Raw genomic sequence first — 117,410 nt, 5'->3', positions numbered from 1 at the left:
AAAAATTAAATGAATCGAATAAGTCCGGGAAATCTGAAACCCTAGTGTGCACACAGTTGATGATTATCTTCTACTTCATCATCTATTTATTGCCTTATGAGTTCGTTTAACATTGATTCGGTAAAATTTAACACAAAGGTTAATATATCAACAGACGAAGAATGCTTCAAATTTTACTCTTTTCATACGTTGTTTTCTATATATTTTTTTTTATTTGCTTTATTTTGAAATTATTTTCACCCATCGCATATAATAAATAATATCGTATACAATAATTGTCTAATGCGTGCGCGTGAATGTCCGTTAACATGCTCCATCTTAGAATCATATATATTGGAAAGAGACGCGGCATAGTGTGAGCTTTGCGTACGTCACTTCGTTCACGTTTATAATATTTCAAACTTAATTTACTTTGTTTATGTCGGCCGATGAAATGGCGGCTTCCTTTGATCCGAATTGCGATATTTTACCCAGTGCACAAGTATGTGCAAATACACCACTAGTTTTATATAAAAGATAGAAACAATGTCTGTTATGTGTGTGTGTGTGTTATTCGTTTATATTACATAAGCCATGTTTAAGTGGTTTATATTTCAAATACCAAACAAAGTCGGGTGGAACCTCCAATATAATTATAATATTTTCAATATTTTACGGATTATTAACAACTTATAATTCGCATATAAGCGGAAAGTACGCAAAATGGTCTTAAAAAACACTTGAAACACATAGTTGACTTTTCCAATAAAACGTAGATATTTAATCCGAATCCTAACTTCACAAATCCTGTGATTATACATATTACATAATGTAATACAAGTAACCGGATATTTGAATCTGGCTAAATTTATATAGCTTACAAGTATTATTCTTCAAACGACGCCATTTTGAATTATTTTACATGGCAACTTTTTGTTTATTTATAAAAAATATGTATATTTTAAATGTGTTTGAAAACACGGGGGAATCTAATTATAAAGTCAATCTCCAATGAGAGATAATTCGCATTCGAAAATTCAATCGGCATCCTTGTTTATTATTATATATGAATAAATTAATATAGTATACTTATAAAAAATTCGGATATGTAACAGCCCATGACTTTATCTATGCATTTGGGGAATATAAGAGGTCACGAAACAAAATTCAATAATTAAACATACATACATTTTCACACATGCCGGTTATGAGAAAATTTTCAATACAAATTGAGTATAAATGTAGGGAAACTTACACAAGACAAAAATTCCACTTCCGGTTGTCGGATTTTGTTCAAAAATTTTTTATTACTTTAAAATCACTATATATTTATACACATTAAATATCAAGAAAATAATAATAATTTAAAAGGTCAAAATAAAATAATGAAATATTGTTTTAAAACAAATTACTACTTCCGGCTTACGAATTCTGACTAAAACCTTAGCCACTCTAAGTAAGTACATAAAAAATACAAAAATAATTATATTTTTTCAGCTAGATACATTCAGGGGTGTGGAAAATGGATTTCAATAACTTTTCTAAGATGAAAAAATTCCACTTCCGGTTTATTAAATTTAGTTTTTTTTTATTTTCATCACATTGATACAAGATGTATATATTTGAATTTTTCCGTGAAGAGCACACATGTTTAAGGGGTCGAAAAAAATAGTGAAAGAAAAATCGAACAAGAGTAAACTGCCACATCCGGCTGACGGATGTTTACCAAATTTTATACATAGCTTGGTATTAAGCTTAAACTATCAGATATGAAATATTCAGTTCAGTAAACCAAAGGGTTTCTGAGAAAAACATAAAAAACCTCATTTCTCTAGAGTAAAAGTACTAATTTCGGCATAGGAAAAAATATTTTAAAAGTATCCGGCTATAAAATTTATAATTTCTATTATATATAAAAAAAAAATCATCTGATTCGGGTGGCGGTTTGGGAGATAATTGAATTCAAAAACAACAAAAAAAGATAACACCTATATATGTATATGGGGAGTAACCATTTCTGGTCAACTTAATAATTAAAAAAAAAAATTACGTCGTATTGATAGAAAGTTTAGTAATTGAAAAGTTTCAGTTCGATAGGACGAACGATACTCAAAAAATCCCAAAATACACAGACACACACACACATTTTTTCTATATCATGTAAAAATGTGTGTTCGAATCTTTGCATGATCACAAAACCTCATATATTGTTACTTCGTACATAGATAAAGTAAAAAATGCATTGCATTAAGTTAATGTACATATGTATTAAAATCATATCGAATAATAAATTAGTAGATGGAAACGAAATATATTTTTCCTTATTAACTTTAAATATTAAAGCGACTCTTGAAATTGTTGCATCGTCATTTTATGTCATTTACTTGTCACGATCTAACTATGTACATATAATATATACATATTAATCATTTGGACATCGAACATATACATACATATATAAATATATGAGATTGATTTATTTATTCATACATTGATTTATAAATGGTAATTGAAAATTATACCAAATAACATTGTGTATGCTTATGAGTATTCCATTTTAATTTTCCTTTCTGGATTTAAAAATGTCGAGTAAATCGGTATGTCGAACTCATTACACGAATACAATGTCTAAAATCAATTAACACAAACTCGACTGACAGTTTCTGCAATATTATTAATGTGTTTGACTTCTGCAATAAACAATATGAATTGATCCATCTCCATTGTTAATGTTTACACAAAGGAAGACGGTCAAGGATCGTCTTTTAAATGTAGAGATATGAACATCAATAGCAATATTGCGTTTGTAATAATATCTATCAAAGAAATAATAATCAATAATGAAAGTCAAGGTAAAATTTTAATACAAAAAAGTAGTACGTCTTTAATTATCAGATTTATTTCCGATCAATATCAGATGCTAATTATTATGAAATGATCTTAATAATAATTTTCTGGATTTTCCCAGGAAATTTTTCCAGTGAGAATTTTATTGAGTGACATCTATGAAAATTTATCAAAAACTTTTTTTCTTTAAACAGCTAAGTGTAGCACCATATTGAAATCTAAATATTTGTTAGTGTAGATTTTGAATTTTTAATAGAATAATTTAATTCAATTTCACCAACAGATCTACCATTAAATAATATTGAAATTTCTGGTTATTTTTTCAATTTCGTACATAAATTAACTTGCACGTATTACTATATTTAAAAATCAATAAACACGTTTTTTCGTTTTTTGTATACTTTTTTCATAAAAGCAATTAGTATATAAGTTGTGGTGTAATGTTACCAGAAAATCATCAATTAAAAATCAATATGAGCAATTTACTGACTACGATTTCAACTCTTTACGTAATTCACAAATCCAATTCCGACTCTACAACCAGCGATTGCGACTCCAATTGTGACTCCAACTCAATATGTCATACAACGCATGTGTGCCAAAAATACATGTTTTTCTCGTAACCATGCAAACACAAGACAAAACAAATATATTGTACAAAATTTTAAATGAACAAACAACTTGTTTATCTAATGCATCTTGTGAGAAAAATGGATTACAACTACCTTTGAGTCGAAACATAGTATGCATGATGTCCTCCAATTTAAATTGCATCTAATTCAGAGACGTCCTTCAAATTTGGTAAATATGTACATATACTATTATTTCCAACCTTCAAATACCCCAATTATAATGAATATCCTAATGAAACTGATGATAATCGTCCTAAATAGTCAGTATAGCAGCTGACAGCAAAGCTGATGAAAACCATGATTATACAATATTATCCTCAGGTTGTCATCGAGTACATACATATCTATATAATATATTATATACACAGATCTGGTTGGCGATTTCGAAGCCTTCGAATACCTTGACCTAAAATGATGAAAAATAAAGTGATTTCACTCTTCAACTCTTTCTCTGAAACATTAAAAATTATATAAAGTATTTCAATACAGGTTTTGAAAATGTGTTATTAACTTTTAAAACACTAATAACTGTACTGTGCGTATTTATTGTGGATTCTTATTGCATGTTTCATTCATTTTAATGTGCTAAAAGCACTAAGCACTTGAATATAGTTATCCAATCTTAAAATTATGATGTTGTGTCTACATATGTATGTAGCACTCAGTTTAATGTTTTATTAACATAGATGAATCTATGTATGTATGTACATATATCTACCTTATAATCGTCAAATATAATTTTCAATTAAAACTTTTATTTATTTAAAAAATATATTCAAAGTAGATATGAACTCTATACAAAGAAATCAATATTTAAATATTAATTAACATTTAAAAAAAAATTATCTTAAGTACATAGGTATAGTATAAATATTTGCTTAAATAATAAGTTGTACGTGCTTCATATGCCTACTATATATTATATACATATATTTTAAAAATTCCAACAAGAATGTTAAATAAAAAATATACGAATACTTCAAGTGAGATTTTTTTCAATTGAATATTCATTACATATCTGATTGGGTATTATATAAACTTAAAATTAGCATAAATTAAATAAGCGAATGAACAATTAACTTCTCTATTGAATTTTTAAGAATGATCATACATAATAGTATCAAACAAAGCAATCAAAAGGCTTTGAGGTCATCAGTATTACATACATACATATATACGATGCGGTGGAAACGATCGACAAGCGCCAGACAGACTGAACCACGTGTACCTTATGCGTGCGCACTGCTCGCACTAACACTAAGCGGAATCTACCCGAAGTACCGACATACCTACCCTGTATACGTTCTGTGCTTCTGATACTTTAGTTCCGACTTTTGCCTTATTAAACTCGCCAGAAAGATCCAACTCAATTTTAATAATTGCATATGTGCACATCGAAAGGTTACTCGTCATCTGATGTGCAATCTATCATTCGTGAAGTCGAGAATTGCGTTTAAAGCAGCCATCCAGTTAATCTGTGGTTCAGTCTGTCTGGCGCTTGTCGATCGTTTACACCAAACCCACATATATAATATATCAGCATGCCACTACATAACAATTATCGAAATAACGATTCATGAAAATTGGAAAACGAAGACAATTATCTTGACAAGATAACCAAAACGTGGAATGATTTCATGACATTAAAAACTATGATAAAACATTAAGGCAGTCACCAATGTTTAAATATTGTTATTTAATGTAGTGTTTATTATTATTGTCAAATTAAATGTACTTCATATGGTTTTACTAATTTTATTTCAGTACATATGTACTTTGATTTACCTGTTTTGTGGCACTTCAGTACATTTGGGTTGCCGACCGCTTTTACATATTATATATATTACTACGTAACTACATAGCTATTCAAATTAGAAGTGCAATATTAAAACATCTACGCAAATATATTATTTTACTTCTAAATTTATTCAACTATGTGCCTGCTAATATCAAGATTTGGATATTGCGAAATTTTTATTAAAATTAAATTTTCCACATAAATCCGGTTCTTTGAAAAAAAAAAAAACAAAGACCTTTTTTAATATTTATGAATTATATGCTGTTTGCACGTTCATACAAATTTTATAAAATATAGTAAATTTTCTTCAGAAAATTAATTAATTAAAATACCTATTTATGAAGAAGCATTATCTTTTATTTCTATGTAAACTACATAATTGTTAACAATATTTTTGACGGTTAAAGCAATTTTCTGTGATAGTTATGTATATATGTATATTAAAACATGTACAAAGGTGGAACAAATAGGGCGCAGCCATACATAAACATATGTATATATATATATATATTTTATTTTATTTTTATTGCAATCAATGTACACTTGTCATTACAGATCGCTCCAATGCGACGAGTGTACGAGAACGGTCTGACAACGTATACAGTACGTTCAATAAACATCGAATACAATAATTAATCAAGTACAGACATAATAATCATAGAGACATCTATGGATTATTTTTAGATTTTGTGCACAATTATTATTATTATTTTTATACACATAATAAACACGAAATTATAGAGACATCTATAGATTTCAGATTTCTGTGCATAATTTCTACAAATTATACTCACAGATTTCTGTGACAACAGGAAATGATATATTACCATTTTTCAGGAACCGTTTCAACAATGATCAGATAAAATTGGCAAACTCTGATAGAGAAACGATCGATTTGGAGTCACAAAACCCCCAAATCTAACCAGCAGTTTGACGAGTCGCACCATCGATCACATTGGTGCTAAATATATACGCTACCATTAAGCCAAACTGCTGACTAATATATGTACATACATATGTACAAAGTGGTACGCGGCACGTGAGTTTTTTCGGATACTTTTGAATATATAAAAAAACGCTAGCATACCTGATATATACCTGGCAAAAACCCGAACCGAGGAGTGTTTTCGGCGATGTATTTTCCTTGTACTGAAATGATTCCAATATTTGAAGAAATATAAAAATAAGATCGTACGAATTTACATACATTAAGAATAAGACACGCCCATTCACAGCTGGAGTCTGGAGCCCATTCACACCTACCGTGCCGTACGATTTTGTGTGTCTTGGAGTACATATGTTTTATTTTATTTTATAGCATACATACATATGTACATCATATGTATGCTATAACCAGCAGCGTGGTCTAGTGGTGAATGTTGAATTATTTCGTACTTGATGTTACGAGTTCGATTCCCCGCTAAGTCTCGTTGTTGGCCAGACCTTGATTTGTCTAGGTCGATCGTTTCTTATCAGAATTTGCCAATTTTTCTGATTTTCATTGAAACGATTCCTGTAAAATTGGCGTTTCCTTCCCAATTTTCTGTTGCGAACCTTTAGTTATTGTTATATCTTAGGTTTCGCCATATTGCTCACCATAGATGTCTCTGTGGTTGTTTATCGAATATAAAATTCGTATTGTTACATGAAAGTTATTCATCGTTATTTATCGTATTAATACGATGTTTGTAATATATGTATACTGACCATAGATGTCAGATATTTAGATTTACATGTATCTATGTAATAATTATGTGGACCAGGAAGGCGCATTTGGGGTTTACCTGTTAAGCCTTCCTGGTATATTTGTATATATGTATGTGAAAATATGTATGTAAAAATAAAAAATAAAATAAAATGTGCTATGACAAGAATAACCCCAAGGCGACACATATGGCTAGATTATTTTTGTGCACAAATACTAACAATTTTTCAAACATAACAGGACATAGAATATAATATAGACATCTATGGACAAGCAACAATTTTTTTTGATACAGAAAATTTGTGATAAATACATTATGTAGGTAGCATTTTATACGATTCATCAAATTCTAGATGCTATTAGCTCGAATTGAAGGGGGGGGGGGGATACCGATTTATTAGATCTGCAACAATAATTAAGCTAGAAAAATCGGAAAATTCTAGCAGGAAACGGTCGATCTGTTTTTTTAATAACAACCAGATCTCGCCAGCAGCGTATTCGGCTGGAACTTTAGCCTACGACCTCTCAACTGGTATGCAATAGCTCTACTAGTGCACTACGCTGTGGCTTACACACAAACATATATAAGCCATAAACCAATCACAAACGTCATATCTGTCGAATCTGATTGACCAATCCAAACAATCAGATACGACTTTGATGACAGCCAATCAGAAAAGAATTATAAACGACGTTTCGGTTTTTTATATACGATTATGCACTGTGATAGTTTTGTACTGGTAGGTAAATTGCTGGTTTTGCAAGGTTAATATTATTAAACAGAGCAGTGATGTGCGGTTTTTCTAGTACTACACATATGTATTGCTGAACAACCGTCTCGTTTTCCGATAAAAGGCTCTCTAACTGTATTCTATGCTTTAGAGCTTTATTGGTCGACTTCTTTGACCTTTAAAGTGGACTTACATACATATATAGGTTTTTCATTCCAAATTGACCCATTTTTCATTTAAAATTTATTCATTTACATATATTGTATAACGAGCAGTATGGCTCAGTGGTAGCGTGTACATATGTTTAGCACCAAGTGATTATTGGGTTCGAGCCCGCTATACTGCTGGTTAGACTTGGGTGTTTGTGAGTCCAAGTCGATCGTTTCTCATCAGAGTTTGCCAATTTTATCTGATCATTGTTGAAACAGTTCCGTAAAATTGGCAAAAAATCATCCTACCTGCTGTCACAAACCTTCTGTATTGAGTATGTACAATTTGTAACCATGTATGTACAAATCTAAAATCCATAGATCGCTCAGTGGATTCATTCTTTAATTAATTAATTAATTGTTAATTTCTTGTTCTCCAACTTCTCGAAATAAATTGATTTATGTTATAAAAATGCTGCATTGTTTGTAATTAATGTCCAGGAAGGCGCATTTGGGTCTTCCTGTCAAGCGTTCCTGGTATATATAAAAATAAAAATAAAAATAAAGAAAGTAAAAAATTTAGTATTTTTTGATTTTTAAATGCTTTTTATTATTACGAAATTATGTTCACAGTAAATCTTATATCTGTTTTAATAACTGCTAATCTACTGATCATTTTCTATTTTACAATTTTAATTTAATTTGGTTAGTAATCATAGTAATATATTATTCAAATGTTAATGTACAGCATAATATTAAAAAGAGCTCAAATCCTTATAAATATAAAAATTAGTATGGTATTTTAATTTAAAATTTAAATTCAAAAGTGGTCAATTTGAAATGAAAAAGCTTTAATTTTAAATGAAAAGGGTCAATTTGAAATGAAAAGGGGTCAATTTTATTTGAAAAAGGGCCAATTTGGAATGAAAAACCTATATATTGGGAAAAACTATTTTTCAAAAATTTGCAGCAATCGGATTATAGAATTAAACGCTTCATATATTTAAAATCTGAATAAATTATTACTTTTTAAATTAAATACACAATTCCTGACAAACACATACCACTTTCATTCCTTTCCACACCATAAAATGCTTATTAATCACCAATTTTTTATTTATTTTCTGTAGTGCAAATGAATCAATGTTTATATATAAAAATGAATGTCTGTCTGTGTGTCTCGAATAGGCTCCTAAACCACTAAACCAATTACGATGGAACTTTCAGAATTTGTTGTTTGCATGTCTGGGAAGATTACTGTGACAAAAAATCACCCAAAAACGGGAAAGAAAATGGGAAAAATGGGAATGAGTGTCATTGCAACGCTATAATTTCAAATGTTTTCGCGTCGCGACCCACGAATTGGCTTCCTGCGTTTTTCCGACAAATGTTTTCGGGAACGGGAACGGGAATTTCATACGTTATTGTGGCATTGCAATGCATGCCGGGTTCAGCTACATAGTCTTGAATAAATATGTACGACGATAGTTATTGAAATACAGGTAAGAAAATTATCAACATCTAGTATAATACACAGGAACTGATAAGTAACATTACATAATCGGCACGGACTGTTATATTATATTTAAACGTGAGACCTTTTTCCGCGACTCGCGCATTTTCGTAGATTTTCCGAAAGTGCGGGAAAAATCCGGCGAGACACAATGATGTAACGAACATGCGTCGGATGACAGTCGGGCATGTAGTTCAACGTATAAAATTCGCTTTTATTTAGACGATTGTGTAGAAATGTGGCACAAGCAAACCACACTCCGGAACCAGCTCCAGCGTTCAGCTCACCTCAGTCTTCGACCGACTTCAACACAACCAACACGCTTTCGCTCCCCAGGTGATATTTGCGTTACGCTAACACCTCCATACAATCATTAACCCTATGTTTAAACGCAAACAATTCCATTGAAGTGTACAAAACAACTCATCGGCTTTATTTTATTGCAAAATGTAAAATTTTCGAACGGATGTTTCATATTTTTTTCGGCTGGTTTCGGTAACAGGCTCGGCGCAATTCGTTCTGCGACGGCCAGCTATTTTTCGAAATTATTTTTTATTTATACATTCAACGCAAAAATTAACGTTTTTGTTGCGTAAATCAAAAGTTTATGATTCGATTTACATAATATGTATGAAAAATATTATTTTATTGCAAGCGATTTATATGATAATGAGATTGGATTTACAAAAAGAATATTTTCCTTGAGGGGTCCGATTTAATTGTGAATGTTAATAACTTTGACCAAATTTTACGGTCGCCGCGTTGATATTTCTCAAAGTTGAATATCATATGTATTGTGACATTAATTTGGCCAGAAGCAAATTTTAAGTATTGTAAAACTTGCGGAAGTATCTGAGAAACTCGATTGGGAAACAAACGCGCGCTCGCGCCTCAGTTTTTATTTTTCCTTTCCATAATTTTGCAAACGATTTTGAACGATGCCCGGTCGTTTGTTGGTTAAAATTATTTAATCGACATGGTTTACATTTTGGGATGAAAAATCCGGTTTTTTTTCTCTCAAATTATTATTTTTACTTTCGTTCGGGTCAGTGCGCGGTGTTGTGAAATGTGCACTGAATATGTTGCGAATCGCAGGCTCCGTGTCATAACGCGAGATAAAATAATGCAAATCGTGTTGATTGTTATATACATATATGTGTGTGTTTGTGTCACATTTTAGGTAAATTCGAAAATGAATATCGTACCGGTTTCACAATTCGAAATGAAATGATTCACATCGAATTGTACGCTTGTTTACTATGTGCTGTAACCGCATTCGTAAATGATTATATACAACATACATACTTTCTAGCGGATAATAACAATCCTGATCGATATTTGCACGCTCTGTTTACTTCAGAAAAATCCGCAAAAATCATCATTATATACAACCGAGTGTCAAAGTACATGGTGACACTTAATTTTGTGTATATTAAACGTGTTTAGTTTAGAACCAGTGTGAAAAATCCGCTTTGTTTAAACACAGAAAAAATATGTGAGTGTATAAGGCATTGTAAATATATAAAATAAATTACATGTTTATATTATATATATATATATATAAGTTGTGAAATTTAAAAAAAATTGTGCTTGCAAAAAGTGGGGCGTGAAAACATGATTTTTTGCTATATTTATTCAAATGCTTCCACTTTTTTTTTAATACATTAAAATAATTTAAAACAAATAGACTTTCTTATAATGAAAAGTTAACAAATTGAATTTTTAGTCACATGCTTGAATTTCTCATTTCCATTACAGTTTAAAGTTATCAAAATGCTTCAAATATGTATCCATCGAGCATTTAAAATTTGCGTAGTAATATTTGATTTGATTTTTAAATGCTTTTTATTATTACGAAATTATGTTCACAATACATCTTATATCTATTTTAATAGCTACTGATCTACTGATCATTTTCTATTTTACAATTTTAATTTAATTTGGTTAGTAATCACAGTATTATATTATTCTAATGTTAATCTAAAGCATAATAGGAAAAAGAGCTCAAAAACCTATTTACAATCCTTGTAGTAATATTTAAATTTAATTCAGTCTACGAAAATTTATAAATATTTATATTATGATAAAAATATAACATTAGCAGATGCACAAAAAATCAATTTTTTTCTTTTCTTAGTGTTAAAACTGGATAGCGGTAAATTCTTTGAACGGTTAATGCACTGCCTTTGTACACAGTTATATACATATTTACTCGTAAAAGTTGTATGTTTTGTTAATAAGCAAGTAAAATTTCAATAATTTTATAAAATAATATTAAATTTCATGCTTAACATTATTTTAAGAGTATGTTATATTATTTTCAAAATGATAGACGATTTTTTAACATTTTTTTCTACCCAATAATTACATTCATATGTTGTTATAATAGTAATTTTTTTTTAATCAAAATTCATGATCAAAAATTTACTTAGAATTTAATTCAATTATGAAATTTAAATACGGACTTCAGCCTATGCAATCATTCATATTTTTTTAGATAAAAGGTAGAATAATATAGTTTACAAAGCGAAGTGCATGTTTAAAGCTTGAAATTTTTTATAACAAAAAATAGTATGAATCAAAATTATACTTATATATCTATTAAATAGACTTGCCCTACTATATTTGATCATATTGCACTTAGTCTATTTGATCATATCGCACGTTACGAATAACAGTTTTAAGATGCTAAATGATTATCATCACGTAGTTATTAGGGATTGCAATTTACCGACAAATTTCATAGACCGGTAAACGGTAAATGATTTTTCCTACTATCGGTATACCGGTATTTACCGGTAAATGAAAAAAAATCGTGAATAACATATGTAACTGTTATGTGGTTACTTTTCCTAAAAACTTCAACCTAGATTGAATCGTTAATAATTAAAAATAAATCTCAGGTGAATAATGTCGTATAAATACATTCAAGTAAATTCGTAATAATAAATATATTTTATTTATCATTTTTTACTTTAAATAAATAAACATTATTTATTTATTAAAAATTTGGACCATTTGAAAGTTTGGATCATAATTAAAACAACCATCTGATCGCATTTATTTAAATTTAGTTGGTCTGTGTTGCCAGTGAATTTATCAATTTGAATTTGCCACATTTAATAAAGCTACATTTGAACCAGAAGCATGGCTCGTTGGTTGAGCTTTTGCCTAGCATCGAGAGGTCGCCGGGTTCGATCCCGTGAGTCGACCTCGATTGAAAGGAATTTATTCCGAGTATGTTATCTGTAATGCTTGGATATTTGTGACTCCAGGTTGATCGTTTCCTATCAGAGTTTATCTGATTTCATTGTTGAAACATTCCTCTATTAAATTGACCAACAACCATCTTACCTACTATGTCACCACTATTTGAGTGATTTAAGTACAATAAAATTGTATATATGTACAAGTTTAAATTCATTAATGTCTAGTTAATTCCGATTTCTTCTGTGTCTCGTAAACTTATTTAATAAAAATGCTGCATTGTTTGTGATTGGCCAGGAAGGCGCATTGGGATTTACCTGTTAGGCCTTCCTGGTGTGTAAAATATGTATGTAAATAAATAAATAAATATTAATACTGAAAATAAACAAATTCCAGGCAACCTAATCCGCAATCGCATCGATTTTTAATATAATGTTATGCAATAATATGACTGTGTATGTCCTTAATTCGCGTTCAAATAGGTTCCGGTAATTACCGATGGTGAAATTTTGTCGATTTAGGGCGAAATCAGACAGCGGTGAATGTGGCACGTGGTTTTTTTTAGATAGTTTTAAACATATAGAAAAAGTGTGACGTTCATGGCACGCGAGCATGGTATAGTCCTTTCAAAACGACACATTCCACCTATGTCGTTGAAATTATATGGTAGTATTTATCCTTGCTTGACAGTGATCTATACCAAAACGACCCACCCTTTGGACTATTTTCGGTAAAATTGTATCCTTGCTTAACAGTGATCGATAACGAATATGGGATACATGGATACAAGGATACAATTTTACCGAAAATGGTCAAAAGGGTCGTTTTATTTTATTACATTTTTATACCAGGAAGGCCTTACGAGTAAACCCCAATGCCCCTTCCTGGCAGTGGCGTAGCCTTTATTTCAGGCGCCCCCCCCCCCCATATATTCGGGTCTACGTGACGAGACAGAATGTTAAACGAGAGAAAACGAAAATATCGGAAGGCAAAGATCGAAAATCGAAAGACGTTAAGTCGAAAGATAAAAAAAAATGGTGCATGGTAAACGGTACATACTCACTTAATTTGCGCGAGCAGGATACAACAGGAATAAGAGGAACATGCTTTTCCTCCCGTATTCTGCGCGCGCACATTAATACGGGAGGAAAAGCCTGTTCCTCTTGTTCCTGTTGTATCCTGCCCGCGCAAATTAAGTGAGTATGTACCGTTTACCATGCACCATTTTTTTTTATCTTTCGACTTAAGATCTTTCGATTTTCGATCTTTGCCTTCCGATATTTGCGTTTTCTGTCGTTTAACATTCTGTCTCGTCACGGAGACCGCATATATTCATATTATTTCCTTACAACAAAATAACTTTCCAAATTAATAATTCATACCTTTTTTACGTATATAATATACCTATATATCGAAGTGCATTAATAGTCTAATCTGGACGACCAACAAGCAGTGCACAATGCGCATGCGCAGAAGGCTTTGTGCCTGTCGCAGATATAGTACCTGCAAATAGCCAACAATTCGCAGATATAGTACCTGCAAATAGCCAATAATTCGCAGATATAATACCTGCAAATAGCCAATAATTTGCAGATATAGTACCTGCAAATAGCCAATAATTTGCAGATGTAGTATCTGCAAATAGCCACAACCATTAATATTTCATACCTTTTTACGTATATATGCCTATATATCGAAGTGCATTAATAGTCTAATCTGGACGACCAACAAGCAGTGCACAATCTGTTTAAAGCAGGGGTCCCCAACCTTTTTGGGAAATGAAGTCTATTCCAAACTGAAATCACTCTGTTTGAAAAGAAGGAATCTCTGATCAATTTATTCAATTTTTTCTCTTTTTGGAGTCTTAAGGAGTGACCTCTAAGATGAGTGTTTTCATTGAAAGTAATAAGTTTAGACATATGACAATTATAATGATTATTTAATATTTAAGACTTCGATTAAGTCGGCTCTTATTCTTTTCGTCTTCAATGTAGTGAGATACATTATTTTCAATCTTTCGTTATAAGAAAGTGATTTAAGTAATAAATTGATAATAAAGTATTAAATTGTTAAATAAGTAATATATTGAAAATAAGTAATAAATTTGAAGTGATCAATTGAAAGATAATTTAATTTAGTATGATCTTTGTGCCTGATGTAAGCTAGACGTGGAAATATACTCCAATAATTATCTATACTGATTTTAAATCTTACTTGCACATTCATATTACTTTGCAGATCTTTCTGACTTTCTTGCAATTCGATATCAATATCAATTACATTCACACTAAATTGATCAATCACCCTATCTGGAATATTTAGATTTATAATATCATTAAATCTAACTTACATATCCTCATGAAGCTGCTTCAAATGTCCAATATATATGTAAAGATCATCATCTTTTATTTCATTAGAAATAGTAGCCAATGATGGAAATTGTGTCAACTCGCGTCGTCCAATATTTATTCGGAAAAAATTGAGCTTTTCAAAAAAAAGCAATAATTTTCCTTGTTTGTTTAACAAATTAAATTTCTCCAATATATCTGATAAATAAAATATATCGCATTTTACACCTGCTCTTGCTTGTTCCCAAATTGGTTGTCACTCATAAGGACACAATACTGTTCCAAAGTATAACAACACGATTAAGACGATTACCCTTCGATAATCAACGAGTTTCTGTGTGTAATATAGAAGGCGCTCAAAATCACATGTTTGTTTTCCTCACATGTTTGTCAAAAAAGGCGATCTCGAAGAGGATTTGATTTAATGAAATGTATTGCTTTTATTATATGAGATATTAAGAGACCCATGCTAACGTATTCCCAACCGTATTTAAAAAATATCCACAATCAAAACAGCCCCATCGGATGCACAAGCTATTTAGTATATTTTCCGAAATGCAAGCGTATATTTAGTTTCATGACAAATAATAAATTCAAGCTCTTCTTTCCGGTCTCGCGGGTTGTAGCTTGGTAACCAATGGTTTAAAGTAACTGATTGTAAATTTTCCTTTATAAATATATACAAGAATAAAAGAGAATTGGCAGCAAATAGATTGAAAAATGGCACTGACGTTCAAAAAATGGAAAAAGACGGCAGTCTTCTAGCCCTATTGGCATAGATCAATTACGCAATGAGGATGAATTAAAAATATAATAATGTATGCACATATAGTACATACAATAAAACGAGATGAAAATGGGTTGAAAAATAAGAGAGGTTTTTAAAAAATATATTACGAAGAAATTACAGAACAAATTAAAAAAATCAGTGAAAAAGGCGCGCCGCTTTGTGGCGCCCCCCAAGACTCGGCGCCCCCCGTATTGCGGGGTCTGCGGGCGCGGTAGCGACGCCACTGCTTCCTGGCCAATTACAAACAATACAGCATTTGAATTATACAAGTCGTTGAATTACGAGACACTGAAAATCTATAGACATCTATGAATTGTACATTAATCATACTCAAATAGTGGTGACATAGTAGGTAGGAAGAATTTTAGCCAATTTTTATTCGGGAACCGTTTCAACAATGAAATCAGAAAAAATTGTCAAACTCTGATAAGAAACGATCGACCTGGAATCACAAATACCCAGGTCTGACCAGCAGCACTACAGGTATACTCAGAAAAATTCTTTTCAATCGAGGTCAGCTCATGGGATCGAGCCCAGCGCCTCTCAGTGCTAGGCAGAAGCTTAACGACCGAACTATTCTGGTGGCTATTGGTATAGATCACTGTCAAACAAGGATAAATACTACCATACAATTTCAACGACATATGTAGGTCAAATGTGTCGTTTTGAAAAGACTATCCCATGCACGCGTGCCATGAACGTTACTTTTTTCTATATGTTTAAAACTATCTAAAAAAAAAAGCAACGTGCCACATTAGCCGCTATCTGATTTCGCCCTTACCGGTAAACCGGTATGGTATACTGGTATTGCAATCCCTAGAAGTGATATACATATGTATTTTGATTTTAAAACGCTTTTTATTATTACGAAATTATGTTCACAATACATCTTATATCTATTTTAATAGCTACTGATCTACTGATCATTTTCTATTTTACAATTTTAATTTAATTTGATTAGAAATCATAATATAATATTATTCTAATGTTAATGTACAGCATAATAGGAAGAAGAGCTCAAAAACATATTTACAATTTTATACGTACATATGTGTGTATGTACATAGCTACTGCTCTTTGTTCAGATAATAAAGACTTTGTATTTTATTAATTCTTATATTATAGTATATACACCCACTACGAATATTGTGTATACAAAGGATACCCAAAAGTCCTTCTTGGCTTACCATTATGGAATCCGGTACAAATTTGGCGAATCACTTTCACGTGCTGTCTGTACTTGAAAGTGCGTATTGGCGTTCTAAAATTGTGGGCAACCATAATTGTGTCGATGTAACGAACACCAACGGTGATTAGTTCTATGTAGAACTATTACAAGTGCGACTATTAGATCTGCAGACAATAGGACAATAACATAAAACCAAATTGAGCGTTTGCACCCGTCTCTGGTGATAATTTTCCGTCATAAATTTCGACCTTGGTGTCATTTCAATGGCAACCATTAAAATGTTGATTTTCGCTAATTCGATCATAGCTCGTGTACTTTGAAATTAATCCAACCATAGTACATATGCATATACAGTTGGTGATTGTATATTAATTTTTTTCACGTGCGAATTCTGTTAGATAACAGCGTCTATGTGGTTCCGATACTGCGGATACGTCTCTTTGCCTAACGACCTGTTTCGATGATGACGAGGTGACTTCCGATGATGAAAACACCTCAGACCTCGCTTGCCAAATTCTGTCCATCATGTATTCGCTTTGCATTATATAATAATGCGATATCTTCTTTGACCTTTGCATTCATACTTACGAAATTGAACATATTTTGTATCCCCAAAATGGTACCCACAACAATTTATGACAAATTCACTCATAATTAGTCACCGGACCCAGAAGGTGCCGCGTATTGTTCAAAGGTTGTAAATGCATTGTTAAAGGTTTGCCGAACCTTTTTTATAAAGGATTTACACCAATGGAACAATGGATAGCACTGTGACTATCCTACCTCTACTCGTAATATTTGCATATACATATATGTTTATATAGGTTGGTAGGATGATACAAGGGGCAGTGCCGGCTTTACACCCTATGGCGCCCTCTGGCAATTTTTCGTAAGCGCCCCTAGACAATTGTGACAAATTATTTTGTGACATTGTAAGTTTCAGTTTCAAATAATCAATTTAAGTTTCGCCTTTGGCACTCTAATCCAAATTTTTTTAGGGTCTTTGGCGCCCTAATTTTAAATTTTAAAGCGCCTTCGGTGCATGGAGTGGCGCCTTAACATACTCCCGACCCAGCCCCCCCCTAAAAACGGCACTGACAAGGGGCAAGATCTTTGTACAGAGAGCAATGGCTTTACCATCACGATACAATCATCATTTGGCGACACCATGACTCAGTATCGCATTAACCGTTATACATATCTTGAGCTTTTAAAGCTTCTTTCAGATTTTTTCGCACTAAAAAAAACCTGTCACATCAGACGCTCATTCTTTTCATACTCATTTGTCCTTGCTTGTTTTATTTTAGATTGTTTCTACTAAACAATGTACCTCCAACCAGTTTCATATCCAAAATTTTCCAACACATTATGTATATTAATTGTCATATAATACTAAGTAAAGTGTTACATAGAAATACAGAATAATTTGAAAACGTGTGTCGAATCTGTTCAATTGTTAAACCTACACTTTTTCTTATTTAACCTTACCTGACTTAGCCTTCATTTTTTAATAATATTTGTATATAATGAAAAACAAACACATCTTCGGCACGTTTCTGAGTTTTTATCCTTATATATTAAAATTAATTCTAATAATATTAAAATACGTATTAAGGCGAATAGCGGAATATGTTCAGTATTAAATAGCACTTATGGACTAGATGAGCTATCTTTTTTTTTATATTTTACCATGATGTTATTACGGGTTTTACCCCTGAGCGAAATCTATGGTATTAAACTTGTTAATATATAAATTTGAAATCATATTCAGCAGTATGGTTACGTTTATGTTTAGCACCGAGAGGTTACCGGGTTTGATCCCGTGTTAATCTTTAACACTGCTGGTCAGGCTTGGATATGTGTGAATCCAAGTCAATCGTTTCTTATCAGAGTTTACTAATTTATCTGATTTTTATTGTTGAAACAGTTCCTCCATCAAATTGACAAAATCCATCCTACCCGCTATGTCATAAATATCTGAATTTGATTTATGTACAATATGTAAAAAAAATATGTACACGCCTAAATCCATAGATGTCTCTAATGGATTAATTTCATGTTCGTCAGCCTCTCGAAATACAGCGATTTATGTAATAAAAAATGCTGCAATATTTGTAATGAATCGTCTAAGGGTCTACCTGTTAGGCCTTCCTGGTATATATCTATAAAATAGTGGTGACAAATAGTAGGTAGTATGATTTTGCCAATTTTTTCACTTTGAACCAATTTGAACCGTTTCAACAATGAAATCAGATAATTTGCAAAATCTTATATGAAACGATCGATTTTGACATACAAATATCCAAATCTGACCAGCATCACTGCAGAAATACTCCAAATAAAGTCTTTTCAATCGAGGTCAACTTAGGGCTCGAGTTTGAGTACCTCTCGATGGTTAGCATCAAAGCCATACCGAGTTATACTATTTATTTTATTTAACACCGTTTGCAATGATTGTGTAACGTTTTATAGAAAAAGAACATTAAATACTCATTTAAATTAAACAAAAATAGTTCCTAATTATTATATGTATATCTATGATTACATAACTTTTTGTTTTCATCAAAATTAATGATGTGTTTTTTCTTCATTTGTAAAAGTTGTGTAATGAGCACTTTAAGTGATACGATGTATTAATCATACAAATTGTGTTTTTATTTCAGGCTGTCATGGGGAGATGAGCAGTCAATTCGTCACACCCAAAATCAGCATTCATCTTAGTTTCGAATTGAGATTAGTGGATTGTGTCGTCCTGTGATGATTGGATAAAAAACAACACCCAACAAAATGGCACCCGTTCAAGAACCGGCAGTCATCGTAAGAAGTGCATACAAGTGGTATGGCAGTAAAAAGGATAAGAGGATTGTGCTGAACCATCTAGACATGACAGTGGAGAAGGGATCCATGTATGTTTTTCTTTTTTTTCATTTCCAAACCTGATTTTCAGATGCATCAACCGATTAAACCGCAAAATATTATATCCGTGTCATTTATGCAGGTAGATATTCAAATGATGATTATTTTAAAAGTATCAATTAAACCATCAAAATCACATTGATTATACTTAAATGTCGAAAGAATGAATGATGTATGTATATATGTGGTGGTTCGTTTACGACATGCAATCAATGATGAATGATTATATCTGGTGATATAATTATGGACATTTTTATACTAACTATCTTGTTAATGTGATCATAATGTACATTTTAAGTGTGATGAAAATATTAAATGATCTATAGATCGTTTGATATTTATAAATCTACCATTATATCAAATGAATCGTTTTCATTCATGCGATACATGTCATGGTTAGCGTTTGACATCGTCGTTTCGATTTAGCGACTCTTTCCTCATATTTTTAATTGAAAGATTTTCCTTTTTGGTTTGAAACTATGTAAATACCTCTCTAGTAATTACTGCGAAATCTTTTAGACACAAAAATAGCTTGATTTTTATAAGAAAAGTTTGAAAGTTGCGGTAGTAAAAAGGGGGAATGTTTACTTCCAACGTTTTTATTAATATAAGTGGATCTAAACTACAAAAATGGTCAATGCTTTTGTGTGACCTCACTTTAGAAATATTATGGTAGTTAAACGATGATTTGTAAACGATTTGTAGGATTTCATTGCCAATTCAAATCGATTAAAGGTCAAAGTAAGATTGTATAATTTCCTAGAAAATATATGCATACGTTGAATGATTCTGAATATTTAAGTTATTTGCCAAATATATATGTAAAATGCACTAAGTAGTATTGATAATTGCATAAGTTCACACTCGATTTTTATAGATAGTGGTAAATATTGTTGCGTAGGGGTGGGTGGAGGATCCAAGTAAAAGGCCAAAGTCGTTTCACAGCATTTATTGGTGATTAAGGAGATACACGCACTGGCAGTTCTCCGTCCAGAATGTCTTGATATCGCCTAAGTACCTCCTTATAAAGGAAAGGTCTCTCAGGGCATCTTCAATACTTATCTAAACAATACATCCGTATTGTTTAGGCATGTACCCGGATATGTATTCCCACGACACTCAGTCCCACGCTATCGGTTACTCCTGAAAACTCCACGGTAATGCGACCGAGTGCCGCTTCTACGCCAATTCGGTGGCCATTTTTAGCCTGCTTGCAATTAGTCTGCAGATAATCCTCGAAACCAATTATAACGGTCACACAGTGTCAGGGATGCGCCTCGGCCTAATCCGATTGCACTTAACCGGTGGCTCATTTTAGTATTCGCTACAATATAATATAAACGGGTACGAACTTATGCAAACTTCAAATACTTTTGAATGATTATTTTAATGATTTTGCTAGTCTATAACTAATAAAAAATAAAAACTGTGTCCACCTTACACTCAACCAGTACTCGAATAGATCCTTAAAATTATTGACCTTGGTCAAAAATCAAATTTAAATTTAAATAAATCAATTTTAAGTTGATTTTGAATATTCAATCAGCCTTGACAAAGCGGTTAAATTTCATTACAGCGTAATTCATTTTTAATTCAAAACCATGTAAAAACACTCTTCAGGATACACGATTTTTATTTAGTTTTTTTATTCACTCAACTATTAAAAACTGTGCGCAATGTTGAATGATTGATATGGTAACGAAATAAACAGACACCATACATAAACACCGTTTCCAAGACTTGTTTTGCAGAGTCAATTTTAATTTTGAAAGAATATTATATTGGAAATACGTATGTATGTGTGCAAATTTCAATAAAATCGATTCGGGTAGAAGTTGGTTAAAAAAACACTGAACAACAAAAAATCACGTTTTTAAGTTACCGGAGAGGAGACTAATTTACAGATTTTTGTCTTTTGTCGTCTTTAATTCATAATCTAATATTTCTGTGCCAAACGTGAGTGTTGGGATCAATAACCAGAATTTTTTTCTATTGATTTTGATTTTTATTGCTTTTACATACTTATGATTAATTATCTAGTGAATTTTAAAAGTCAAAAAAATGTATATTTTTTTTACACATTTTTTCCGTAATATTATGGGCTATTTTGGATAATTTTTCACTTAACCACGTTTATAAGGATTGGTTTTCAATCTCAATTTTTATTATTATTTTATCTGAATGTACTAATTCGATCGGTAAACGATTTTAAATTGAGTTATAAAATGCTGTTGTATGGGATGATGCAATAGCGAGATGAAGAATGGAGAGCGCATCACTTCATCTCACTCGCTCACGCTCACTTTCGAGCAATATTGTAATTTAAAATCATTTACCGTTCGAATTGGTACGTTCAGATTAAATAAAAAAATATATATGAAGATTGAAAACCAACCCTTATAAACGTAGTAATGAAAAAATGTGTAAAAAATATATTTTTTACTTAAAATTTGCTTCATAATTAATTATACGTACATATTTTAAAGCAATATAAGAATCACAATCAATAGAAAAAACATCTGACTATTGATTCCAATAGTCACTTTGGCACATCAATAATAATCAATAAAAATTGGCCATTTTTTAAACTTTAATATCTCTTAATCGAGAGAAAGTCAATAAAAATCATTGTCATATTCGAATTTAGCGGATCAAACTTACTTAGATTAGTAAGTTTCTGCTCCGGTAAATTTTTTGTTGCTCAGTGAAATCGGTTGTAAAATATTTCTTAGATATACAGGAATTTCAACCTAAATAAAATCGTCTAACATTTTCCAAACCTGGGGTAAATATGAAGCAACGCCAGATTATCGTGAAATTATAAGTATTTAATCACAGTATACATAAGATAATGGAAATAATTCCAGCCCTTGATTAATGATTGTTACATAGCCAAAAGATCTTACCCAAGCAGTATTTTTTTCGACCACACCTGTGCTTATTTTTACAAAATGAAAACGTTATCGAAGAGTGGTTTAATGTTGTGCCAAATTTAAATATCGCAAGTACTGAATTCAGTTCTTGGCCGATTACTTTCTCTATATTTGGATGTAAAGTATGATATAATACATCGAGAATGATCGTGCTATAAATTCGACATTGACACTGTATTGTCCGTTTTTTCTTCATTTCTACAAACCTTAAATATTCATTACTTCAAACATGCACGAAAAAAAGACACTAGCGAGCTTTTCCGCCTCGGATAAATTTTCCATGCCTCGACTACATATGTAGGTACATTACTCTTGTGCATGTGTAAACATATATGTTTTTTAAAGTTAAGACACGATGATTTACACATCGCTTTTGGGTAACTTATCGAAAAGTTGTTGCTGTTGAGAAATTCATTTAACCGCTTTTATCAGCGGGTTTCCCGACAAACCTGGCTTATTAAAAGTGGGCCAGGGACACCACTTTCGATTTTTTGTCATCGTACTCTTCTTCGACATGTACACACCCACCCAATTTCGATCGTGATTTTTAGTGCAGTCGAGAGATTGAAATTGAATTCTCCAAGCTTTAAATTGAAACTTTTTGCCGGTTAATTTTCGCACTCGTTATTCATCTTCCTTGAGATGAATCGAATCCATTTGATTTGTGTGTATGATGAATTTCAAGTGAGTTCATCTCGAATTTCGCAAGTTGCGTAATAATTTTCATGCGTACGCTTTCTACTTTTACGCCGTCTTGACAATGAGCACAGTAATTGTAGTTGTTGTTTTTTTCCAGGGATATGTGTGTCATTATTATGTCATTTAATGTGTTTGAATAACTCTTATAAATACGAACACAATGCGTTATAATGGAATTATAATAAACAAACAACATTATTTTCAATTGAATGCACTTACATACATACAAATGCTTTGAAATGAGTGTTTAAAATTATTTTAATATGTAGAAATCTATTTTATTTACATACGCATTGCGGAAAACTTACATCCGTTGTATTACATTTTATTACGATAAGGATATTTATTTTGGCTTATTAATTAATGGTGCGTATTGCATATATTGGGCAAATGTAAATTCCTCACCTCGACTTAATCACAGTGTGAAATTAATGACGTTGCTAAAATAACTTATGTCTTACTTAAAAACGGTTTTTATATTTTTTTATGGTTAGATACGGATTGCTAGGATCTTCAGGATGTGGAAAAACTACTCTGCTGGCTTGTTTAGTGGGAAGGAGGCAGTTGATGTCAGGAACGATACAAGTATTACCGGGTAGAAAAGCAAGTGTGGCAGCTAGACGTATAGGATATATGCCTCAGGTAATTACCGCATTGAAATTTTCCAAAATTTTCCGACTGATTTTATCTCAACTGTTTCATTGTAGGAAGTGGCATTAGTGGGAGAGTTCACGGTCAAAAATGCCGTTTACTATTTCGGCAGACTGTATGGTCTCGAAGAGGACAAGATAGAAGAGCGCTTCAGTCTTTTGTTCAAACTTCTCGATCTTCCAGATGAGAATAGGTACGTTAAAAACTGCAGTGGTGGTCAACAGAGGAGAGTGTCCTTTGCTGCTGCTTTGGTCCACGAGCCGGAACTGCTCATCCTGGATGAACCTACTGTGGGATTAGATCCTGTGTTGAGAGCAAAGTGAGTATAGTTTTGTTCATAGCTAAGTAATTGTTTTTAAAATACTTCTCCCTGTAATCTTGTTGGAATTTCTTTACAGTATTTGGGAACATTTAATAGGAGTTGCGACCAAAAATAATGTAGCTGTGATCATCACTACTCATTATATTGAAGAAACAAGGCAGGCAGATCGGGTAATGTTATATAATGTTTGAAATGTATTTCCGAAAATCCGAGTATCATCACCATCATTCACAACCATCAACTGCTGGATGAAAGCCTCTCCAATATGCTTCCATTCGTCTTTGTGCAGCTTTCATTCATCTCATCCCACACATTTTTCTGACTTCATCCGCCCATCTCTCCTTCGACCTTTTTTCATTCTCTCGGGTACCATTCGAGCACTTTTTTCGTCTATCTCTCATCTATGCTTCTAGCTACATTAGCCGCCGTCGCCATTTCAATGTCTTTACCATCACTATTACATCAACCACCTTTTGTCATATCTTTAACTCACATATTCCATTTTCTATCTCTTCTCAGTATGCCAAAGACACAGTGTTCCATTTCTTTAATTGCATTAACATTTGGGTTTTGTTATTAATTATATAATACATCCTAGTATCTTTTTAGTTCAAATTGTATGTGCAAATTTTTCATCTTCCTAGTAATATACTGCATCTAAGATCGTTTTTTGAAGTATTGATTTGTTTTATACTTTTCCGAAATAAATATAAATGCATAAAATTCCCATTCGTTTGGCATGAAGATATGAATTATTAAATAAAATTTTGTCCAATTTGTATGCGTATCATACATACATATGTATGTATGTAAAACGAATCCCGTGTTGCTCATTTTAAGCAAAAAAACTCGTTTTTGAAACTCCAAGCAAACGAAACTCGCTTCACCATGGCATACATATGTATACCAAAAGGGACAATCCGAGTCTTCGGAAAGTCTTCCGAGTCTTCACATATTCTTCTTCTTGTGGTGTAACTTTTAATGCAGAATTGCAAACATAATGAAAATCTACCCAGAATAAATACTGCATTCTCTTACCAAACGGTTTCGAAAGATTCTTGAATCAAAACGCCCTGTCCTACTCCTGCCTAATCTTAAGCTTAAACGTTCATCTACATATATATTTTTATAATAGCAAAAACTTTCTAATAATAGAAAAAAAATCTAATGAGATCATATGTGAGGTAACCCTTTAGCGATAGCTACATAGATAGGCATTCATAAAAAGATTCCTCTGTAGACAAGTCTCCAATAATTACAGACAATAAAATAGTAATCTATTTACATACAATAAAATATTACATAAATTAAAATATTAATTACATACAATTAAATAGTAATCTATTTACATACAATAAAATATTACATAAATTAAAATATTAATTACATATAATAAAATAGTAATCTATTTTATTGTATATAACGACCAGTGGCGTGGCATCATTGGATAAGAGGGACTAGTCACCTAAAATTTAAAAATATCAACAATTCAATTACAATAAATTCGAATCGTTTTCCATATTGATATTGTTCACTCGGATTAGCGAAGTTCAGAAACTGGAATTGGCCCTAAACGAAGTAGTGGTAGTGGTAGTGGAACGTTAAGGTATGGTCCACCGCGTCGTTCACCTGCACGGACTCGACACCTGAATTCTGTTCCTTTCGCGGTACTAACGAATTTTTACGAATGGGCGTGCCATCGAAGTTGAATGATTTTTTTTTTTAATTTACTCGTCTCATCAAGCATTTATGGGATTTTCACTAATAATATTCAGATTTGTGTCTATCAAACATCATTCTGAACTATTTTTTTAGTTAAAATATCACATATTTAAACTGAACTTTTTGAGTGCAAATATGGCAAGGGACTCGACTCGCGAAACAATTCCCTTAAAACAAATCAGTACTGATTGCGGGGAAACAAGTAACGAGACCTTGAAATGTTGCATTCTCGGTCGATTGTTAAACAAATCATTCAGAAGATTTAAGTTTTGAAGACAAATAAGATGTTATTAATAATAATAGGCTACTTAGAATATTTCTGTAAAAATTATATACTCATCACTTCAAGATATATTATTATGATTCTTTGATATGATTTGTGTTCATACCTAGTCCTCTGTATGGACAAAAAAGTGACGGCACACCACTGGTAACGACAAAATAAAAATGTAGGAATAGTGTCAGACCAATGGGCGAAGTGAAACTAAAAATAGCCATTTAAACTTGACGACAGCCAATCAGAAACGAGTCACAGACGCCGTTTCGGTTTTATATATAAGATTATGCGCCGTGATTGTTTTATACTGGTAGGTAAATTGCGGGTTTTTTGCAAGGTTTATACTATCAAATAGAGGGGTGACCGTGAAAAAGTCGAAAATATTCGTTTATCATGCATACATATGAAAAACGGTTAGTATAGATACGTATATCAGTGGCGTGCGGTAAAAGTCTCTCTCCCCTCCCCATCGTACATCCTCACTTAATTTGCGCGCGCAGGATACAACAGGAACAAGAGGAACAGGCTTTTCCTCCCGTATCCTGCGCGCGCACATTAAACAAGGCTGTATGACAAAAAGAGAGATAACTTCACCGAACTTTTTTTTTTGATCTTTCGACTTAAGATCTTTCGATTTTGCCTTCCGATATTTGCTTTTTCGACCTTTTCACTTTCGGTGCCGTGAGGTAGACCCCAAATAGAGCAGTCACTTGCGGTTGTTCTAATGCTATATTACCGCCTCGTTTTCCGACGAAAGGGTCTCTCTAACGGTATCTTGGGGGGGGGGGGGTGTTGGCCTCATGTTGAGAGATTTATTGGTTAACTTCTTTGACCTTATTTATTTATATATATTTTAGCTATCAAGCTAATTTAAAAATACATCTTAATTATTATACTTAACTCTAAAATTTATAATTAACTTATATGTACTGTCCCTCACAGAGGTATCTCTTTGCACCTCGCAGGAATGCATCCATGTTTTTAGCAGACCTGACGCACTCAGGGAGGGCATTATACATGAGCACACCCCTGTGAAAAACACCCCCAGCCGTCTTATTCTTTCTTACTCTACTTACAACTAGTTTGTCCTTATTTCTAGTATAAAAACTATGTTTATCTCTATTCCTTATTATATAATCATCAAAATACTTAGGTAATAACTTATGATCTAACTTATAAACAAAAGACAATGTACTAATATTTAGACTAATTCTAATACTCATCCATCCTAATTCATCTAACATACTTCCAATACTCTTAAACCTACTCACATTCAAAATACCTCTCATAGCTTTATTCTGTATTTTTTGCATTTTTTCTAAATCTTGGCCACTAAACAAATTAAGCACAGTGGCACAATAAACCACATGTGGCAAGACAATTGAATTAAACACTAAAATTTTACTTTTTTTACTTAAAATATTTCTTAATCTACATAATACACCAACTTTTCTAGCCATTTTTTTTATTATATAGTCAGCGTGCATTTTAAAATTTAGTCCTGAATCTATGTATACACCTAAGTATTTTATATTTTCAACTTTTTCAATTAACTTATCATCAATTCTAATTTCATTCAATATATTTTTATTTTTACTATTCAACCACATCATTTTTGTTTTATTCACATTCAACTTTAATTTATTTTCACACAACCAGTCATTCACATAATTTAATTCTATATTTAAAATCTCAGACATTACATCAACATTCTTTCCAATTATATATATCAATATATCATCTGCAAACAAATGTATTTTACACATCTTAATTACCTTAACAATATCGTTTATATATAATATAAATAATAAGGGTCCCAATTTGGACCCTTGCGGCACTCCATGAGGTGTTACAAATTCAGAGGATAACACCATATCAATTTTTACTCTTTGCCTTCTATTATTTAAGTATGATTGAAGCCACTTTAATACTTTACCATTTATTCCTAACTTATATAATTTTTGTAATAAAATATTCCTATCTACTGTCTCGAACGCTCGCTTAAAATCTAGAAAAACTGCTCCAACAACCATGCTAGATTCATCCATCGTCTCCATCCAATCAGAAACCACCAATTGGATAGCGGTTTCTGTTGAATGTTTCACTCTAAATCCAGACTGTTCCACAACCAAACAATCATTTATACTAATGAACTCTTTCAATTGAATCATAACGATTTCCTCCAGCATCTTCTCAACAATTGGTAACATATTGATGGGCCTCATTTCACTGGCTTTATGTGTGCCAGTAACCTTTGGTACCGGTACAATAGTAGACACCTTCCATGCATCCGGGACGGATCCCACTTCTAACGATTCATTTATTAATTTCAGTAACTGAGGTCCAACCATGTCCCAAGTTTTGATTAAAATATCTAGAGTCAATCCATCTATACTAGAAACTGATTTCATGCCCTTCAATACACCATTTAATCCCCCCATTTCCACTAATTTAAACCTATCAAACTTATTTAAACCCAAATTAATTGTATATATTGTTTGTATATATGTATATATTGGGAAAAACTATTTTCTAAATTTACTTATTTTCACAGATCGGATTAATGAGAGGGGGTAAACTGTTAGCTGAGGACGCCCCTGAGAACGTCATGAGGAAGTACGGCTGCTCATCCCTGGAGGAGACATTCCTGCTGCTGTCAGTGAAGCAGTCCAAGGCCGACGGAGGCACCGAAGAACCCATCGTCGTGGAATCCATCGGTGAGTAGCACGAAGGGTGCACATCGAGTGTTGCGCAATTTGATAATGCATAACGGTGTTGCGCAATGGCTGCCGCCCTTTGTAGGGCAGATGAGGTAACACTAGCAATTGCCACTGAAGAAAGTGAGAGTGGATGTACCGGAGGCTGGAAGCGCCTGCCCCAAACGCTGACTTCGGAACTGGTTTCCTCCATCCGACCGTCACGTCACGTCACGTAACGGACGACTGTTTCGTATCCGATCCGTGAGACTGAAATGCGCTCTTATTATGTACATATATGTATATTCGACTGATGCTAATCGCTTTTGTATATCAGTTTCGTTGCTCCACTTATTGTGTTAGCGTACATATGTGTGCACTTGTAGGCTTCATTTCACACCCAAGTGTCTCGATAAATTCACAATTTACTTTCACCGAAATGACGAAAGAGCGAAAATATCCATTCGAAATTGTTCCGAGACAATATATACATACATACAATATACATATATTGGGACATTGTAGAGCGCGTGCCGGTTAATATTTCCGCACAATCGCGATTAGTACGATTTACATCGATGCGGTGCAAACGATCGAAAAGCGCCAGACAGACTGAAACACAGATTAACGACACGTGTACCTTATGCGTGCGCACTGCTCGCACTTACACTAAGGGGAATCTACCCGAAGTACCGACATACCAACGTTCTGTGCTTCTGATACTTTAGTTCCGACTTTTGCCTTATTAAACTCGCCAGAAAGATCCAACTCAATTTTAATAATCATCTATATATATACATCGAAAGGTTACTCGTCATCTGATGTGCAATCTATCATTCGTGAAGTCGAGAATTGCGTTTAAAGCAGCCATCCAGTGAATCTGTGGTTCAATCTATCTGGCGCTTTTCGATCGTTTGCACCAAACCCGATTTACATACAACTTTGTATGTAGTAGACGAATAAATAAAGATACATGTGAAATTATGGTAGAGTGCATTTGGACGAATGAATGTTGTTTTATTTTAAATGAAAAAGTTGCTACACAAAGTCCAATTCACTCAAAGAAGTATGGAACATTGTATGCTTGGCATAACGAGGAAAGACAGGAAACGGAATACGTGGTTAATGCTGCGTACGCACCAAGCCAACGAACGGCCCAATGGCCAACTTTTAAAACCAGTAGCATACAAAATATCGAAATAAAAATTAAATTAATAAATTGAAATTAAATATCAGACTTTTAAGAAATAATAACAAGATTTTTTTTCGCTCGTAAGCAGAGAAATTATAATATTTCTCTGGTTGTAAATGTGTATCGTCGTAATTCAAAACATTGTTGTAATTCAAAAGATCAACGATGATATAATTTTAGCTCAATTTCGCTCTTTAGCTTAATTTCGATATTTTGTACGCTACTGGTTTTAAAAGTTGGCCTGTGGGTCGTTCGTTGGTTTGGTGCATACGCAGCATAAGAAGAATTACAAGGGTAGTGGATAGAGTGAAGTGATTGAAATTGCAATGGGTGGGCCACGTGGCTAGAAGAATTGACGAAAGGTGGATAAAAGAAGTGCTATAATGGTACCAGATAGAATGCAAAAGGGTAGGAGAAAGACCGCGGGGAATATGGGTAGACGAAATTAGGAAAATGTGTAGGGTGAGATGGATGATTGTTGCGCAAAACAGAGACGTGTTGAAGAGGCTTTCATTCAGCAGTGGATGGTGAGTGGCTGTAGATGATGATCCAATTTTCAGTTCCAAAACACTATTTCTGTTTGACTTAATTCACAAATTGTTACCACTTCTTTTAATTCGAAATGTCTAGAATCTCGGAAAAGCAGAATAAAGTATTACAGGCCACTGGTATTTTTAAATATTGTTAAACGCAAAACGTTGTATTTAATGTTTCGCGAGATATTTCTACAAAATGAAGATAAGTGGACTTATTATAATATAATGGCTGAAAAAACAGAATCGAGATATATAGTGTCTCAATAGACGTCATTTCGCATTACTTGGCAACCCAATTTACTAATTATTTTATACATAATGTTTTAAATTGTGCAAAAATCTACTGACCTTAATAAATAAATAATTCATAAAGTGTTACACTGAAGCATGTTTACATTTAAGTGAAACATCGATGCTTACATTATACTATGTAGTTGATACGTAAAGTCATTTACTTATTAATAAGACTAATTAAGTAGCAGGCTACTATTAAAATTCCAATAAATTGCATCAGTGCGGGATAAAATCATTTATATATGCATGTAGATTCTTAAGATGACATACAGACATTTTTTTATGGTTAGATAGCATCCCTGCTATCTGATACGTCGCTTAGGGAGGGGTCAGAGAGGGGCTTTTGCCTTAGCCCTCTTAGATTTGGTCAGATTATGAACATACATGTTATTTTAAATACTATGAATCTCAATAAGATCGATTATTCGTTACTGAAAATTAAGGATAGAAGAAACAGCAACAAGTTTATGCATGGCTATCAGACTCTTCTACCAGAAAAAACTTCCAAAACTTCACTGGTAAATAGCTCTAGTAGTTTAAAGGAAAGATATGTACGTCAAATTCTCATCCTACTCAAGTCTTTCATATATTTTACCCCAACCAGTTTAATTGTCGCATCTAAATTGAAATTTCTGTAAAATACAGAAATAATTTCAAATTGTGGAAAATTTAAATTGTATGAAAACTGTGCGGTAATAAGGAGTGCCTTTGAAAAGTTTGCCATCAATTCATCAAAAGGTGTGGAAATATATATGTACATACATATGTATAAAGAATGAGCATACAAGCTACAATAACATTGCATATATACGAATAAAGACATTATTAAATATTTTATGCAAACGAAGCAAATTAGCATCATCATTAGTATTTCTATACATGTACACATATGTACAATTTGCAGACGAGTATGAATGTACATAGTATAATTTAATACAAGTTTAGTCAGTTATAACAAAAATAAGGAATTTTTTTCAAATGTATACAATTTAATCATGGTCAATTTGCGGATGTTTTTCTTCACAAACCAAAGCACACAAAAAAAAAATTGGTGTCAGCAAATAGTTTATTTCATAATAAAACGCTAGTTTTGAAACGGAAATTCATCAGCATTATCATTCTGTGAATCTTCGTTTTGATTGGTCAAATTTCAAAAATTGTATATGTCTCATAATTAAACGAATAACAAATGATTTTAAAAAAAGGTTGTGCCTATTTTCAGGTACTATATTTGCGAATTATTGGCTATTTGCAGGTACTATATCTGCGACAGGCGCAAAGCCTTCTGCGCATGTGCGTGAACTTATAATCCGATTATATGTGTATATAATTTCTTACATTTAATGTATGCTAGACTTGTTTAATCAATCGTTCATTATTTTAATCTTATATTTTTAATCAATCGTTCATACTACGTCACTTTACGAGTTCAAACTAAATTTTAAGAGGCTTAAAACAAAATTTTATCAGTAAACACGCTGACAGTGACAGTTGACGCGCATGCGCAGAAGGCTTTGCGCCTGTGGCAGATATAGTACCTGCAAATAGCCACAACCATAAAAAATATGAACTAACAAAGTGTGTAGGTAAATTTAAGTGTGCAATATTTTCGCTTTACATAAATTTCCTTTTTACTTCGCATTTTTGCACTGCAACGACTTCCACTCGTCGATTAGGAAATTGCAACTCGTTAGGATTAATTGAAGCATGGCGAAACGCAGTTATCCTTGGCTGGAAAAAAAACCAACAAACTGAGAGGTGATCACCGTAGATTGGTCGGAAATTTTATCACAAAATCGATACATCACTAGCAGTCGTTTCCAGAGCTTTTAAAATCAACGCACTTGCAATTTTTATTTCGCAATCGAACAATACTGTATAAAATGCAACCTTTCTGTGATAATAATCGATGTATTGTTGTTGTTGTTGTTGGAAAATAATACGTGTATTTTTTGTGCATAAACTGGTCCACCTTGATTTCACAGTATAAAATCATTCATACACGAAAAAATCAAATACAATATATTTCGCAAATTTTAAAATATATTGTAATAAACATATTTTTGACGTAAAATTTTTTTAATGTGTGCAATTTGTATACTTTGTTGAATAAGATGTGCATACATATGTATATACGTAAAGTGCGATACAAGTTCAAGGCTTTGTGAGTTCAAGGAAACACTTAACTAATTAGTTCCATGTGTGATATAAATGGAATTTCTAATTTTATTATATGTATATATATGTATATTACCCATCGATGAAGTAATGACAACTGCTAAAATTTAGTTTAGAAAGCTGATACTGGAAGGTTGAAACGTTTGCAAAGCTTTGCCGCCTATCGAAATACGTTTTGAGCGATACTTTTCACAATACATACATATATTTATTTGTGGTTTGAGAAAAATCTTTTTAGAAAATTTTGATTATGTTTTTGTGACTAATTTCAACTCATAAATCTGAATATTAATTTTTTTTCTGCTTTTTAGTAATATTAAAAATCATTGCTGATATTTCAAAAAAACCAATCTACATATAAATGCATGTTGATTAAGAAAGAAAAAATAATTTAAAAAAATTAGTCACCGCTCATCTGATATTCATATACATATGTATGTATATGTGTGTAAATTAAGCCTTCTTTATTTTATGCAGCAATTTTTAAATTACCAATTACATTTATTAATATTTTTTTCAAATAAGGCGATTTCATAAAAATATGAATATTTCATAAACCTTCAAAAAATAATTCATCTAGACACATTTTAAACAGCATATTTTTAGTATAAACGACAAAAAACTTAATCGAAAGGTATTTTCAATGACATAAAGAAGCAGTCACGTTAGTTACTTTTAGTAAAAGGTAGCTTTAGTTCATAAAAGTAAAAAAAAAGTCCGTAAGCAGACATGCCTTTCATAAATATAATAAAAAGAGTAGTTATAAAAAAAGTTAAAAGTATATCGATCAAGTGTTCATTTTCGTTTATTTTTATAATAAATATAAAATTTAGTATAAGCCTACAACTTACAAGGCGTAGTCAAAGACATAATAGTAGTACGGCGAATTTAAAAGATATATTTGATTGAATTTTCATTAAATTAATCTTCAAATTTCTATAATCGATCATATCATTTAAATTTCTATATTCGAGGATATCATTTATCACCAATTATTTATTGATATATCATCCACAACCATTCGCCATCCACTGCTGGGTGAAAACCTCTCCAAGACACTTCCATTCGTCTCTGTTTTGGGCAACTCTCACTCTCCTCATCCCACACATTTTTTCTGATTTTATCCACTCATCTCCCTTGAAGCCTTCATTGCACCCTTTACATTCTATCGGATACCATTAGAACACTTCATTCATCCATCTATCGTCCATTATTTTAGCTACGTGACCCATCCATTGACATTTCAATCTTTTTACTCTCACCGTTACATCAACGACTTTTGTCATCTAAATATTTAACCCACGTATTCCGTTTTCTATATATTTTCGTTATGCCAAGCATACAGCGTTCCAGACTTGAGTGCACTGGAGCTTATGCAGCAATCTGGCATTAAATGTCCAAGTTTCTCATCCATACTTCATTACTGGCAAGACACATTGATGTACATATGTATAACAATGAAATGATCTACTTTCTACAAATCATTTCCCATTAAATATTAGCTGACCGTAATTCATTGTATTCCCGATTTAATAATATGCAACTTTTGTGATACTTCATATTTGAAATCGAAGAAATCCACTACAGAATGCTTGATTTTTAAATGCTTTTTATTATTACGAAATTATGTTTACAATACATCTTATATCTATTTTAATAGCTACTGATCTACTGATCATTTTCTATTTTACAATTTAATTTAATTTGGTTAGTAATCATAGTATTATATTATTCTAATGTTAATGTACAGCATAATAGGAAAAATTGCTCAAAAACCTATGTATTTACAATTCTTATACATGCTCATAATACATCTAATACATAATATTAATTAAAGACTCTCTAAAGTCAATGACCTAAAGCAGACAGAATGCTTAAAAAAACTATTCGAAGGCGAATTAAAATCATCTTCCCAAAAAGAAAAGAAACAGTTGGCACTAATTTTAATACGACCTCCAACTTTTTTGCAATTACAATATCAACCGTATGTTTTATTGAAAAAAATAAATACATGTATATCAGCATCGAATTTTCAGAATTGAGAAATGTCAATCGACGAACTACACTGCGTATTTTATACAAAAAAAAGCTACATATTCACAGCAATGTCTTGCACAATTCTTTCAACGCTTGCGGAGCAAATATTGCGTAGTCAAATAGCCAGTTAGAGATTCTGTGGCCTCCTCCCACCTTCCCATCTAGTTAATGACCATATTTGTGAGAATGGTGGATGCATTGGAAGCGATGCAGGTGAGGTGGCGCAGCATCCTTGAACCAGGTGCAACGGCCGCTCGTTTTAATGCACCTTCGATGCAATAAACCGGTTAAACTAGCCCTTCTGAATACGACAAGGCTAGATGCGGCTTAAGAAATATTAGATTACTTAAAAATTCAATGCGTAAATACTCGTTTTAACGTGTGGAAAATTTTCAGATTCTCCAACAGATGAGGTGGTTGTTGATCCGAGCGGCCAAGATGTGAACAACCATTACGAATCCAAGGACGACTTTTCCAGATTGCACTCCAGTAGTAGAGATGTGAATATCTTTCTTTATAAGAATGACATGTATTTGAAATATTGTAAATTTATAATTTTACGTGCAATTTTTAGGTATTAACCACCGAAGATTCACCAAAAAACAATGAAATAAGTTATCGTGGAATAAGACTTAAAAAAGTGAAAGCTCTTCTAATCAAAAATATGCAGCAATTTGGTAGACATCCTGGGTATTTATATGAAATCAATTTAAACCTAAAATATGCATTAATAATACTGTCCACTCGGAACATAAAGATGACATGTCCATGATTATATACATATGTACTACATATATATAATAAAATGCTGCAAATAGCTTGTCTAAATGAAATAAGTATATATGTAGAATACAAAAATTCTTATATACATGTATTCAGACAACTCATGTAAATAAAATAAATGTGTGTTAGCCAATTGAATTTTAAAATTAAAAAAAAAAACAAGAACCCGTAACATTACTGAGAACCTTTTGTGACCCCTGTGGTGCACCTGTTTATTACTAACTGTTAGCAACATGGACGGCTCGTGATTTTAAAAGCAGGTGGGGCACGAGGAGACTAGAGCCAAAAATATATTTAGTTCATTTTTCTAAAAAAAATGAACTAAATATATTTTTAGTGACATTTTATGCAAGGAAAATCACTTTTTTTAACAAATTATCGACTTCGTTCATTATGTGTTCTGAAAAAGCAAAAATGAGAAGTATTTAATGATAAAATTCTCATAATATCGACGGTGACAAAAGTTGACGGTGTCGTGTCAGAGAAATGTAATATTAATAGAAGTGGCTTTAGGTGTTCTTTTGTTGTCAAGTGACATTCTGTCCACGGACAGATCTAAATAATTTTAGCATCAGTCGTATTTGACGCTTGATGCTCGACGTATGTCCGATAAAGACTTCTCTGTTTGTTTATATTACTCGCAAGATGGGCAAGCATCGGTAAAAATTGCACAATACATTCAAAAACACACAATAAACAACATGGGATACATTTTTATAAGTAAATTGATCCGATTGTATTCCGTGCGATGTAGCGTATTTATAGAGACGTACCGCGTAAAATTGACAACAATTATTTATTCGTAAGGGCCCCTCTATTATTATTACATCTCTCTGACTGCCACACACATACATATATGTCTATCTTAACCAAAAAAGAAAATACATTTTGAATATTGTTGATGTGTTTGTTAATCCCGCTCACCGCGCGGTGAATATAACCGGTTCGTAATTCAGTTCAGAGCAGTCGCTTATCTGCCATGGTCCCGTGGTCGCCAGCTTCTACTTCTACTCTACTCTGGCACTTGCGAGTGGGACATTCAGTCGAAACAGAGAAAAAAGATCCATATACAGAAGGTCGCTTTTAATTGGCTGCGTAAAGGTCTCTTTGGGGCAGAATACGCCAGCGCGATTCGTCTATATTCTTCATACGACTCAAAAAATACACGACACAGAGAGATGTAATAAGAATAGAGGGGCCCTTACGAATAAATAATTGTTGTCAATTTTACGCGGTACGTCTCTATAAATACGCTACATCGCACGGAATACACTCGGATCAATTTACTTATAAAAATGTATCCCATGTTGTTTATTGTGTGTTTTTTAATGTATTGTGCAATTTTTATCGATACTTGCCCATCTTGCGAGTAATATATACAAACAAAGAAGTTTTTATCGGACATACGTCTAGCACCAAACGTCAAATACGACTGATGCTAAAATTATTTAGATCTGTCCGTGGACAGAATTTCACTTGACAACAAAAGAACACCTAAAGGTCTGTTCATACCTAGTCAGCTCGTACCGACTTCAGCAGGTATCCGGCCGTACGAAAAGTATTCTTTGGTACATTTTGTATGGGTATATTCATACCAACCGTCACGTTTACGCCACGGCAGGCTTACAGCAGTACCCGACATTTCCTGTTCATACCTTACAGCAACATCCGTCAACGTATAGTATCCGTTTTTTTGCCACCGTGGAAATATACACGCGAATTACGTGCCATGAGTCTGCCGCTTTGCTGTTTTGGACCAATTATCGATAGTGACAGTTGACAGCTGTTCAATCTTTAGACATGGTTTTGGCGCAAATATTAAAAAAAAAATTATTTTTTTTACGGTTATATTTAAAAAAAACTTTGTCCATCATCCACAAGCTCCTTATACAGTGTCCAAAACTCTCCTTCGGTTTTTCTATTTTTTAACATGGGATGCACATCAAAACGCTTCCGTGATTTTTTATTGCCTTCTTGAGCTTCTTCTTCCAACAACAACGCGATTTTGCATAATTTTTCGTTCGATAAACGCCGAAACATTTTTGCTGACTTGTATTCTGACGCGTAGCTACGAATGCACGTGTATGCATTCATATTGTAAGTAATCGACAATACGACGTAAGCAATATTGCGCCGTATCGTCATGGCCTGTAATGTATAAGTAAGCCGATTTTGCCTTGCACTCGGCCAAAGTGCTGTGAACGTGACGTGACCGTGACGTGACCGCGACGTGTAGGTAGATATGAATAGAAATGTAATAAAATGACATATTTGAAACGGAGTCGTGCAGTGCTGAAGCCGTGCAGTGCTGAAGCCGTGCAGTGCTGTTAAGTATGAACAGACCTTAAAGCCACTTCTATTAATATTACATTTCTCTGGTGGTAGTACCCCAGTTGCCCTTAAAAACGAGCCGCCACTGGTTAGCAACATATAATTTTGCAGTCAATAATATCAAGATCACGTGGCCTATATAATTTACAAAAACTACACGATCTAAAATTCATTTAACACATTGTACTACGTTTTTATAAAAACATCCTGATTTATGATGATTATTTCAAACTATGAAACTACTCAATAATTTTCTATGGACATATCACTTTGTGCTCTGAAGTTGCGTCATTTATATTACATATAGTTTTAATCACATAAAGTGTCTTTTATATTTTGATTTCAGAGGTTTTATATTTTCCCTGATATTTCCTATAATACAATTGTTATCGTTTTTCATCGCCGTCGGGCATGAACCTAGGGAAATTAGAATTGGTATAGTCAATGATGAAGTTCCGAACTGGAATGACTGTTTAAACAACACATATACTTCAGTTTTCTACAATGCATCAGAGTATACTTGTCAGTACGATAAATTAAGTTGTAAATACATACAAGCGTTCGATGAAAGTGTCATAATAAAGGTAAAAAAACAACATCGTATTAAACTTTGAAACAACATATATAAACATTTAGAAAGTATTAAGGGATGGAACGTTTCAGAAATTTTATCCGACGTTAGAAGATGCCATAAACAGTGTGAAGAGAGGTGAAATTATAGGCGCCCTTCACTTATCTAGTAATTTTTCACTAGCCACCGAGGAAAGACAGAGAGACGGAAGAGATGCATCCGACAGCAGCATTGAAAATAGCAACGCAAATTACTGGTTGGATATGAGCAGTAAGTACTTTGACATACACAAGATGGCATGCAATCCTAATTAATTGTATACACACACGTGATAATTATTTATTCAACATATACTTGACATTTAGAATATTTTACCCGTTTTTACAGATCATCAGTTGACTATTTTTTTGAAAAAAAGACTATACTCCGACTATGTGAACTTTAATAAAGATGTTTTAAGCGAGTGCCACAACTCTCCGAGACTGGCTGACATACCGATCAAATTCAATGATCCCGTTTATGGAAACGCAGACGCTTCATATGCTGAATTCATGGTTCCTGGTGTCATGTTAACGTAACTATTTGTGTTTTAACAATATACATATTATCCAAATACCAATCTTTAATACTCCGAGGCTTCCAAATTCACAATCAAATCATTATTTGTTTGCCGGGTATACGATTTCAACATAATAGCTATACTGACCACAGAATATTATGTATTAGGGTCATATTCTTTTACACATTTGATGCGTTAATGTGCAGTATTCAGAAAAAGCACTTATATATTTCAAAGGCTTGGATTTTTTTACGTTAATGTAATCAACCGCAGTCATCGCGATGACATACATATATAACTATGTAGAGATCTGCCATTTTATCTACAAAATCAGTACAGCTCTAATAATATATTGGTAGATCTTTGCCAAGATGTTTCTCCAAATCAGATTGGTAGACATATTACAGTTTTGGAATGTAATTGTTATCATCATATTTACCTTCTCGTTCAATACTGCAAAAGCTATTTGTTAAATAAAGTATCAGTGAAAGGTTTCAGTCTAATTTACCAACTGATGTTTGAACAGACTTGCATTAAACTATCCGTGTCATTAATCTTTCCAAAACTGCATATATATGATGTCCAATCTAATAGGTGAAAACTTGGCTTGAGTAAGTCATCGCGGTGGCCTCGAGTCAATACTTGAATTTTGTAACAAGATCAGATTTTTAATGTAGAGGATTGCAATTTTTCCAGAATTATTTTCTTCTTAGCAACAACAGTCACTTCCACAATTATAATAATGGACAGACTTGAAGGTGTGTGGGATCGGACTATAGTCGCCGGAGTAAATAGCTCAGACATTCTCATAGTACATTTTACTTTACAAACTACTGTAATATTTATACAGGTAATATCTTTATTTATTATACATCGTGGAATATTTTCAAAGAGACTGCAATAACACAGAGCAACAAAAAAAAATACCGCAGCGAAGATTAATCAATATTTACCAAGATTTCAACCCACTGAATTCAAATATGCCAATAATTGTATTGGTTTGCTCTTGTTTAAGAGATATGAGCGTTTAAAAAATGAGCAATTTTTATTGAGTTAAAAAAGTTTTTTATTAAACTTTTAAATTGAGTTAAAAATGCTGTTGTCTGGGATAATACAAGAGCGAGATATTAAGATTGAAAACCAACCCTTATAAACGTGGTGATGTAAAAAAATTGCGAAATTAGCTAGATATTCTTGCGTAGGGTCCAAGTAAAAAGCCAAAGTCGTTTCACAGCATTTATTGATGATTAAGGAGATACACGCACTGGCAGTGCTCCGTCCAGAATGTCTTGATATCACCTAAGTACCGCCTTACAACGGATAGGTCGCTCAGGGCATATTCGACGTCCGGTTTGTTTACCTATTGTTATGGTCACGTACTAGATGTGCCACGGAAGTCAGTCCCACGCTATCGCTGTGGGTTCTGAGAACTCTACCCGAATGCGACTGAGTTACCGCTACCCCCAGTGCATTCGGGGGTATCTCATTGTTAGCCGACTTGTACTTAAGCCTGGAGATAGTCCTTGAAACCAATTATAACGGTCACACAGTCTCTGGGATGCTACTCGGCCTAATCCGATTGCACTTACTCGGCGGTGTACGTAACAATATATTACGGAAAAAAAATATTTTTGACTTTTAAAACTCACTAGATAATTGATTATACGTATTTTAAAGAAATAAAAAGTCATAATCAATAGGAAAAACATCTGACTATTGATTCCAATACTCACCTTTGGTACAACATAACTAGATTTTGAATTACTGCAAAAGCCAAAAATCTGTAAAAATTGCACTTTTTTTAATTTATACCAGGAAGACCTAACAGGTAACCCTAATGCGCCTTCCTGGCCATAAACATTGTATATGTGATACAGGTGTTATTAAAATTATACAAAGTAAATACATATCAATTAGCATCCACAGAGACATCTATGGTCAAATTTTGTAAATTTACAACGTTATACATAATTCAGCGATACTCGAGATTGCTGAAAACTCGAGAGTTGTGAGAAAATGGGTAAGATTGTCAATTTTTTGGAATCGTTTCAATGAAAATCAGATAAATTGGCAAACTCTGATAGGTAACGATTATCCTGGAGTCACAAATTCTAGATCTGGCAAGCAGAAACCAGTGGGATTTGAACCCGTGACCACTTTGCTCAAAGCATTATATGCTAACCGCTAGTCTATTCTTAAACGCTTATATGACCAAGCCAACAAAAAATTTTGTCATATTCGAATTCAGTGAATCAAATTTGGTAAAGATTGATTAGTTGCCGCTCCGATAAGTAAAAAAACGTGATCTTTTGTAACCAGTCTATAGTAAATTAAATATTCAAGCAAACTAATTTAATGTTTTCATTCACTATGAAACTATAGTATGACATACTATAGATTGGTCTGTTGGTGTAAATTTTAATTAAACATAATTAATTTGCTTCCAGACGATTGAAATAGTGATATTGACATTCTACGGATATCAAGTGCCGTTCAAAGGAGATATAATAAATATATCATGCATCTTATTCTTGCAAGGCATGTGCGGAATGTGCTTTGGATTTTTGATATCGATCATATGCGACTCTTACTCGTTCGCATTCTTCGTCTCGACGGGAAGCTTTTATCCGATGATTATGTTATGCGGTCAGTTTTATTCAACAGTTAAAAATATGCTCAAGCGATGCCGGGCACATTTGCCAGCCATGTTATGTATTCGTTGTATTAATATCACTTTTTACTTGCAGGGATAGTATGGCCGGTTGAAGGGATGGCTTTGGGGGTCCGATACGTGTCGAAAGCTTTACCGTTCACCATACCGATCATGTCCATGCGGGATATCATGGAGAAGGGACACACTATGGCCTATCCGGGCGTTTACATTGGATATATAATAACGATTGCGTGGATTTTAGGTCTGCTGACGTTGTGTTTACTGTTATTGAAACTTAGAAGAAAATGATAAATTGTGTAATTGTATATATTATTTTATATCATATTATTATTAAAATTTGACGTGGTAATATTGAAAAAAAAATCATTAACCTTGTTAAATAACAAAACTCAGTGAAATATATATGTATATATATTTGTATATGTATGTTTTATTTTATTTAAAAATAATTTTAATCTTAGTTTGTACATAAAACAATTTATTCACAGAATAGAAAAAATTTACAGACAAATAATGTTAATAAAAACATTCAACTATAAGCGAATTTTCGGTTCGGTGATTACTAGTCAAATGTGAACCGGTCACAGGACAACCGGTCCCTCTAGATCTGTCACACGTGATCACCCGTCACACTAAAACTGGTCACACCCTAAAATCGGTTAACCAGTTTTCCCGTGACCGATTTTAAGGTGTGACCAGTTATAGTGACGGGTGATCACATGTGACCGATCTAGAGCGACCGGTTGTCCTGTGACTGGTTTACATATGACTAGTAGTCCGTTAACCGAATTTTCATGGTCATTGCGATGAAATGATATTTGACATTCGAGGCAGGCCTGCTCTTAGAGTTTTCAGCTTGGAAAACTTATGATAAAATTGACTCAAGCATTATACTCAATTGATTATAATATATGTTTGATGAGACGTCATAAAATCTGAGTTATGACTTTGCAATGGTTTGAGTTTGAGTCTAACTCTACCATGTGTTCTTGTCTAGAATTGGGCCTGGTTTCAGAGATGAAATGTCATTTTATCGCAACGGTCTAAAGTGGATCAATAATTCAGACATTTCAACAAAACATATTTGTTCAATAAAGTAGATACGTCTTAAAATGAAGACATTATGTCACAAAAATTGGACCATACTAAAGTATTGACTTTATTTATTAACAAACTCTGACAGTATTCTCTTTTCTTATGACAAAAATTTCAATATTTTTTTAATACTTTATTTCTTTAAGATTTAGAATAAAGTCCAAAGACAATGGCTTAATATTCCCACAAACATACCACATTCAAATTGGTTCTTCACAACCGATTTTTATTGAAATATTGATAATGGATTCAAAACATCCATCAATATACTTTGAATATAAAGTAAAATGCTAAAGTTAGGTTATGTTAAATAACATGTGTACATAAGGGCGAAAACACAGCGATGAACATGGCACATGGTTTTTTTAGATAGTTTTAAACGTGTGAAAAAAATGTGGCGTGCCTTCCACAGATTCATGGCACGCCCCATCCCAAAACTACCCCCTAGAGTGTTTTCGGTTAAATTGTATCCTTGCTTGACAGTAATCTATAAGTGTATCCCATATTTGAAGAAATATAGGAGAACTTGTATACGTTCCACGTGCCACATTCCTTGCTGTGCGTTTTCGTCCTAAATCACATCAAATTGAAGATATCAACATTGGAAGAAGCACATTAGATGTGAATGCGTTTAGAGAATTCTTAATTGTGCATTAACATCATTGAATTTTGATAGCCATTGTATTAAGTCACATAATGTCCATTTGAATATTATTCAAGGGAACCTCGCTTTTACCATATATTAGTATATTTTTCAATTTTTTAAAATATTCTTATGCTGCACTTTACATATTATACTTAAATGTCATGGTCACTTTAATGTCTATTTTTTGCTGACTCTGAAAGGCGAGTATACTGTTTTTGCCGAATTTAATGCATTTATTTCCAACAGACAGACTGCGAAAAGATCCAATCAAAGAACCAGTTATGGTATATTTAAAAAAAAAACATATGAAAGCATATTTAATACACACATCAATGTAAAAACAAATGAGTTATTTTCAATCAAATTCTTATTTGAAATTAAATTTTTATTGATTCCTAGATAAATAACAATTTACTTAAAAAAGAGACCTGATTTAATAAACGTGGATAAAATATTATACTATTTTTTTTTGCCAATACACAATATTTTAAATGTGTAATAAAATTAATTGATATACAATTTTCAACAGCAATGAGATAAATGTTGAAACATTGATTTATTAATGCTAACTATAATTAGTCTAGAAAATCCAAAGTATAGGAAAGGAAAGGTGCATATAAAATTAATACTGTTTAATGATATGACATAAAATCACAATCATCTTTACATTTATATGAAGAGTGGTCCTAAATCTTATACATGTACATTATCATTATCAGACACATGCATACATACAATCATAATCATCGAGTCTATGACATGAAATATTAAATTAAAATTTACAAAGAAAAACGTAGTACTTCAGAATTAAAAATATCTTTATTTTTTTACATCTATTACACCGACAGTTGAATTAAGTTGCATGAAATTTAGAAAAATTCTTAAAGATAAATGAATTCACAAAATATACTATCAACTATGTATGTACGATGAATCGTAAAATTACAGTAAAAAATTAATTGGAAAACTACATATACATATATGTATTTATACTGAATATAATAGCCGTAAGGGATATCTTAAACATACATTTTCAAATTTTAATGAAAAATTACATAGAAAAATAATTAATCAAAATTTTATTCATTCTTACCAATGACTTAATTTAAAATCAAATACAACTAGCCTACATACTGTGTCAAAACAAATCTATAAGTAATTGCTATTTTTCCAAGAGTAATTTATTACTTCTTTTCAACCTACTGCTAATCGGGTTATCTTCGTTAGTTCCCGATTCGTGAATTTCAACTTTTAATTTCAAAGGAACGTTCGCAACTCCATCATTGCAATTTTCAATAGATTTATCACATTCAGGACTATACGAAATTTCTTGACAATTCATGTTATTTTCGTTCGTAACATCTGCAAATCAATTACACTTTAAATAATAACAATAAAATATATATTATATATATATAAATATTTAAATTTTAGTAAAAGTGACTTATATGAATTATTAACCTGCTTCTTAAATACCAATCAATAATACCATTACAATAGTTCTTTCGATTAATATTATAATAAAATACTTTTCATATACATACAATATCAATCACAGAAAAAGTATCTGCCGCCCAAGATAAAAGGTATTTAATACTAAATATAAATGAATATACTTTACAAATAAGTTTCAGTAGCCTAAGATTTCTAAATGAGACTGTATTTGCACAACAAATGGATTGTACACTGCAAATGTAGCCACATTTATACATTATGTAGATCCACCGTTATATGTCCAAGACAATGAAGCATTGCCTTCGCTTACCACATCTGATATTTTCCCGACAATTTTGCTCTCGAACAGCAGTTGTGACAGTGCACCGCGGGTAATACTAATGTCAGCGATTTTTTTTTTTTTAGATATAACGGTAGATCTATGATATTTATCCACAAGTAAAATCTTATCGAGTTAATAATACATAAAATACATCACAGGTCTTGCTATTGGTGGTCCTCGAATGTAATTGCGAAGATAAAAAGACAAAAAAAGGTACATTAATAAACTGCATGGTTAAAAGTAAATAAAAAAATCATACCTAAAGGTTCATTGGATGAAAATGATAAATGGCATAGGTTTCCTCCGGGCATTTTATTAGAAATTTCAAGGGGATTTAAACGAATCTCACAATTTTTGGTCATGTCTAATGAATTGATTTTAGATAAATCTGTATGAAAATAAAATTTTATTAAAGATCATGCATACAAAAAGTAAAAATATATATTTAATTTCGAAATAATTTGAAAAGATAAATAATAATAAAAAATCTATATAAAAATACATTATGACAAAACTACCGAAAATAATTTATAAGATTTATTACATACATAAATACACATGCATATACAAAAAAACGAAAATAATCGACCGGTCTACGTATAGTATGTTTGAATTTTAAAGCAAAAAGTTCAATAGAAACCTTGAGCTCCCATAACGGTACACGTTTTCACTACCAATCGATAGCAATTTTATTTTTACATTAAAATTAAAACCAATTACTCCCGTATCTCATATGAATCATTCAAATAAACAATACTTATATTGATTTTACCCCAAATAATTCTCTATATATTTAAAATCGTTTATTTTCGAGAAAAAAATGATTTGAAAAGAATTCGCCAGAATTTATCAAACTGCAATCAAACGGTGATGCGTTTGTCAAATTTCATTTAATAATATAATATAATGCATACCTTTTTCTGCCAACGGTATTTTCTTGACCATTTTCCTCTTTTTAGCCGAACACGTGATCGATTCATTATTGTTATTATGATTGATCACTTTATTGTCGTTTTCCAAATTCTTTCCATCGTGCGAAGAGGTAGAAGCTCGTTTCCGAGTTAGCCGCGTCGGTTTATTGATGCTCTTGTCGCTAGCCAACGGGCTAATGCTAGACTTTTCTTTGGTTATTCCGTTGATATCAGCCAAACATTCGATAGACGGATCGCTATTGAAAGATATAGTAGCTCTATCCAGACTCAGTTCCCCACCGAGGATTATTTCAAGTATGTCTTGCGGTGACTTTTCGCACATGTCCGACTCGGAACCTTTAGCATTGCTATCACAATTGGAAGAGTCGAGATCGGAATAAGAACAATTTAAATTCTTATAAACGGAATCGTTTTGTACTTCATAAGGTATGCTTTGATTGGGTGATAAAAGTTGAGGACTCAAATCTATCCTTTCGATGTTGACTCTCAGATTTTTAGCAACGAAGCCATTAACTGTATTAGCAGATTTTTCTGCGATCGGTCGTGTTTTTGCGAGCTCATATTGTTCACAGTCGCTTTCGAGTTGTGATATATACTCTTTCAAGAATTCAATTCTCGCTGTTAACTTTTCGTCGAATCTGCTATCAAAGAATTTTACACCGTTTTCACTCTCTTTGCGAACTGGAGATTTGATTTCAGTTACAGTTTCTTTTTCAGGACTTGTCATGCAAGTGAGTTGGACTTCAGGTCCTGAAATGCCCGAAAACGCTTGGCTAGAGTTCTTTGGTATGTTTTGCTCTTTTTCCATTAGTAAAATTGCATTTTGTTTCCGTTTCTGTTCGTTTTTATCCATTCTTTTGCGAATTTTCATCATTTTGATTGCTTCTAATAAATTGGACGCGCATTTGGGTTTTTTCAGAACTTCGCCAGTATGAAGTAAGCTGAGAGAGAGTTCGTCAAACTTCGTAGGTTTCAATTGGCCGTCTATGTGGATGACAGGTTTTTTGTTAGGAATTTCAGGACTACTGATAGAATCCAATCTCTCACGACTTCTAACCGGGCTTGTAATATTTGAAATCAGTATGTCTGGACTTTTATCCATGCTCCCCTCGGGACTTTTCACTGAAATATTGGTATCTGCAGTCTTACCTAGCTGACCAGAGAGATTGTGACGTTTGATTGCACCCATGCTTCCGAATTCAAACATATTAAACTCGGATTTTATGTATTTTCCGGATGTAATGTTGACAGTGTCTGAAGTAACGGTATCACTTTGACTAGAATTACCATTAGAATTACTATCGCCACTTGAATTTGACGTTTTCGTTTTCTGTGATGAGGAATAAGTAGTGGACGAAGAAGTTTTAGGATTACCGGATCCCTTTCCAGTTCCGCCACTGCCATCGTTAGAATCTCTATCTGTGGAACGACGATTTCTATTGTGTTTGCTTGATGAACTACAATTTTCTTCTTTACCAGACTTTTTGTTTTTCTTTTCGTCGTTTTTCTTATCATCCGAGGTACTGCTAGATTTCACATTTTTATCAGTGTGAGAATGTCGAGAGCTCGGTTTATCTTTACGACTGCTGTGATGTGACGACCTTCCCTTACTAGATTCAGAATGATCAACGTTTTTGGAATGTGAACCGCTATCTTTACTTCCTTCTGTTTTTGAAATGTTTTTCGAAGAAGAGTCTTTTTTATATCTATCCTCTTCTTTGAATTCCGACCGGGATGTTCTATCAGACGAGGAATATTTTGATTTATGCCCCTCGTCATGTTTAGAATCGCTGGAATATTTAGAACTTTTGTGAGAGCCAGAACTTCTATGACCAGACGATCCGTGTTTTTCCCTGTATGAATCTGTTCTCGAATCACCGTTAGTACTGGATTTTCTTTGCTTATCTCGACTTTTGTGATCTGAATGGGAGTCTTTACCCGACTGGGAATTTTTGTTTGTCGAAGAACTGCCTTCTTTCTTATCGTGAGAAGAACTATGCCTTCTCTCAGAATCGTGCCTCCCGCTTGAATGTCGGGAATGAGATCGCGAGTAGCTTTTAGAATCTTTTCTATCTTTATCTTTTCCGGAACTACTAGAAGAATGCCTCTCTCGTTCTTTGGAAGTTTTAGAAGAACTATTTTTATTTTCAGAATCTCTATTTTTAGTTGGAGATTCTTTATTCTTATCTTCGGCAGGCAATTTAGTAATCACTTCGGAAGTTTCAAAAACATCCGAATTCGTTTCATTGTTTTTAATAGAACTGTTACTGTTCTCATTTATACTGTCAATAGGCTCACTCGACTTTATCTTATTTTCAAAGGAATTTACATTTTTAAGTATTTCCGGTTCCTGTTTGACATTCGGAGTAAAAACCCCATTTGACTCGGACGAATCCAGAGACATTTCTGCGCTCCCAACAACTTTAACACTGTCAGTTGATGTTTTGGATTCCACACTATCCCTATGACGTTGTGTCACTACTTTAACGGCCTCATTACTACTTGTACTTTTGGCCATTTCGATATCGTCCGTTTCGATACCCCTATTCTTATAATAAACTTCGTCCACACTAGTATCTACAATAGAAGACTTAGGCTCTAAGATATGACGTTCACTAGTTTCTTCAAAGCACTGTCTTGCATCCGAAGAGTTGTCACCATCGTCGTACTTATGAAAGTTTTGCTTATTTACAGTATCAGATGTATCCATAGGCTCAGCGCAAGCATTCGAACTGTTAACATAATTTTTAATACTGCTGAAAGTATTTTCAAAATTAATTTTCACATTTTCTTTCGATTCTTTAGCGATTTCGATAGACAAGTTGGAGTCGCTTGAAACTTGGGATAGCTGAGAGTTGTTATTCTGTGTATCAATTTTATTCGTCACATCTGGTTCCGCTTTGAAATCATCTGCATTGGAACTAACGTTTGAATCGTGGGACGTCAAATCACTAATACCAGACAAATGTGAATCTTTAGAACATCCCTCTTCTTTGAGGGTGTCTTCTAATGGTTCAAAAGCGGGCGATTCAAACTCTTCGTCGTTTGAATTGACAGAATCTTCCGATTGATCTACGGCTTTCTCTTCTTTCTCAACTTTAATGGAAGACTTGGGTAAGTCGACAATTAGTGGTGATTTGACGTCATCAACGACCAACTCTCCCGATTTATCGAAAGACTTTGCAGATTCAGGACTAACTGATTCCAGATCATTCGGAAGTAAGTCATCCGTGCTGGTTTCCAACTGTGTTGACGTTTCGTGCACACCGTTCGAGTCGTTGATGAATTTTTCAGGTTTTCTTATACCCAAATATTTATAAAAAATCTCCTCAACTTGGGGAATGAAAACTGATGAAATTTTAGGATTCACGACTTGATCGACGATTCTCTCCACTCCTTGATCGAGAAAGTTAGAACTAAAAAAGTATTGAATGATAATAACAAAATCAAATATAAACTTTGACTATGACGTAATAAAAAAATAAAAAAATCTCACTCTAAAATATGTTTCCGCAGTTTTTCTCGCACTTGATTTTTATTGAGATCCGGACTCCAAGTCTGCGAACTGAGAAAACCAGCCACCGAACCTTCAACGCGTTGTCTCAAATTTTGGTACGCCGGCTTTGTATCAACGTCCGAGATACACTCTTTACGAAACTGAAACATAGTAAATAATTTTGTCAATTTAAGAACATTCCCACACGACCACTAAAATATTGCGTAATTGCAATGACGCACAAGTGATGTAACAGTGTAAAGGATTAAAATAAGAATAATCTTATCGAATATTTCTGGTATTTGTATTTGAAGGTCATCAGTTCATTTCAAAAGATGGTTATTCAAATAAACAACATTGAGTAAACATTTCATTATGCATAAATTTGTGATCATAGAAAATTTTTTGAATCGTAATGTTTCATGATACTGTAACATGGAAAAACGAGAGTAGAGGATCCGCCGGTTAAGTGAATTCGAGGGTGAAAAATGGAGACCCTCAGATTAGGCCGAACGACACTCAGTCACTTCCCGCTAGATTTCCCAAAATCCGGATGAGAGCATGAAACGGTAAAACTGTACGTGCGTAGACAATAGATAAATAAACGGATCGGAGAAGCTGTAGTGAGCAACTTGCCCTTTAAAAGGAGGCAAACTTTTGGTAGTGGGAGTATTCTGGAACGAGCGCTGGCTGCGCCTGGACCTCCTGAATCATTCAATAAATACTGTGAAGCGACTTTGGCCTTTCATTTGGATCCTTAAACCCACCCCTACGCACCAATACTAATATTTTGAGAATTTATGTATCGTACAGAGCTATTGAGAATATGGAAAGTCTCAGTAGTATTTTCGATATGCTTTGTGTTACCAAAACAATAGACGTAGCAGAAATGTGATGTTGCAGGCTGGAGAGTAAAAAGATGAAGATAAAAGAGATTGTCCATTGGTTTCAATTGTAAAATTCTCTCTATATATATGTATGGTGGTGGATTAAGTAAATGGAGGGCCCCAGGAGCATTTGAAATTTGAGGCTCCCACTTCAATAAAAAAAAATGCTACTATCGTTTTTTACCATGCTTTTCAATATATGATTTTTCATTATGGTTTTTCAAAACGATATTTTTTTATTTATTTATTATATTTATGTCCTTGAAACACTAAGAGGTTTTGGAATAAAATCGGTACTATTTTAACCTTTTTTGCGAATTTGGCAATCGAGTTTTCGACCTTAAATGCAGATTTTAATATTTACTCAAGTAACCAGATATGTTAATTAACAAAAAGTATTATTTTAAACATTAAAATACATAATATATCTCGTAGTTTCGGCGTAATTGTCAAATAATCATTCTTCATACAATTGAGACGTATCGTCTCAATTGTATGAAGACGTGACGTCACATAAACGAGGTTTCAGTATGGTTCCACAAAAAACTAATTTTGACTGGTATATATTCATATTTGGCAAATTGAATAGATGGCATTCAACTCTCAGTAATATACTCAACCAATTTTGAACCTTAAAACAGTTGAAATAGACGCATATAAGCCTCAAAATCCCGTGCAAAGTTCAGAAATTCTATGGAAGACAGCCGCGCTACAGACTTGTCGTCCAAAGCTTCCATAGAAGACAGCCGCGGGCAAACGGTTAAAATACTATGTAAAATAGGTATTAATTTCATTTATTTTTGGCTTACGAACGTATTGCGAACAATGATAATAATTTATAAGTTTTGGTAGCAAAGGCCCAATCCGAGAGGGCCTCGAGATTTGGGGGCCCCAAGCGTGCGCTTAAGCGAAAGCGTGATAAACCGCCGCTGTATATATTGTACATATATATGATCTGGAAAGACTTGATGATCGGTGGTGTAGAAGAGGATTGGGGATGAGAAGGAATTTCAACATATCCATGGGATGTTCTCCATTGGTCTACGTGACGAGACAGAATGTTAAATGACAGAAAACGCAAATATCGGAAGGCAAAGATCGAAATAGCAAATCTGCGCGAGCACATTAATACGGGAGGAAAAGCCCGTTCCTCTTGTTCCTGTTGTATCCTGCTCGCGCAAATTAAGTGAGTATGTACCGTTTACCATGCACCATTTTTTTTGATCTCTCGACTTAAGATCTTTCGATTTTCGATCTTTGCCTTCCGATATTTGCGTTTTCAGTCATTTAACATTCTGTCTCGTCACGGAGACCGGTTCTCCTGTGATGGCACTTTGTGCAATTGAATTGCGAGACGGCTGGAAACTCATCGTCGGCAACGTGATCTCAATTCTAGGATATCACTCTTGAATCACAAGAAACAAATCAACATAGAAAATAAGACAATATTAATAACTAAGCATTTATTTTCAAAAGTAAACATGTGTACTGTTGTGCTTAATTTAATACTATAACCAAGAATATAAAATTTTACTAATATACAAAGAGTTATCTATTAAAGTAAACAAGGGGACACGTTTAAGTGTTTTTTATCTAATCTAACCTAACCTCAATTCGTTCACACAAGTCAAAGAGCACATGATGAATTGACGAGACATACAAAGTTAAAATCATAATATTATTTTATTCTTTTTTTTATTTTATTTTATTAATTGAAAAATCAACAGACAGGATGTACATAGATATGTATAAAAAACAAATAGTAAATAAATAATATATGTAACATCCGAGTCCAATAATAGATTTTTACATAAATGAAAAAGATAAATATAAGGAAAACAAATTAAAAAGTAAATAATAAAGGCATGACAAAATATGTAGAACAATGCATAATTAAACTATAGTATTAAAATATTTGGAAAAGGTTATAAAATATAATATAAGAAGAAATTGAAATTTACAAATATAAAACAAATGAAAAAGGAAAATACAAAATAAACAAATGAAAAGGAAAAGAATGAAAGCTATAATATGATTAAATAGCACATTACATAACTAAACTAAAGTATAAAAATATTGGAAATATTGGAAAAATAGAATAGGAGAAGAAATGAATCAATCGGTCAAGATTATCTTGATGTTAGACCTGAATTGATGTAGGGAAATACCAAATAGATCAACCTCATTCAGCTCTCCGTTAAACATACGATAAACGCGCTGCAGATAAAAATATTTTTGGGAATTAGTATTGAAAGGATCAAGTGAAAAGAGTGCAACACGTCTAGAGTACCGAACTGGGATTCTGAAATTAACCTTATTCAGTAAATCAGAACAATCAAGGAAACCATTTATAATATCTGCAAATTAATGGAAATCATATAAACATGGTTGCAATCGGTTTGTTCATCTCAAAATTTTAAATAAATAATCAATTCAACAATTGAACAAACTTAATCGGCAATGAAAAAAAAAGGAATTTGTTTTCAAATAAAGCTTCATTTGTTTTTGACTTTGAACAGATGAGGTCGCACGCGTGCAGGTTTCGACCACGCGTTTGACAGTTGGAGAAATGTCATGTGGATGTGGGTGTGGGTGTGGTGCATTACCTGGTCGAAGATGCCCTGAGACTTGAGCTCGGCTAATATGGCATCGACGAGCCGGGGGTCCGGCGGCGGGAGGCAGGCCGGGTGCGCCTGGATGAGGGGCGGCAGCAGAGGCAGGGGAGGGGGCGGCGGCGGGCAGGGGGGCGCTCCCCCCGGCACCAGGGCGGCTCGCAGCGAGTGTGGGGGCGGGTGCGGGGGCGGGTGGGAGAGGGGGTGCGAGAGCAACGAAGAGATGGGCACCGACAGGGAGCCAGAGCCGGTCACCGACAGCGACAGCCCCAGTGGCGGTCCCCCGCCCCCGGAAGAACACATTCTGCTTTGCGCCCGCCACACACAACACCGCTCAAAGAACACAGAGCCGGCGCGTAGATCGCCGAACGTCGCGCCGCACACCATACACCATACACCTTACACCTCTCACCACTCACCACACCAAAACAACTCTTTGCCGAGGGCTGCCAACTGTAGCACTTCGATTTGAAAATCACCCCGTTTTACAATTTAAACTTTGCGTGGACCGCCGAATTTACGTCAATATAGACCAGTGTTCGTCAAGTGGACGCTTTTTGGACGTAGTTTATATTTTGGACGTGTATCTTTTTAACAAACCTGTAACGCGACGTTCTCCCGAGTGTCCCTTCAGTTGATAGCGGTTCTAAGCCCGCTTTAAAGGTCACGGAATTTGACCCTTAAAGCCCTCAACATGTTTGTAGATGTTTTTTTTCTCTGCGCTGGAGCGGGGGCATCTTTTAGTTTTATCTAAACCCGTTATGAATTCATTAAGATGTGGAGACAAAACGTTGGTGATAGCCGTTTATGATTACGTACGTGGAGAAGAAAAATTTTCTGATTTTAACAAACAATCGTTAGATCTAAAACTGTGATTGATGACGCATAATGCCAAAGTTCCTAGTGAAATAAGAAAAAAATAGTAACTAATTTCACATATAGACTCCAAACACAAACAATGAAATATGTACACAAATCCGCATATATGTAGGTTTGAAAGCATGCGAGGTATTATTACAAGCTCACGTGTCTTTTAACGTTACTTAACATGCGTATGTATGTATGTATGTAGATTTAATTCGTGAAGAGACACGCGCTACAGATTTATTAGCGCTACAATCGCGTTTATTTATCAATACTCTGAAATGGACAGTCATTTAATCGATAACCAGACCGATGCGCACTTACTAAAATCGCACAAAAATGGACGTTGGGTGAAACGCAAGTACAAAGATCACGCCAATACGATTATAACAATAACAAATAAACAACACATATATGATTTGGGTTTGTTTGATGTTTGATGATATATGTAATTTTGCATCGCCCAGCGTCTAACGATCCAGCCCGATTTAATGCAAATGCGCAACGATCGTCGAACCGTAGGATTTAGTTTTTGAACCCAAAAGAGTGCATGTTTAATTAACAAGTTGGCATGCTTGGGTCGAGTGTATGTTTAGGTTGGTATGATGTGTAATGCCACGATCAAACGCGATTTAATGCAAGTGCGCTACGATCATGGAACCCGTTTGATCGCAGTATTACACAGCATACCGACCTGGTTCCATGATTGTTGCGCACTTGCATTAAATCGCGTTTGATCCCGGCATTACACAGCATACCAACGTAAACATACACTCGACCCAAGCCTGCCAACTTAATAAATTATACAGGCACTCTTCTGCATATGCCACTCTTCTGGGTTTGAAAACTAAATCCTATATGTATATTCCTTTAGTAAACATATTGAAAATGTTGTAGCTCGAGCGTCGAAGGCCCTCGGGTTCGTCATCCGGTCCTCCAAATGCTTTACTTCTATTAAATCATACAAAATACTATATTGTGCATACGTAAGAAGTATTGTTGAGTTTGCATCCCAAGTTTGGAACCCAGAGTACTCTGGTGCAAGAGACAGATTGGAGCGCATTCAGAAGAGATTCTTGAGGTACATCAGTAGCCGTTTTGGATTATCCTATACTTCCTATGAAGATGCTTGTAGGTGTCAGCATCTACTTCCACTTATCAAAAGAAGGGAGATAGCTGACATCTCAACAATTTTGAACATCCGGCTGATTTTGAATGAACGGCTCGATCGACTGTCCTCAATTATTGAGCAGACTATCATTGCGTGTGCCAAATAGAATGACTAGATGTAATGAGCTCCTTTACATACCTAATACTTTTTCTAATTATGGAAGAAGCTCATTCATCTGGCGTGCAAGCTCCACCGTCAACACACTACATACATCAATGAGGTAATACATACATCAATGAGGTACACAGGTAAAGTATTTAGGATAAAATTTCACTAACTTGGTTATGCTTTAAGATCATTATGTGTTCTCGTTAGAGCCGAAGTTATTTTCAGCGATGGAAAATTTGAAGTCTTGATAAAAAAAATATCTGTATTGTTGTTTGGACAGTGGTTAATATAGACTTGTATGTACATATATAGTGGGTACATTGCATGTATATTGATATTTAACCAATAAGTATGTATAGTACAGATCACAACCCTGTTCAAATTTCGTATTCGAATACCTATACGATTTTCTTCAGTTTGGTTTCGTCGTTCTCAGTGGGTGGTTGTCTCCACCACGCTTTCATATTCACTAAAATAACGGTTTGTATATATTTTTTCTGAATCTTGAATCGTAGCCACGTTTGAGATAAACTTGAGTTTAAAAATCAAAATTTTGAATTTTGTAATATATGTATGTATAATCTGTGATATCAAGAAAAATCTCACAGAATTGACTTGGTTGCGGGGCAACAAATACAGATAATTTTGTATAAACGCTGACCTTTCGAACGGCTTCTTTTGATAAATTTAGTTACCGGCATAAGCATAACCTACAAAATCAAATATGTACATCCATGTGAACAAAGATTACATTGTCATACATTGGAGTGTATAAAAAAAACAGCATCCATATGTCATGATAACACATGTGCTAGCGTATTCTGTTACATATGTGTAATATAATGTATTATTTTTGATTTACTGTGTTAAGGTCGTCGAAGGTTAACACACACCAAATAAGAAAGTGAATCGAACATACAAATCGATATAATAGTTTAAAAAAAAATGTTTATAACACTTCCAATTAATAAAATTTAAATAATCCGTATAGAAAGTATACGAATTGCAAAAAATCTAAATACTTCTGCAGTTTGATGCAAATGGGTTTTAGTGTTAATAAATTGTTGTAACTTGATGATAAATTATGAAATTTCCTACCCTTACTTGATACACATGTTCAAAATACTATGTAAAATACTGACATGCTTGTGCGAATTTACTCTAAATTATTTTATTGATCTGTCCGGGCTGTGACGTTGCAGACGAGCCCCCTCACTGGCTACCCCAATGGCGACAGGGTTGCCCCAACAGATGTATATTATAAATATTGTATGTACCTATCTGTCCATTGGTTGTGAAACGTTGCATTTTTAATATTGACTTGTATGTAAACTATGCCGAAGTTTGAACTATTTTATTAGAAGAGAAGTATGTGTAAGTTGTACGCAGGACTGTGGAGTCGACTCTAATTATAAATATGTTAAATTGATTTTAAAATCATTTACAAGTATGTATGTACATAAATACACCAGGCCTGTAGATGATGATGATGATGACATAAAGAGTCATTATTTCACCAAAAAATACGATGAATTTGTTATATCTACGAACTTTCCAATATCTCTGGTGTATTAATACAGGATGGTACATATGCATACATATAAATCATTTAATTTTAATTATACGAATAATTGAATTTTTAATACATATTTAGTTTTTTTTTACATTTATTATTAAAAATAATTGCCCTTAAATTTCCGCCATTTTTTTAAACTCTACCTGACACAGTTTTCGCCGCTTTTCGCGATTTATCGCTTGTTAGCCTCTTCTCCTCTTAAGCTTTCAGCTGTGGAATGGTTTTTATTTACATTAATCGTAGATGTGCCCCACATAAAGGAGTTAGAGGTAAACAAATCAGTCATTAAAAAGTCGTGATACTATTCGATCATTTATTTATTTATTTATTCTAAACAGACCATTGTGGCATAACAGGAATTCCTAAAGCGCCACAATGGTCAAAAAATATAACACAAAAAAAAAACAAAATAACAATTAAACATAAACATAAATACATCCATACATAAACATAAAAAATAGCATTTAATAATAACAGATAAAGTAAAAATATCAAATAAAATATAGCATAAGGAATGCCTTGCACCTACAGCCAGTTTCAATAAATATGTAAGAAACAACTACAAATACAAAACATCCCTGTAAGGCCCAAATGGAAGAGAGTTAATCAAAATTTCACTCATAAATCACAATCAATCATGAAAACAATGATGAGCGCAGACTACCAGATAAATGGGTTAGAGTAATTTCCGTCAATTTACGCTCACTAAGGTGGAAAATATCACATTCAGTCTCGGCAGCAACGATTTCATTAAGAAGTCGAATAGCTCTTGAAATAGGAGCCATTCGAAAAAGGACTGCGCGGGCAGGAGGTACAGCCAGCAAATGATGATGTCTACCACGCACATAGTGATTAGGGACATAAAGTCCCAACTGCTCCAGCAACAACGGGCATGACGTATTACCACGTAAGAGCAGGAGAACGAAACGAATTAATGAGAAGTTTCTCCGAAGTTCAAGGGAATTATACCCAAGCATGCCCAAAAGGAAAGGAGTGGGGTAGAGATATGGGTAATACCCATATTCTTTCCTATATAGGAAACGAAGAAATGCTTTTTGCACTTTCTCAATCATCAGAGAGTAATTTGCTTCATGCGGATTCCACACAATTGCATTATACTCTAGCTTACTTCTCACAAGCGAATTGAAAAGCAAGCGAGAAGACAAAGGATTGGAGAATAATCTTGCATATCTCAAAACAAATCCAAGTCGACGAAAGGAAACGTCAGCGACAAACTTCAAACGTCAGCAATCATCAAACTTCCCTCAAAAGAGGCACACTTTGACGGTTTATATAATTAGTCGGAGTAGTTTGATTTTTAATGAAATCGATTTTGACTACGGCCAAAAAACCACGACTCCTGATTGTGTGTAAAATAAAATAAAAATAGTAAAAATAAACGTGACTAAAATCTCGATCACGGAACATTTAACACTCAAAAACTCCATCAATTGAATGCTACCTACGCGAAATATTGTACTAACGAGAACTAGTCGATTGTGGTGCGCACGATCGTTATTTGCGCAATAATCCGTTTATCGTAAAAAATAGCAGTGAGCTCTCTCTGATTTTTTGAATTTTAATTTTACGTGATGTTTCCTAATGAACTCAGCGGGAATCAATCAGCTAAGAATCAATATCGAATTTATGCTGAGATTATGGTTAGTTCATAATATCGAATCGATGAATGTTTCATCACACATGCGGCACTCATAGATATGTACATCGTAAAATAAGATGGAAAAATTTTAATGTATGTACACAATATAATTTGCTAGAGATACATACATATGTAAATATGTATTTGTATGCAAAAGTACGTGAAAAAACTAATAAACTTGAAACATTTGCGTATGACAATGTCTGCATATGAAAAAAAACATCATTTAGCTCTCGGATATATGTAGATCAGTATGATCAAACATATCGAGGGAGATAAATCGAAAACGGAATTTTTATTAACATCCGTTCACTCTCATGATTATATATTCGTGTATATAAATAAACGTGTGGGAGGAAAAAAAACGGTTGTAAAAATCGACAAAAAGTAAATACCACATGGGCAATGTGCACATGTGAAGAGACACGTAAACATTTTTTTTTTGGAACACAGCGAGAAACTTACTAAGTACATATTTCATTCATTCTGTCAAAGAAAAGCTATATTAAAGAAACAGGTATTTATTGTTTCGTTGAGTATGTATATAAACACGGCACTCTTATATGATTATATTGTGCAAAATAGACTTTGAAATTGAATGACGACATATTGAGAATAAATTAAAGTATTACGCAGTAGAAAAAAATGTATTGAATTTAATGTGTAATTAATTGATTCGAAATAAATCTAATTGATTGTCACTTAGTCGTCATTTATACGGTACGAAGAACTGAAGGGACGTGAAGAGCTGCGTTGAATCAGTCGACTATTATGGAATTCTCAACGCGAAACTAGTATTACTATATTTAGAATGAAAAATTTTCACTTGAGATTGTTCCTGTAAAATCTGTGTATTAACAAAAATATACATATAGTATATAATAATCGTCTATTGCGTGTGTACGTGCCTGCGTGCGAAGTGCGTGTGAATGTTCGTTAACATGCGCCGTATCTCTTTCTCTCCTTGGAATCGTACATCGTGGAAAGAGATAAACAAAAGAATAAATTAAAAATACTTTTTTTTTTCAAAAAGAAATACATAGTTAAATTTAAAATTATTAATAAATCATTAATTACGTTGATCCGAATTGCGATATTTTACTGAGTGCACAATTATTTGAACACAGGCCACTAGTATAATTATATATGTAGGTTTAAAAATAAATTTAACTTGCGGTAGCCCTGCAAACACGTCATTGGGGGCTCGTCCGCTTGTCTAACATATTCATGACGTCACAAAATTTGTAAAGGTTGGCGGTAAAAAAATGTTTTGTCATCGAAAGTCCTAGAACTGCGTTTAAATTCTGAACGTAATGCATTCCGTTAGTACGTGCGCGTTAGCACATGGCAATATCGTTCTCGAAGTTTTGTTATAATCTCATTCCAGGTCAAATTCATTGAAAAAAATATTAAATTTTAGATTTATGTACATGTGTAACTTCAGTAGAAAAAAACCTTACATATAAAAGTACAATATAAGAAAATCAAATGAGATTGTAACGCATTCGATAATCAATCACAATTCACGCGTAGATTTACCAAATTAATCTAACATATTGGTACTTTGTAAATAATTTTGATGTAATCGATGTCGAAAATCTGATACGATAAGTCCAAGTGAACTTCAAGCACGTCAGTCATTCAAAAATTTACATGTTCACGTGCTAATTTTCGGTGTTTCTCATACGTTTAAACATTTATTATAACATAGACTTGACAGATAGCCCCAAAGCGTCACTATGGGTATAATACAAATATAAGTATACATGAAACAAGAATTAAAAGCAAAAAAATTAAAAAGCATGTCAAAAAGAAAGAAATATGAATAGTAAAAAAAAAAAAGGTAAATAATAATGATAATTATATCGTGATATGTAGGATGTGTTCGACCAACTCAACATAACTGGCATTGAAGAGATCTAAGGAATGTGCCAGTAAGTTAAGGAGTCGAACAGCTCTCGAGAGGGGGGAGTCCATGAGCACGTTGGTTTTAACCCTAATTGGCAACAAGATATCATGCTTTCGTAAAACCCTATGACTCTCCGCGGCCAAAAACTTCAGCCTCTCCAGGATAGCGGGATTATGAATCTCTCCTCTTAATAATTTTACGAAATGTTTCCCAAGAAATAAATCTCTTCTCTTAGCCAACAAGAGATTTATTTATCTATATATGGGGACAGATATATGTAGATAAAATCCAAATGCTTTATTTAAATTTAAATTACATACATACATATGTCTGTAGTTTTTGATCAAATGTCAAATTCGCCTCTTGCATCATACATACATACGTACGTATGTACATACTCCGTTTCTTATTGTATTTTCGTAATATATAAGAGCTGAAATGAAAGTTGTAGAAATAGTGGATATTTTTCGAAAAGTTCAAGATTTTCCATTCGCCAGATCAAGGTCATTAGAGGTGGTTATGTATGTATGTATGTATATTTATGAGCTTAAAATACACGCGTTGGTTCGATAATAGACGATGTCGTCAAAAAGACGTAGACTCTACAAGTGGGTGTGCCACTGCTGAAAAATACAACCCAAGTCTTGCCAAAACATGTGATTTTTATGTGAAAATTAGCACATTAGCATGAAAACACTGCGTGCCAATTGTCACGAGAAAGCCAAAATTATCTTTTAATTTTAGCTTACTGTATTATTTTATTGGTTTCTGTCCATATCTTATATTAATTTGAAGTTTGCATTTGTACATACTTATAGCTGTATTATGTAAATCAACAAGACTAACAACGTAACAACGGACACGTCCCTCACACAATAAGTTGGAATTGAATCAAGTTGATTACAATTCTGATCGTGTGTTTTTTATTCCCACAGAAGCAGAAAAATATATAATCTTGTTACATCTGAATATTTTACTACGCATTTTTATGTTAATCTATGTGCATATGTGTATACAATGAATTGTATAAGATCTAATTCTGCACCCAAAATCCACATATGTAATATTTTGAACGGTTCGGTAATTATTACGCACAAAGCGATCTCGCAAATATCACTAAAATCTCAAAAATTCCATCCATCGAGATCTATCCACGCGAAATATCATACAAACGAGAACTCGAGTGCCAGATAATCCGTATTCGCGATTTTCATGGCAAAAATTATCGTTTGTGCGATCGCAATGTGCGCAATAATCCATTTACCATTTCCAACATCACAAGATTGCGAATTTTTTATGTACAAAGTCAAACCAAAATTTATTTAAAGAGCTCATTGTATTACATTAGTGTTTTACCCGATGAAATATCATCTCATGGGTGTTGGTCAGATAAGTTATTAAATTAAAAAATAAATGTGTCGGTCCTGTGTTCTATCCGCACGCGGTCAAATTTTTTTCAAATGCATTTAATTTAATATATATTTAATTGTTTAATATGAAAAATAAAAACGGTAAAAACTACCTACCTACCTACATATAAACAATATAAAACACCAAATAGAAAAATTAATTAAATAAATAAGTTTTCAATAGATGGCGGTTAATGCTCAGAGACTCAATAAGCCTAAAGTAAATATTGGTAGCAAACAGTATATATAGAGTTTTTTTCTTTTGTTATTATATTCGTACGGTTGTTGGCATTGTTTTAGCTGCGACGTATATATGTATGTATGTCGAATCGAAACGACTATTATAGTATGGCGAGCGTTATCTTACACAGACACACAAAATAGCGATATTATATATATGATACAATGTAGTTTGAATTTATGGATTATTCCTAACTGATCTCTAACAGTGATTTGGTGGGTAGGATGAACTTTTGGCCAGTTTTGTACTAAATTGATTATGGAACTGCAATCTTACTAAATTAAAAAAAAAATGTGAAAATCTAAACCGGAATGAATCAAACTATTTTTTTATTATTTTATGAATGATTGAATCCAATTCCTCTACCAGTTGAGTTGAAAATGTAACAAATACTATGTATCAAATCAAAATTATTGGATATTATTGTTTTTTTTTTTTAATATTGGTACATATTATGAATGAATTTTGTTTACCTGTATGTATTTGTTCAAAACATTTTGGCAAATATGAGACTTAGAGTTTTTACAGTTTGATTGTATGAATTGTGTTGTGAAGTGTTCTTTAACTCGAAAACTCCACTTAAAAAATTGGCTTAAAAATGTTAGCAAATTTAAGCGCTGACTGAAAAAACTGGACTCATCGAACGAAATGCATGTCCAACTTTGGGAATGACTGGGTGATTGTAAAGTTTGATAGTCTACGTTCACTTGGTGGCCAACAGTTATATTAATCAGATCACTGTAAATTTAGTTGGCGAGCAGCATAGACGTTATGTAAAGTTGTGGTGAAGTTTCTTAGAAGTCTTGTACACAAATATTTCATTAATCGGTATGCTTATTTTACCTTCTGATTAATTTAAAATTTCTTTTTTCAAATTTATGAAATTAAATTTAATCATATGTGTATTTGTTGTTGCAGATATATAGTTTAAGAAAATATTGGCAAAATGGGTGATACGGCGCAGCATATGCTCTCCGTTGGTGAAAAACCTTCAGGAGAGTCGAGAAAATTAACACAATACTTGGCGGCTGCTGCAGGTAATTATTTTACATATAAAATAATCAATTTATTTCAATTTCATTTTTTTAAATATTATATTTATAAATCGGTGAACAGACGTCATAAAACATGGTGTAACTGATAAAATGAAACGAACGCATCAGATTCAATAATCAAATTCAATAATCATATATCTCAAATCACTGTATGTATGTATATGATTCGGGTACACAATTTTAAGTATCAGTACTTCAGAATTTCGGCTTATTTCACATAATTTTGAAACGAATTGTCTGATATTTGATTAAATCAGTTCGATATTATTCGATCAATATCTAAAAAACGTACATCAATATCACTTCATATCATTATTTAAGTTTACATAACATATTCCTTAATTTGTAATATTTTTAATTCAGAATAATATATATAAAAACGGACGAAATGTATGTATGTGAATATGTTTGTATGTGGTGACTGCATCGACAAGTATGGAGTACGGTTGCGACTTCGGTTACTATTACGACGGCAATTGTAGTTGTTTGTTATTATTATTATACACATAACCTTTCCGAAATCAACCGTTAAATATCAACGGGCACAACACTAGTTGTATCATCATCATCATCATCTACAGCCATTCACCATCCACTGCTGGATGAAGGCCTCTTCAACACACTTCCACTCATTTCTGTTTTGCGCGACTCTCACAATCCATCTCACCCCGCACATTTTCCTAATTTCGTCTACCCACCTTCCCTGCGGACTTCCTTTTACCCTTTTGCATTATCTCGGGTACCATTCAAGCACTTCTTTTGTTCACCTTTCGTCCATTCTTCTAGCCACGTGGCCTGCCCATTGCCATTTCAGTCTCTTTACTCTATCCACTATGTCCACTACCCTTGTAGTATACTTGTAGTTTCCTGTCTTTCCTCGTTATGCCGAGCATACAGCGTTCCATACTTCTTTGACGGTTACACGACAATTGGTGCAAGTCCAAAAGGTTCAACGACAAAATGTACCCGAAAATTAGTGCACTGACAAAATGTACCCGCGACAAAATGTTCACGCGACAAAATGTACCCGCGACAAAATGTTCACGAGACAAAATGTCCACGGAAATAATGTTCAATCGACAAAATGTTCAAAAATCCTTTATTTTTTTTTTATTATTATTTTACATTTACTTATTACTGAATGTAATATAAATAAATAAAATATAAACAATGAGATGTACAATATTTGCTAATAATCATTTTATCAAAGTTCAGGCTCGGTTCAATGACGTTAGATTTGATATAACTACATATTACATGTTGATATTTGCTATGTTGCCTATATCATAAAACAAGATCAGCCAATTTCGAAAACGTGTTGAGATGTTAATTGTAGTCATGGTCTTTGATTATTATTATTATAAAGCTAAATTGTTGTTTTAACACCTCGACGATAAGTCATTAGTGCATTTTCAACTCTTCGAATGTAATGGGATCTCGTGAATGGATATTAATTTGCACTTTTGCGGCTTATCAGTGTTCCTTCTGTAAATTATAAGGTTCAGTTTAAATGCACTGTACACTATCCAATTTCTCGCTAGACGTGTTTCATGTAATACCAGTTGTTTAGAATTCAAGTCTGTTCAAATAAATACATGAATTGCCTGAAATGCAAAGTGGCTGGTTAAGTATGCATTATCCACTTAACGAACGTTTACCGCGTTCACTGATTGGGGGGTTCATTATTTGAAATTCAACTGAATTGTTTACTGAATCATCTCAATTGATACCTTATTTGTTTGTCTGCTAACTCAATTGTCTGCGTGCAATATTTTAAACTTTCTTTTCAATTCGTTTTTATTGTTCACTTTCACTTTCCTGTATCTATTATACGAGCGCCGAACAGAGTGCATGATTTTGATATGACTTTTTTCTCAAAAACTTGACCCAACCGCGGTCATTACACTTAACTGTTTCCATTGTTGAACGACCGGTCCATGCAATTCACATAACAGCAACACAATGTGGGTTTCGTGGCGTGGGCGAAATTTTTAACATACGTCTGTATGTATTTTAGAATCAGAATGGCTTAAAAACGTCTATGCATAATGATTGCAGTTCAATGATTGGACTTACAATGGTTTTAAGCACGAATATTTTTACTCAAATCCAAATATGTATATATTCAAACAGACTACACACACACATTATTATGAATATATATATATTATATATATATATATATATATATATATATATATATATATATATATATATATATATATATATATATATATATATATATATTCATATGAGTGGAGTTCCATTATTTAGTGTTTAAGTTAATTGAGATTTTTTTAGTTAATTTGTTTTAATTTGAACTTCTTGAGTTCAAATAAAGTCCAATTGCAAATAAAGCGCGAAAGCAGTTACAGTCTGTAATCTTAATATAAGACTATATGAGACTTTGTACGTAACTATTGTTGGCTCGTAGAAAAACAAATTGAATATTCAAATAAATTTAAATAAAATAACACTATTCAAATAAATTTAATAAAATGTTTACTATTAGATTGGCCATGTTTAAGCGGTTTACATTACAAATACCGAGCGAAGCCGGGTAAAAACACTAGTATGTAATATTTTGAAGAGAAATTGTCAAATATCGAGTGCCCCAGAAGAAATGTTCAAAAGTGCAGCACGGGACGTGTACGTGGACTCCAGTTGTGAGAGGCGTATCTTCGTGTCATTATTAATTCGTACGATTTTATTATTTCGACAATTTTGTCTTACATTTCTTCAAATATGGGAATCACCGTTATCGATCACTATCGAACTTGTCAATACAAGGATAAAATATTACTGAAAACATTCCAAGGGGTATGGTTTCAAAGGGACGCGATGGTACAAATTTGGCGTACTGGAATATTTCTAGCGGTTAAAAAAGTCATCTTTTTTCAAAATTTTTATTAGCTTCATTAAAAAATTATAACATATAATACAGCATTTTTTATTTGGTAAACGCATCTTTAGTAAATATATTTTTTTTATAATTCAACCAGCAGCGTGGACTAGTGGTAAGCATATTATGAGTGGAATCTTAATCTACTCTCTTCCATTTGGGCCTCGCTGTGATTTTATTTTTATTTATATTTTGTTTTATTTTATTTTACTTTTTCTTTCTCCTTTGTATATTTTTATATACTATTTTAATTTTGTTCAGTGTAAACAAAGAATGGGATTTTTTGGATTTTATTTTAAATTTTTACACTTTTGTTATTTTTTTTTCTCTCTGAATGATGTATTATTTTCCTTTTGTTACTTTTTTTTATTATTTTATTTTACCATGTTTTTCTGCTTTTGTTTTTTTCCTTTATTTACAGTTTACTTGTTTTTATATATTTTTCAAATGTAGGCCATTGTGGCGCATTAGGTTCTTCCTGTAATGCCACAATGGTCCAAAACTATTAAATAAATAAACTATTAAATTATGCTTTCGAGCAGAGTGGTCACGGTTCGATTCCCACTAGCAGCTTCTGGCCAGACCTTGGCTTGTGACTCCAGGTCGATCGCTTCTTTTTTTTTTAGTTTGTCAATTTATCTGATTTTCATTGAAACAGTTCCTGTAAAATTGGCATCTCCTTTCCAATCTATCTTGCAAATCTCAAGTTAATCAGTGTCTTGGGGTTCGCCAATTTGTATGAATGCTTCCAAATTTTCTCCATAGATTTCACTGTGGATGATGTTTCTATGAATTCGCATTGCATAATGCTGGTATTGATTGTATTGATCGTATTCTATGTGAATTAGTACACTCGTCGCTTTGGAACGATCTGTAAAGGCGAGTGTACATGTTCGTTTGACATGAAATAAAATAATAATAAATAAAACTGATAATTTTTCATGTGCTGATTTAAAACACGTTCAACCCAGCGTGTACCACCGGTGGCCACGCGGATAGTGCTATAGCAGACTATAATTTTATGGTCCAACTTCATTGAGCACCCCAACACTAAAATTCCTATAAAGCTCTAAAGATTTAGGGACAACTCATTATATAAATTGATTTAATGCCGTCACGCGTAATTGGGTGCCGATATGCGTGAAAGTACTGCTACACGGGCAAATGTATGAAATCATGCGCCGGGTTGAATGTGTTAAAAAATATATTACACATGATGCAAGGAATGCGAAACGTCAAGCAAAATCATATCAACATTACCAAAACACGCAGCAATCTATACCCATATATGAACATACATAGATACGGAGAACACATGACTATATATTTTTTATTCATGGCAACTTTTTTCGATATCAAGTTGACAACCTTTGTGCGCATTACGAATATGCGCGCGTCTACATTGTGGACCAAAACATCTCATCTCTAAATAGTCGTTGAGGCCAAGGTGACTTTGAAAGCAAACGTTCAAGCTTTTACTCCATCTGATCAAACCTAAACTATATGTGTATGTAATAGTTAAGTCGATATGAAATGATGTAGTCAGTTTTGTAAGCCACACGTGCATCCGGCTCAAGTACTTCTTATTAGCACTTCCGTAGCTCTCGTATAAACGGATGCTAATTGTCTTAATTCTTCGACCATCTTTACGCACACGTATGGCGCTGGGTTTCGGTGTCAGAACTAGAACGAATCGATCGTTCTTTGAATATATATTAGTCGTTTTTGTACGCAAACACTTGTGACCTTTTCACCAAGCAACTGTATGCATACGTATATAATTCAGTCAGTCCACGAATAGCGAATTTATTTAACTAGCTTGGAGGTGTGTCTCGGCGTGGTCGTTGGCCACGTTTCTGATTTGTCGTTTGCTTTCAATGAATGAGAATCTAGTCTTGCCAATTGAACGAGTGTTACCGTGCAAATTGTAAATTCCAAATTGTTCTCCGCTCACTGTTGAATATTTCATCGATATCTGTCTTGGAATTGGTAAACGGATTATTCCGCAAAAATCGATCTCGCGCATGTCACTAAATTATAATATAAATAATAATTTTTTTATTCAAGACGATAGGGAGAGTAGTGCAATCCCCATCGTCCATATAAATCTAAAATATAATTTCAAAAGAAACTTTGTAACTACATATGTATGTAAGGTTTGTTGGGAACATCGAAAACAAATCAAAGTCTCCATGACGACGATGTCGATATCGTTGAATGTTATTTTTTTCGATTCAAATAAATTTAATAAAAAAACATATTAATGTTTACTATTAGATTGTTTTGCCACGTTTAAGCTGCTTATATTACAAATACCGGGCGAAGCCGGGTAAAACCACTAGTAATATATAGATAATAAATACAATAGTATTGAATAATAATTAAATAAATAAATATATGTATAAATAATAATAAATAAACATAATAAACATATATACAATATCGCTATTCTGTGTGTCTGTCTGTGTATCTGAGATAACGTTCGCCATACTATAATAGTCGTTTCAACTCGATACACATATGTACGTCACAGCTAAACCAATACCAACAAAACGTAAAAAACGAATAACAAAAGAAAAAAACTTCTACATATATACTGTTTGCTACCAATGTTTCCTCTAAGCTAATAGACGGCGCTAAGTTTCTGAACATTTACCGCTATCTATTGAAAATTTATGTAATAAATTAAGTTTTCTATTGGTGTTTTATATTGTTTATATGCACATACATAGGTAGGTAGGTAGTTTTTACCCTTTTTTCATATTTAACAATTAAAAATAAATATTAAATTAAATATATTTAAAAGTTATTTGAAAAAAATTCGACTATGTGCGGATCAAACACAGGACCATTTTTTTTAATAACTTAATATGCCAACACCCATGCTATGATATTTCATCGGGTAAAACACTAGTAATTAATAATAATAGATAATAATAATAATAAATAATAATAATAAATAATAATAATAAATAATAATAATAATAATAATAATAAATAATAATAAATATAATAAATAATAATAATAATACGTAATAATAATAATAATTAAAGGGCGGATAGGAAGGGTGCTTTTCCCAGGAATCGGGGCGTTTTGGGTATATTTACAAATCTAGAGTGCAAAAAAAAAGGTTCGGCGAACCTTTAACAAAGCACAGCGAACAATTTACAATGAACGGCACGCTTCCGGTCCAGTCACTAATAATAATAAATAATAAAGAATAATAATTAATTAGTTAATCCCGATCACGGGACATCTTGTAGAGATGTGCGCGAGATCACTTTTGGTGAAGCGGAATAATCACCGAACACTTGGAATTAGTGCTATAAATACTCCTTGTTTAAACACATTTATCTTGACCTAAGATAGCCTCTGTATTAGAAAAATTCTATACGCAATAAATATTTATTGCTTTACATATACAAACAAGCCATGCATAGTCGTTACGCGATTCTGTTAAATGTATTTTGATGCAACCGTTACAAAATTACGTGCAATCCAGTCGTTAACTCGCGTAGTTAAATTTTAATGTGCTATACACTAAAATTTAGATTTTATGATCAATAATGCAGCGATTATTTATGTATATGTACATTTGGTTCAAGTTCAAAGACTGCTCTATTATACAATATATTATTTTCGGCTTTTGATTAAAGTGTGCCGTCGACCGTTGCTAAAAGCTGATAATTGGTACTTTTCATTGTCACAAATTCTCAATTATGTAGATATGCTTGTTTAATTTGGGCTTAAGTTAAAACCCGGAACTTTTTATCGATCCAACACAAATGTTGTTGATATGCAACGAACTTTCAACGTCCTTGAAAAATGGTTGGTATTTTTACGTGTTGTGTTTTCCATTCGGAAATATTATGCATACTTTCATGAATTTATATAACAATTTTAAAATAAAATACACGATTATCAAGCAATGCTGTTCAAAAAACTATCGAAGCATAAAGTGACGTTTCAATTAAATTTTTAAAAAATTTTACGTCTCGGAAAATATTAGCATGTATTTTACAGTTCTTCTCAAAAACCGTTCTATGTACCATTACGGCGAAAGCACACTGAGTGGTACGGAACTTCATGTTCTTGAATTCGGGTGTAGTTGCACGTGCAGAATGCATATTTTTCTACAGCATTTCTTCAAATTCAACGTTATCGATCACTGTCAAGCCAGGATAAAACAAGATAAAATATCACTGAAAACATTCCAGGGGGTGATTTTTGGAACTGTGTTTCATGTATATGGGCTAGGGGTGCTGCGTTTTTGTCGCATGTTTAAAATCAGGGGCGGCTCGTGACATTTAAAACAGCTGAGGCACGAGGAGGACAAAACCACCCCACTACATATGACTTTTTTCCGAAAATACAAACGTAATACATTTGTAGCAACATTTTATGCAGGAAAAATAACTTTTTTAAAAAATTTGGTGACTCGTCAAGACTTAACATGTGTTTCTTTGTTAAATAAATCTTGACGAGTCACCAATAAAATACTAAATTTATTTTCATTTTTTTTGTTAGAAGAAATTTGTATGGGGCAGTGCCCAGTTGCCCTTAAGAGGGCTGGACACCAGCGCCTTGTCCATACAAACGTATTACACTTCTCCCTTCCTCAATTATGGCACTAGAGAAATTATTTTTTAATATGCTATGGATATCCACCATAGGCATGTTTCTATCTTTTTATTTTTTGTATTAGTTATTTTTTATAGGAGCTAGGAGCCACCAAACATCGATAAAATCGCCTCGTTTTTACACCCACGAAAAGAGTCCAGCGTGCTAATTTAACGATTGATTTTTAAAAAAATACGAAGACACAAACATAGAAAATATCTTTATCATACAGATGATGATTTTTTTTTTAAATTGGTTCAGTTTCGGAGGAGAAAACTGGAGAATACGAAACCTCGATTTTGTCGATTTTAAATACGTATTATCTGGTCGAGGCGCAACTGTCGCATTCACTTAATATACATATTGATATACATTGTCGCATTCACTCAATATATATGTACATTCACTCAATATATGTATGTATATATCGAAGAAAGGAACGGCAACAAAATTAAGGTTTCGGGTATCCAGCCCTCTTAAAGACTGTTTAAATCAAAAAAAAAATACGTACCACATACAGTTCATTGTGTTTTGGCCCTTATCCTTTCATGTTTCACTAAAAACCACAATGGCAACGTGATGTTAAAATTACAGACAAAGCCGACACAAATTTGTATTTAGGCTAAAGTACCTATTTATTTACTCAGATGCATAAACTTGGGTGTGCAATGACCATATATTATGTACATATGTTTGTTGGAAGCATATATTTTTTTAACTTTAAATATCATTTATTCTTTTTTGTCCTTTAAATGAATATATAATAATGAATTCTTAACAAAGTCGTCAGACTGATTTTTTCGCTTGTTACTAAAAAATCTTGAATTGAACGAAATTCTCAATAATTTGAATACCTGATAGAGAAATAAAAAAATAACATCTTGTGTATGTACTTAGTAGTAATTACCAAATGTAGTTAGCAGATCTGTATGTAATATATGTAAGCTCTGACTGAGCCCGGAAGTCCAGTATCTGAACCCAGTGTATGCAAATCAGAAGCATTTATATGTTTAATAGCAATTAACTGATAGGTTATTTGTTATCTAGAAAACCAAATGTACCCAGCTAGTGTTTTTCTAGCTTTCGGCAGCATAAAAGCGTTTATTTATCGTAGCGTTGAGATACGATGTACATGTACATATGTAATTAAAATCTGAAAATTTTTGCGCCACGCCTGCAAATCTGGCCAATGGCCGTCGAGCAATATTTAACCTTCGAATGACGAGCGTAATATTTGATGAAATGTTTTTGTTTCGCCTTTTGAACACGGTTCATTTGAAAAGGAATCTAAAAAATGAAATAAAAACTTCATACAAACAATTACTCAATTCCATTCATATGACGTAGAACGACAGTGACATTGAACGGTGTCAAAAAAAATGTTCTCGTCGACCCTTGGCCCTTTTCAAACAACAAATGACGCGTTCGCCATTTTTTTTTAACATACTGCATTAAGATTGATATCAATTGACGAATCGAAATAAGAAATCAATAAGTTTAAATTTGTACAACTTCATTGAAATCATATACTATCTATCTGTCGTGCAAAGTACCTTAATTTTTTTGATGTATTAACAAATTAAATGTACCCTTTTTTTACGAGGCTTTTCTATGTTTCACTTTGCAAACGATTGAGCTAAAATTCTTACACACTTCCGATCGTTTTGAAACTTTGCCATTTTTTAATTGATCAATTTTTCCAAAAACAACTATATACATATATATATTTTTTCAAATTAATTCGTAAATGTTAAAATGGGACAAGACAGTAATTAATTAGTCTGTAGTGAGTGTTTATTATACATAGATTTAAATACAAAATTTGGTGGTTATACATAACTAGAAACTTAGCGTTGTTTAACCATTTGAATGTTGACCTACGCCGATCGGCGTTTTTCGATCAGTCTACTTGTTATATCATGTTAAGAAACTCTTCTTTCATCCACATTTAAAAAAATTAAGGTAATGATTAGAGTACGGATAGCCGAGGTGCCGCTCATTGTTAAATTGTTGTAAATGCTTTGTAAAAAAAGTTCGGCAAACCTTTAACAATGCATTTACAACATTTGAACAATAAACGGCACCTTGGTTATCCGGGCTCTAGTAATGATACTGTTGCGTAGGGGTGGGTGGAGGATCCAAGTAAAAGGCCAAAGTCGTTTCACAGCATTTATCGATACACACACTGGCAGTGCTCCGTCCAGAATGTCTTGATATCTTGATGTCTTGATAGTACCGCCTATAACGGATAGGTCGCTCAGGGCATCTTCAACGTCCGGTTACTTCCCTGTTGTTTAGGCATGTACCCGGATATGTATTCCCACGATACTCAGTCCCACGCTATCGGTCACTTCTGAGAACTCTACCGGAATGCGACCGAGTTACCGCTACCCCCTGTATCTTATTGTTAGCCGACTTGTACTTACGCCTGGAGATAATCCTTGAAACCAATTATAACGGCTGCTCCTTTTAGAATACACTACAATACTATTAGATATCCAGGACCAATTTTTTAAAATTACTTATTGCTTTGTAACTAGTATAGAAATGAAGTCCAGAAGAATTTTTTATATTAATCTGATTTTAAATAATAGTTAATCCTTTGAATGCTGACCAACGCCGATCGGCTTTTTGCCAACAAGCCCATGGGTCTCGAATACGCCGATAGGCGTTGTATTTTGAGTATGTAAAAAATAAACAAGAATTCTACCCGCTACGCCTTTCAGGTAGCATTGCAAAAAAAATGCATTGAACATTGGCCGTGTAATCCGTGTCATTCATTTGTAAACGTTTATAAAGACTCGTTTACACTGGAATCTCTGAATTTATAACCATAGCAGAATTACCCGATGGAAATCCCTAACTGATAAGTATTTTAGATTGCGGCTTGGCATTCAGATTGTGAGCTTCATTTTAATAACAATGAAGAAGATGGAACTAGTTTTGGAAAAATACATTTATCACTCAAAGGGTTTGCATGTGGGAGCACCTAGAACCCAGCCTCCAAACTTTACATAGACTGCCTAAGGTCTAAGTTTAAAATTCCATGAGATAGTATACTGAATTTTGTAATTTGCATTGAATTGAGAATTGTAGATTTACATAATTGACAAACAAATGTAAATCTTTATATAGTACATCGTTAAAACAATTGCTAAAAGTAACTATGTATGTACATATGCATTGGTAATTCAACGAAATAATTGAAATTACGTTGTAGTATAATGCCTTAGCACACTTCTTAGTATAATATTTGTGTGAATCCAAAACATTCTACATATACGTATGTAGATAATGTCTATTGAATTAAGATTAGATCTAATATTTTAGATTTTAGCAGTTGTAAAGATTTGCTTGCTTGTGCGTAGCATTTACATACACGTACGTATACTTGCATAAATTCAATTCAAATTCATATTTTGGCTTTTTAGCAAAAGTTATATATTGGCTTTTAGCATTAAAATAAGTTGAATAATAAATTTTATGGTTTTATCCTTTCTATTTAAGTACATATCCAATTTATCATATTGTGGTTTGTTCGGTGGAAAATTCAATGACTTAGTTAGTATTTTGGTTACGTGCATTTTCACATGTGGTTTTAAATGACTAGGAAAACAGTGGATTAAATTATTATTACTAATATTTCCAGGATGTAAAAATCATACAGTATATAGGAAAAAAAATATTTTTACTAAAAATGAATTTGTATGACTTTTTTTCACCAAACGTTTATTTCGTCGTTTAATCACTATAAAATAAATTTCCAAGTGAACTTCCTCTAAAAATACCTTATTTTTCGCTGTATAAAATAACTTGTGATAAAAATTAAGTAAGTGATAAATAAGTGATAAAAATTTATTGTAAACTGTTTTAAATGCTAAAAAACAAGTTGTTAATTGAGGAAAGGCAGTTGTTCAACTGGTCGTCACAATTGCAACGTTTTCAATGTTATAAATTTCTATGATGTTCATGAAATACTGGCAAAACCACAAATATATTATTAAGTGAACTTCAAATGAACTTCATTTTGACTTTTATATTGTTCTATAGCAATAGCAATTCAGTGTGAGCTTTTAATAAACGTATACCAACTTCTTGAATATTGATGTTCATAAAATCTAGGTCGTATATGAAAACTGGATTTCTCACAATTGATATCAATTACAAAACTAGCCTAAATTTAATCTGTAACAAAAAAAGAAACAACTTTCACTTTTGAAGTCTGTTCACCGAACCATATACATTGCCCAATTTACGCAATCGGAATAAATTGGCTCACCAAAACAATTCTATTTTGGAAACGTAAATATCTCTATAAAATACATAAATATTTAACATTTCGCTATTATTAAATTCCAGCGAGCTTGGGCGCAGTCACCGCCGGAACGATCCTCGCTTGGACATCTCCTGTTTTATCACAATTAAAACCTCCAAACAATACTGCACCCCTAAATATAAGTGAAGGTAATTACAATGGAATCATACAATTTAAAATATTCAGCTATTATGTATTACATTCATTTAATAATGCAATCAATTTTTATTGTTCTTTGTAGTAGTTTTAACAGCTGTCCGAGAAAATTTCACCGCAACCGAAACTTCAAATATATATATAACAGAAGAGCAAGGTATATTTAAAATTTTTACTGACAGGTTATACAGGGTGGAGAAGACAAAATTAGCCGATCAGTATCTTGTAAATGAATATTTTATTTAAAAGGTTGTGGCTATTTGCAGGTACTATATCTGAAAATTATTGGCTATTTTCAGGTACTTTATCTGCGACAGGCGCAAAGACTTCTGCGCATGCGCGTAAACTGTCACTGTCAGCGTGTTTACTGTTAAAATTTTGTTTTAAACCTCTTAAAATTTAGTTCGAACTCGTAAAGTGACGTAGAGTAAAAAATATAATCCAAATTAGTTAATATTATTAATTGTTAGAAGATTATTATCATATACAACGTATAGATCCTACATACAAGTACAAGCCGCGAACTAGCTAATTGATATAAATCTATTATAATAACGTGCGAAATTTATTTGCCTCATGTATAATGAACGATTGATTAAACAAGCCTAGCATACATTAAATATAAGAAATTATAATCGGATTATAAGTTCACGCGCATGCGCAGAAGACTTTGCACCTGTCGCAAATATAGTACCTGCATGCAAATAGCCACAACCATAAATAAAACCAACTATAAATGTAGTACATACAACACTGAAAATAATGCCACTTGCATATGTAAGTGAGTTCAGCATGTTGTCGAATATTGTCTGATACATATCATCTAATTTTTCCTGTCTCCCTGCATTTAAATATATTAATCTTTATATTATATACATATGTACTCATAATCAATATTTCAATTTTAGGTTCATGGATTGGTTCATTCCTTGCTATCGGTGCACTTATATTTGCAATCCCTATTGGAATGTTAGCAGAAGCCGTCGGAAGAAAAATATCCATTTTAGCTTTAGTAATACCGTTCCTCATCAGTTGGGTTTTGATTATTTTCGCTAATGGCGTTGAAATGATTTATGCTGCAAGATTTTTCAGTGGAATTGCAACTGGTACATTGATCTTTTTAATCAAATATAAAGAAAGATGGCAGTAATTGACCAGTGTTTGGTATTATAGTTAGCCACTTGGGACTATGCATATATACTTCTATCCATTAATAGTAAACGAGCGCACCTTTGTGGGCACTCTAATGCATTTGCTCAATATATATAGAATCAAAATGGTCAATTATTATACATATGTAGATCAGACATTTTATAATATTTATTAATATAATCAATGCAATACGTATTTTGTTTCAGGTGGTATATGCGTCACAGCACCTATGTACATTGGTGAAATAGCTGAAACGTCTATTAGGGGTGCTCTTGGATCATTCTTCCAATTGTTTCTCACTATCGGCATCCTTTTTGCTAATCTTATCGGTGGCGCACTAACATGGAGGATTTTTTCCGTTGTTTGTTCCATCATCCCTGTAATATTTGCTGTCGCATTTTTCTTTGTACCTGAAACTCCACAATATTTACTGAAGAAGAACAAATTGCGGGAGGCTGAGAAATCTTTACGCTGGTTGCGGGGACCCAATTTTGATATTAGCAGTGAAATCGAGGCTATGCAAAAGGAAGTTGACAATGCCACACAGAACAAAGCTTCACTGAAAGATTTGGTTGTCAGTAGAGCAAACAGAAATGCTTTGATTTGCAGTTTAGGCTTGATGTTTTTCCAACAGTTCAGCGGAATTAACGCAGTCATCTTTTATACTGTGGATATCTTCAAATCAGCTGGAAGTGATTTGGATCCGTTTATTGCTGCCATAATTGTTACTGTAGTACAAGTCATATTTACGATTGTATCATTCTTACTTATAGAAAAAGCCGGTAGACGAATATTGTTGTTGCAAAGTTGTATTGCAATGGGATTGAGTCTTTTGGTGATTGGTATATTTTTCAACTTCAAAGATGGTGGAAAAGATGTTTCAAGCATTGGGTGGATTCCTCTCACCAGTATGGTCGTTTTCATTATAACATTTTCTCTTGGCTTCGGGCCTATCCCCTGGATGATGATGGGAGAATTATTTTCCGCCGAATGTAAAGGAGTTGCTAGTGGAATTGCCGTCATGTTAAATTGGATTCTTGTATTCGTTGTTACCAAATTCTTCCCGACGATGGTCTTAACCTTGGGCAAAGACATTACTTTTTGGATATTTGCAGGTTTCATGTTAGCAGCGGTATTTTTTGTATATTTCGTAATACCCGAAACGAAAGGGAAATCTAGTGCACAAATTCAAGCTCAGCTTGCAGGGAAATAAATTCACATAGTTTTAGGAAAGTTTTTTACACATAAGATTAGTTTTCTTATATGCATGCTTAGTCACATTGCCATATCTTGATAGATAACATGAAATGTCTTAATTTAAAAATTGTAATAACACCTATTGGTGGTTATGAAGTTTAGTTTTGTGTTTCACACATGATCATGATATTAAATAATTCGATTTATTTTTGTAAAAATATGACACACTTTTAATTTTTGACCATATTATTATTCTTTACTTTTATTTGGTTCATAATGGATGAAAAACATTATTATTTTTATAATGTTTGTACCATATTCATACCATGACAGATTATTTTTTATCAATGAAGAATTTTCCAAAATGAATGAATTAAAAAATTTCCATAGAATTATTTTTAAAATGAATTTTTATACATATTTATATATTGTAATAAAATAATTGTAAGATACCTTTGATTATATTTTAATGATTTTAAGTAGGACGTATATATTTAATGAATTTTAGTATAATTTGATATTGTATAAATTGTTTTAATTTTAATATTATTATGTAAATTGTATAGTTTTATATATTGCTCAATAGAAATAGAAATAATAGATTTTGTTCTGGCATTCATACATACATACATACATTGTTTGTGAACTAAATTCTTTATTATATACATACATAATATAACATGTCACAAACAACACCACATAGGTACGCTGAATGTTTAGAAACTACTGAAAAACAACTTGTTTTCAATCATTTTAAGTGACATAATTAAAGAACATATGATGAATTTTAATGTAGACTGTATATCTTTTATCTAGTCAGTTTGTTAAAATAAGAGACAATGTAGTATGTGACACACATACATATATATATCCTCAGTATATGACTTTCATTCTTTTACAAATTGGTAATCGAGGCAAAGAGCGTGAGTAAACCAACTCTTATTTTACGTTAAAATTTAGTTATACAATGAGTTAATATCCAAGCTGCAATAGAAAGATGTAACAAATATATTACAGCTAACAATGAATCATAAACGATAGTTTATGGGTCATTAGCTACTAGTATTTGCATACTTTTGCCAAGGTAAAAAAATAATAATGAGAAATGGCTACCCGTCCAAGTGTTCACTAGTCTCAGAATTACCCCATAATATCATTTTTATTGTTCTAATAAAACTTTTGGCAAAAAAATGCCTTTTTATTTCGTGTACATACAATCCAAAAGCAATCTGTCGAAACCTGAAAAATGTTGGAACTGTTATTTAAATTTTCTTTATGGGGCTTGAACTTTTATATGATTAAACTGAAAAACTGCTCACAATTTTTTTTTTGTGAATTGGAATATTTGTTTAGAAATTCATATAAGTTTAAAACTATTGGTTATAGTTCCTTGAATAGACAATTTTTATGTTGATATGTACTTGTTTAATTTTATTTATTTTGTGCAATTATGTATTAAAAACGATTTTTCGAATGCCAATAAATTATTTTTCAGAACAAAATCATTTGTTTTTCTATTATATAATCCTCAATAAAACTTACACTAATCCCCGTTTCTTTTTAATGAGGAAATTCATCATTAAAAACTGGTAATACATTATAATATGCACGCATATAAAATGTTCAATAATATTTTATACGCTATCTACTTAAAACACTTGCAATAAATAATAATTGAAATAAATCAAGGTAGTTGATAAATACTGTTTATCTCATGTTTGCACATACGCAATAATAAATTGAATAGTTTTCCAATAAATAGGTACATGTTGCATTTGTAGAAAGACACCAAATATATGATTTAAAAAATCTACAGAAAACATAAATCATTCTCAATGTCAGCTACTAGTCCTTCATGCATTTGTCGTGTACTCGTTTCTTGACATGGATTTCGAATTGTACACTATCTTGGAATGTGACGAATGGCGATCGTTGGCTCCGCATCGACGGTATGCACATCTGTTACAGGATCAGCAATAGTGTTTGTTTAATTTTACCAACAGTGCAGAAGGTTAACGTATTTGAGAATCGCGTTTGGAAATAGTTTTGGCAGAATACAAAGCTGCTAATTATTTTTGTTGGTCGTGATTCGTGAATGACATTTTTTTCAAACAAATTGTGAATGAAATCCATACTAAGGTTGGACATTAAACAAACACATCTCGCAGTCTGATTTATGTTGAATATATAATAATAACTTTTGGAAGGAATGTATTTTCGTATGCATCATCTACTTAATATTATTTGCTCAACATGTATGTATGTAATATTTTCATGGAACTAACTACTAAGGAGGTAATATTTAGGTCGGTTTGAGAGTTCACGGAACTAATATAATTTTTTGATGAAAATTTCAATCAATTTGAAGAAGTTAAAAATTGATCATTTAGCTTATGAGTCTGGAATTTATTTCAAAGTATTATTTGGCATAAATGACAGGGTAAAAAAAATGTTCAAATTTTCCTACTAATACAACTACTTTTAAACAATGTCCAATAACCAAACTAACACACTTGGGAAGAGTCTCGGTGGTTACAACAAAATGTCTTTAACCTTCAGGTATAAACACAGATTACCTAAACACAATCTGCTTTAGGTCATCGACTTTAGAGAGTCTTTAATTAATAGTATGTATTAGATGTATTATGAGCATTTATAAGAATTGTAAATAGGTTTTTGAGCTCTTTTTCCTATTACGCTGTACATATTAACATTATAATAATATAATACTATGATTACTAACAAAATAAATTTAAAATTGTAAAATGGAAAATGATCAGTAGATCAGTAGCTATTAAAATAGATATAAGATGTATTGTGAACATAATTTAGTAATAATAAAAAGCATTTAAAAATCAAAATCAAAACAGTGTCCTCTTTAAACGCTTAACATTGGTCTGTTTCAACAAACATTACGTGAAACAGATTTATGAACCTAAACACAAATCGGTGTTTCTTATCATAGATGATTTTTATCTATTCTGTTTAATTTTATCCCAAAAAATGGTTCATGCAACGTATGTATGTATGCCTAATTTTTAGAAAAATTCCTATTTAGTTTTCCGCTTGAGACATGGAAGAAGCTTAGCACGATTTATGTATATGTAGATATAATCAAATCCAATGATTGTTCAATTTACTTCAAAAACTTGAGTCGGAGTTTCTATTATATCGAATAAATTGAATGGTGTAGCAACCCTATTACGTACAAGACGATATTCCACATTAGAGTCATCGGCATTGTGTGGCTTATATCGCGGAAGAGATGACAAATGGAGAAAAGTGCCAATTATTTTAGTTTGTAGGATTCGAAAAATTGAAAAAGTTATTCAAAATATCCAGAAAATTTTAAAGAATTTAATATGTTTACGATTCAATTTTAAAATTAAAAGAATTGAATAATTAAGTTTGAGACATTGAAATGTAAAATAATTTAAAATACTTAATCGATTATGGTAAAAAAATAAATAATTAGTAAATATTGTTTACAATATCACAATAAAACAAAAACAAAATATATTGATGAATTAGGCTGCTGAGTTATGACGTTCACACATTTTTAGAATGTTATAAATATAATCTTCTATCACCATATATATAATATCACTATTCTGTGTGTCTCTGTGTTTCTGTTTCTGTGTAAGACAACGCTCGCCTTACTATAATAGTCGTTTCGATTCGACATACATATGTACGTCACAGCTAAATCAATGCCAAAAAAAATTAACGAATATACTAATATAATGTACGAAAGTACAAAAGAAAAAAACCTCTATATATACTGTTTGCTACCAATGTTTCCTCTGGCCTAATAGATGGCGTAAAGTTTCTGAGCATCTAGCGCCATCTATTGAAAATGTATTTAATTAATTAATTTTTCTATTGGTGTTTCATATTGTTTATATGTACATTGGTAGGTAGGTGGTTTTTACAATTTTTTTCATATTAAACAATTAAATATAAACATTAAATTAAATATATTTAAAAGGTATTTGAAAAAAATTCGACCGCGTGCGGATCGACACATTTCTTTAATTTTTTTTTAATTTAATAACTTAATTGGCCAACAACCCAAGCGATGGTATTTCATCGGGTACAACACTAGTAATACAATAACAACAAATGTGTTTAATATTTTTTTTTCCCTTTTTATAGTTTGATGTATGGCGTTTTAATTTTCAGCCCATAAATTCACTTTTTTTATAAAGAAACATTGCTTCTTAACATAAAGTATCCATTTAAAAAATTGTACTTCAATACAATATGGAAATAATACCACAGTTGAAACACTTCAATTAGTTCCCTCTTCATATGCAAAAGAAACTATTGTAATTAGTTTCCGTCGATCTATATATATTTGTCGACCATGTATTAGCAGACGTTTACTTAATTGAAAGCACTTCAATTTGACACACACACACGCCCTTGTTTCAACTGAAAACCAATAGCAAATAAAGGTGGGTTTTGTATGCTTATGGAACAACTGCAGAAAATAGAGAATTTGCTAGCATCATATGGAAATTGTTCTCAATGTTTGCTCCATGATGTTTATTAAAATGAGTGGAAGTTTTACTTGTATTTTCAAATATGTAGCTGAAATGTGAGTGGAAATATGTACGTGGGTGTTTATTAATTTAATAGTAGAAAATTAAAATAAAATTCCTATATTTGAAAATTATAGACAACTAGTGGTTTTACCTGGCTTCGCTCGGTTTTTGTAATATAAACCGCTTAAACAGGGAAACGAATAGGAACTGGAAATAGGAAAACGGATCTGGAGCTGAAAAAAGGAATCCGAAACCGAAACTGAAAATAGAAATGGGAAAACTTGCGCAAATGTTTGTGAAAGAGCATGTGCCTCACTTTGAAGCCATTCTCAGGATGAGAGTGGCCTCTCTACGTCTTCGTATATTTTAATCGCCTAATTGTCTTCTTGCTGCTGCATCTTCTCATGTTTACTATTTTTATTATCTATATATTATTTATATGGGCGTTGGAGATTGCAATATTCTCCCCATCGTCTGGAATAAAAGCTATTATTATCATTATTATTAAAACGAATAGGAACTGAAACAGGAATCCGGATCTAGAACTGAAAAAAGGAATCCGAAACCGGAACTGAAAAGGGAATCCCGAACCGGAACTGAAAAATGAATCTGGATTTGAAACTGAAAACGGAATCGAAATCGATATCAATATCGTCGTTATAGAAAATTAAATTTTTTCAATAACGTCACGAATTCTACGAACCAAAACTTACATATATACAAAGTCTCTTTCGAAATTATATATTAGATATTCTCTTAATATTTTAAAATTCACTTAGTTTCATACTTTAAGATATGAAAAATTATATTCAACAGGTGTAGGCGCCGAGAAAAATGTCTGCTATTATTTTATTGGAAAATTTCTCAACAAGTTTGTGTCACGACATACATATATGTACATACCTATGTATATGAAACATCCTTGTGAATTTATTTCAAGTACGCAACTCTCAAAAGATAACTATTAAATGCGTCAAGTGGAATACCAATCCAAACTATTTCTTGAAATCCAGGAAAATTTAGTTTTAGTTGTACATATAATATTATATATAAATATTTTTCTATTAAATATTTATTTAGATGTATCAAAAAGATAATTGAATATTTCCTGTATTATATAAATAGGTTTATATGTAGCATAACTATTGCTTATAAAGCATGTCTTTACTCTAGGAAATAATCGTATTGAACTGTTCCATATGTTGGAATTTTCAAATAGATCCCAAACGTTCTTGCATTGCGAACATTATAAACTTCTAAATTTTAATGAATATATATATTATTTTAATTTTTTCACTTCCATGAGATGAAACTTCTCGTTTAATAATCAGCTAAATATCTACATACTTTGCGATTTGAAAACAAAAAGACTATACTGTTGAAACCTTGAATTTAAATTTTAAAAAATGTACCCTATCGATAGATAGGGTATGAAAGCTCTTCATACATGGAAAAAAATAGCTAACCGCACAGAGTGTTAAGTGAAGTTTTGAGAATTTGAGATTAGATAGAGCTTCATCAAGTGCATATTTATAAACTGATTTTGTAAATCAGTGCAGTATCGACGCATATTCAGTCAATTGCACTCGTCTAATAGTTTTCACACGGGTTTATGTAACTACATTGTTTTATATAAGGTATTTTACAACTGCTTTGCAATAAACCTAATGCGATATATTAAATTAATTTTTCTTTGCTGATGATTGTTCATCATTTTCCATCTACATATGTCACTGATACGTTAATGTTTTTATTTGGATTGATACGCTCGAACTCAACATAGTTTGATAACCTAAGAACAATATTTTTTAGTATTTTAATCAACCTCATTTTAAACGATATTATCTATTTGAATCGAAAATATGAACCTCAGTTTAATTGTGATAGTCTGATATATAACAAGCTGAAGAACGCTTCCTGGTAGAATTAGACACCATATAAATTATAGTATACATGTTTTATTAAATTTATATTCGTGTTGTTTTCATAGTTCGCGAATTAAGTTTTAATTGAAAATTTTATAACAAGAATATAAAAAAAATTCTATCTAGATTGATCATAACTTATCAAAATAAATAAATTTGTATTTGATTTTGATTATTTAAATTATTTTACATTTCAATGTCTCAAACTTAATTATTCAATTCTTTTAATTTTAAAATTGAATCGTAAACATATTAAATTCTTTAAAATTTTCTGGATATTTTGAATAACTTTTTCAATTTTTCGAATCCTACAAACTAAAATAATTGGCACTTTTCTCCATTTGTCATCTCTTCCGCGATATAAGCCACACAATGCCGATGACTCTAATGTGGAATATCGTCTTGTACGTAATAGGGTTGCTACACCATTCAATTTATTCGATATAATAGAAACTCCGACTCAAGTTTTTGAAGTAAATTGAACAATCATTGGATTTGATTATATCTACATATACATAAATCGTGCTAAGCTTCTTCCATGTCTCAAGCGGAAAACTAAATAGGAATTTTTCTAAAAATTAGGCATACATACATACGTTGCATGAACCATTTTTTGGGATAAAATTAAACAGAATAGATAAAAATCATCTATGATAAGAAACACCGATTTGTGTTTAGGTTCATAAATCTGTTTCACGTAATGTTTGTTGAAACAGACCAATGTTAAGCGTTTAAAGAGGACACTGTTTTGATTTTGATTTTTAAATGCTTTTTATTATTACGAAATTATGTTCACAATACATCTTATATATATTTTAATAGCTACTGATCTACTGATCATTTTCTATTTTACAATTTTATTTTATTTGGTTAGTAATCATAGTATTATATTATTCTAATGTTAATCTACAGCATAATAGGAAAAAGAGCTCAAAAACCTATTTTCAATTATAAATTTGTATTGAAACAATACATATGTATATGTATATTTAAATGTAAGACATATAAGACGTTCAAAAATGAGACATTTTATTTTTTTATGATCAAATAAGAATAACTTCAGAGACACCAGTCTATTATATTTTATAGAAATTATAAAATATAAATTTAACTAGTTAAAATAAGATTTATTTTACAATAGATATGTATATGGTTTAATTTATAACAATCAATTCACTAATGCCATACTATTTCAAATTTGTAATTATCTCAATGTTCAAAATGAACTGCATATTTTGATTGATATTTTTTATTTAATATAATTTTTGACATTTTTCACCTGTACATTCAGGTATGAACACAGATTACCTAAACACAATCTGCTTTAGGTCATCGACTTTAGAGAGTCTTTATTTATTTTATTATTTATTAGATGTATTATGAGCATTTATAAGAGTTGTAAATAGGTTTTTGAGCTCTTTTTCCTATTACGCTGTACATATTAACATTATAATAATATAATACTATGATTACTAACAAAATTAATTTAAAATTGTAAAATAGAAAATGATCAGTAGATCAGTAGCTATTAAAATAGATATAAGATGTATTGTGAACATAATTTAGTAATAATAAAAAGCATTTAAAAATCAAAATCAAATAATGCAAGAATATTAGAGTAAGTTTTGAATACAACCTAATATTATATGCACATATGTAGTATATTTCAATAATATTCTGCGTAAATGGACATTCGCTTGATGATATTGTAATGCTAATTCATCAGTAATTTGTCTATATACTGTAATTATCAGTTTTGGGCATTTGAAAGTAATCGTATAACTTTTTTGAATGCATGAATGAAATTTAATCTATTTCTTGTTTCCCTTTTAATTTGATTGTAGCGACAAGCTATCGAATGCAACGCCTCCTCAGTTAGAAGCAAATGGCCAGTGCGAAACCGGATCACTCTACCGTCAGTAGTGTTTATCAGCCTATGATGATGGAGCAGGGCAAAAAAGAGACGGGCTCGAAATCGATGCAGTACATTGCTGCAGCTGGTGGTAAATACAATATGTTTTATTTCCTCGAACGTTTGACTGAGAAGTATTCCTTAACTATCTCCAATGATTTTTGGCAACAAAAAGTATACTATTACGTATTATAAACCAAAGAGTAAACAAAGCGAAAATACTTTTATTCAAGTCACTTGAAAGTCTATCGGAATAAACGAAAGGTTTCATTTGAAGAAGTTAAGAGGGCTGTACACCGGAAACCTTAAATTTGTTGCCGTTCCTTTCTTCGATATATATATTGAGTGAATGCGACAATATATATCAATATATATATTGAGTGAATGCGACAGTTGCGCTTCGACCAGATAAAACGTGTTTTAAATTGACAAAATCGAGGTTTAGTATTCTATTTTCTCCTCCAAAACTGGACCAATTTTTAAAAAAATTTCATCATCGGTATGAGAAAGATATTTTCTGTGCATCTATCGGCGTATTTTTTTTAAAATCGACCGTTAAATAAGCACGCTAGACTCTTTTCGTGGGTGTAAAAAAGAGGCGATTTTATAGATGTTTGGCGGCTCCTAGCTCCTATAAAAAATAATAATTAATCAAAAAAATAAAACGATAGATGCACCCCAATGGTGGATATCCATAGCATATTGAAAAATAATTTCTCTAGTGCCATAATTGAGGTAGGGAGAAGTATAGTACGTTTGTATGGACGAGGCGCTGCTGTACAGCCCTCTTAAATTCATTATTCATTATTTGTCCGAGTGAAAATCTAAATTTGTATATTGAAAATAAAATAAAATATATTTTTAAAATAATACAATTTATTAATAACTAGCTGAACCCGGCATTCGTTGCAATGCCTCAATAACGCATGCAATTCCCGTTCCCGTTCCCATTCGCTATTCTCGTTCCAGTTCCCGTTCCCGTTCTCGTTCCTGTTCCCATTTGTCGGAAAAACGCAGAGAGAGAACAAATTTGAAATTATTCAATTAATTGTTTATTTTATCTTAACAACGCATGTCGCGATGCGAAAACATTTGAAATTATGGCGTTGTAATGCCACTCATTCCCGTTTTTCCCGTTTCCGTTCCCGTTTTTGGCCGATATTTTTTCACAGGAATCTTCCCGGACATGCATACAACAAATCCTGAAATTTCCATCGTTATCAGTTTAGTGGTTTAGGAGCCTATTCGAGACAGACAGACAGACAAACATTGATCTTTACATTTCACTTACGATTACAATTCAGGAAAAAGTTTGCCTCTTATCCGATCGTTTTCATACTTTGCCATATTGCTCATTTTGGTCATATCAATATAAGTAAGTGGATCCTCCGCCATTACAATAGAGATAAAATATCGTTTAAGAAGCGTTTCAAGATCGAAAATTTTTAATCTCAGTGACGTCTCGTAGTCATTAATTTTATTCATAGATGGCGGTAGTAAAATAAAATTATTGTTATTTTTATTCAAAATAATAATTTTATATACAAATTGTAGAAGAGGTATGTTTTAAAAAAACTTTTTTTTATAATTGTATATATATATAGATAGATATCATCAAATTGTAATAAAATACAGTAAAAAAATTCACGTTTATTCTTAATATAAATGTTAATCGAATGATTAGTTTACTTAGAAATGTACTCGAAATGTTTCCATAATATGTCTTCCATAAATGGTCTGCGGTAAAAATAGTCCGTAAATTACATAAATAAGAAAACGTTCTAAAGTTTTATGCATACAATTGTTGTCTACTAAGTGTACTTCCTCAATCATTCAATTAATCTGCATCATATTTCAAATGCCACTTCTATTTCACGACAATGTGAAATAAGTAATTGTCAAGCTTCCGTTGAAATCACAATGAAATTGTGTACATATGTAATCGTTACGTTTCTTCAATCGTTTTGCTTGTTTTATTTATAGGAAACTTGGGTATCTTAGCACTTGGAATGACCATGGGATGGACTTCTCCGTCGCTACCAAAATTGAAGAACCCCGAACAGTCCCCATTAAACATTCCTATTAATGCCGATCAAGAATCGTGGATAGGCTCATTAATCACATTAGGAGCCGCTATAAGTGATGCAAATAATAAATTAGGTATATTAATACAATTTTTAGACGTCTGGATAATATTTCAATATTTTTAGGTCCGTTATATAGCGGTTGGGCAGCAGACAAATTCGGTAGGAAATTGTGTATTCTAGCAAGTGGAGTTCCGCTACTTATTGGATGGATTCTTATTGCATCAGCAAACAATGTCAACCAAATTTATGCAGCTAGGATTATCTTTGGTTTGGCCGTTGGACAACTGTTTACGGTAGTACCCATGTATGTTGGAGAAATAGCTGAGGTATTAAAATATTATAGTTTATCAGTATTATGGATGAAAATAAATGTATCAAAATTAATATTTAAACTGAAAACTTTCAGAATGAAATAAGAGGTGCTCTCGGATCTTTTCTACAAATGTTTATTGTATTCGGATTTTTATTTACATATGGCATTGGTCCGTATGTTAGCTATTTAACTCTCAGTATTATTTCAATGGTGCCTGTTGTCTTGTTTATGATAGCATTCTTTTTTATGCCAGAGAGTCCCAGTTATCTTGTCGGTAGTCGTAAGTATAATGATCATTGTACAATATCACTGCAAAGTCAATTTTGAATATAATGTACCTCAGGTGAGCTCAAATATTGTTAATCACTTTTTTCGATCTCTGATATTCTTTGAATATCTAGTTGGATTCTATCATTTTACTCCTGAAATATTTTAAGTAAATAAACATACATACATATACTCCTTTAAATAACCAAACAGGAAAAAAATCGCACAAGCAAAGGTATCAGGGATTAGAGATCAAAAATCATAGATCATAGGCAACACCTCCGAAAAGAGACATGACAGAACATTTCACAGCCACAGACAATCCATCTCATCCTGTTGGAACCAAAACATTCCAAAATTTAATAATATCCATTCAGAACATGGTTGCCAGATTTCCAAAATCACACATTTACTATTTCGAACGATCAAAAAAAAAGAAATTTAAAAATTAATGATATATAATGATGTAAAAAAGTACATAACTACATAAGTATGTATATATGTAGATGAGAACATATAAAATATGGTCACTTAATGATTCACAGAAATCACAGTTATTAAAAAATATTTGATACAATTGCAGGAATTACAATATAAAAATTTATACAATCAAAACAGTTATATTAAAAGTTTTTTCCTAGCTTGTTTCAAAATATGTTCTTAATTTTCCTAAGTCATTAAAATTGCATTAATTCAGCTTCTACGGTTTATAATAATAATCTATTTCTCTCCTTTCTCCAGGTTGCACTCATTAGACTAAATATTCTTTCGCTAATTGCAATGGAATGTAGGATTGAGTTGTAGGCCACAATTTTATACAAATTATTGCAAGTGGAATGATCTTTAAAAAATATTATCCATTTCTCATAAATAGTTTTTTCTCGTTTGCTACAGTAAAAAAATATTTAATAAACAGAGATCTTCGTATAGACGGTCAAAATTGCAAATAATTTTGTTAATTCTTCAATTGAAGAAAAATTCGATTGTCATGTTTGGTTAAAGGACAGGACTTTAATGGATTAAAATTTGTTACTTTTGATATTTTTTTAAATTTACCATTTTCATTTACGTACATTTTTGTATTTATACAAATTTTGTTAAGTCGGGATTTTCAGAGGCAATGCGGGACTCGGGATTTGTCTGTAGAACTCGGGACAGTCCCGCTCAAATAGGGACGTCTGGCAACCCTGATTCAGAAACTTTCTAAGCAATCGAGAGATTTTGCTGATCATAAAAATAGATTATGTCTGACATTGCTTGATGAGATTTGAGTTTTTTGTCTGAGATTTGCTTGATGTCAAAAAATTTCATGTATTTTGGTTTTAATTACCCAGTGAATATTTACTTTTGAATAAAATTAACAATTTTCAAGATATTAATCGTCTAATTGTTTAGCGCCTCACCACATATATTATTTTATAAATAGGTACAATTAATTTGAGGTAATTTATAGTACATGTACGCCGTTTACATGTAAGTAAAAAGTTTATATTATAATAATTTTATCAACTCTAGAACAGAGAGAAGCTGCTGAAACATCATTAGTTAGACTGCGGGGAAAATCTGTACAAGGAATTCAAGAAGAGTTGAATGCCATTCAAGCAGGACTCGATCAAAATTCAAAAGCACCATCAATCAGTGATTTGTGGACATCTAAGGGCAATTTCAAAGCGTTATACCTTTCATGTGGACTTGTCGCCTTTCAACAATTATCTGGAATCAACGTTGTACTTTTTTATATGCAGACTATTTTCGACAAAGCCAACACAGGAATGTCTGCAGACATTTCTACCATCATCATTGGTGTGGTTCAAGTATTGGCGAGTTCTGTGACACCACTTGTCGTCGATAGACTCGGAAGACGTTTACTTTTGATAGTATCCGCGGTTGGAATGACCATCGCACTGGTGAAGATTAATTTGTTGTAATATGTATTTCCAATAGACAATTAGTAAATACTCTATATTTATTTTATTTCTAGGTTCTGTTAGGATTATTCTTCATTTTGGATTCAGTCCAAAGTTCGGCAGTTGAATACATAGCATGGTTACCGGTAGCTTCATTAGTATTGTTCATGTGCGTCTATTGCATCGGTAATTAAAAGAAATTATTTCACTGTAGTATTATTCTTAGCTGATTCAATGTATGTGTGACCAGATTTTTTTTTTAATTTTTCCAGGTTTCGGACCACTACCATGGGCGGTAATGGGTGAATTGTTTGATCCAGGTGTGAAATCAATGGCTTCGACTATTGCTACCACTATTTGTTGGATAATTGCATTTATTATCACAAATTTCTTTGGAACAATAGCAGAAGCCTTGGGAATGCATTATGCTTTTTGGATTTTTGGTATGTTCACATTAGCAGCATTTTTCTTCGTCTTCTTCTTGCTTCCCGAAACAAAGGGAAAGAGTCTTCAGGAAATTCAAGCTGTTCTTAATAAATAATCGTTATAAATAAATTTTCATAGTATATTTCGACTGTGATCGCATAACTGTAATATAATTTATTTAAATACAATTCTATTTTCAAAGTAAACTATGTTTTAATTATTGAGAAATGATTTAATTTTAACACCCATTGAATCGCCTCTTCGTATATGTATTAGGGTTTCTGTATTTCCGGACTTCTTAAATCCCCGGGACACGGGACGGAACCCGGATGCGTTCCCGGGATTCCCGGGATCCCGGGACACATGTAAAAAAAACATTTTTTTTTCAATTTAATATTTTTTATTAATAAAAAAAATATTTATTTATTTACAAAATATAAAAAAAGTAAAAAATACATAATATATCTATTAACTGGAAAAAATGTAATTATAAAAGTAAACTTATTTAAATTAGTTTCTTAAGAATACTAAAATATTTAAATGAGAATCCGAAAGCCTATTTCTAGATTTGGTACAAAAATTTCCAGCAATGAAAAAAACTCTTTCAGTTTCGGTCAAAGTTGAGGATATTTTACGATACTTTGTGTATTTGATTTATTATTTCCCTTCGCGCATTCTTGAAAATGTTGTATATTTGTTTTTTTTTATTTGTTTAAACAAATTCTCGAACAAAATCCAATTCCCGGTATTCGAGATAAGAATTCCCGGGACACGGGACAACAAAAATTCCGGGAATGTCCTGGGTCGACTCGGATCAGAAACCCTAATATGTATGTATGTATGTATGTATATAAAAAAAATATATATATATATATATTTTACATAGATATATGTATACCAGGAAGGCTTAACAGGTAGACCCCAATCCACCTTCCTAGACAATTAATTACAAACGTTACAGCATTTTTTATTACATAAATCACGAAAACACGAAATTAACAAGTAATTAATTAATGAATTAATCCATTGAGACATTTATGGATTCAGATTTGTACATAATTTTTTACATATTGTACATAAATCAAATTCAGATATTTGTGACACAGCGGGTAGGATGGTTTTTGCCAATTTGTTGGAACCGTTTCAATAAAAATCAGATAAATTGGCAAACCCTGATAAGAAACGATCGACTTGGAGTCACAAACATCCAAGTCTGACCAGCAGTATTAAAGATTAGCACGGGATCGAACCCGGAACCTCTCGGTGCTAAATATAAACGCAACCACCGAGCCATACTGCTGACATACATATACAATAAATACAGATTATGAATTGAAATAGGAGATAGAAAATCAGCATTATTATATTCATTATTTTATGCTTTTGCATATAGTATTTAAGGGAAAGTATTTTTGCGATAGTATTTAAGGGAAAACTGTTTATATACGTATACTTAATATGTACAATTTTAGTGTTTTATGGCATTGAACAGTAGTTACACAATAGCAACAACAATTTTTGTAATCACAGGTGATTATTTCATGTTCAAGTGAACATTCAATAAATTTACAGAAGGTTATGTCTTTTAAGTGTACTTAACATATATGTAAATAAATGTGTGATAATGAATACAATACAGTCACAAGATTTATTCTATTGTTCATTTTTGTTGATTTATTGTATACATGGTATGATTGTGTGCTATCGATGAACTAATGTGCACAGATGCATATGTACATATATTCCATTATGTACAAATAATATTGGTGGTATGTTTTTATTGTTATTTCAATTACTTTCATAAATAAATGGATTATAGACACGCTATGTAAATTTAAGTTATTGAAATTTATACATATGTAGCACACCATACAAAAGTACATAATTGTGACGTCAAAAACGATGTATGTATTTTAAGAAAAATACATAGCAAAGATTGACTGTAACGATACGTTATCGGTTGAAAATTCTGATGAATTAAAAAAAAATGTCAGTGTGAAACTGATTTATCGTGCATTGGTAGTGTTTGGATACGATGACGGAACAGTCTAATAATAATGAAACGGGCAAAAAAATCATGCAGTATGTTGCTGCTGCAAGTGGTAACTTTTATTTTGATGATTCTCTAGACTATTTAATACTAATCAGAGGTTGTGTTTTTAAAATCAGATTTCATGATTACTTTTCAATATTATTTTAGCAAACTTGGGTATTTTAGCACTTGGAATGTGTTTAGGATGGACTTCTCCAACAATACCAAAATTGAAAGATCCTGATAATACTCCATTGAATGATATAATTAATGATGCCCAAGATTCGTGGATAGCTTCTTTGATCGCATTAGGAGCTGCTATAAGTTTGTATAAATTGTCATATTTTTTGATTTTTAAATGCTTTTTATTATTACGAAATTATGTTCACAATACATCTTATATCTATTTTAATAGCTACTGATCTACTGATCATTTTCTGTTTTACAATTTAATTTAATTCGGTTAGTAATCATAGTATTATATTATTCTAATGTTAATCTACAGCATAATAGGAAAAAGGGCTCAAAACCTATTTACAATCCTTATAAATGCTCATAATACATCTAATACATAATATTAATTAAGGACTCACTAATGTCGATGACCTAAAGCAGATTGTGTTTAGGTAATCTGTGTTTATACCTGAAGGGTATAGACATTTTGTTGTAATCACCGAGACTCTTCACAAGTGTGTTACTATGGTTATTAGTGATTCTGTCATAGAATCTACTGGTTAGTTTGTTAGTAATGTCTGTAACAAACGGAAAATTATATATGGCATACAGTTTTTTCAAGTTAGTATATATGGGTATAATATGTCATATAATAAGGCAGAGACCTCAGTAATTGACCAGTAACTTAAAATTTTAAAATAAACATTTCTGTAACCATGATGATGCACTTGGTTATGATTAGCCGATAGCATTATATATGTACATACGTATATGACTCTTGAATATCGACTTTAAATCCACGTGGAAAACTTATAGACTGGTGAATTACAATTTATCAACATATGTAAATATCCGATTGAAATCATTTGAATATTTAACAGGTCCGTTATATAGTGGTATAGCAGCAGCCGAAATTGGCAGAAAATGGTCTATTTTAGCAGGTGGAATACCATTGCTAGTGGGATGGATTTTAATTGCAACTGCAAAAGATGTCGGGCAAATCTACGCAGCAAGGGTAATCATCGGTTTATCAGTGGGTCAACTTTTCACTGTAATTCCTATGTATGTCGGTGAAATTGCAGAGGTTTGTACAATAATATACAAACAATATGTATTTATTAATTTCGAATTTTATTCATTTAATCTATGTATGTATTTTGAAAAATATTTCAGAGTGATATAAGAGGCGCTTTAGGATCTTTCCTACAAATGTTCATTGTTATTGGGTTTTTGCTTACATATGTGATTGGTCCGTATGTTAGTTATTTAGCTCTCAGTATTATTTCAATGGTGCCAGGTATTTTATTTATGATCATTTTCTTTTTCATGCCTGAAAGTCCAATTTATCTTCTTAGTAAAAGTGAGTCAATTAAATTATCAGATTATTTTTTAAATACACTATAGTGGAAAATAAAAAGTATTTTTCTATTTTCAGATCAAAGACAAGCTGCACAAACATCTTTAGAAAGATTAAGAGGGAAAACAGCTCAAGGTGTCCAAGAAGAGTTGGACGATATTCAAAAAGGCCTTGATCAAAATACAAAGAAAGCATCTTTCAGCGATTTGTGGACACCTTGGGGCAACTTTAAAGCATTATACTTGTCTTGTGGGCTCGTCCTGTTTCAGCAATTTTCCGGAATCAATGTTGTACTGTTTTATTTGGAACCAATATTTGGATCGTCGGACACTGGATTGTCTCCAGAAATTTCAACTATCATCATCGGTGTTGTTCAAGTTCTAGCGAGCTCCGTAACGCCACTCGTCGTCGACAGAGTTGGAAGACGCATACTTCTAATTATATCCTCACTCGGTATGACAGTAGCACTGGTAAAGATTAATTCATCATACATACATGTATGAATTTAAATAAATACTTGCCCCATGGAATTTGGCCTACTATTTCGTAGCTCAGTTATAGAATAGTACACATAGATATAGAATACATAGATACGCCCTGACGCTCTAAGCCGATCACCCTGTTGGTCCATGCACATACAAAAGAAAGTACTGTACACTCTCTCTCAGTAGCTAGTTAGTTTCTAAGTCGGAAGGTCGATTGACATTTTTCAAAAATGCCAACGTATTCAGTGAAATTGTGTTACAATTACTCAAGAAAACATAAAAAGGCGGATGGCATCACATATCATAAGTAAGAATTAATATATAATGTTATGGAGGATGAACGAATGAGACGACTGGCATGTTAATGCACGTGTTTATTATATGACAGCTGAAGACAGAGTGAGTAGTAGCTCTCCGAACCCAGCCGAGTTGGTTCCCACTCGCAGGAAGGCAACCAAACTCGACCATGTCGTATAAGCGAGCCGCCACAATGTCTTCAATTATAGTAGTATTTGAACATATAATGAAATATCGGCGCGATTTATGTAGTGTTATATGTAAAGAGCGGACCCAGAGCGCGCTGTTCATTGTTCACATGTTGTAAATGCATTGTTAAAGGTTTGCCGAACCTTTTTTACAAATCATTTACAATAATGGAACAATAGACGGCGCGCTTCCGGTCCTACCTCTAGTTATATGCAGTGATGGAACAGCGGTCGACAATCTCTGCCACAGATGTCTCTAAATGCACGCGTATATCTTGTTGGCACTGAAGGAAATTCAGAAATCGACATTAAGTTTAAAACTACAAATAATGAACTAAATATTAAAGTGTCAGCTTTAAAATTGATCCTTGTGGAAGTTACTAATGTTTAAATATTGTAATAGTTAATGATGGTTTTATTATAGTAACATACATTTGTAGTTTAATATAGTGTGTATTTTTTTCTTAATATGGCTTTATTAGTTTGGTTTACTGTCACGCGGAGTGTCCAATAAAATAAAGTTATAAATAAAATAAAACTTCAGTGCATGTACATATGTACATAAACTGGTCGCTGACCACTGCGTTTTTTGCGTTCCTTTCTTTTTTTCACCACTTCCCCGCTAGTTAAACCCCCCGCACCCCTCAGATAGTGGCGACAAGATCTCCAACGAAATTTGTATGTAAAGGCATATCTAGGCTATTCTACATCTATGATAGTATATCATATGTATGTACATACATAGTAACATGCTACTATTAATAGCTTAGATTTTTTTTATTTTTGCTTCTTATTCAAGCCTTGTACAGAATTTGTTTAATGTTCATTTCTTAATTATATAATTGTTTACAGGCATTGTTGGGATTATTTTTTATTTTGGATGCCAAGGAAAGTTCATCTGTTGAATCTATTACATGGTTGCCAATAGCCTCTCTGGTTTTATTCATGTGTGTATATTGCATTGGTATGTTCGATTATGAATAATTCATTTATAAAATAATAAAATGACCGTATACATATACCGTGTACATGTTTGTGATTTTGTAGGATTTGGACCGCTGCCGTGGGCAGTAATGGGTGAATTATTTGATCCTTCGGTGAAATCGATTGCTTCAACGATTGCTACTACCTTTTGCTGGTTGATTAGTTTTATTCTTACGAAGTTCTTTGGATCAGTGGCGGACTCTTTGGGGATGCATTACGCGTTTTGGATTTTCGGCTTGTTCACATTAATCGCATTTTTCTTTGTATTCTTCTTACTCCCCGAAACCAAGGGGAAAAGCCTTCAAGAAATCCAAGACATTCTCAATAAATAATCAATAAAAAATCTCATACTATGATTATAACACAGTTAATTAGTTACATATGTGCATAAATATGTATTATATTCAAAAATTAAAATTTTAACTATCAATACCTAGAAATATTATTTGTCCTTCATTTTTTATTTAACTATCAATACCTAGAAATATCCTATGTATGTCGGGGAAATTGCAGAGGTGTGTAAAATAATAGACAATATGTATGTATATCGAATAATTTTCGGATTTTATTCAATTAATCTAATTCAAAATATATTTCAGAGTGATATACGAGGCGCTCTAGGGTCTTTTTTACAGGCGTTTCTTGTACTTGGGTTCTTACTGGCATATGTGATTGGTCCATATGTTAGTTTTTTAGCGCTTAGTATAATTTCAATGGTGCCAGGTATCCTATTTATGGTATTTTTTTTCTTCATGCCCGAAACTCCAATTTATCTTCTCAGTAAAAGTGAGTATTAACCAAATAGTAATTTTATAACTAAGCAAATATAAGGGCCATTTTTGTATGAAAGAATCTTTTGCATATATGTACATATATACTACAAATTAAAAATGAAAAATGATGCTTCGGAATGTAACCTGGTCGGGAACATTTATTAACATGCCTGTGACGCTGTCATTTTTAAATATATCCTTTTTCTGCCTTTCATTTTATGCTCTTAAGAGCATCAGATGCTATTTTTAAGTAACATTTCATTCACCATGTCGATCTTCAATTCCGTCAACGACAAAACATTTGCAAAAGCTCAGTTGTGGAATATTTGATCATACTATGTACGTTTAGGTTTCATCTCTTTCTGAAATTAAAGCAACTTTTTAACAAAAATCGCATTCAAACCGATCAGTTCATAACTGTACTTACTTAAAAATTACCCTTACATATATGAATGTAAAAAATTTCATGTAATTTTTTATATATATATGTACATATGTATATCAAAGTTTTTAAGTTTTAGGAAATATTCTTAGATAAGATTGCAGAATGCAAAGTACATTAAGATAATATATGGAATAATTTGAATTTCCACTGTAATAATGAAAAATAAAAAGTAATCAATCAAATTTTGTGAAAAATATATAAAATAATAAATATTTTCCAATTCGTAGATCAAAGGCAAGCTGCACAAACATCTTTAGAAAGATTAAGAGGGAAAACAGCTCAAGGTGTTCAAGAAGAGTTGGACGATATTCAAAAAAGCCTTGACCAAAATACAAAGACGGCATCTTTCAGCGATTTGTGGACGCCTTGGGGCAACTTTAAAGCATTATACTTGTCTTGTGGGCTCATATTTTTTCAACAATTTTCTGGAATCAATGTTGTAATTTTATTTGGAACCAATATTCGGATCGTTAGACACTGGATTGTCTCCAGAAATTTCAACCATCATCATCGGTGTTGTTCAAGTTCTAGCGAGCTCTGTAACACCGCTAGTCGTCGACAGAGTTGGAAGACGCATACTTTTAATTATATCTTCACTTGGTATGACCACTGCACTGGTAAAGATAAATCCTAATTCTACATAAATTGAATATTGATACTTTAAATATAATGACCAGAGAGGCGCATTGGGGTTTACCTGTTAGGCCTTCCTGGTATGTAAAATAAATATGTATATAAACTATTTTTAGGCGCTATCGGGATTATTCTTTATATTGGATTCAAAAGGAAGTTCTTCTGTTGAGTATATTAAATGGCTACCAGTGACTTCGGTGGTTCTATTTGTGTGTGCATTCTGCATTGGTATCCATCATTTTTGTATAATGCATTTGCATGATAAATTTAATAAACTTAGTGTATAAATATGTGTATAAATGACTTAACAGGATTTGGACCACTTGCGTGGGCAGTGATGGGTGAGCTATTTGATCCTTCGGTGAAATCCGTTGCTTCAACAATTGCTACTACACTTGCCTGGTTGATTAGTTTTATTCTTACGAAGTTCTTTGGATCGGTAGCAGACTCTTACCCTATTAAATACTTGGAAACATCATATATTCTGCAGATTGTCATAAATGGGATGTAATTTTTTTTACATCTGATCGTTTTTTTTTTTAAATTGGTTGTATGAAAAGATTATTTAAATAATTCAAATTACCTTTATTCAGTTACATAGCCTAAGATTAAAAAAAAAACAATAGTATTGGTATAACTTCAAAGAAAACACGCTCGTGAAAAAATAGTAGTTAATAAATGTGTATATATGTATGTATGTATGTAAATAAACATTTGATCAATCGTAATATTCATAATCATTTTCCATTTATTATATTATTACTGAAATAATTATCATCGTATATAAACAACTACATTTTTCCATGTTAAAGGCGACTACACAATTAACGCAACAAAAAGTTCACACAAGTCCTCGAAAAGTGCCGTAAGACAAATCAATAGTTAAAAAATTATATACATTAGATATAAGCGCCACACAAAAAGACAAAAAAATGCGTATTTGTGAAATACAAAATTACATATAAAAATAAAAATAAATGCTCAGTGTTAAAATAGCTCCATTCTATATTTTAGATTGGAAATTTCTATATGAAGTCAACGTTTGATATTGAGAACTATTTGCCAGATATTTAAAACTGTTCAGAAACTCTGAAGGCATTCCATGATGAAAATAAATCTGGAATATTCTAATCCGTTTTCAATACACATCTCAATAATCAATTAAAAAAATTAAAACAAGAATTTTAACGACCCAATACTTTATTTGTAGTTTTATGAAATGTGCGTAGTGAAACTTTTTATTTCAATTGAATTGTTCAATATACATACTTGATAAATATAATGTAAAGAAATGAATAATTTTTTTGTGTTATTTATTTATAAAATTAATTTTGTATTGGAAGAGAAAATTGCATCAGTATATCATATACATATGATTGAAAAAATATTAGAACTAATACGGTTTACAATTGTCTAATTATTTATTAATTCTCAAACATATTTGATGCAATTTTATTTAATTATACTCATCAAAAATAACCAATACATATGCAGTATAAAAATAGTCTTGTTGAAGAATTTAAACATATTCAATCAATGAAGATTGTGACAAAATTACTGTATTTTAATATCAATCAATCATTTATAGAAATGTATCAATTATACAATTTTTGACCATAACTATTAATTCAAAAGCTTGTCACAGACACTTCAACCTCCAGAAAACTAATTAATAATATAAACAAAAAAAAAGCATAATTCTATACCATGGATTATAGATTTAAAAAATAAAGTAAAAAAAATACAGATGTTGATTCAAAACTTAATCCAAAAATAAAGTAAAAACACAAATGTAAAATAAAAACATATTAATGTAAAATAAAAAGTAAAAAAAAACTATGGCTAATCTAATTCACTGGCATTTGATGAAAATATCAATCCACATATCAATTTTGAAGATTCTTATTATGTATATATACTTACGATTAAACAAAATTATTCTCTATGCAGTGCTTTATCTATATTATGTTTCAGATACAGATGAAGTAAACATGCAACAAGACTTCTATTTACCGATTTAACTCATCTTTAAACATCGAAGCAATGTCATCATACAAAACTTTTATTGATAAGCATGATTATCGACAGACATTAATATTTGTTCAACGCTCATGTTGGGCTATAAATGGGCAACTTAGAATCAACGGAATCAAAGGAACAATCGAGTCGGTTTAGACTAGAAATTTCAACTATTTTCTCAAACTACTATACAATCAGAAGGAAAATTAAAATATCAGGATTTACTGCGAGGTCATCCAAGCAATTTCAAAAATAAAATTACAGTTATATACACAAAATATTACGAATTTTCATGAAAAAAATCAAAGAGGAACCAATTCAAAGCAATCATGTTAACAATTAAGGTGACCACTATGACAGACTGATCGCAGATGTATCAGATTGGACTACAAACTTTACCATACATGTAACGACTACAAATAAGCCTGCGGAACTGTCATGGCCGCGTCCTTTGGACAATTCCACTCCATCCACAATTATAATATAATAGAATTGAAGGTGTTTACAAAACATAAAGAACAATTAGGCACTGGCTTATTTTCTATGTATCAATCTAATGTACATACGAAAATTCCGTATTTTCTTCTACACTTGCATTTGTATCGTTTACTATTGCTCATATTTTTATTTTGGTTTTATAAACATCACAAGGATATAACCCCCCATATACATATACATATAATACGAGCATGTGCTCATTAAGTGAAAGCAAAGTTATAAGTGAAAAGCTCAATGCTATTAAATCCGTTATACAGAGCTTATATGTACATGTCAAATGACATCACGCAAATAAACTAGTATAACATTTTACAAAATTTTATTTTATTAAAGATTTACAGGATCCATTATAAAAAATAAAACAATCAACACATTAGGTTACAACCAATATACACACACACACAATCAATCGGAGACTACAAGACTAAATAATCACCATGTCAGTGTTCCATAATGTATTAAGCGTTTTAGTTTATCAAAAAACTTGTATCCGATGTTATTATTGAAAAAAAAAATACTGGCAGTAATAATTAAGTCGCGTCCTGAACACGACTAGTGCATTTCTAGTACTGCAGAACGAGATGAATTCAACAAAAATGATCGATCAGTACGATTACTACCATCAATCAGCCAAACACTCGAAATCCACCATTGATCGGTTGCATGCTGCTAAGACGAGTTTGAATAGTATTTTATGCAAAAATTAAAACACAACAATATACGAATAATGGTATTTTATTAAAATTTTGTTTACATTGTCATGTTTTCAAAGATTGATCGCTCAAAATGAATTTGTTCATTTTGAATACAGGACCGGCTGCATTCTGAATCGATAACGCAGTTTTAAAGTTTTCATTAGCATTCATTTTTATTTTTTTGAAAAAATAAAACGTTTTCATTTGTTCTGAAAATGAAATACATATTTTCATTTTTTTTCATTTGTTTTGAAAACATGAGGCGCGATACCGCGCCATTTACTAATCACAGAGCAATGTACAATTGAATAAAGTGCAATAAAACTGACACATATATATAAATAATTTGCATAATTTTACAAAAAAAACCGACGTGCCCTTCCGTGACTGCGGAATCGGCACAAAGTGAAACGGTCAAAGCTTCCGAAATGAAGAACGTCCTTCGGAGCGAGAGCGAGACAAAACTTTAATAAAATTGCATTCTACGCTCGTTCTCTGTCTTAAGTTTAAATAAAATACAACTCAACCCGAAATATATATATATATATATATATATATTGAAAGGTCAAATTGCAGATAGCGACGGAGCGCATACATTAATACAATAATTATAACACCCGCGCTCATATTCGATTCGTATAATTGTACTTTGACTATTCGACTGTATAAATATTTATCAATTTACGTATTCGACAAAAGCAACTCTCCCAACGAGTCGCCGGACAATCTATAATTGAGAGATTCTACTCACTGTGTAACGATACGGTGCTTTTAATTTTTTTTAATCAATTTCTGTACACAGTCATCGAGCCGAATAACATCGCGATCGTTCCCTCAAAATTCACATTAAAAAATAATAGTAACAGTGACAAAAGAACGGTCACACGTTCAATTAGCCAAATCGACAATCGTCCGGAAGGTTTCGATCACGAAAAAAAATCGACATCTAACCAGGCGATCGTTTCAAATCTTCGAGTCTGAAAAAATAATTCCGAAAATTTATACGTTCATTTCTAAATAATCAAAAATGGACAAAACAAATGAAACGACGAATTGTTTTCAAAATTTTTTCATACAATTCATTTATTGAAACAAATGAATTTTATAAAAAAAAATTGTTTTTAAAACGTCATTCTCCTTATATATATATATATACTGTTTCGAAATATTTTTTCAGACTAGCAACACAAAGATTAAATATTTGAAATGTTTACATCAAAAATTAAATTTCAATACATAACATTAAAATAAAAATAAATGACATTTATAGAACGCACATTGATCAACTTTGCAATATGAAAATATTAACATAGCAATTCATATAGTAAGATACTGACGAGGGTAATAGATAGATTAGCCTCTGCGGTCCGAATGCAATACTAGGGTTTGTCGTCCGAAGGATTGAACGATGGCAGAATACTTTTAAAAAATATGCCTAAGTTAAATCTAGGCCGCGCATCGAACGATGCGGGTACTTTTAATACAGCATAAAAAGCATGGTCGATTAATTCAAGGGTGACGACGATACATGTCTGTTTGACAAAAGTTTAGGGCTAATTGAATGGCTCGAGAGCAGTACGAGAGACTAGATGGTGGCCAAAGTGTATGAGAATTAGTCACGCCGTCAAATCTGACGGAAACGATCCGAGTGAAGATGAAACGTGTCGACGAGCTGGAGCTGGAGTGCTGGGTGTTGGTGGAGTTGGGGTGGACGTCGCTCGGAGATGGAACGGTCGGGGCCCGTCGACCTACTCGGCTTTGACGGGGGCCGGAGGCGTCGCGGGCGAGACGGGGGCGGCGGCCACTGCGGCGGCGACCGGAGCGGGGACTGGAGCGGGCGCGGGGGCGGAGGCGGTGGGGGGCGCAGCCTCTCGCTTGGCGGCCTCGTCGAAGTCGGCGTGCAGCGCGGGCACGTCGTCGTCGTCGTTGTTGTCCTGGTGCAGGTGCAGGTGCTTGGAGGAGGCGGAGGCGGAGGCGGAGGCGGCGGCGGCGGCGGCCGAGGCGGGGGCCGCAGTGGGGGCGGAGGCTGAGGAGGCGGCGGAGGCGGAGGCCGAGGCGGAGGCGGAGGCGGAGGCGTGCGAGGCGAGGCGCTTGAGCTGGCCGAGGCCGTCGGGTCCGAGTTGAGCTAAGATGCCGGGAAGCATGTCGGCCACCTGCCGCGTCTCGCCGTGGCCGGTGATGACGAACGTGTTGGCGGCGAGCGAGGCCTTGGCCTTGGGGTTGTTGAAGTGCACGACGGTGGCGTCGTCCTTGATCATGTTGACCTCCTCGATGCCGGGGATGGGGTTGAGCGCCAGCTTCTTCAGCGAGGACTCGAGCTTCTTGTCGTCGGTGGCGGCCGTGGCGTGCACCACCTTCTTCTTGCGGCGGGGAGTGCCCTTGCCGCCGATGCGCACCTGCGACTGCAGCTTCTTCAGCTTGTCGGAATTCATGACGAACGGCAGTTTGGCGGCGGCGAAGTCTCGCGAATGACGACTCTGGGGGCAGACGAGACCGACACGACGGACGACAGACAGGTTAGTCGCGACCGGCGACCCACGTGCTCTTCGTAAGATGGATTCCGGCAGCGCCGGCGGGGTAGGCAACTGCACAGGCCGCGCGCCCCGCTCACCCCGATATTTCGAAACTCGGCTGCGTATTTCGAAATTATTCCGACATACATATATCTTATCTTAGCAAACTGTAAATATAGAATAACATAGATGAGACATTGTAAATAAATTTTCCCGGAGAAAGTGAACCGAACGGGTTAAGATCTGTTCATACTTAACAGCACTGCACGGCTTCAGCACTGCACGACTCCGTTTCAAATATGTCATTTTATTACATTGCTATTCATATTGTAGGAATCTCGTCGTCGTCATCGTCATCGAAACATTCGAGAATATTCCGCAACAACAAACTACATTCCCGAAAACCAGACGTCGTACACCTGCAGTCATTATATTAAACTCAAGCGGAACGCCCCTACCAGTCGAGTGGAACCAAAACGGTCGAAACATGCCGCCACCATTAAACCACATCGAGCGGAACGGCGCCAATCATTCCAGAAAATTCTACGCCTCGACAAAAGTGCATTCCTCGTTCACGCATCAACAACCACATGCGCTTACGCATCAACAACCACTTCCATCAATCGTTCCAGAAAATTCTACGCCTCGACAAAAGTGCATTCCTTTCTTACGCATCAACAAACCACCACCATCGGTCAGGCGATTCCAGAAACACTATAAAAGGAGGTACAACCCAAACAACGCCAGTCGACCCACAGCAGCAAGCGTCGACACACAGCAGCAGACCAGTCAACATCCAGCTCCTGACCTGCCACCACTACACCACGCGGACTTGGAAGATCAACCAGCCGGACGAGCCAGCAACACACTGCCGTATCCAGAGACCTTCCGAACATAGCTGAATGCCGAGCCAGCGACACTCTACCATATCCAGAGACCGCTGAACGACATACTTTTGCCCACAAATACCATACCTTTGTACAACCATAGGCAAACAATAAAACTTTATAAAACTAGCACAACAGTGTTTCGTTAGGCCGGGATACGGTCAACACACATGTACCCCGCCTACAATATCTACCTACACGTCGCGGTCCCGTCACGTTTACAGCAATTTGACCGAGTGCAAGGCAAAATCGACTTACTTATACATTAGAGGCCATGACGATACGGCGCAATATTTCTTACGTCGTATTGTCGAGTACTTACAATGTGAATGCATACACGTGCATTCGTAGCCGCGCGTCAGAATACAAGTCATCAAAAATGTTTCGACGTTTATCGAACGAAAAATTATGTATAATCGCGCTGTTGTTGGAAGAAGAAGCTCAAGAAGGCAATAAAAAAGCACGGAGGCGTTTTGATGTGCATCCCATGTTAAAAAATAGAAAAACCGAAGGAGAGTTTTGGACACTGTATAAGGAGCTTGTGGATGATGGACAAAATTTTTTTAAATATTTCCATAAAAAAATTTAATTTTTTTTTAAATATTTGCGCCAAAACCATGTCGAAAAATTGAACAGTTGTCAACTGTCACTATCGATAATTAGTCCAAAACAGCAAAGCGGCAGACTCATAGCACGTAATTCGCGTCTATATTTCCACGATGGCCAAAAAAAACGGATACGATACGTTGACGGATGTTGCTGTACGGTATGAACAGGAAATGTCGGGTACTGCTGTAAGCCTGCCGTGGCGTAAACGTGACGGTTGGTATGAATATACCCATACAAAATGTACTAAAGAATACTTTTCGTACGGCCGGATACCTGCTGAAGTCGGTACGTGCTGACTAGGTATGAACAGACCTTTAAATGTGCGAGGGAATGAATAAAAAACGAATGCGAATTTTCGCATAATCGCAAAACTTCATCTATTGTCTACGTCCACACTACCGATATCTACACCCGATATTTAGGAATTTTTCCATAACTAGTTCCTAAATAGCAACCACAAGTTGCAATATGGGAACTGGATATGGAAAAATTCCTAAATATCGGGTGTATCGGGTGTAGATATCGGTAGTGTGGATGTAGCCATTCACCACTCAGAGAAATGTTATAATAATAAAAGTGGCTTTAGGCGTCGTATTGTTGTCAATTGAAACAGGTCCACGGACCTATAAAATATTCTCTGTGGCAGTCGTGTTCGATGTTTGGTGCGGTTTAGTGATCGTTGGTCACAAAGCGCTCCCCCAAAAGTCACTAAAATCTCTATAACCTCCCCGTACACATTCGGCGCTTCGAGATACTGGATATCGTATGAAAGCGCCCGAACGCGTACATACTCAGCGGTGTGCTCGTGAAGCCGCCGCCGAAAAGTCCACCATACTAACGAAAACTCAAGTACCAAATATTCCGCATTCGCGGTTTTCATAGCAAAAATTGTCTTTGTGACCATCGCAATGTGACTAATAATCCAATTACCGTTTGGTGCTCGACGTATATCCAATAAGTTTAGTCTGTTCATATTACTCGCAAGATGAATAAGTGCATCGTTAAAATTGCACAATGCATTCAAAAACACACAATACATTTTTATAAGAGAATTATCATTTAAGTAACACATTGTTCAATTAACATCGTAGTTTGACAATTTGGTAAATTATTTTATTAACGTAGCTATGGAACGGTAAACGTATTATTTTGACAGACAATTTATTGGTAGAGGCACTTCTATTATCATAACATTTTCCTGACCAAATGGGTTAAATGTTCGGAGAAATTAATGAAATACGAAGAGGCTAGTAAAAAAGATCTCACGCACGTTACTAAAATCTCAATCGCGGAACATCTGGAACTCAAAATCTCCATCGAATCTCCATCAAAATGTACTAATGAGAATTCGACTACCAAATATGCCGTATTCGCGATTTTCGTGATAACGATCGCAATTTGCGCAATAATCCGTTTATCTTTAAAATTATACTTACGTATGTTAAATTTTCTACTGGCATTTTAGTATTTTATTTAACATTTTTTATATTAGTACTGATGGATTTTGGTATAAAAAATACTGACCGTTTAATAGATAAATGCTGATCAAAATATATTCTTCCTTACTTTACTTCCTTCTCGGCCGTCATATTAGAAAATCTTGTTTATAACAATATCGTTGTTTCACTCCAACCACCCTCCATAGTTATATTTCTGCCAACTTTTAGATATTATTTAATTTATATAATGTATTACCAATATGAACTATTGGCAACTTGTTCCGTCCCAAAGGGATACTGCTCTGGTCAAAATCCTAGGTCTAGTCATATAGTATTCAATTTGTTTTTGAATACTATATGACTTTGCGGGATAATCATGGATTTGAATCGCGTGTCCCAAATTGGACACGAACGTGAAATAGACATTGCTGTATTTCAAAACAAATTATTTGTGTATATCGGTCAAGTGACGGAGAATATTTTTATTACCTTCACTTGCTGTGTTACATTTAAATTTTTTTAGACACATGTCCCATATTGCAACAGAAAATATCTATTCATGTGGCCAACAACTAGAGTTCATGAATAAACTATCGGGAAAATACACTTTTATATGTAAATCACCAAAAATTTAAATTTCACCACAATTAATTACATACACAAAAGGCAGCAATGATAATGGATGCGATATAAATGCGATGCCTTTAATTTATTATAAAAATGCAATTTATTACAACAAATAATATTCACATGCATAATAAAATTTATATGATAAAAATTTAATTATTTAAATATATACCTTATCTATTTAATGTTTTACATTATGATCCCATACACAAACAGACTTTTTCTTATAAAAAAATGCAGGAATTTATGTGGAAAATAAACCATGACCCGATAGATAAGAGTGCATTTATCAAACATAATATGTATTTATTAAGACTAGTCATCACAGGATAATCTGCACATACAAATAGTTTAAAATCCTGGAAAATTATAATAAAACATGTAAACATCAAATTTGTATAAACATTGAACTACATATGTATGTAATGTAAAAATCTTTAAAACATAACAATGAACATAGAAAGATTTAGAACGTGTATTAGTTAAGGTTCAAATACCACCACCTATATACATTCATATATTCGAATATAAAATTTTTGTTTCACCCATACAAAATGATATTTAAAAATTAGTCTTTTAATTCACGGATCTTTGGTCCACCTTCGGGATTGTCACGCCAAATCACATAATTGAGACAAGTTGCCAATGACAACCAAGCGACGTACGGGATGAACATATATCCAGCAGTGGGATTGATTTTGTAGAACAATACACCACACATTGAAACTGTCGCATGCAATGCTACAATGTCGATGAGAGACTGAAAATTATCAAATCCAATATAGTGAAAATATGTATGTAAGTAAAAAATATATATTTATAGATATATTTATAATAAAATGTATTTTTTACCCATTTGAGATTATGTGCTCCAAAAAATATTGGTGTCCATGCCCAGTTCAATGCTAATTGGGCACCAAACAGCATTAATGGAAGTTTTGCATCACCTAAAAAATAAAATTTAAGATTATCAATATTTGTTTTTATTTTTATTGAATAACTAGTGTTGTACCCAATGAAATATCGCATGGGTGTTGGCATATTAAGTAATTAAATAAAAAAAAATTAAAAGAAAGGTGTCGGCCCTGTGTTCAATCTGCACGCAGTCGAATTTTTTTTCAAATACCTTTTAAATATATTTAATTGTTTAATATGAAAAAAAATATATAAACAATAGAAAAATGAATGAATTAATTAAATAAATTTTCAATAGATGGCGCTAAATGCTCAGAGACTTGCCTAGATGAAAAATCAGTAGCAAACAGTATATATAAAAGTTTTTTCTTTTGTTATTATATTTGTACGGTTTGTTGGCAGTGTTTTAGCTGTTATATACATATGTATGTCGAATCGAAACAACTATTATAGTATGGCGAGCGTTATCCTACACAGACAAGCGATATTATATATATGATGGACTAAAATTGTCGGCTTAATGTCCATTCAGCCAAAAGGCTGTCAGCCTAATGTTCGTTCGGCCATTTTATTTAAATATTCAATTACCTTAAAAAATATTCTATTAATAGAAGGAAAGTTTATTCAGATGGTAGTATCATTATACAAATTTTAGCAAACATGTATACATAATTGATTCTTAAAATTTTGCCATATCATACAAAATAATCTAATACTTATGTAAAATTACACACATGGGTCACTAAATTACCTTACAAGATATAGGTAATTACCATCACTTATATAACGACGCCGTATTTGGACAAAAATTTCAAGGAAATGGAATTATTGCGTAAGCAAATATGTGCTTTTTGGCGGTGTCAAATATTTAGCTAAAAAAAATAGAAAAACCACAAGTTTTTTTTTATTTATATTTCATGAAAAATATCTTATTAAATGCTAAATTTAAAATGACATGTTTTACAAGTTGAAAATTTGATTGAAAACAAGTAAAGTTTATTGCATAAAAATGGAACTAGTTCTGATAAAGAGTGATGTATGTATCAAATGTAAAATCCAATGCCAAAATCATAAAAATTATGCAAATCTAATATATAATTTCGAAAGAGACTTTGTAAGTAAGGTTTAGGTGGTAGAATCTGTAACGTGAAATTTAATAAAAAACAAATGAATATTCAAATAAATCTAATAAAACTATTAGATTAGCCATGTTTACTATTAGATTACCCATGTTTAAGCGATTTATATTACAAATGCTGAGCGAAGCCGGGTAAAACCACTAGTAGATTATAAATGCAAACAAAAGAAAAAAATACGTAGTAGAAATTTTTTATACAACAATAAGCCTTTATATAAATTTTATATGCGAATTGATTATCCAAATATGTATTTATGTTAGTATTGTTTACAATTTATACTAACTAATTTAGGAACAACTTATAGGCATGAGTCATGGCGTTAATGATAGCTAAGCCACCATTACAATGGATGGAATAAGATGGACATGGAAAAATACCACAATTCTAAGAAGCCATCTAAGATAATGGGCAGTTCTGGTGGAATTTTGGAACACCGAGTTCATTAAATAAAAGATTATGCATATATAGAGTATAACCATAAAACAAATAAAGATAATGATGTGAATACCTTTGAAGCCACCGCCATCTTTCCAGACTAGATACGATGCGTATCCCATGGTGGAGTAAAGGGTAGTCCAGACGGGGCCGAATACCCAGTTTGGTGGTCTCCAGGAAGGTCGTTTAAGAGTCTCGTACCAAGCTTGAGTTCCATCCTTCTTCACGATCTGGTCCCTCAGGAATAGACTACCGACGAAGCCACCCAGATTAGGGAGAATGGCGGCTCCAATAGCAGGTAAGTAAGAAGACATTTCGCTGATGATTCTGATTCAATCGTCAATCAGTGCTCAGTACCGGTGTACTGACAGTCGCGCTATCGACTGACTGAACTGAACTGTGACTGGGTGACGCCCGTTACTCGAATCCTGATATTAAGTCAACAATTACATAATCATTTGAGCTTGGGTGTGGTATTAAGTGTCGTATAATACTCGTTTGAATCATTATTATAATTTTTACAAGGCCTCTTCTTGGATTTTTTTTATCATTATATGTATTCCGCTGTATGAGGGTTGCCATTTTCTAGACAATTTGTATTCTATTCATGACGATCTCTTGCAAGATTACGATTATGAATAGGTATTACCTATCTACATATGCACTTGCAGTGATCGGATAAAACCACACAGAGAAATACGAACTTAAAAGAAGCACTTAATTTTTTGTAATTTGGCGCAATTTTCTAAGTTCGCTTTTTTCTGTGTGGATTTTTCATGCTTGGTTTGGTCTTTGGTGAACTTTAATGTTGTTGGTATAAAAAGCATAATTTTAAAATAAAATATAAGTTGATAAACAATCTGGGTTGAACTATTTATGCAAAACTACGTCCACGTTTAATATTATCTTTATTGTTGTTTAATATCATCTTTAGGGCCGGGCCGCACCGTGTAACTTTGTCGGCCGACTTGTTGCGCGGCACGAAAAAATGTATGGAAATGTGTGCGACAAACAAGTTGACGAGTGTGGCATGTCCCATCTACCTGCATGCATTGGTCTGGTCGTCCTCAACCAAGTTGTTCGCGAGTTGAGCGGCGCGGCCCGGCCCTTAGTGTTGCGCCCGTTGATTTCAACGGGTGACTTCGGAAAGGAATTGATACACGAATTAAAATAAAGTTTTATATTATATATATAACGTACAACCACCAGCAGTATGGCTCGGTGGTTGCGTTTATATTTAACACCGAGATACTACTAGGTTCGATCCCGTGCTAATCTTGAATACTGCTGGTTAGACTTGAATATTTGTGACTCCAAGTCAATCGCTTTTTTTCAGAGTTTGCCAATTTATCTGATTTTCATTGTTGAAACGGTTCATCAAATTTGTAAAAATCATCCTACCTGTTGTCGTAAATACCCACTTCCCGCGTCTCGTCGACCACTTCACACTGATTGTCCACGGTCTGACACAAACACACACACGCACAAACGTAGCAAATGCTTTTTTTTTTACGAGATTTGGGCAATTTTCCTGTGCGACAAATTTTCATACGACAGGAGATCCGCGCGAGTGATTTTCGTAGCGGTGCTTATTCTGGTAGCGATTCACATTTGAGATGTAATCATCAAACCGTACTGGAATTGATATTTGAAATGTTCGTTGTATGATTGAAAATAATAATATGCAGTAAGAAACACCAATAAATATTTAAATATTAATAATGGTTCGGTGATTATTCCGCACAAAGCGATTTTGCAAACGTCACTAAAATTTCGATAATAGAACATCTAGCATCCGAAAATTCCATCCATTGAGAGTTTACCACGTGAACCATTATACTAACTCGCTTGCCAGATATTCCATATTCGTGATTTTTATGGAAATGATTTTCTCATGTGCGTGATCGCAATGTGCGAAATAATCCCTTCACCATTGATAATATACTTCTGGTAAATCACCTCAAAAAAATAGTTATATATACACACATCTCGTAAAATTGTTGAGTATTGATTGGTCATCGAAAGAACAATGTTCTAGATGTGAGATTGGGGGTAAAAACACTATATTTTCTCACTATGAACTTGAAAACGTTCAGTCTGGTTCTGTTCAAGTCTAGAGGTTTTGGTTTTCTGTCTGTTTTTCTGGTTATTTTTTATTAAAGAGCGGCCAATTTAAGTTTGCACACAGGCGGCCGAACTCCTAGGCGTGGCCTTGTCCGTGACATTGCTAAGAATATTACGTGCCTTCGATGATGCGCCTTTTCATTAATTAATAGGGATATACCATTTTTCCATCGATTCACTGTAATGTATTGTTTAAGTTTAAGTGACTTATAACTTTACACTGCTCAACAGAGACATTAATTATTTATTCGTTTAAATATAATTTAAATATATACCTCATGTAGTAGCCTTAAATGGTTTGTATATTGAAAGTTTTGGCCAAAAGCTAAAGTTGATTTGAGTGACAACATAACCTATACTTGTCGGCGTGGACTTGACGGAGGTATGGATTTGATTTAAGTTTGGTTATTAAACAGCTGATAATTGTTTTTATTTTTTACATGTATAATATATATATTTTTAGAATTTTTATTCTTCGTCATGGATTACGAAATTGGCAGTATTGCCGATTTAATATCAGGATTGCATACTCCAAATCGTCCCCGTTTGCAATGTCGTGCACTGACGCCAGAGAAAAGGCCTCCTCTGGATGACGATACACCACGCAGTAGTCCTCCAAAATCTGCGAGGTCTCGAAGACCTCCTATTCTTCCTTCCGAGCTTACTCGGCTCACTCGACCAGTCTTTAAAGAAGAAATATCCACAGATGTTGATTCTAGCAACGTCAAGCCCATCAAGCCTATTCAACCTGCTAAACCCACGGGACGCAAATCTAAGGTCAAAAATAATTTCCAATTTTTATCACAGTTGTCTGATTTTGAATCAGACGCTGAAACAGATGCCAGGAATAATAATGAAGATTTTGTTAAAGAATATTATGAAGACAAAAATGGAAAACGCGAAGTATATAAAAAAAATAAGACATCAGAAATAGGTAGTAATACTGAAGTTATACCTAAACGCAAGGATTTAAAAGAAGAAAGTGAAACTACTGTTTTGAATGGCGATAAAAAATCTAAGAAGGAATTAAAAAAATTGAAAAAGAAGCAGGCAAAGATTGATTCTAAAACTTTAGCAGAATCGCATATTTCAAAAGAACCTACGACAGAAATGGATACGGTAGGATCTTTGGATGATTCTATCGTTAAATCTGATTCAAAGAAGAGTAAGAAAGGTAAAAGGAAAAGCGAAGAAGTAATTGATTCCGATAAAGTTGCGAAGAAAAAAAAGAAAAGTGTCGAGCAAAACGATGAAACTCAAACTCAAAGTAACGATTTAAAAATCAATTCTCAAGACTCGATTGTTCAATTGGAAAATAATGTACCGAATAGTTTCAATGACGGCCCAACAGATTTCCAAAGAGCTGCACAGCGTAGAATTGAAAGTAAATTAAGAAAAGAACAGAAGCATCAGGACGACAAAGTGAATAAAACTATATTTATAGGAAATATTCCTGTATCAATTTTGAAAAAGAACTACAAGAAAATTTTGAGAGCAAAATTTTCACCATACGGATCCATAGAATCGATTAGGTATATTTTCTTTCTTTTCTTGTTTTTACTTTATTCTTTTAAATATTAATATTCTTCACATTTCATATAGGATAAGAAGTGTTCCCGTTGAAGATCTTAAAATTAATCCAAAAGTTGCTTTCATAGAGAAGAAATTTCATCCTGAACGGTCAACAGTTACTGCTTACATTAAATTTACTGATCCACTTTCTGTTGATAAGGTATTTATAGATGATATATGTGTAGTTTATTATTATAACTAATGTTTTACTAATTACCATTTGAAATATATAATTTATTTAACTTTTAGGCTCTTGTTGAAAATAACACAACAATTGAAGAAAATCATATAAGAGTAGATTCATGCGCAGGAGACACTAAACCTCAAGTAGACGGTCGAAAAACTCTATTTCTTGGAAATCTTCCATTTAATATAGAGGAAGAAAAAGTAAGGGAACTGTTTGGAAATTGTGGTACTATTTTATCTGTGAGACTCATTCGTGATAAAAAAACACAAGTTGGAAAAGGTTAATAGAAATTGAATGATTGCATTTACATGTAAAAAAATTGGTTTTAATTGAATGGAATTTATTGTTTTATATTGACAGGTTTTGGATTTGTAAATTTTGAAAAAAGTGATGGAGTCGAATTTGCTCTTTCAATGACCGAGGAAGATTTAAAGATTGATAATAAGGCGATCAGGTTGAAAAGGTATAATACACATAATCCTAGTAAAGGTGATAATAACTCTAATGAAGTGGCAGGGCATAGGAAAAATGGCAAAAGAGAACTTCCAAATTCCAATCAAAGGACTTCATATCAAGTTCCAAAGTCCAGTAAGAAAAGGGATGCTCATGTATGTGAATACGTTTTTGATTAGTTGAATTTCGTTTGATTTTGAATTACTTATAATTTATTACTCATTTATTTAACTTATGTATATAGGGTAATAAAATAAGAAAACGAGACACCATGCCTGAGAAAGATAAACGGAAAAAGAAGGACGCGCAATCTTCTGCAGATTCGCAAATATTCCATAGTACGAACACTACAACGTCGGAAAGTAACGATCAGGTTGTAGAGAATAAAGTGGCAGAGAAGCACAAACCTCATAACGACAGCTTCAAAGGACTTGTCGCAGAAAAGAAAAAGGTTTTTATACTCGATGTATGAATGTCAGTTTAAATCGGAATTGATTTATAATATTATTCTTTATTTTTTTAGAAAAAGAAGATAAATAAAGGAGTTCTCAGGAAAAAGAAAATTAGCAAAATACTGACCCATAAGTCAATACCAAGAACATGATATGTGATTGTATTGGATTTCAATCTTGATGAAATTTTTGAAATATACACTCATTTTTTAATCATTTTAGTTTTTTTATTTGTGTGCGAGTTATCTAGTCAATACTGAATGCTTTATAATACTTAATCAAAACATCACAATGTCAACCTTTTATTCGAGATGATTTAGCATAGAAATTGGATTTCTCTAATATGAAATATACATATAATTGATTTTTTCAATACTCAGTACCCAAAAAATTCATAAGCTTTGATATTTTTACGAATGCTTTAGATTTCGATAATGCGTTAATATTTACTAGATATTATGAATATAGGTAATGAGTATAGTAATACGATGACTCTAAGAATGTGTTCAAAACTAAAAAGCGACTTTCCAACTCAATTTAATAGTCGAGTGACGTTTTCACGAAAACCTAACCTTTCCATCTATCTAACCTGATACCAATTTATAGTTGAACTGTATTTTCCGTTGTAATATATTTTGACCAGTTGGAATGTGATTAGCCATATAAAGGTCTGTTCATACCTAGTCGGCACGTATCGGCAGCAGCAGGCAATCTGCAATTACGGACAGTATTCTTTAGTACTGTTGCGTAGGGGTGGGTGGAGGATCCAAGTAAAAGGCCAAAGTCGTTTCACAGCATTTATTGATGATTAAGGAGATACACACACTGGCAGTGCTCAGTCCAGAATGTCTTGATATCGCCTAAGTATCGCCTTATAAGGGATAGGTCTCTCAGGACATCTTCGACTTCCGATTTGTTTACCTATTGTTATCGTCACGTACTCGGATATGCATTCCCACGACACTCGGACCCACGGTATGGGTCACTTCTGAGAACTTCATGGGAATGCGACAGAGTACCGCTATCGCCGCATTCATTTTTTAGCCGACAGCACTTAGTTTGCCGATAATCCTCGAAACCAATTATAATGGTCGCACGGTGTCAGGGATGCGCCTCGGCTTAATCCGATTGCACTTAACCGACGGCTCTTTACTAACATCTTAGTTTAGTATACGTAACAGTACATTATATATTCATACTCCATTCGCGCATGTCCATTCATACGTTTCCATATAGAATGTACCAAAGAATACTGTACGTACTTGCAGGTTACCTGTTGCTGCCGATACGTGCCAACTAGGTATGAACAGACCATTAATCAACTTATGTATGTATGTAGGTTAGACGGATTATTATATATTCCAACTCAGAGAGATGTAATAAGTAAAGCCCGGATAAGCAGCGTGCCGCTCATTGTTCAAATGTTTTAAATGCATTGTTAAAGGTTTACAACAATTGAACAATTAGCGGCGCGCTTTGGGTCCGTACTCTAGTAATAAGAATAGAGAGGCCCTTACGAATAAATAATTGTTGTCAATTTTACGCGGTACGTCTCTATAAATACGCTACATCGCACGGAATACAATCCGATCAATTTACTTATAAAAATTTATCCCATGTTGTTTATTGTGTGTTTTTGAACAATTTTTACCGAAGCTTGCCCATCTTGTGAGTAATATAAACAAACAGAGAAGTTTTTATCAGACACGTCGAGCACCAAGCATCAAATACGACTGATGCTAAAATTATTTAGATCTGTCCGTGGACAGAATGTCACTTGACAACAAAAGAACACCTAAAGCCACTTCTATTAATATTATATTACATTTCTCTGTTCCAACTAGTCAAAATATTTTACAACTGGAAGATGAACTTCAGCAGAAACATATATATTGCATAGATTTACTCAATTTTAACTCTTGAGTGCTGACATCTTTTCTGTTGAAAGCCCGCCACGTTAAAAATTTTGCCAAAATTTCCAATTAGAACTATTTATAAATCCAATAGAAAGTAGGTGTAAAACTTGTAGCTAATCCAAACAAACCCTGGATAAC

At 32.9% G+C, this 117,410-nt stretch overlaps 8 protein-coding genes and 1 pseudogene across 15 annotated transcripts; 6 read left to right on the top strand and 3 right to left on the bottom strand.

Moving 5' to 3' along the window:
- Nucleotides 1-9,596: 9,596 nt before the first annotated feature.
- Nucleotides 9,597-42,678, top strand: LOC143911474 (ABC transporter G family member 20). The gene is made up of 14 exons (XM_077430349.1): nt 9,597-9,690; nt 19,552-19,794; nt 23,931-24,078; nt 24,144-24,406; nt 24,486-24,579; nt 28,963-29,125; nt 35,738-35,841; nt 35,916-36,031; nt 38,802-39,039; nt 39,119-39,296; nt 39,414-39,600; nt 40,282-40,435; nt 42,033-42,231; nt 42,333-42,678. Exons 2-14 carry the CDS (start codon nt 19,676-19,678, stop codon nt 42,545-42,547), a joined length of 2,178 nt encoding a protein of 725 aa, XP_077286475.1. The 5' UTR covers nt 9,597-9,690; nt 19,552-19,675; the 3' UTR covers nt 42,548-42,678.
- A 22-nt stretch (nt 42,679-42,700) lies between these two features.
- On the bottom strand, nt 42,701-54,133 carry LOC143911473 (uncharacterized). Of its 2 annotated transcripts, XR_013260576.1 has the most exons (6): nt 53,699-54,133; nt 50,206-50,366; nt 46,692-50,125; nt 46,037-46,165; nt 43,045-45,362; nt 42,701-42,860 (listed from the first exon to the last, which is right to left on the bottom strand). XR_013260576.1 is itself a non-coding variant. In XM_077430348.1 (5 exons), the coding sequence occupies exons 1-5, from the start codon at nt 54,089-54,091 to the stop codon at nt 45,163-45,165; spliced, it is 4,317 nt and encodes a 1,438-aa protein (XP_077286474.1). In that variant the 5' UTR covers nt 54,092-54,133; the 3' UTR covers nt 42,707-45,162. The 2 variants fall into 2 exon arrangements, 1 of the variants encoding a protein (XP_077286474.1); XM_077430348.1 differs by having other exon boundaries at nt 42,707-45,362.
- A 2,128-nt stretch (nt 54,134-56,261) lies between these two features.
- LOC143912143 (facilitated trehalose transporter Tret1-like) lies at nt 56,262-79,538 on the top strand. 4 transcript variants are annotated; one of them, XM_077431363.1, is made up of 6 exons: nt 56,262-56,327; nt 63,561-63,679; nt 75,580-75,684; nt 75,777-75,848; nt 76,600-76,797; nt 77,050-79,535. In XM_077431363.1, exons 2-6 carry the CDS (start codon nt 63,589-63,591, stop codon nt 78,054-78,056), a joined length of 1,473 nt encoding a protein of 490 aa, XP_077287489.1. In that variant the 5' UTR covers nt 56,262-56,327; nt 63,561-63,588; the 3' UTR covers nt 78,057-79,535. The 4 variants fall into 4 exon arrangements, with proteins under 4 accessions (XP_077287489.1, XP_077287491.1, XP_077287488.1 ...); XM_077431365.1 differs by having other exon boundaries at nt 56,263-56,327; nt 75,780-75,848; XM_077431362.1 differs by lacking the exon at nt 56,262-56,327 and adding an exon at nt 63,376-63,470 and having other exon boundaries at nt 77,050-79,538.
- Nucleotides 79,539-82,424: 2,886 nt separating this feature from the next.
- LOC143912144 (facilitated trehalose transporter Tret1-like) lies at nt 82,425-91,628 on the top strand. 3 transcript variants are annotated; one of them, XM_077431369.1, is made up of 8 exons: nt 82,425-82,497; nt 86,357-86,515; nt 88,408-88,563; nt 88,635-88,837; nt 88,918-89,104; nt 90,607-90,998; nt 91,073-91,184; nt 91,271-91,627. In XM_077431369.1, exons 2-8 carry the CDS (start codon nt 86,398-86,400, stop codon nt 91,537-91,539), a joined length of 1,437 nt encoding a protein of 478 aa, XP_077287495.1. In that variant the 5' UTR covers nt 82,425-82,497; nt 86,357-86,397; the 3' UTR covers nt 91,540-91,627. The 3 variants fall into 3 exon arrangements, with proteins under 3 accessions (XP_077287495.1, XP_077287494.1, XP_077287493.1); XM_077431368.1 differs by lacking the exon at nt 82,425-82,497 and adding an exon at nt 84,143-84,224 and having other exon boundaries at nt 91,271-91,628; XM_077431367.1 differs by lacking the exon at nt 82,425-82,497 and adding an exon at nt 84,459-84,534.
- A 1,499-nt stretch (nt 91,629-93,127) lies between these two features.
- LOC143912145 (facilitated trehalose transporter Tret1-like) lies at nt 93,128-97,456 on the top strand. Its single transcript, XM_077431370.1, has 7 exons — nt 93,128-93,526; nt 93,625-93,780; nt 94,512-94,714; nt 94,804-94,990; nt 95,066-95,457; nt 96,810-96,921; nt 97,005-97,456. The coding sequence occupies exons 1-7, from the start codon at nt 93,460-93,462 to the stop codon at nt 97,271-97,273; spliced, it is 1,386 nt and encodes a 461-aa protein (XP_077287496.1). The 5' UTR covers nt 93,128-93,459; the 3' UTR covers nt 97,274-97,456.
- Nucleotides 97,053-100,086, top strand: LOC143912281 (facilitated trehalose transporter Tret1-like; annotated as a pseudogene). Its single transcript, XR_013260626.1, has 5 exons — nt 97,053-97,456; nt 97,541-97,727; nt 98,387-98,776; nt 98,909-99,020; nt 99,104-100,086. The product of XR_013260626.1 is annotated as a facilitated trehalose transporter Tret1-like (transcript).
- Nucleotides 100,087-101,618: 1,532 nt separating this feature from the next.
- Nucleotides 101,619-104,570, bottom strand: LOC143912146 (transcription factor BTF3 homolog 4-like). Its single transcript, XM_077431371.1, has one exon. The coding sequence runs from the start codon at nt 104,434-104,436 to the stop codon at nt 103,753-103,755; it is 684 nt and encodes a 227-aa protein (XP_077287497.1). The 5' UTR covers nt 104,437-104,570; the 3' UTR covers nt 101,619-103,752.
- A 3,333-nt stretch (nt 104,571-107,903) lies between these two features.
- Tspo (Translocator protein) lies at nt 107,904-111,120 on the bottom strand. The gene is made up of 3 exons (XM_077431350.1): nt 110,642-111,120; nt 108,932-109,026; nt 107,904-108,839 (listed from the first exon to the last, which is right to left on the bottom strand). Exons 1-3 carry the CDS (start codon nt 110,880-110,882, stop codon nt 108,648-108,650), a joined length of 528 nt encoding a protein of 175 aa, XP_077287476.1. The 5' UTR covers nt 110,883-111,120; the 3' UTR covers nt 107,904-108,647.
- Nucleotides 111,121-112,992: 1,872 nt separating this feature from the next.
- Nucleotides 112,993-115,576, top strand: LOC143912138 (uncharacterized). The gene is made up of 7 exons (XM_077431349.1): nt 112,993-113,074; nt 113,156-114,224; nt 114,295-114,424; nt 114,514-114,730; nt 114,812-115,059; nt 115,149-115,355; nt 115,428-115,576. Exons 2-7 carry the CDS (start codon nt 113,173-113,175, stop codon nt 115,506-115,508), a joined length of 1,935 nt encoding a protein of 644 aa, XP_077287475.1. The 5' UTR covers nt 112,993-113,074; nt 113,156-113,172; the 3' UTR covers nt 115,509-115,576.
- Nucleotides 115,577-117,410: the final 1,834 nt, after the last annotated feature.

Source organism: Arctopsyche grandis, chromosome 5 (genome assembly GCF_051622035.1).
Source record: "Arctopsyche grandis isolate Sample6627 chromosome 5, ASM5162203v2, whole genome shotgun sequence".
Lineage (NCBI taxonomy): Eukaryota > Metazoa > Arthropoda > Insecta > Trichoptera > Hydropsychidae > Arctopsyche > Arctopsyche grandis.
This window is presented reverse-complemented; position numbering and strand designations above follow the sequence as displayed.

What these genes read in the sequence shown, in the direction of transcription:
- LOC143912146 (XM_077431371.1), bottom strand. Translation starts at nt 104,436, where the DNA reads ATGAATTCCGACAAGCTGAAGAAGCTGCAGTCGCAGGTGCGCATCGGC.
- LOC143912138 (XM_077431349.1), top strand. Translation starts at nt 113,173, where the DNA reads ATGGATTACGAAATTGGCAGTATTGCCGATTTAATATCAGGATTGCAT. An exon ending in GTAAGAAAAGGGATGCTCAT is followed by an intron (nt 115,060 to 115,148) that starts GTATGTGAATAC and finishes TTATGTATATAG; the next exon opens with GGTAATAAAATAAGAAAACG. An exon ending in TTGTCGCAGAAAAGAAAAAG is followed by an intron (nt 115,356 to 115,427) that starts GTTTTTATACTC and finishes TTATTTTTTTAG; the next exon opens with AAAAAGAAGATAAATAAAGG.
- LOC143912144 (XM_077431368.1), top strand. Translation starts at nt 86,398, where the DNA reads ATGGCCAGTGCGAAACCGGATCACTCTACCGTCAGTAGTGTTTATCAG. An exon ending in ATGTTGGAGAAATAGCTGAG is followed by an intron (nt 88,838 to 88,917) that starts GTATTAAAATAT and finishes GAAAACTTTCAG; the next exon opens with AATGAAATAAGAGGTGCTCT. An exon ending in CAGTTATCTTGTCGGTAGTC is followed by an intron (nt 89,105 to 90,606) that starts GTAAGTATAATG and finishes TATCAACTCTAG; the next exon opens with AACAGAGAGAAGCTGCTGAA.
- Tspo (XM_077431350.1), bottom strand. Translation starts at nt 110,882, where the DNA reads ATGTCTTCTTACTTACCTGCTATTGGAGCCGCCATTCTCCCTAATCTG. An exon ending in AGATGGCGGTGGCTTCAAAG is followed by an intron (nt 109,027 to 110,641) that starts GTATTCACATCA and finishes TTTATTTTTTAG; the next exon opens with GTGATGCAAAACTTCCATTA. An exon ending in GAGCACATAATCTCAAATGG is followed by an intron (nt 108,840 to 108,931) that starts GTAAAAAATACA and finishes GATAATTTTCAG; the next exon opens with TCTCTCATCGACATTGTAGC.
- LOC143911473 (XM_077430348.1), bottom strand. Translation starts at nt 54,091, where the DNA reads ATGGTGTGCGGCGCGACGTTCGGCGATCTACGCGCCGGCTCTGTGTTC. An exon ending in CTGCGGAAACATATTTTAGA is followed by an intron (nt 50,126 to 50,205) that starts GTGAGATTTTTT and finishes ATACTTTTTTAG; the next exon opens with TTCTAACTTTCTCGATCAAG. An exon ending in AATACCGTTGGCAGAAAAAG is followed by an intron (nt 46,166 to 46,691) that starts GTATGCATTATA and finishes ATTTTCATACAG; the next exon opens with ATTTATCTAAAATCAATTCA.
- LOC143912145 (XM_077431370.1), top strand. Translation starts at nt 93,460, where the DNA reads ATGACGGAACAGTCTAATAATAATGAAACGGGCAAAAAAATCATGCAG. An exon ending in ATGTCGGTGAAATTGCAGAG is followed by an intron (nt 94,715 to 94,803) that starts GTTTGTACAATA and finishes AAAATATTTCAG; the next exon opens with AGTGATATAAGAGGCGCTTT. An exon ending in AATTTATCTTCTTAGTAAAA is followed by an intron (nt 94,991 to 95,065) that starts GTGAGTCAATTA and finishes TTCTATTTTCAG; the next exon opens with ATCAAAGACAAGCTGCACAA.
- LOC143911474 (XM_077430349.1), top strand. Translation starts at nt 19,676, where the DNA reads ATGGCACCCGTTCAAGAACCGGCAGTCATCGTAAGAAGTGCATACAAG. An exon ending in ACAGTGGAGAAGGGATCCAT is followed by an intron (nt 19,795 to 23,930) that starts GTATGTTTTTCT and finishes TTTTATGGTTAG; the next exon opens with ATACGGATTGCTAGGATCTT. An exon ending in CATCGTCGTGGAATCCATCG is followed by an intron (nt 29,126 to 35,737) that starts GTGAGTAGCACG and finishes GAAAATTTTCAG; the next exon opens with ATTCTCCAACAGATGAGGTG.
- LOC143912143 (XM_077431362.1), top strand. Translation starts at nt 63,589, where the DNA reads ATGGGTGATACGGCGCAGCATATGCTCTCCGTTGGTGAAAAACCTTCA. An exon ending in ATATATAACAGAAGAGCAAG is followed by an intron (nt 75,849 to 76,599) that starts GTATATTTAAAA and finishes TTTCAATTTTAG; the next exon opens with GTTCATGGATTGGTTCATTC. An exon ending in TTTCAGTGGAATTGCAACTG is followed by an intron (nt 76,798 to 77,049) that starts GTACATTGATCT and finishes ATTTTGTTTCAG; the next exon opens with GTGGTATATGCGTCACAGCA.